The 143291-nt window shown below is 44.4% G+C and overlaps 3 protein-coding genes and 1 long non-coding RNA gene across 8 annotated transcripts; 3 read left to right on the forward strand and 1 right to left on the reverse strand.

Annotated features, from left to right (window-relative positions):
• The first annotated feature begins 9123 nt into the window (after positions 1-9123).
• On the forward strand, positions 9124-12785 carry RPL14 (ribosomal protein L14). Its single transcript, XM_027958036.2, has 6 exons — positions 9124-9149; positions 9683-9784; positions 10346-10440; positions 11974-12073; positions 12178-12231; positions 12440-12785. Exons 1-6 carry the CDS (start codon positions 9147-9149, stop codon positions 12725-12727), a joined length of 642 nt encoding a protein of 213 aa, XP_027813837.1. The 5' UTR covers positions 9124-9146; the 3' UTR covers positions 12728-12785.
• Positions 12786-16051: 3266 nt separating this feature from the next.
• Positions 16052-26483, forward strand: ZNF619 (zinc finger protein 619). Its single transcript, XM_027958037.3, is given in 6 exon segments — positions 16052-16261; positions 16814-16896; positions 19782-19982; positions 20785-20898; positions 25118-26342; positions 26344-26483. Coding segments are annotated over 4 exon segments (1488 nt in total). The 5' UTR covers positions 16052-16261; positions 16814-16896; positions 19782-19948; the 3' UTR covers positions 26459-26483.
• Positions 26484-51810: 25327 nt separating this feature from the next.
• On the reverse strand, positions 51811-80873 carry LOC105603384 (uncharacterized). 3 transcript variants are annotated; one of them, XR_003586043.3, is made up of 4 exons: positions 80667-80873; positions 80469-80580; positions 79875-80007; positions 51811-54451 (listed from the first exon to the last, which is right to left on the reverse strand). It is a non-coding gene; the product is annotated as an uncharacterized LOC105603384 (long non-coding RNA). The 3 variants fall into 3 exon arrangements; XR_001022472.5 differs by lacking the exon at positions 51811-54451 and adding an exon at positions 74209-79000; XR_009597345.1 differs by lacking the exon at positions 51811-54451 and having other exon boundaries at positions 74209-80007.
• Positions 80874-80936: 63 nt separating this feature from the next.
• Positions 80937-97002, forward strand: LOC105603383 (zinc finger protein 621-like). 3 transcript variants are annotated; one of them, XM_042236534.2, is made up of 6 exons: positions 80937-81037; positions 81747-81830; positions 82310-82379; positions 91864-91990; positions 92536-92640; positions 93789-97002. In XM_042236534.2, exons 4-6 carry the CDS (start codon positions 91957-91959, stop codon positions 94838-94840), a joined length of 1191 nt encoding a protein of 396 aa, XP_042092468.1. In that variant the 5' UTR covers positions 80937-81037; positions 81747-81830; positions 82310-82379; positions 91864-91956; the 3' UTR covers positions 94841-97002. The 3 variants fall into 3 exon arrangements, with proteins under 3 accessions (XP_042092468.1, XP_011954803.2, XP_011954802.2); XM_012099413.5 differs by lacking the exon at positions 82310-82379 and having other exon boundaries at positions 80937-81281; XM_012099412.5 differs by lacking the exon at positions 82310-82379.
• The last annotated feature ends 46289 nt before the right edge of the window (positions 97003-143291 follow it).

Raw genomic sequence — 143291 nt, forward strand, 5'->3', positions numbered from 1 at the left:
AAGTGATAGGACCAGATGCCATGATCTTCATTTTTTGAACGTTGAGTTTTAAGCCAGCTTTTTCATTCTCCTCTTTCACTTTTATCAAGAGGCTCTTAAGCTCTTCTTCACTTTATCCCATAAGGGTGGTGTCATCTTCGTATCTGAGGTTATTGATATTTCTCCCGGCAATCTTGATTCCAGCTTGTGCTTCATTCAGCCCAGCATTTTGCATGATGTACTCTGCATATAAGTTAAATAAGCAGGGTAATAAAATATAGCCTGACATACTTCTTTCCCAATTTGTAACCAGTTCATTGTTCCATGTCCAGTTCTAATTGTTGCTTCTTGACCTGCATACAGATTTCTCAGGAGGCAGGTAAGGTGGTCTGGTATTCCCATCTCTTGAAGAATTTTCCAGTCTGTTGTGATCTGCACACTCAAAGGCTTTAGCGTAGTCAATGAAGCAGATGTTTTTCTGAAATTCTCTTGCTTTTTCAATGATCCAGCGGATGTTGGCAATTTGATCTCTGGTTTCTCTGCCTTTTCTAAATCCAGCTTGAACATCTCAAAGTTCTCAGTTTACATGGTATTGAAGCCTTGCTTTGAGAATTTTGAGCATTACTTGCTAGCGTGTGGGATGAGTGCAATTGTGCGGTAGTTTGAACATTCTTTGGCATTGCTTTTCTTTGAATGAAAACTGACCTTTTCCAGTGCTGTGGCCACTGCTGAGCCTTCCAAATTTACTGGCATATTGAGTGCAGCATTTTAACAGCATCATCTTTTAGGATTTAAAATAGCTCAGCTGGTGTTCCATCACCTCTACGAGGTTTGTTGGTAGTGATGCATCCTAAGGCCCATTTGACTTCACATTCTAGGATATCTGGCTCTAGGTTAGTGATCACACCATGTGGTTATCTGGGTCATATTTGTATAGTTCTTCTGTGTATGCTTGTCACCTCTTCTTAGTATCTTCTGCTTCTGTTAGGTCCATACCATTTCTGTCCTTTATTGTGCCCATTTTTGCATGAAATGTTCCCTTGGTATATGTAATTTTCTTGAAGAGATCTCTAGTCTTTCTTATTCTATTGCTTTCCTCTATTTCTTTGCAAATGGGTCTCACTTGGGTGCTTATGGGTAAGCTCCTGCACACTAAGAGAAAAGTTATATAACCTAAAGCTGTCAAACAACTTGTTAAATAACACAGGACACAGGGACGGATCACCACTGTAAAAAACTCAACACTATCCATTGCAGTCCTGCTTCTGGTTTCCATTTGGCCTGCTCTCCTTTTCTGGAAGCATACTTTTGCTTTTTTTAAACTAAAACTCTGGCTGTTTAAAACTGTGCTGTCTGTTGATTGAATCATTTTCTTTGGGAGCACAAGAACAAAAGTATTGCCATTTTGCTGGTAACACTACTTCCTCCGGTACAAGTACAAACTCCATTTGCACTGGAAATTCATTTTAACACAATTTTTTTTCTCCTGGTTGTGCCATGCAGCTTGTGAGATCTTAGATCCCTGACCAGGGATTGAACTCAGCCACAGTAGGGAAAGTGCTGAGTCCTAACCACTAGACCACAGGGAATTTCCTAAAACGATCTTATAAAACAGATAGCAAATCTCAGAAACATGCTCAGCAGACACATTTGCCCTGAGGCAAGTTCCAAGTACCCATGTAGTTCAGCAACTCAGAAAACATTCCAGCCACCGTCAGTGCCCATAAAGCAGAAGTAAATGTTTTTCTGGCACTCTCTTGCTTTTTTGATGTGTGAATCATAACAAACTGTGGAAAATTCTTCAAGAGATGGGAATACCATAGCAGTTTACCTGCCTCCTGAGAAATCTGTATGCAGGTCAAGAAGCAACAATTAGAACTGGACGTGGAACAACAGACTGTTTTTAAATCGGGAAAGGAATACGTCAAGGCTGTATACTGTCACCCTGCTTACTTAACTTATATGTAGAGTACATCATGCAAAATGCTGGGCTGGATGAAACACAAACTGGAATCAACATTGCAGGAGAAATATCAATAACCTCAGACATGCAGATGACACCACCCTTATGGCAGAAAGTGAAGAAGAACTAAAGAGCCTCTTGATGAAAGTGAAAGAGGAGAGTGAAAAAGTTGGCTTAAAATTCAACATTCAGAAAACTAAGATCATGGCATCTGGTCCCATTACTTCATGGCAAATAGATGAGGAAACAGAAGAAACAGACTTTATTTTCTTGGGCTCCAAAATCACTGCAGATGGTGACTGCAGCCATGAAATTAAAAGACACTTGCTCCTCAGAAGAAAAGTTATGACCAACCTAGATAGCATATTAAAAAGCAGAGATATTACTTTGCCAACAAAAATATGTCTAGTCAAAGCTCTGTTTTTTCTAGTAGTCATGTATGGATGTGAGAGTTGGACTAAAAAGAAAGCTGACTGCTGAAGAATTAATGTTTTTGAACTATGGTGTTGGAGAAGACTCTTGAGAGTTCCTTGGACAGTAAGGAGATCCAACCAGTCCATCCTAAAGGAAATCAGTTCTGAATAATCACTGGACGGACTGATACTGAAGCTGAAACTCCAATACTTTGGCCACCTGATTCGAAGAGCTGACTCATTTGAAAAGACCCTGATGCTGGGCAAGATTGAAGTCAGGAGAAGGGGATGACAGAGGATGAGACAGTTGGATGGCATCACCGACTCAACAGACATGAATTTGAGTAAACTCTGGGAGTTGGTGATGGACAGGGAGGCCTGGTGTGCTTCAGTCCATGGAGTCGCAGAGTCGGACGTGACTGAGCAACCGAACTGAACTGGTCAGTGTAAATACAGGTCAAAGTCATTCAAGACCTTATGCATATTAGGTGTCCTGAGGAATACCCGTTAGGGGCAGCCGAAGCTCTTGCTTCCTTCCAGAATGCCTCTGACAGATTCTGATCCTTTCCACCCCCAGGTGGGACATGGACAAGTATAAGAAAAAGTGAAAGTTAGTCGCAAAGTCGTGTCCGACTCTTTGCAGTTCCATGAACTGCAGCCTGTCCTGCTTCTCTGTCCGTGGAATTCTCTAGGCAAGAGTACTGGAGTGGGTTGCCATTTCCTTCTCCAGGGGATCTTCCTGGCCTGGGGATGGAACCCAGATCTCCTGCATTGCAGGCAGATTCTTTACCAGCTGAGCCACTAGGAAAGCCCATAGACAGGTATAGTGGCTAAAATAGTGACCATAATGAAGAAGGTTATTAATGCTGGCATAGGAAACAATGGCAACTAATTCAATCTCAGACCCGTTCCCCCTCTTCCTGAAAATCAAAGGATGGAACTGAAAGTTCCAACCCTCTAATCACAGAGTTGGTTCTCCAGGCAACCGGCCCCCATACTACTTTTAAAAGTCACCTTATTAACATAACAAATACAGCTGAGTTAAATTAAAAAAAAAAAAAGACACCTTTGTCACTCTCAACATTTAGGAAATTCTAAGTTTTAGCCATCTGAATGACCAAATAAATATTTTCCTTATAAATCTCAATGTCCCACTTCTCTTCCTCCTCCCAGTATTCACTCCATTCATTCAAGGATGCCTGCATCAAACCGAGGTGAGATGTGAAGTGCTTTGAGAATGCTTTTAGTGGTACATGACTTAGTGGTACAGTCACCAAATTGGTGACTGACTCTGCTGCACAGGACCAAATAACAGTTGAGTCCAGCTCCTGAAGCTTAGAAGCCAAGAACAAATTCTTCCAGCTGGCCACTCATGACATCACCCTCTGATCATCAAAACCCCACAGTAACTCCTTTGCTAAACCCCAGGCTGCTATTCTCTACAAGAAGCATTAGGTTGGGAGATTCTGTCATGTCAATAACCTCTACAAAGTCAATTAGATATTAACAAAGCTCCACTTACCTTCCTTACTCTGGTGAAAACAGCACACAAAGAGGGGGAGATTTTCTTTGGAAGAGATTCTGATCACACTCAAGAATTCAGCTGCTTTTACCTGCTCCGGGAGCTTGTTCTGGATTTGAAGGCTTATTAGTTTATCGGTTCATTCTGTATTTATTCACTTATTCCCAGAGCACTGTGCAGTACATAGCTAATGTTCTCTTTCAATACTGGGTCTAATCCTGTAATACAATGTGAGAGTGCATATTTAATCGTGATGTTAGTGAGCCTTCTATGCGACAGAATATTCTATCTCCCACAGAAAGTGAGTTCAATGGTCTACTTCAGATCATGACACCTTTTGTCAACAACTTCTAATACTCAGGGGCAACAAAAGCCTCCAGCTTTGCTGTGGCCTTACTATGTTCTGATATGTTTCCCCAAGTATAGATCTGATATGTTTCCCAAGTATTTTTTTTGAAATTTATTTTACTGTAGTTGATTTAGTGTTAATTTCTGCTGCACAGCAAAGCAATTCAGTTACACACGTGTGTGTGTGCATGTGTGTATGTGTAATAATAAGGTCCTACTGTAGAGCACAGGGAACTATATTTAATATCCTATGGCAAACTATAATGAAAAAGAATACATATATTTTTTTCAATATCCTGTGGTAAACTATGACACATATATAAACTATACTAAAATATAGTATAAATAAAAGAATATATATATCATTATAGATTATAGCTTACCACAGGATATTGAACGTAGTTCCCTGTGCTATACAGTAGGTGCTTATTATTTATCCATTCTATGCATAATAGTTTGCAAATGCCAATCCCCTTGATCAATCACCATATTTTCCCAAGTAATTTCTTGACACTGGACCAGTCTGTATTGGCACAGAAACCAATACTACCTCCTTGGTTGTTAAACAGAACAGACAGACCAAAAATACTCCATCCAGACATTTGGAGTATTGGAGGAACTTGTAGTACTAAAATACAAAACGAAACTGGGCATTACATCCCAAGAGTCCTGACCCACTTCAGAGCCTGTTGGCTTCTTTGTGAACAGGAAGTCAGAAGTGAAGAACCACTGGGTAAGTAAGTAAGCTTCATCTGATACTACTTAGGTTCTTGTGATTAATAGGCCAATGTCCTCCTCATGATGGACATTTTATTCATCCATGGATGTGTAATTTCCTGTGGTTTGTGAGTTTACCTCCTGCTTTGCAACAGAAAAGATTTAAAACTTCCCCATGGATGAAACCCTCAGGAAATCTTCCTGTATATCATCAACATTTCTCTTAATTAAAAATTAGCTGTTTCAGAAAGTAAAATCTACATGACTATTCATTGTGCAGGAAAATCAGATACAAGTAAATAGGAAAACAGTACTTCTGCCAATGAATGCCACATCTGTGAAGAGTCATGTTAACTTTCTTCTTTAAGTGACTACTGCTTTCTTACTCATTGAGAAACTTTGTTGTCTAAAATCAAAGCATCTGGAAAATCTTGTGCTTTATATTTTATCAGTACGAATGAAACCATTTCAATTTACTTTCCAGGGATAAAGCTTCAGAAAGGGTGTTTCTGGACAACAGTTTAATAAAAACAGGATCATGAATCTGTTTTGTTGTCTTAGGGCTGATGTTTTCACTTTAGAAAATTCTGCTCTGCTTTGTCAAAGCAATATTTCATTTGTACTTCAACTAAACTTCATGTCCCCACAATCCTATAACCCTACCTCATTCTTTGTTCAGTTATAAGTCCCATAACATCTCTGGTGTGCAGTGTCCTTCACTGTAATTTTATCAAGAGATCTGGCTTTGCTGTACTACAGGTTTATTCCTGGTGGTCTTAGATTGATGGGGCTTGGACCCTGTCTTGTTCAGCTTCCAGGGTTCAAACACGAAAAAATTTTAAACAGTTGTGTGAATGAAAAATGCTGCCATATCAGTAACAAAGGATGTTGCAGCCATCAATTACTGTAACTACCCCAACTATGCACCCAGAGGGGAATCACAACGGAAAAAAGAACAGCATATTGTTTCTAGACAGCCCTAGAAGGACTACAGCTATAATACACTGTAGCTATAATAGCTAAATTACTGCTCAGTCATGTCCAACTCTTTGCGGTCCCATGGACTTGCAGCCCACCAGGTTCCTCTACCCACACAATTTTCCAGGTAAGAATACTAGACAGGGGTGCCATTCCCTTCTCCAGAGGATCTTTCCAACCCAAGGATCGAACCCGGTCTCCCACATTGCAGGCAGATTCTCCATGGTCTGAGACACGATGGGAGCCCATTATCAAAGAGATAATTTCAAAGAGCCCACACTCTTGCATTTTCCCACACATAAAAAAGCACTAAATTCATTAACTTCACAGGTGTTTTTACAAAACTCCTGTGTATCCTGGCTCCTCCCTTACCTCTTCAGTAGTCCCTCAGAGAGATCTGAGAGGCTATCTTCCAATCTTAAGTCCTCAGAAAAGACACCAAATACAACATAATTCTCAACTGTTAGGTGGTATAGTTTTTTCACTTGACTGTAATATGCATTTTTCATCCCTAAATATAATATGCCAGGTAAGCATACTGTCTACCATGCCAGTTTCATTATAATTGGGATGAGTTCATATCCCAGAAAAGGTACAGGAACAAGGTGGTCACGGTACTCGGTGGCTTTCACTTCACTTCTTGGAACAGGCTTAGATTTTCTTTTTCTCTTTTTAGTCCCAAACACTTCCTGTTCTAAACTGATGCTGGTAGACAGCTCTGGCCACGTTGACATTCGCGGGTATTGTGGAAACTGGGGGGGCAGGGGGGGGACACGCTGCTGCCCACCCCCGCAATCCGTGGCCTGGATCCAGGACCAGCGTAACCCTCTGCTCTCAGCCTCAAACTGAAACCCGAAGAAGGGCGCCGCCTCGCCTTTAACATTCACTTCTTGTCACAAATAGGCACTAGGGCGCGCGGCTTAAAAGGAAACAGTTTCCAAGACACTTCACGCTCACTAAACACCTGGCCTCTACCATGCAGTCACCAGGTTTCTCGCTGGCGCCGGCTTTCATTCTCCTTTCCTCTCAGTGATTGGACGAGTAGGAACGGCGTGCGGCAGGGGCGTGGCCCCGCAGGGAGAGGCTGAGAAAACTACCGTATGGGGCCAGGACACCATCTTGGATCCTGGCATCGTCCTCGAGTTGCCCTTCCTCCTGGTGATTGGACGAGCCGGTTAGGTGTCCCGGAAGGGACGTAACCAGCCAACCAGACCTGGGAGCATGCGTTTTCTTTTCCCTTGTTTCAAGGGTGTAACTGTATGAAATGCCCTTGCTCATTCCTGGACGAACCTGATGTCGCGAGACAGAAAAGGCTTGCTTGGAGAGTTATCTTGCATTTTAATGGAGCTTTGAAAAACCTGAAAACTGCCTGGGGCTGCTGGGGAAGGCGTCTTAAAATGCTTCAAGGAAGCGTTGTCATTTTTCAAAGCGAAGGATGGGGAGCACATTCTAGGAAGAGGAGGCTGATTACATGAAAAGTCCCGAAACTTGTACCTATTGCGATATTAGGGATAAAGGAGGCAGAATGCCCAGACAGGAAATAACCTAGAAAGGGGTTGGGATTAGGCTATGGAGGCCTTGAATTGCCAGGGAGTTAGGACCTTATTCTGTAGATTGGGTCAGCGGTCCCCAGTCTTTTTGGCACCAGGGACCAGTTTCGGGGAAGATAACTGCTCCCCTCCTGCTGTGGGTCTTGGTTACAGGGAATTGGAGACCCCAGAATTATGTGGTGAAAAATGGACTTATGGAGTACTTCAAACAAGTGTGACATAATCATTTAGTGAACTCTAGAAAAATAACTGGGGAATCCCAAAGTCTTTCCCAAAGTATTCAGTGAACGATTTGGGGAGCTTGTTTATTAAATGCAAATTTTTGCTCCTCTGCAGATCTGCTGATGAAGATTCTCTGGTTGTGGAGCTAGGAAACGTGTTTGGGGGAAAGAAATGCACAAATAAAGGCAGAGATTTGAATGTTCACAAGCTGAACACACTCGTGTAACCAACACCCAGATGAAGAAACGCACCAGCAGCTCAAAAACTCCGCTTCCCCCTCCAAGCCACTACTTCCTGCACCAGGGGTAAAAGTGACTACTAACGTAGTTTGCCTGATTTGAATTTTCTATAAATGAAATTACAGAGCATATACTTGAGACCTATGAAACAACTGGCCTGTATTTTTAAATGTCAGTAATATGAAGGACAAGGGTAGGTTTATTACAGATTTTAAAAGACCAGACATAACTAAATGCAGGTTGTAACCCTTCACAAGATCATAGGCCCGGAAGGCTTTTTTCATTTGCTGGGAATAACATAAATGGAACAATTGCTAATAGTTAAATAAGGAGTGCAAATTAATAAATTACGTGGGAATTCCCTGGTGATCCAATGGTGAGGATTCTGGGCTTTCACTCTAGGTCAAGAGTCTGGACCCTTGGTCTGAGAACTAGGATCCTGCAAGGCTTGAGGCACAGCCAAAATCATACATATATACATACATGTGTATATATAAGTGTGTGTGTATATACATATGCATACACATGTATATGTGACTATTATACAGATATATGACTATTATTAACTTACTGAATTTGAGTATTGTACTGATTATGTAAAGTCATGCCCTTGTTTCTAGGAAACATCACATTTAAGTGTAAAGGAACATCATGTCTGCAGTTTCCTCGCAAATGGATCAAAAAAATTATTAAGCAATAGGAAAATGTTAACATTTGGGAACTCGAAGTGAAAACGGGAATTACTTATACTTGTTTTGTAACTTTTCTGTAAAGTTTGAATTCTTTTAAGAAGAAAGGTTAATAAAATTAATGGGGTCACTTACGGAGAGAAAAAAATTGTACTAAGACATCAGCAACATTTAGACGAGTAGTGAAGAAAAGATGGAAGAATGTTAAAAGATGAAGTCAAAAGGACTGCAAACAGTCACAAAAGAAAGCACAGTTTCTGTGCCCTTCTGCACCTTGAAGTCTTAAGAGACAGCTGCTCACGCGCGGTGTCGACTAAGCCAAGCCCACGAAACCCAACCGCGAAAGCATAGCAGAGCTCCAGCAGACTCCGCCATGTTTTCCCGGTGAGCATGTGTGCGCATACGTGCGTACGTCCCAACCAATCGGTGCCCACGTCGGCGACCCTTTCACTACCGGGGCGGGGCGGCCTTCTACACAGGCGCAGGGTTGGGCGGGCCTTCTTCCTTCTCGCCGAACGCCGCCAACATGGTGAGTATCGCCGGCGCGGGCTCCATGTCTGACCGCTATGCCGCTCCAGCTTTGCCTGGGCTGGGGGTTGGAGGCGAGCAGCGGCGCTCAGTGGATCTTAGGTATAGTGCAGTGAGGTTCCCCGGGTGGGCAAGACACAGGAGTTGGGAGCTTTCAGGATGCGCGTCCGCGGAGCGCGTGGAGGGCCCGGCAGGCCGGGCGCTCGCTGGGCCACGCGTGCGCGCTCTGGCCGCCTCCGCTGTCTCGTTGCGGCGGCCGGTCGCCTAGCCCGCCCGCCGGGGCCGAAGCAGGACAGGGCATGGTGGTCTGGCCGTGCTGGCTTCTTAGACGGGGAGGCCAGCGGGAGACTGACTTGCTACCGTTTCCTCTGTGGATTTCGTCCATCCTGGTTGTTCCATGGCACTTCGGCGTGTTCTCCTCAACATTCTTTTTTCCTGTTTTTAGCCGCACTATGTTTAAATTGCAAAGACTGGCAAACTGGATCGTATTTTTAATCAGTCTCGCTGTTCTCTCCCCCCGCCTCCCAATTTTAGGTGTTCAGGCGCTTCGTAGAGGTTGGCCGGGTGGCCTACGTCTCCTTTGGGCCTCATGCCGGGAAGCTGGTCGCGATTGTAGATGTTATTGATCAGAACAGGGTAAGTGTAAGGAAAAGTGTCACGGCTTTACGTGGCAGTGTAGACGACAATGGTAATGGTTTCAGCGGCCCTCTTAAGATAGGAGTACTATGGGTGGTAGTTTTACTTAAACAGCCACCGCAAATAGGGGTTACATAGCAGAGGCTTGAATTGACCTGTTACTACTGGGTTTGAGTAATACTTCTAACTAGGCAGTTTTAAACTAAAGGTGGGCTAAAACATGGGCGAGATGTAAATCATTTATTATGTTCAAAGCGAGTTTGGAACAAAGCCATAGAAAGCCTTTTCTTTCACATAGAAAGCCCTTGTTTCCTATTGTCACTATTTGAGCACCACAAACTAAGGGATTGAGCAGATAGTTTTTGGGAAATGGAAGTATTAAAGACAAAACTATGTGTTGGGTTCTATGCTTAACTATCACTGCTAACTCTTTTTAACCTTTAAGAAAGCATTTAAATATAAGAATTTGATGATTCTGAAAAGACTAATATTATGTAGGATATCTGCATTTTGAATGCTGTTACATTTTTATACTGAGATCCTTGATCTTATGTCTTCTAGGCTTTGGTGGATGGACCTTGCACTCAAGTAAGGAGACAAGCTATGCCTTTCAAATGCATGCAGCTCACTGACTTCATCCTCAAGTTCCCACACAGGTCACTATCAAACTATCACCCTTCCCATAGTTTTGTTAATACTAGTAAAAGTTTGCTTAATTTCATTTAAAAATGTTGTTGGTTATTTCGTTTTTCTCTTAAGAATATAGTAAGCAGTGTGAAAGTGAGAGCCATTTAGAAGAGAAAGTTGCATTGTAAAAGTAGACAGACATTTACTTCTAAAATGCCCTGGGATCCGGTGGTTCTCTGGCTTTCCCTTTGTCCAGATTTCCCATTCTTTTTCTCTTGTACCCCTTTCTTTCAGGATTTGCACAACAAAGAACTTTCTGTATGTGTAGTTTCCTGAACATGTGTTAATCAATTTTAGCTTTAGAACAAAAAAAATACTATCATTAGTTGAACTTTTCATATGTGTCAGCTAATATTTAACATAACATCTCTCCTTATGACAGCCACCAGAGAGGTTCTCTTCCTGGCTATTCATGAGCAATTAAGGCAACCATTCTGTGATTCTTGGCATGATGTAGGTTACAGAAGTTAAAAACTGATGTTGCTGTGTGGTGACAATTGTTTGCAATGTAACCTGTGCTATGACTGGTTTACTTTCTAAGCATACTGGATTTTGATGTTTGAAACAAATACCAAAGTGGTTACAATTCCATTTTATGGCATTTGAACGCAAATCTTCAGGCATTACTGTACAGAATGAAACAAGGCACAAGGGACAACTACGTTATGGCTCAGACGGTAAAGCGTCTGTCTACAATGCGGGAGACCTGGGTTTGATCCCTGGGTCAGGAAGATGCCCTGGAGAAGGAAATGGCAACCCACTCCAGTACTATTGCCTGGAAAATCCCATGGACAGAGGAGCCAGTTAGGCTACAGTCCATGAGGTCGCAAAGAGTCGGACACTACTGAGCAACTTCACTTCACTTCATGTTATTCTTTATGAAAACGAAATTGCTTTCTGCTGCTGCTGCTGCTAAGTCGCTTCAGTTGTGTCCAACTCTGTGCGACCCCAGAGATGGATGGCAGCCCACCAGGCTCCTCCGTCCCTGGGATTCTCCAGGCAAGAACACTGGAGTGGGTTGCCATTTCCTTCTCCAGTGAAAGTGAAGTTGTTCAGTCATGTCTGACTCTTCGCAACCCCATGGACTGCAGCCTACCAGGCTTCTCCGCTCATGGGATTTTCCAGGCAAGAGTACTGGAGTGGGTTGCCATTGCCTTCTCCAATTGCTTTCTACTCATCCACTATTTGGGTGATATATGCACATTATTGGAGGTGATTTTTAAGCCCAGAAAGTGGAGTGGTTCACATATTTTTTTTTTTTAATTGTGTTTTGAGGATGTAAGACATCTTGGCTTAGTGGACACTGTTGGAACAAGTAGAACATTGTGCCTCGTGCTGTTTTCTGTGGAGACACTACAACTGGCAGTAGAAAAAACAAGGGTTCTTGTGGCATTTTTCTTGTGCTTTTTTAACTTGTGCTTTTTCAGAGGATGAAAAGCTGTCCTTGAATCTGTGTGACCTCAGAGCTGATTTCTTAAATCCTTGTTCTTGGCTCTTTCCAGTGCCCGCCAGAAGTATGTCCGGAAAGCCTGGGAGAAGGCAGATATCAATGCAAAGTGGGCAGCCACAAGGTGGGCCAAGAAGATTGAAGCCAGAGAAAAGGTAATCATTTGAGTTATTTGAAGTTGGACATGTTCTGATTTTGGGGAATTAGAAGGTGGTTTGACAGAGCTGTTTTTTTTTTTTTTTTTTTTTCAATAACACAGAAAGCCAAGATGACAGATTTTGATCGTTACAAAGTCATGAAGGCAAGGAAAATGGTAAGTTTTTGTGATGGTTGTATTCCAGCCCTGAATTTATTTGTCTGGTAATTATGTTTGCCTAAGTTTCTAGACCACAAAGTTAACATCATAGAAGTCTTAGATGTTATAAGTGTGGTCTCCTGTACCTGTCTACATATCCATACATATAGGATGGGTCAGAGTTTTGTGTGCATATATAATGAACATTTTTATTGAAATTTTTCAGAGGAACAGACTAATCAAGATTGAAGTTAAGAAACTTCAAAAGGCAGCTCTCCTGAAAGCTTCTCCCAAGAAAGCCCTTGCTGCTAAGGGGGCAGCTGCAGTAGCTGCTGCTGCTGCCAAGGTTCCAGCAAAAAAGATGACCACTGAGGGTAAGAAGGCTCCAGCCCAGAAGGTTCCTGCCCAGAAAGCTGGAGGCCAGAAGGCAGCACCTCCTCCTAAAACTCAGAAGGGTCAGAAAGCTCCATCCCAGAAAGCACCTGCTCCAAAGGCATCTGGCAAGAAAGCATGAGTGCATAAGAGGCTATTCGAATCAGAATAAAAGTTCTTTTTGACGTGCTGGCAAATTATTTAATCTGTGGATTAAAGTCTTTTTGTCTGGGCTGGGTTTATGAGGCAGATTGATGGTACGATTGTTACTGTCCTCATTGGAGAAGGAATTCTGAGTCCCACTCTGTCCAGACTCAGATACTATCAAGTCATCACACAAAGTCCTAAGTAATGTTCTTGAGGGAAATCATGATAATTAGACCACTGGGTTAATTTTCTTTCCTTGTACAAATACACATCTCATAAATAACTAAAATCCCAGATGCTTCTGATGCTCAAGAGTAAATTTTCTTACAAAAATACACTGTAGGTAAACAAATACTACATTTTGATAGGTTGGTTACTTAGTTACCAGTTCCCAGTCATTTCTCATTTTTGTTTAGTGGCATTAATAGGCAAGTGATACAGTGTAATAGTTGCTCTGATAGAGGAAATACAGGCAATTTTGGGTTACTTGTCCTAACAAGGACAAGGGGGGTTGTCTAAAGTGGAATCTTCAGCTTCCACCCAGAATATGGTGTGGGGGAAGGGAGGTATGAATCTCAGGCATGTAGAAGACTTGCCAGAGACCACAGGACTGGGAAGCCAGGTGTTGGCTCTGTGGTGGGAGGATAGTGTGTAGAAAGCCATAGAGTGCTTTTTAAATAGAGTGATGTCTAAAATTTACATTGTGTCCTGTTGAACGAACTGAAACATGGGACAGGAAGAGTTGGGAAGGTCAGGTGGTTTCAAGTTTGGCAGTACTCTTTAAAGGTCCAAAGCCCAAAGTAGCACTGGTGAAATTGTATTGAGGTTCATGAGCTGCATCTTCCTAGTATTCCTAGAACTGCATATTCTAGTTAGCATTCATGATGATAAAAATTTCTGAATGCCTTTTTGTCTGAAATCTTCCCTAATAGCTCAGTTGGTAAAGAATCCATCTGCAGTGCAGGAGACTCTAGTTCGATCCTGGGTTGGGAAGATCTGCTGGAGAAGGAATAGGCTACCCACTCCAGTGTTGTGGCCTGGAGAATTCCAAGGGTTGTATGGTCCATGGACATGTATATTTGGGGCTTCCTGGTGTCTCAGTTGGTAAAATGTCTGCCTGCAGTGCAGGAGACCCAGGTTCAATCCTGGCCCGGGAAGATCCCTGGAGAAGGAAATGGCAACCCACTCCAGCATTCTTGCCTGGAAAATCCCATGGTTGGAGGAGCCTGATAGGTTACAGTCCACGGGGTCACAAAGAGTGGGACACAGCTAAGCAACATCACTTTCAGTTTTCACTTTGCTTGTCTTAAAGTAGTTATTTCCCCCTTAAGAATTTTTACTTAGAGCACATCAGATAGAAACTGCCCAGGTGAGCCACAGACCACACAGGTGAACGGGTGTGTGCATCGTCATTCACCTGAGTCATGTCTGACTGTGTGATCCCATGGACTGTAACCTGCCAGGCTTCTCTGTCCATGGGATTCTCCAAGGCACGAATACTGGAGTGGGTTCCCATACCCTCTTTCAGGGGATCCTAACTGACCCAGGGATTGAACCCATGGTGTCTTCTGCCTCTTCTGCATTGCAGTTGGATTCTTTACAGCTGAGCCACGAGGGAAGCCCCAGACGGGTTTGCCTTGACTTCAAATGCCGATTGCAAGGCTCTCAGGCCTCTTGCACTTCTCAGGGTGCAGTTGTGATTGGAGTTCCCATGACTGCCTCCTTTGTTAATAGAACTAAGGCATGTTGCAGGCTTCCCAGGTGGCTCAGTGTTAAAGACTCTGCCTGCCAAGCAGGAGGCTATCCCTGCAGGTTCTATCCTTGGTTCCAGAAGATCTGGAGAAGGAACTCAGGAACATTTGTTATAGGCCTGTCACAAAAGGTAACTCGGAACAGCCAAATGGAAATGCATGAGTTAAGGTATGAGGGAAGGGGCACACAACTTACACACCCTGTCTAGCTTGCTACCCTCCCAGCACCTTTATGTTCATCCTGGGAACTGCCTTCCCTTTCTAGAGTTTTTATGAAATTTCATTAGGTAGGCATGTTTGATTGAATCATTGGCTATTGGTGATTAGTTAGATCCCCAGCTCTTCTGCTCCAGGCAGGTTGGGAGGTGGTGGTGGTGGTGACCAGGTCACCCACGATGGATGACTATGAAGTTGTGGTTCCTCTGCTGAGTAGCACCCCCTCCCTCCCCGCCCCATCCCCATCTTGAAGTTAGGAGACCCTAGCCACCGGTCATCTCAGTCAAAAAGGACAGTCCTACCACCCTGGAGACTCCCCAAGAATTTAGAAGCTTCTTGTGTCAAGAACTGGATGCGAATACCAAATACGTATTTCTTAAGTCATAGTATTACACCCTGTGTATCTGTGATAATTTGCAGTTTATGAATTGAGTCAGTTAATCTGTTGAATTTATGAGTTTGAAACTATTTCCATTCTCAATTGAGAAACTGAGGAAGAGTTTAGTAATTTGCCAAGGCCATACAGTGAAGACAATTCGAACCTAGTCAGATCTCAGATTTCATGATTTTAGGTCACAGTCCAGGCCATCAGCCACTAAACAGGGGAGACAGGCTATACTCATGAGGTTAAGTTGCTGCTAGCAAGTGTGGGGCTTCCCTGGTGGCTCAGACGGTAAGAATCCGCCTGCAGCGTAGAAGATTGTGTGCTCGATCCTTGGATTAGGAAGATCCCCTGGAGGAAGGCGAGGCAACCCACTCCAGTATTCTTGCCTGGAGAATCCGCATGGACAGAGGAGCCTGGCGGGCTACAGGCCGTGGGGTACCAAAGAGTTGGACAAGACTGAGAAGGCGATGGCACCCCACTCCAGTACTCTTGCCTGGAGAGTCCCATGGACGGAGAAGCCTGGTGGGCTGCAGTCCATGGGGTCACGGAGGGTCGGACACGACTGAGCGACTTCCCTTTCACTTTTCACTTTCATGCATTGGAGAGGGAAATGGCAACCCACTCCAGTGTTCTTGCCTGGAGAATCCCAGGGACGGGGGAGCCTGGTGGGCTGCCGTCTCTAGGGTCGCACAGAGTCGGACACGACTGAAGCGACTTAGCAACAGCAGCAGAGCGACTGAGCACACACAGCAAGTGTTAGCGCCATAACTTAAAGCATCACAAGTATAATGTAGAATCTCTGTCCTTGACGAAGTGTCAACTTGGCGTAAGCAGCCACAGATACCAGCTAATGCGCGCCCAGTCATCCGGTATCTGGCTTGCGGGGGAACCATGGAGAAAGGCCAGCCTCCGCGCTTCCTAGAGAGGCACCGAGAGCGCCAGTTGGGAGCGCTTCCGCCTTAGCTACGTTGGGTGCTGGCACTCGCGCTCGCCGAGTTGCCGGGAATTCCGCGATCCTGTTCCCGGGTGGCGCAGTCCTCCTCATCCTGACGCTTGCCGAGCAGAGGCCTCTAAAGCTCCGCGAGCCTGAGCACAGCCCTCTGCTGGAGAGGAGCAATCGATCTTTCTGCCCTGAAGGGCCGGCCCGACCTCCTTCCTCTGACTCGCGGTACTCAGGGTAGGGACCGGTCACGTTTGGAGTCACCTGTTTCCCAGGGTGGAGTGTTCAGATCCGGATGCGGGCTTCGGTTCTCAGCGCCCAACTAGGAAGTTGTTTGTTTTACCCTTTCCTCCCGGGGCCAGAACTCCGCTTGCATTTTGTTCTGCAGCCCTTGCAGAGATCCAGAGGCCTGTATTACCCTACTTTCTCTGCAAAAGCTTGTTTGGGATCTTTGCCAGCCATGGTCAATAGAAGCATTCAGTGCAGACTACGTAGTAATGCATTCAAAGTGGGCCAGGGATTTTCTTAAAAGTCAGATGTTCTGCAGTCCTTGACTCTTGCTTCAGAGATTCTTTCTAGGAATTTCTGTCCTCATCAGGCAAATTTGTAGAGTGTACAAAGGAGCAGTGGCAGCGCGCAGTGCATCGCTGTCGGGGGTGCAATGAGAACATCCAGAGTGTTCTGAGAATATCTTTCCTAGGGTAGTGGTGAGGAGACTGAGGGAGGAAGAGGTGGCAAGTGTGAGAAACAAGATAGGGGTAGTTTCACTGTGGTTCTTCCCCCTTTTAGCTCTCCAGGTTTTTGCTTTTCCAAACAGAAAGGGCAGTGCACGAAGCCAGGAGTCATCAGCCATTCTCCAGACATTGTCCCAGGTGAGCTGAGTTTTTTTTCCAGCTTTCCACATTCAGAACAGATATGAAAGGGCATTACAGGACATGCCTTGGCCAGTCCTGTGCTTAGCTTTGCATCCATCAAAGAGTATGGCAAAGGAGTTTGTTAGGGGAGTTAATGAGGGAGAGTAGAATAAATTTGGAAGGATCAGGTGTGAAAAGAGGGAAGCACCAGCCTAGAAATTCTAGAAAGTGAGAATCTACATCCAGGCAGACCGCGAGGACGGTGCACAGATGAACAGGTTTGGCCTGACCAGGGGGCTCATTAGAAAGGCAGAACCTCATCTACTGAACCAGAGTCTACATTTGTACAGTATCTGGGGAATTAATGGGCAAGTTAAAATTTGGGGAGCACTAGTCTGTGTGGCAATACACAGAGGAAGGCCACCTCCTGAGATTAAACAGGCATGCCCACAGGAGGAGTTTGCTCTGCAGACCACAGAGTCAGGGTGCAATGAAACCCAAATTGGGAGCATTGGAGGGTGTGGATTGATGAGAGAGGTGAATTCTTGGACGAGTGCTGAGTTTGGCACTGAAGCCAGTGCCTCTAAGTCCACTGCAAAAACTGCAGCTTAATCTGTGTTGAAAGGCTGTATTCATTGTTGGCACAAATTCATGCATCATTAAAGGACATTTTCCCTCTCAAGTTTTCTTACTGATGGAGGATGATTTCAGTGAATTTCTCTCCAGAGTCCTAGACCATGCAATGAGAAAGCTGGTGTGTCATGTAATGGATGTATCATAAAATGAGAAAGCTCCATCCCAGAAACTTAAGAGCAGTGTGTATTTGGCTCATTTTTCTGGACCTTGGACCATCCACTTCTGTTTCAGCACTTAAGCCAACATCAGTTCCATGTTAGGAAAAATTTTAACATCTTTGGGGTCAGTCTTTTCTCTCCAGGGGCTTTGCCTAAAGTATGGTAGTCATGGGGGATTATGTTCCACTAAGAAACCCCCCAACTGAGGAATTCCCTGGCAGTCCAGTGGTTAAGACTCTGGGCCTCCACTGCAGTGGGTGTGGGTTTAATCCCTGGTCAGGGAACTAAGATCCTCCATGCTCTGTGGTGGGGCCAAACAAACCCCAAGTGACAGTGGCTTAAACAGGGAAAAAGCCTCTCTCTCACACCAGAGGAGTCTGGGAGAGGCAGTCTAGGGCGAGTGTGATGGCTCCACTACCATCACACATCCAGGTTCTTTCTATCTTTCTGCTCCACCATCCTAGCACTGGCTCTCCTGCCCAAGGTTGCTTCACAGTCTAAGGCGGCTGCTTGATCTCCAGCATTCATCTGCATTCCACCTAGAAGAGGAGATGCTAAAAATGCAAACCTCTCAGCTGTTCTCTTTTAGAAACCTCTTAGAAGTGAGATAGATGGATGGATAGATATATTAATAACTGTCAGTCTTTGCTACAATCTCTTATGAGAAACATTTGCTATTTGGAATCATCTAGGAAGTTCCCCCAATCTCATCTGTTGTTGTAATAAGTGCTGAGATTTATATATTATCATGTGCCAGGTGATGTTTGCTTTACACGTACTAATTCATTCCATCCTTACAAGAGCCTCATCAGCTTGGTATTGCTAGTATCAGAGTTTTTTAGATGAAGAAGTTGAGGCACAAAAACTTAAGTGTCTCATCTAAGTTCGTACAGCTAATGGCTATAGTGGTGGAATTTGAACCTAGGGAGTATGACTGTAGAGCTGGGCTTGTCAACCTTAGCACTGTTGATGTTTCGGGCCAGGTAATCCTTTGTTGTGGGGGACCCTCCTGTGTACTGTAGGCTGTTAAGTAACATGCATCCGTGGCCTCTAACCACTAGGTGCCAGTAGCATCACCACCCCCCGGAGGTTGTGGCAACGAAAACGAAAACAAAAACTGGCTCCAGACATCGCCACATATTCCCTGCTGGGCACAATTGCCCCCCACTGAGAACCACAGCTCTAAAGTCTCTGCTGTTTGCCATGAAATCTGTGCTGCCTCCAAAACCTACTTCCCATGTAGGGGAATCAGCAGCCCCACTGATTCTTTAAAAATGTATCTGTCTTATTTTGGCTTTGCTGGGTCTTCTCTGCTGCACACAGGCTCTCCCTAGTTGCAGGGGCGGGGGCTGCTCTCTGGTGGTGTGGGCTCCTAATTGTCGTGGCTTCTCTTGTTGCAGGCCACTGGCTCTAGAGCGCAGGCTCAGTAGTTGTGGTGTATGGGGTTAGTTCCCCCACGCCATGTGAAATCTTTCTGGACCAGGGCTTGAATCCCAGTCCTCTGCATTAGCAGGCAGAGTCTTAACCACTGGACCATGAGGGAAGTCCCCTGTTAATTTAATAATGGAGAGGGAGGAAGTGTCAGCAAAGGAATGAAGCAGAATGATGAGAGATGGAGCTGGATGTTGAGAATCTGCATATTGAAGAGAACAGAACAAAGGGTACATAAGTAATTAGAGAGGTGTGGAGGGTGGAAGCCCTAATGTGAGGGAAGATGGTCAGGGCTGTGCTCTCAACTGCTGACTCTCGAGGAAGTAGAGGCAGAGTATTAACATTCAGGGTCACAGTGTCTGTTCTCCACTGTTCAGTAAGGGAGCCACTAGCTACAGGTGCCTATTTAGATTAAAATGAATTAAAATTAGAAATCCAGTTCATCAGTCACACTAGTCAACTTTAGATTTCCCGGTCAAGGTGTTATCTGATTTCTTCACTGTATAGTTATTATTTTTCCCTCTGCAACTGATTGGGAATCATTTAAAATCATGCAGATACCCTGCTCATCAACATTTCCTCCTAGATTTTGCACCTAGCAGTGGTTCTTGTCTAAATGGGTCTTTACAGTGATGGCTACAAGTCCTCTGCTTCTTCTTTGGTGGCTCTTTTTTCCAGGACACGCCCTCCCTGAAGTTCAGGCCCCTCCCTTTGCCTCCAGCTAGGGCTTGAGAAGAAGCCTATTGTTTCAGGAGCCAGTGACCTTTGAGGACGTGGCTGTGTCCTTCACCCAGAACCAATGGGCCAGCCTGGTCTCTGCTCAGAGGGCTCTGTACAGGGAGGTGATGCTGGAGAATTACACAAACATAACTTCCTTGGGTGAGTCCTGCTTCCTTCCTAAAACTCAGCTGCTGCCCTTGGGGGCTCCTGGCTTCCTCTATAATGTATCTGGGATCTCTAATACTACCAGAATTGATGCTCCATGAGCTGAGCTCCCCCATCCTCAGTTGCAGGAGTAACTAACTACTGGAGAAAGATCTGGGTTCAGTTCAGTTTTAAACAAGACTTCCCCGAAATTCCGTGGCAGTCCAGTGGTTAGGACTCCACACTGCCAAGGGTGCGGGTTCAATCCTTGATTGGGGAACTTAGATCGCACAGGTTGAGCAGTGTGGCCGAAGTGACAGTGAAGTCGCTCAGTCGTGTCCCACTCTTTGTGACCCCATGGACTGCAGCCTACCATGCTCCTCCGTCCATGGGATTTTCCAGGCACGAGCGCTGGCGTGGGCGCCACTGCCTTCCAGGCTCCCTTCTTTCCCCGGGAATTCTCCTGGGAGGGGCTTTGCCCGGGGGTCAGAGCGCTGAGAAGGCTCCATACTCCTCCCTCCACTCTTTCAGCCCCCTGGTGGGGACTGTGGCCCCGTCTTCTCTGTGCGAGTCTCCCAAGGCCTTCTGTACCCACTTCCAGTGACAACGTGGACTGCCTGTGCTCTCAGAACCGGAGTAAGCTTCCTAGGCAAAACAGTTTGAGCCCTCCTTTCATCCCGCGAGTCTCTCCACACTGGCCTCCCTTCGTCTCCTGGGACGTCACTGCTTTTTCCACCTGGCAAAGCAGAGGGTAGACTGAGAGGGGTCCGAGGAGACTGTCCTCAACTTTCTATTCCTTTTCTGTGTCCTTCAACAGCATTTCCATTCCCCAAATCAGATCTGATCTTCTGGCTGGAGCGAGGGGAAGAACCAGGGCGCCTGGATCCCTGGACACTGGTTGGGAGAGAGCACCCGAGAGGCACCTGCAGAGGTGAGCAGGAGGACCTGCCATTCTCTTCTCCGTAGAGCTTCAGCCCCAAACTGGAAAAGACTAGTCCAGACCTTTCATTTTCTGTCATTCTTCTTTGTAAAGCTAAAGGATTTCAAACCTTTAGTAGTGCAGATAGACTTCTGTTGATTAACTTAAGAATACATACAAAACAGAGAACTTGTTTCTGTAAGGACATTTTGTATGTGTTTGTGTGTGTGTGTGTCAGAGAGAAACTGTCGCAGAAGAATGGACTTTTTATAAATTCCTAAACGCTGAAGTAGGAAATAGCTTTTGAAAGAAACCCTGTTTATTTTGGGGAGTGTTTTTCTACTTTTGTTAAAACAAATGCCGTTGGCATCTTGATAGAGATCGCGTTGACTCTCTAGATGACTTTCGGCAGTATTGACTTTTTTTTTTTTTTAAGATTGATCTATTTATGGCTGTGCAGGGGCTTCCTTGATGTGTTCAGGTTTTCTCTGTTACAATGAGCAGAGGCTACTCCTCCTTGTGGCACAAGGCTTTTCTGTTGCAGTGGCTTCTCTTGTCGCGGAGCACAGGGACTGGAGCACAGGCTTAGTCGTTGTGGCTTACAGGCTTAGTTGCCCCGAGGCATGTGAGCTCTTCCGGGAACAGGGATTGAACCCATGTTCCTGGCATTGGCAGGTGGATTCTTAACCAGTGGACTGCCAGGGAAGTCCAGTGCTGACATTTAAACAGTGTTAGTTCTCCCAGCTCATGAACATGGAATATTTCCCATTTATTTCTGTCTTCTTTGGTCGTTTTCATCCATGTCTTGTAGTTTTCAGAGTAGAGATCTTTCAACCCCTCGGTTAAATTTACTCCTAAGTATTTTAGTGTTTTCAATGCTGTTATAAATGGGATCAATTTCTTTATTTCTCAGAAAACTCATTGTTAGTGTATAGAAAGTATTCAGATTTCTATATGTGAATTGTATATCCTGCAGCTTTACTGAATTCACTGATTAGATTTAACTGTTCTTTTTGTTGAGTCTGAATGATTTTCTATATTTTAAATCTTGTTATCTGCAAATAGAACAAATTGTATTTCTTCCTTCCCAATTCTGGTACCTTTTCTTTCATTCTTTTTTCTTTATTTTTTGTCTGTTTGCTTTATGTAGGATTTTCAGCACTGTGTTACATTGGAGTGGTGAGAGCGGACGCTCTTGTACCTAATCTTAGAGGAAAAACTTTTAACCTTTCACTCTTGAGTATGACGTTAGCTGTGGGCGTTTCATTTATGGCCTTTTTTATGTTGACATATGTTCCTTCCCTGTGGCAGTGGTTTAGTTGCTAAGTCATGTCCAACTCTTGTGAGCCCCTGGACAATAGCCTGCCTGGCTCCTCTGTCCATGAGATTCTCCAGGATTAGAATACTGGAATGGGTTGCCATTTCCTTCTCCAGGGGATCTTCTCAACCTCAGAATCAAACTAGTAACTCCTGCATTGCAGACAGATTTACCAACTGAGCTACAAGGGAAACCCATGTTCCTTCTCTACCTAATTTGTTAAGAGTTTTTATGGTGAATGAATGTTGAATTTTGTGAAATTCTTTTCCTTTACCTATTGAAAGTGAAAGTCACTCAGTTATGTCAACTCTTTGCAACCCCATGGACTATACAGTCCATGAAATTCTCCAGGCCAGAGTACTGGAGTGGGTAGCCTTTCCCTTCTCCAGGGGATCTTCCCAGCCCAGGGATCGAACCCAGGTCTCCTGCATTGCAGGAGGATTCTTTACCAGCTGAGCCACAAGGGAATTCCCGGAGTGGGAAGCCCACAGGGGAAAAATACTGGAGTGGGTAGCCTATCTCTTCTCCAGCGGATCTTCCTGACCCAGGAATCGAACTGGGGTCTCTTGCATTGCAGGCACATTCTTTACCAACTGACCTTTCAGGGTAGCCTTTAACTATTGAGATGGTCATATGATTCTTTTCTTTCATTCTATTCATGTGAAGTTTCATGTCAATTGATTTGTGGAAAGCATGTTTATTTATTGGGAATGAGTGGTTTGCTTTTATGTCTTTTGGCTGAGGGATCTTCATTCCTCAGCCAGGGAATAGAAGAACCCCTGCCCTGCTGCAGTGGAAGCACAGAGTCCTAACCACTGGGCTGTCAGGGAATTGAAGTTAAATGTAAAGAACTATCCACAGATTAGGTGGATAGTCTTTCTCATTCAGTTGCCCCTGTTCTTAAACTCCCTCAATCCCTAATGCTATTCAGAACCTCTGTAAACCAAGTGCCCCTTTCTGACTCACCCCAATTCTGTCTTCATCTAGTGCCTTTAGATTGACTCCAACACTTGAGCCCACCTTGATGTAAAAAGCTTTCCCAGGGGCCCACCTGCAGTTGTCAGTGTCTCGCTTTGCCACAGCTGCACATTGTCCATTTAGCCTGTCAACAGCTTTGGCCAGTAGGACTTTCCTGGAGCGATGGAAATGTTGCGTATCTGCACTGTCCAATATGGGAGCCATTAGCCACATGAGCATTTGAAATGTTGGTGATACAACTGAGGAACTGACTTTTTAACTTTGTTCCATTTTAATTAAATAGCCACATGTGGTTGATGGCCCTAATCAGACAATGCAGCCTATAACAATTTTAAACACAGCCTCCAGCTGCCTTTTAGTTTCTAGATCAGTGGCTGTCAAACCCTAGTGTGCGTCAGAAACACTTGCAGCGCTTGTTAAACACAGACTGCTGGACGCCACCTCCAGAAATTCTAGTTTGGTAAACTGGGGTAGGGCCTGGGAACCTGCATTTCTAACGAGTTCCCAGACCATGATGGTCCTGGGACCACACTTTGAAGACCTCTGTTCTTGAGACTCTTGAACTGTGTTTTTAAAATTCTGGGTTGCAACTCCTTAGTGCGTTGTGCTCATCATTTAAAAATTAGACTAGATTGGGCTAGACTTAAATAAAATAGACCAAACTAGTATAAAATCCGTCATATATTCGTCATTCTTATTAAGGGTCGTGTTCTTCAAAACTCTTGTTTCCATGGGATCTAAACGGTGAGTCAAGGTCAGAAGCACTTAAGAAACACTAAGCTAGCAGTTTCACGTGGCAAATCCTTGGTGCCTGGAAAGGCAAACATGACTTCTCTGTTGTGGCGCCACCAGTAAGAGTGTGGGTCCCCTTTCCCCACCAGTGGCCGCCTGCAGTCTTAGAAGGGTCTGAACCAGCCATGTCTTTTTTCCTTCCACAGTTAAGTCTCTCTCCCACTGGACAGCACACGGGTTTCGCAATTACAGTCCTTTTATGAACCCCTCACAATCTGCAGTGTTACACACCATCCTTTCCCCAGTCAGGCTTGCAATATAAAACATTTCTTTAAACATTACAGGATATTCTAAAGCATTCGAACAGTTTCTTGCCTTGACGGGGGCCTTGAGTTCCACCGTTGCAAACAGCATCTTCCAGCCCTCTGGATGCTGTGTGCTGTGAGAGCTGCTTACCCAGCTCTTTTTGCTCCAGTTTAAAGATCTTCTTCAACCTCAGCTCCATCTGCTTTCTTTTCTTTTGGCCACGCATTGTGATTTGTGGGATCTTAGTTCTTGATCAGGGATTGAACCCAGGGCCACAGAAATGAGAATGCTAAGTCCTCATCACTGGATTGCCAGGTCATTCCCTCCCTCTGCTTTTTTAATTGCTTCCCATTCAGCATTTTCTCCACCCTATTCCTGTTTTTTCTTCTTCCATTTGTCTCCACTAATAGTTTTTGCTGTCTGTACTGATTTTGTTGTCCTAATGGCATTGCTTGCTTTCTCTACCTCCAATATTTTTACTTTTCCTTCAGGGTATCATCAGGAGGCTATGTCTCTCTCCAAAAGTACACATGTCCTGGTCATGGCATTAATAGTTCTGCTTAATCCCTTTCTCCTTTCAGCTTAACTAGGTGACTGTTATGTTTTCTTTTATTTCTTTTTTTGGATACCTTTATCATTATATAATACCCTTTCTTTTGTTACAGTCTTTGTTTTAAACTGTATTGTGTCTGGTATGAGTATTGCTACTCCAGCTTTCTTTTTATTTCCATTCCCATGGAATATCTTTTTCCATCCCTTCACTTTCAGTGTTTGTGTGTCTTTATTACTTATTTAAAATTTTTATTTCATATTAGAATACAGTTGATTAACAGTGTTGTGTTTCAGATGTACAGCAGAGTGATTCAGTGATATCATGTAATGTTTTCATCATGCTAGGTCGTGAAACCAAGACTGAGAATGGAGGGCAGACTGCAGAGCTGAGCATTTCGAAGGGACCAGAGTCTCACAAGTTGATAACGGAGGTGCTGCTGGTGGATGTTCCCAGGCATCCTTTCTTTGAGAACAGCTTAGAGAAGCTGCAGCTGTTTGACCCAGGGAATAAAAAACACTCAAAGAATGGCAATTTCACAGATTTGCCAGTCCAGGATCATCCATCCTCCACTGTTGAAAGAGAAGAGATAGCCAGACAATTGCAAGGAAGCTGTGGTATCTGCATGCATCTCATTACTAAGCAGGGCCTCCCTAGAGAACAGGTATTTTATAATTGTGGTGAGTGTGGCAGATATTTCAACCAACATTCAGACCTTCACCAGCATCAGAGAATTCACATGGACAAGAAGCCCTACAAATGCAAAGAATGTGGCAAAGCCTTCAGGTATAACTCAAAACTGTCACGGCACCAGAAGATCCACACTGGGGAGAAACCGTACCCTTGCCAGGAATGTGGACAAGCCTTCAGTCGAAACTTGCACCTCCTTCAGCATCAGAAACTCCACGGGGGAGAGAAGCCCTACGAATGTAAGGACTGTGGGAAAACCTTCAGCTACAACTCAAAACTTATCCGGCATCAGCGAATCCACACTGGGGAGAAACCCTTTAAGTGTAAGGAATGTGGGAAGGCTTTTGGGTGTAACTATGACCGCGTCATCCATGAGCGAATTCACACTGGGGAGAAGCCATACGAATGTAAGGAGTGTGGGAAAAGCTTCAGTTCAAATTCAGTCCTGATTCAGCATCAGAGGATCCACACCGGGGAGAAACCTTACAAATGTAAGGAGTGCAGCAAGGCTTCCCACCGAAGTTCGCTGTTTCTCCAGCACCAGAGGTTCCACACTGGGGAAAAGCTCTATAAATGTAACGAATGTTGGAAAACTTTCAGTTGTAGCTCACGCTTTATAGTACATCAGAGAATCCACACTGGGGAGAAACCTTATGAATGCCAGGAGTGTGGGAAGGCGTTTAGTCAGAAAATCACCCTGGTTCAGCGCCAGCGAGTTCACACTGGGGAGAAACCTTATGAGTGTAAAGTGTGTGGGAAATCCTTCAGATGGAGCACAAGTTTCATTCACCATCAGAAACTGCACACCAGGAAGAAACCTGACCAAGTTACAAGGCCATCCCCGGTGAAGCCCTGCCGCCCCACTTCAGTCCTATCCCCTGTCTCCCCAACATGCACCACCTGCCCCAGCCACGCCAGGGGCTCCCCTGTCTTGTCCACGGGCACCGCTGCTTCCTCCTTCTGTGCCTCTCTTCCTGTTGCTCTTGTTAACTTGTTAACAAGATGTTACTTAATACTCGTTAACCTTTCTCCTGCTTCATTTTTTTACTCGAAGGCCAAACTTGCCTGCTACTCCATTTATCTCTTGACTTCTGATTTTTGTATTCCAGTCCCCTATGATGAAAAGGATGTCTTTTTTTGGTGTTAGTTCTACAATGTCTTGTAGGTCATAGAACCGTTCAACTTCAGCTTCTTTGGCATTAGTGGTTGGGGCACAGACTTGGATTACTGTGATATTGAATGGTTTGCCTTGGAAACGAACAGAGATCATTCTGTCATTTCTGAGATACATCCAAGTACTGCATTTCTTGTTGACTCTGAGGACTACTCCATTTCTTCTAAGGGATTCTTGCCCATAGTAGTAGATATAATGGTCATCCGAGTTAAATTCACCCATTCCAGTCCATTTTAGTTCACTGATTCCTAAAATGTTGATGTCCATTCTTGCCATCTCCAGTTCGATCACTTCCAGTTTACCTTGATTCATGGTGGCTCTGACAGTAAAGTGTCTGACTGCAATGTGGAAGACCTGGGTTCAATCCCTGGGTCAGGAAGATCCCCTGGAAAAGGAAATGGCCACCCACTCCAGTACTCTTGCCTGGAAAAGTCCATGGATGGAGAAGCCTGGTAGGCTATAGTCCATGAGGTTACAAAGGGGCAGACACGACTGAGTGACTTCACTTTCACTTTTTCTTTCATGGACCTAACATTCCAGGTTCCTGTGCAATATTGTTCTTTACAGCATCAGACTTTACTTCCCTCAGCAGTCACATCCACAACTGGGTGTTGTTTTTGCTTTGGCTCCATCCCTTCATTCTTTCTGGAGTTATTTTCCACTAATCTCCAGTAGTGTACTGGGCACCTACCGACCTGGGGAGTTCATCTTTCAGTGTCCTATCTTTTTGCCTTTTCATACTGTTCATGGGGTTCTCAAGGTAAGAATATGAAGTGGCTTGCCATTCCTTTCTCCAGTGGACCACGTTTTGTCAGACCTCTCCACCATGACGTCTTGGGTGGCGCTATACAGCATGGCTCATAGTTTCACTGAGTTAGACAAGGCTGTGATTCATGTGATCAGTCTGGTTAGTTTTCTGTAATTGTGGTTTCCATTCTGTCTGCCCGCTGATGGAGAAGTGTAAGAGGCTTATGGGAGCTTCCTGATGGGAGAGACTGGCTGTGCCAGAATCTGGGTCTTGTTCTGATGGGCGGGGCCATGCTCAGTAAATCTTTAATCCAATTTTTTGTTGATGGGTGAGGCTATGTTCCCTCCCTGTTGTTTGGCCTGAGGCCAAACTATGGTAGGGGGTAATACAGTAATGGCGACCTCCTTCAAAATGACTTATTCCAGCCCTGATGTATTCAGTGCCTCTGACCCAGCAGTAGGCCACCATCGACCCACGTCTCCACCACAGATTCCTGGACACTCACAGGCAAGTCTGGCTCAGTCTCTAGTGGGGTTGCTGCCCTATCTCCTGGCTCCTGGTGTGCACAAGGTTTTGTTTGTTCCCACCAAGAGTCTGTTTCCCCAGTCCTGTGGAAGTTCTGTAATCAAATCCCACTGGCCTCCAAGGTCAAATTCCCTGGGGGTTCTTAGTCCCTTTGCCGCATCCCCAGGTTAGGGAATCTGTGGTGGGTCCTAGAACTTTGGTAACAATGTGAAAACTTCTTTGGTGTAATTGTTCTGTTCCACAGAGAACATGATTTTCAGAAGATCCATGTAACTGCTTGAGGTGGAAGCATCTACCAGTAAAATTTTCTGGGAGCTAGAAATCCACATCAGTTTCTACAGAGGAAGTCTACCAACAGGCAGGCCACCTCTGCCAATGGTTCACTCCTGTCTTTTAGATTTTGGAAGTCACCTTGGGGACACTAGATGAGTAGAGCATGAATCTAGGAGGGACAGGAGGAGGACTGCAAATAACATGACATCAGGCACTTCAGATGATTGTTGGGGAAATACAGGAGGACTGAGCAGTGCAGCAGAGGCAGTGGGCTGTGGAGCCAGGCAGATTACAAAAGGGAGCTGGGCTGGAGCAATGTGCAGCAGATGCTTAACTGCAAGAGAATCTGAGTATACAGTGTATGAAAGGCCCCCATCATAGGGCTTCCTAGGTGGCAATAGTGGTAAAGAATCTGCCTACCAATTCAGGAGACATAAGAGACATGGGTTTGATCCCTGGGTCGGGAAGATTCTCTGGAGGAGGAAACGGCAGCCCACTCTAGTATTCTTGCCTGGAGAATCCTGTGGACAGAGGAACCTGGCGGGCTACAGTCCAAGGGTCGCAAAGAGTCAGACATGACTGAGCAACTGAGCACAAAAGGTCCCATCATGTGGCATTTGAAACAGCAGAGGAGGAGTCCCTGATACTGCAATACCTGTGGTCACAGAAGAGAAGCCATTCCTGGTTCAGTTTCTATTCAGGGCCTCTGTCATGTAGTTATATTAACTACAAGATGCCTTTTTAATTAAACCTGTCTGGATAGTGATGCTGAATTTCTCCAAGATGGGCCTGGAACACACATACAGTCATATGGTGGGAAAGGGCTCTAAGAATAAATGCTAATCGCTGTTTCCCTAAACTGTGCCACAGGTTGGAGTCCCAGCAGGACTTGTATCTCTAAAAACAACATAGTTACAAAACAGAACAGACTCTCAAGGACTTATTTTGTGCCAGGCACCACTGTAAATACTCTGACAATCTGAATTCATTTAATTATTGTCCTTCATTTATTATTAATAGCCCTTTGTGGGGGGGTACCCCCATATAACAGACAATGAAACAGGCAAAGCAACTTGCTGCTGATCCCCCAGTTATTAAGTGGTACAGCCAGGTTTCTGGAACTAGCTAGTTGATGCTCTCAACCCATACACATTTGGCCACAGAAATGGCGGGCACTGTTCTTCCCATTTCCAATTCTCCCACAGTGGTGTGGACACAGGACCCAGGTCACCTTGGGCACATTTGAAGCAATGTATGTACCTCAGTTACCTTGAATGGCAATCACAATTGGCATAGACCAGGGACCCCAGGGTAGTCCTCAGGACTGAAACCATTCAGCAGTTTGAACCGGATTCCCAGGCAGATCAGTGGTGAAGAATCAGCCTGCAAATGCAGGAGATGCGGGTTTGATCCCTGGGTGTGAAAGATCCCCCTTGAGGAGGAAATGGCTACTCACTTCAGTATTCTTGCCTGGAGAATCCCATGGACAGAGGGGCCTGGTGGACTGGTACACCGTTGTCCAAACAGGAGTGGGTCTAGTTCTATCCTAAAACGTTCCCCACACACCTAGGTCCTAGGAAGGGAGAGGGCTTGAAAAAGGTAGATAGAAACCATGGTTTTCCTAAGGGCTGCCCGGCCTAGGACACAAGCACGATCCCTGGCGTGGGCCTCTGAGAGATGACACAGCAGGAGTCACTCTCCCCAAACTGCGCAGCCCAGACTCCAGATGACCCACGGAGAAAACGAGGCAAACAGCTGATGAAGCTGTCCGTTAACTGCGGCCCCACCTGCGCCCAGAGGCCAAGATCTGAATAGATTAAGGCGTCAACAGTACCGCGACACGCCGCCCCTAGTCGGCTCAGCGGTTGGAGCACAAGGGTGGAGGGACCAGCCCCTAGCCCTGCGTAACGGCGCCCACTAGTGACGTCACGGGCAAGTGCCGGCCAGAAGCCCGCCCCTGTGGGTCACGTGAGGTCGCGCCGCCTGGACCACCGAAATGCGCTGCCAAGAAGTGCGCTGGGCGCCAGTGCTCGTTTCTGTGTGGGCTGTGAGAGTGCTTTTTGGGGTTCGGAGGGGAAGAGGGTAGGTTCTGGCGAGTTTTTCCTGCCAGTCTCGTCCGGCGCCGGCTTCCTCGTTTTCCTTAGCGCCTCGTCAGCACGCTGCCCCTGAACTCCCTTCTCTCTGACCGGATGCCCCGGCGTCTCGGCCTCACAGAAGCCGCAGAGATGGCTGCGGAGCCTCCTAGAGTCCCGGTCCAGACCTTTGCCACCGAGGCGTGATCCTCTTTGTTTAAAAGAAGTTGGCCCAACAGATCCCCGTGGCCGGTACTGAAGTATCTGATGTTTGGGGTCTCCTGCTTGCTTGGGTGGAGAGCCTCTTAGGGTCTCCCGTCCCCTGATAGCTCTTGTGACCCTGAATATTTTACTCAAGCCACCCTTGTTTCCTCTCCGTAGGCACTTTTGGGAGTCAATGACGTGGTCCCCATAAGCACTTTATTAGGTTTCTAAGTTGTTCAGACTCAGCACTGTAGGGGCCTAGTTCCATGTGTGTCTCGGTCCGCTCGGTGTGAATGGTCCCAGGAGCGCTCTTGGGCAGAAGAGACAGGTGGTGGATTGTCCCGAATACCAGCTAGACCAATTCATGAGGAGGTGGGGGCCATCAGACCCTGTACTCCTGCCAATGCTGGAAATGAGATGGAAGACTGTGGGCGGTTGTTGGTGATATAGAAAAGGGACCGTTGCGCTCATGGCTCTTCTTCTCTTAGCTTTTAAGGTTCTTGCTTTTCCAAAGCGGGAGGAGTGCACAGAGCCAGGGGACATCAGCCATGCTCCAAACCACTTGGCCTCAGGTGAGCCTACCTTCATTTCAGTCTTAAAAGTCACATTAGCTATCAGGTCATTAGGAAGGGACCGAAAAGGCCTAACTTGGCGAGGCTTTGGTTTCCCTCTTGAGTCCATCCCCAGGGCTAAGGTTGTAAATACATGGTGGAGGAGGTAAGAGTCTTGTGTGTAGAGTGAAAAGTTTGGATATATAGGTTTTAAGTAGAAAAGGGGGGACCCGTGTCAAGAAATTTCCCCAGAACATGAAAATCGAGATCATTTGAGATATTCTACAAATAAAAGTTGTTTGCATAAATATAGAAAACAGCTTTGCCTAAAGGGAAGCATGTTGGGGGTGGAGGATAAATTAGGAATATGGGATTAGCAAAAAATAAAATTAGGTTGCTAGGTGAGAAACGGCTTGAGAAAAATTCTCAGTTGAAGAGATTGCTCCACAAATAGTAGGTGTATCCCAGAGAGGCCTGCATTGTTCTTTGCATATGTGCTTTCAGACTAGGCACGTAGTGCTGAATAATGCAGACAAGTTCTCCTTTCTCATGGAGGGTACTTTACCAAAAACAAGTAAGTTGATATCATAAGTACCTGTTGCTCAAGTACAGTGCTTCCTAGCAGTGAGGTCCACAGATGGGCAGCATCAGGATCACTTGGGTGCGTATTAAAATTGCAGATTGCTAGGTGCCACCCTAGATCAGTAATCATACTGGGGAGGAGGGTAGGTCGAGTCAGGAATCTTGTAGCAAGTTCTGTGGGTGATTCTTATGCATCCTCTCAAATTTGAGAAGCCTCAAAGAAGCTCCCTTTGAAGCTGGTCGTCAGGGAATGCCTCATGGAGGTGGTCACATGAGCTTGAGACCTCATGAAAGAAGTAAAAATAGGCTGGAGAACTACTGGAGAGAGAGCCAAAGCTGAACTTTCCAGGGAGTATAGCAAATGTGTCAGCCCTGAGGTAGGGGAGAAAGCTGGGTGTATTCTAGACAGAGGTTAGAGGAAGTAGTTCATTGTGAGGTGGGACAATTCGGCACGTGTTTTGGAGGTCACTGTGAAGATTCTGGTTTCACTTCTGAGTTCAGTAGGAAGACCCTAAACGATTTTAAGCAGGGCATGTGAAAGGGATGGATTTACATATCAAAACGATTTTTGGCCCATAGTGGTGAGTTCGATGCAAGAGTGTGAGTCAATTAGGAGGTTGTTGCAGTCCAGGTAAGAGGTTAAGTATTGCCTCCCTGCTCTCTCATCTTTCTTTTTTTTAGTAGACTCTTTTTTTTTCCAGTGAGAAATTTTAGGTTCATTGCATAATTGCACAAAAACACTAGAGTTCCCAAATGCTTTCTGCCCCCATACGTCGATAGCCCATTATCAGAGTGGTACATGAATTCAACTGATGAACCTACACTGACATAGTCACCCAGAGTCCATAGCTTGCACTAGGGTTCATTCTTGGGGTTGTACATTCTGTGGTTACATGTGTATAAATGATGTGTATTTACTATTATCATATCATATAGTGTCTTTTCACAGGCTCTAAAAATCCTGTGTCCTGCCCTCCCTTCCTGGCAACCGTTGATCTTTTTGCTTTTTCCACAATTCTGTGTAGTTGGCATCCTACCTTTTCATGTTGGTTTCACTCACTCAGTAGTATTCATTTCAGGTTCCTGTGTGACTTCATGGCTTGATAGCTTGTTTTCTTTTTAGCGCTCTATAATACTCCATTGATTGTACCACAATTTATTCACCTACTGAAGGACCATTTGTTTGCTTCCAAGTTTTGGCAGTTGTGAATGAAGCTGCTATAAACGTCTTTGTGCTTGTTTTTGTGGGGCCATAAGTTTTTAGCTCATTGGGAAGATACGAAGGAGTATGATTGATGGATCATATGGTTAGAATTTGTTTATTCTAGTTTTGTAAGGAGCTGTTAAACTGTCTTCCAAAGTGTTTGTATTTTCACCAGCAGTGAATGAGAGTTCGTGTTGCTCCACATCCTCACCAGTGTTTAGTGGTGGTAGTGTTTCAGATTTTGGTCATTCTAGTAGGTTTGTTGGGATATCTCATTGTTTTAATTTGCATTTTCCTGAACACATAAGTTGTAGAGTATCTTTTAGTACACTTGTTTGCCATCTGTATAACCTCTTTGGTGACATTTCTGTTCGGGTCTTTTGCGCACTTTTTCATTGGGTTCATTTTCCTGTTGAGTTTTTAGAGTTCTTTGTGTATTTGGGATAATAGTCCTTTATTATGTACGTCTCTTTAAATGTTTTCTCACTATCTGTGACTCGTATTCTCATTTCCTTGAAGTATTGTCCTTTTAAGGTAGTGTTTAATTCCCCCTCATCTTTTCTTTCAAAAATGTATTTCCTTCAAAACCTTCTCAGCTCTATAATGTGTTACTTTTTTTTCAGATGACTTTAAATGAACCTCAACTGCTGCATAAATCTCATTGATTTTTTTTTTTTTTTTGGTGAAGAAGTTGATTTTGTTGGAATTATAGGCAAAATTTGGGATTGACTTCTTTACAAGTTTGATTCTTCCCATTTAGAAACACTGTATATTATAATTTATTCAGTTCCTCTTTTTTTAATAGACGTTTAGTTTTCTTCATCTTGGTTTTTGTTGGGTCTGTTCTTAGCTCTTTTCATATGAATGGCATCTTATTTTCTCCCGTTTTGTTTTTTGACTATTTACGGTGATACAACTAATCATTTTGGTTCGTTTATCCTATATCTAGGTAACTTAATGAATTATTCTGTCAGTTTTAAATGTTTTTCATTGTCTTGGGTCTTGGATATTTTTTAAAAAGATAGCTATTTCATCTGCAAGCAAAGATATTTATGTTGCTTTCCTATATTTATGTGCCTTCTCCAGTCTTTTTAAAAAATTTATTTATTTTTAATTGAAGGATAATTGCTTTACAGTATTGCATTGGTTTCTGCCAAACGTCAACATGAGTCAGCCATAGGTTTACCCATGTTCCCTCCCACTTGACCATCCCTCCCACCTCCCTCCTCATCCCACCCCTCTAGGTTGTTACAGAGCCGCAGTTTGAGTTCTCTGAGTCATACAGCAAATTCCCGTTGGCTATATGTTTTACTTATGGTAGTGTATGTTTCCATATTACTCCCTCCATACCTCCTAATCTCTCCTCCTCTCCTACCCCCAGCCATGTCCATAAGTCTGTTCTCAAAGTCTGTGTCTCCACTGCTTCTCTGCAGATAGTTTCATCAGTACCATCTTTCTAGATTCCATTTTTAAGCATTAGTATATGGTAATTGTTTCTCTCTTTTTGCCTTACTTCACTCTGTATAGTAGGTCTAGGTTTATCCACCTCATTAGGACTGACTCAGATGTGTTCCTATTTATGACTGAGTAATAAACCACTGTATATATGTAGCACAGCTTCTTTATACATTCATCTGTCAGTGGACATCTAGATTACTTCCATGTCCTAGCTATCGTAAATAGAGCTGCAACGAACATTGGGTTACATGTGTCTTTTTCAGTTTTGGTTTCCTCAGGATATATGCTTAGTATTGGTATTGCTGGGTCATATGATAATTTTATTTCTAGTTTTGTGAGGAATCTTCATACTGTTCTCCATAGTGGCTGTATCAATTTGCATTCCCACCAACAGTGCAAGAGGGTTCCCTTTTCTCCACACCCTTTCCAGCATTTATTGTCTGTTGATTTTTTTATGATAACCATTCTGACCGGTGTGAAATGAGATCTTGTAGTTTTGATTTGCATTTCTCTAATGCAGTGAGCAATGTTGAGCACCTTTCATGTGTTTATTAGCCGTCTTTATATCTTCTTTGGAGAAATGTCTGTTTAGGTCTTTTGCTCATGTTTTCACAGAGTTGTTTGTTTTTCTGGTATTGAGTGGTATAAGCTGCTTGTATATTTTGGAAATTAATCCTTTGTCAGTTGTTGCATTTGCTGTTTTTTTCCCCCCCATTTTGAGGGTTGTTTCTTCACCGTGTTTATAGTTTCCTTTGCTGTGCAAAAGCTTTTAATTAGGTCCCACTTGTTTGTTTTTATTTCCATTACTCTAGGAGATGGGTCATAGAGGATTTTGCTGTGGTTTATGTCATAGAGTGTCCTGTCTATGTTTTCCTCCAGGAGTTTTATAGTTTCTAGTCTTACATTTAGGTCTTTAATCCATTTTGAGTTTATCTTTGTGTATGGCGTTAGGAAGTGTTCTAGTTTCATTCTTTTACACATAGCTGTCCAGTTTTCCCAGCAGCACTTATTGAAAAGACTGTCTTTGCCCCATTGTATATTCTTGCTTCCTTTGTCAAAAATAAGGTATCCATAGGTGCATAGGTTTATCTCTGGGATTTCTATCTTGTTCCATTGGTCTATATTTCTGTTTTTTGTGCCAGTACCATACTGTTCTGATGACTATAGCTTTGTAGTATAGTCTGAAGTGAGGAAGGTTGATTCCTCCAGTTCCATTCTTCCTCCAAATTGCTTTGGCTATTCGGAATCATTTGTGTTTCTTTATGAATTGTGAGATATTTTGTTCTAGTGGGGAAAATGCCATTTATAATTTGATAGGGATTGCTTTGCATCTGTGGGTTACATCTGGTAGTATAATCATTTTCACAATATTGATTCTTTCAACCCAGGAGCATGGAATATCTCTCCATCTGTTTATGTCATCTTTGATTTCTTTCCTCAGTGTCTTACAGTTTTCTTTATACAGCTCTTTTGTCTCCTTAGGTAGGTTTGCCCCTATGTATTTATTCTTTTTATTGCAATGGTAAATGGGATTGATTCTTTAATTTCTCTTTCTAATATTTCTTTGTTAGTATGTAGAAATGCAAGTGATTTCTGTGTATTGATTTTATATCCTACCACTTTATTAAGTTCACTGATAGTATCTTTAGGGTTTTCTATGTATAGTATCATGTCATCTGCAAACAGAGTTTTACTTCTTCTTTTCCAATCTGGATTCCTTTTATTTCTTTTTCTTCTCTGATTGCCATAGCTAGCACTTCCAAAACTATGTTGAGTAATAGTGATGAGAGTGGGCACCCTTGTTTTGTTCCTGATCTTAGGGGGCATGCTTTCATTTTTTCACCATTGAGAAGAATGTTTGCTGTGGGTTTATCATACATGGGCTTTATGTTCAGATAGGTTCCTTCTATGCCCATTTTTTGAAGAGTTTTTTTTTTTTTATCATAAATGGGTGTTGAATTTTGTTGAGAGCTTTTTCTGCATCTATTGAGATTATCTTAAGGTTTTTATCTTTCAATTTGTTAATATGGTGTATCACATTGATTGATTTGCATATATTAAAGAACCCTTGTATCCCTGGGATAAACCTGACTTGATCATGGTGTATGATCTTTTTAATGCATTGTTGAATTCTGTTTGCTAGAATTTGCATCTATGTTCATCAGTGATATTGGCCTATAATTTTCCTTTTTGGGGTTTTCTTTGTCTGGTTTTTGGTATCAGGGTGAGGGTGAACTCGTAGAATGAGTTTGGAAGTGTTCCTTCCTCTGCAATTTTTGGAGGAGTTTTAGAAGGTTAGGGATTAGTTCTTCTTTAAATGTTCGATAGAATTCACCTGTGAAGCCATCTGGCCCTGGGCTTTTGTTTTGGGGGAGATTTTTTATTACAGTTTCTATTTTAGTGCTTGTAATTGGCTTATTCATAATTTCTACTTCTTCCTGGTTAAGTCTTCGAGAGTGAACTTTTCTAACCATCTATCCATTTCTTCCAGGTTGTCCATTTTATTGGCATATGCAGTGAAGCTAAGTGAAAGTCTCTCAGTCATGTCGAATCTTTGCGATGTCATGGACTATACAGTCCATGGAACTCTCCAGGCCAGAATATTGGAGTGGGTAGCCTTTCCCTTCTCCAGGCGATCTTCCCAACCCAGGGACTGAACCCAGGTCTCCCACATTGCAGGTGGATTCTTTACCATCTGAGCCACAAGGGAAGCCCTTATTGGCATATAGTTGCTCGTAATAGTCTCTTATGATCCTTTGTGTGTCTGTGTTGTCTGTTGTAACCTCTACTTTTTTCATTTCTAATTTTGTTGATTTGATTCTTCTGCCTTTTATTCTTGATGAGTCTGGCTAATGGTTTGTTAGTTTTGCTTATTTTCTCAAAGAACCAGCTTTTAGTTTGATTAATCTTTACTATTACTTCCTTCATTTCTTTATTTATTTCTGTTCCAATCATAAAGATCATAAAATCATAAAGATTTCTTTCCTTCTCCTAACTTTGGGTTTGTTGTTGTTGTTGTTGTTCTTTTTCCAGTTGTTTTAGGTGTAAAGTTAGGTTGTCCACTCGATGTTTTACTGTTTCTTGAGGTAGGATTGTATTGCTATAAAAGTCCCTCTTAGAACTGCTTTTGCTGTATCCCATAGGTTTTGAGTTGTTGTGTTTTCATTGTCATTTGTTTCTAGGAATTTTTTGATTTCTTCAGTAACCTGTTTGTTATATAGAAGCTTATTGTTTAATCTCCATGTTTGTGTTTTTCTTTACAGGTTTTTTCCCCTGTAATTAATATCTAGTCTCATAGAGTTTGGTCAGAAAAGATGCTTGATATGATTTCAATTTTTCGAATTTACTGAGGTTTGATCTGGAACCCAAGATGTGGTCTCTCTTGGGGAATGTTCCATGTACACTTCAGAAGAAAGTGTATTCTTTGCATTTGGGTGGAAAGTTCTGAAGATATCAATTAGGTTCATTTAGTCTAATATTTCATTTAAGGTTTGTGTTTCCTTATTTTCTGTTTTGATGATCTGTCCATTGGTGTAAGAGGGTGTTAAAGTCCCCTACTATTATTGTGCTGCTATCAATTTCCTTTTTATGTCTGTTAGTATTTGCCTTATGTATTGAGGTGCTCCTGTGTTGGGTTCAGTTCAGTTCAGTTCCTAGTTGTGTCCAGCATTTGCCGCCCCATGGACTGCAGCTCGCCAGGCTTTCTTGTCAATCAAAAACTCCTGGAGCTTACTAGAACTCATGTCTGTTGAGTCAGTGATGCCATCCAACCATCTCATCCTCTCTTGTTCCCTTCTTCTCCTGCCTTCAATCTTTCCCAGCATCAGGATCTTTTCCAGTGAGGCAGTTCTTTGCATCAGGTGGCCAGAGTATTGGAGTTTCAGCTTCAGCATCAGTCCGTCCAATGAATATTCAGGACTGGTCCAACGCTTACCTCCATACATGACAACAGGATACATGACAACTGGAAAAACCATAGCTTTGACTAGATGGACCTTTGTCAGCAAAGTAATGTCTCTGCTTTTTAATATGCTGTTTAGGTTGGTCATAGCTTTTCTTTCAAGGAGCAAGTATCTTCTAATTTCATGGCTGCAGTCATCATCTGCAGTGATTTTGGAGCCTCCCAAAATAAAGTCTGTCACTGTTTTCATTGTTTCCCCATCTATTTGCCATCAAGTGATGGGACTGGATGCCATGATCTTAGTTTTCTGAATGTTGAGTTTTAAGCCAGCTTTTTCACACTGCTCTTTCACTTTCATCAAGAGGTTTCATCTTTAGTTCCTCTTCACTTTCTGCCATAAGGGTGGTGTCATCTTTGTATTTGAGGTTATTGATATTTCTCCCAGCAGTCTTGATTCAACCTTGTGCTTCATCCAGCCCAGCATTTTGCATGATGTACTCTGCATATAGATAAGCAGGGTAACAATATACAGCTTTACATATTCCTTTCCCAATTTGGAACCATCTGATGTTCCATGTTCAGTTCTAACTGTTGCTTCTTGACCTGTACACAGATTTCTCAGGAGGCAGGTAAACTGGTATGGTATTCCCATCTCTTTAAGAATTTTCCAGTTTGTTGTGATCCACACAGTCAAAGGCTTTGACACAGTCAATAAAGCAGAAGTAGATTTTTTCTGGAACTTTCTTGCTTTTTCAAGAGTGAAAAAAAGTGGTTTTCCCTACTTTCTTCAATTTAAGCCTGAATTTTGCAATAAGGAGTTCATGATCTTGGCCACAGTCAGCTCCCGGTCTTGTTTTTGCTGACTGTATACAGTTTCTCCATCTTTGGCTGCAAAGAACATAATCAGTCTGATTTCAGTATTGACCATCTGGTGATGTCCATGTGCAGAGTCTTATCTTGTGTTATTGGAAGAGGGTGTTTTCTATGACCAGTGTGTTCTCTTGGCAAAACTCTGTTGGCCTTTGCCTTGCTTCATTTTCTACCCCAAGGTCAAAGTTGCCTGTTCCTCCTGGTATCTCTTGACTTCCTACATTTGCATTCTAGTCCCCTGTGATGAGGAGAACAACTTTTTTTGGTGTTACCTCTGGAAGGTCTTGTAGGTCTTCACAGAACCATTCAGCTTCTTCGGCATTAGTGGTTGGGGCACAGACTTGGATAACTGTGATATTGAATGGTTTGCCTTGGAAACAAACAGAGATCATTCTGTTGTTCTTGAGACTGCAGCCAAGTACTGTATTTCAGACTCTCTTGTTGACTATGAGGGGTACTCCATTTCTTCTAAGGGATTCTTGCCCACAGTAGTAGTTATAATGGTCATCTGAATTAAGTTCGCCCATTCCAGTCCATTTCAGTTCACTGATTCCTAAAATGTTGATCTTCACTCTTGCCTTCTCCTGTTTGACTACTTCCAGTTTACCTTGATTCATGGACCTAACATTCCAGGTTCCTGTGGAATACTGTTTCTTTCTTTTTTTTTTTTTTTTTTGGAATACTGTTTCTTTACAGCACCAGACTTTACTTCCATCACCAGTTACATCCACAACTGGGTGTTGTTTTTACTTTGATTCTATCTCTTCATTCTTTCTGGAGTTATTTCTCCACTGTTCTCCAGTAGCATATTGGGCACCATATTGGGGAGTTCATCTTTCAGTGTCCTATCTTTTCGCTTTTTCAAATGTTCATGAGGTTCTCAAGGCAAGAATATATGAAGTGGTTTGCCGTTCCCTTCTCCAGTGGACCACGTTTTGTCAGAACTCTCCACCATGACCCATCCGTCTTGGGTAGCCCTACATGTCATGGCTCATAGTTCCATTGAATTAGACAAGGCTGTGATCCATGTGATCAGTTTGATTAGTTTTCTGTGATTGTAGTTTTCATTCTGTCTGCCCTCTGATGTGGCATCCTGTGCCCATCACTTCATGGCAAATAGATGGGGAAACAATGGAAACAGTGAGAGGTTTTATTTTTTTCCGCTCTAGAATCACTGCAGATGGTGACTACAGCCATGCAATGAAAAGATGCTCGCTCCTTGGAAGAAAAGCTGTGACCAATCTAGACAGCATATTAAAAAGCAGAGACATTACGTTGCCAGCAAAGGTCCATCTAGTCAAAGCTATGGTTTTCCTGGTAGTCATGTATGGATGAGAGAGTTGGACCGTGAAGAAAGCTGAGCGCCGAAGAAGTGATGCTTTCAAACAGTGGTGGTGGTGGTGTAGTCGCTAAGTCATGTCCAACTCTTGCTATCCGTGGACTGTAGCCTGCCAGGCTCCGCTGTCCATGGGATTCTCCAGGCAAGAATACTGGAGAAGGTTGCCATTTCCTTCTCCAGGGGATCTTTCAGACCCAGGAACTGTGGTATTGGAGAAGACACTTGAGAGTGTCTTGGACTGCAAGGAGATCAAACCAGCCAATCCTAAAGGAAATCTTTCCTGATTATTCATTGGAAGGACTGATGCTGAAGATGAAGCTCCAATCCTTTAGCCACCTGACGCGAAGAACTGACTCATTGAAGAGACCCTGATGCTGGGAAAGATTGAAGGCAAGAGGAGAAGGGGAAGACAGAGGATGAGAAGATTGGATGGCATCACTGACTTGATGGACATGAGTTTGAGTAAGCTCTGGGAGTTGGTGATGGACAGGGAAGCCTGGCGTGCTGCTGTCCATGGAGTTGCAAAGAGTCAGACAGGACTGAGACTGAACTGAACTGCCCTCTGATGGATAAGTATAAGAGGCTTATGGAAGATTCATGGGAGAAACTGACTGAGTGGGAAACTGGGTCTTGCTCTGATGGGCCGGGCCCTGCCCAGCAAATCTTCAATCCAATTTTATGTTCCTGAGCAGTGCTGTGTTCCCTCCCTGTTGTTTCACCTGAGGCCAAACTATGATGGAAGTAATGAAGATAATGGGGAGCTCCTTCAGAAGGTCTTGTGCAGGCATACTCAGTGCTCCCAGGCATGCAGTGGGCCACCACTGACCCATGCGTCTGCTGGAGACCCCTGTACACGCATGGGCAAGACACTCATGTTGGGTGCATAGATACTTACAATCTTTATGTCTTCTTGGATTGATCCCTTGATCATTATGTAGTGTCCTTCTTTACCTCTTGTAGTATTCTTTATTTTAATGTCTGTTTTGTCTGACATTGAGAATCACTACTCCAGCTTTTTTGATTTCCATTTGTATGGAGTATCTTTTTTCATCGTTTTACTTTCAGTCTATATGTATCTCTAGTCTGAAGTGGGTCTGTTGTAGACAGCATATATATGGATCTTGTTTTTGTTTCCATTCAGCCAGTCTGTATCTTTTGGTTGGAGTGTTTAATCCATTACATTTAAAAGTAATTATTGATGTATATGTTCCTATTGACATTTTTAAAATGTGAATTAAGACATTTAATTGTTTTGGGTTTGTTTTCATAAGTCTTTCCTTTCTCTTGTGTTTATTGCTTATATATGTCCCTTTAATATTTTTTGTAAAGCTGGTTTGGTGAAGCTAAATTCTCTTAACTTTTGCTTGTCTGTAAAGCATTTGATTTCTGCATTGATTTAGAATGAGATCCTTGCTGGGTAGAGCAATTTTGGTTGTAAACATTTTCTTTCAGTACTTCAAATGTATCCTGCCATCCCCTTTGGCCTGCGAGTTTCCGCTGAAAGATCTCTGTTAATTGTATGAGTTTTCCCTTATATGTTACTTATCGCTTTTCCCTTGCTGCTGTTAATATTCTTTCTTTGTGTTTATCTTTGTCAGCTTGATTAGTATGTGTCTCAACGTGTTTCTCCTTTGGTTTATCCTATATGGGCCTCTCTACATTTCTTGGCTTGATTAACTATTTCCTTTCCTATACTGGGGAAGTTTTCAACTATAATGTCTTCAAAATTTTTCTCAGTGTCTTTCTTTTTCTCTTCTTCCTCTGGGACCCCTATAACTTGAATGTTGATGCATTTAATGTTGTCTCAGAGGTCTCAGGCTATCCTCAATTCTTTTCATTCTTTTTCTTTTATTCTGCTTTTCAGCAGTTACTTCCACCATTCTATCTTCCAGCTCACTTATTTGTTCTTCTGCTTCCATTAATCTACTATTGGTTCCTTCTAGAGTATTTTTAAGTTAAGTAATTGTGTTATTCATCTCTGTTTGTTTATTCTTTATTTCTTCTGTGTCCTTTTTACTTGTGTTAATTGTATTGATTGCTTCTTGCATTTTCTTCATTCTGTTTTCTAGGTTTTTGAACATCTTTGTTATCATTCTGAATTCTTTTTCAGGTAGTTTGCCCATTTCCTCTTTGTTTAGTTGGTCTTGTGTGTTTCTAGTTTGTTCCTTCATTTGTGCAGTACTTCTCTGCCTTTTCATTTTTTTTTTTTTTACCTTACTGTGTTTGAGGTCTCCTTTTCTTAGGCTTTGAGGTCAAATTCCTTCTTCCTTTTGGTTTCTGCCCTTGGTGGGCAAGGTTGGTCCAGTGGTTTGTGTACGCTTCTGTTGGGTGTGACTTGTGCTTGTGCTTTGGTGGTAGGAGGTAAGTTTTTTTTTTCCTCTGGTGGGCAGGGCTGTATGAGGTTGTAATCTTGTCTGCTGGTGACTGGGTTTGTGTTTTTGTCTTGTTTGTTTGGGTGAGGCATCCTGCACTGGCTATTGGCAGTTGGGTGATGCTGGGTCTTGTATACAGGTGGAGGCCTTTGTGGGAGTTCTCTAATTAATACTCCTTGGGGTTAGGAGTTTTCTGGCAGTCTAGAGTCTTGTTGTCAGTGCTCCCACTTCAAAGGCTCAGGGCCAGATCTCTGACCTGGGAACTGAAATTCCACAGGTGGTTTGTTTTGGTGTTAAAGGGTATTAAAACAAGTGCACTAAAACAAGAGACAAAGTGCAAACCCCAGACAAATGGCAAATACAAAATCAGGCAAATGATAACCACAGTAATGGAATACATACACACACAGTGGTGGTGGTGGTGTAGTCGCTAAGTTGTGTCCGATTCTTGCGAGCCCATGGACTGTAGCCCACCAGGCTCCTGTCCATGGGGATTCTCCAGGCAAGAATATTGGAGTGGGTTGCCATTTCCTTCACCAACACACACACATATACACCCATAAACAAAACCAAAGCAGTCCAAAAAAAGAGAAAGAAGATATTCATCCATCAAGCAAAGGAGAGCAAAAATGATATCAACCAGTTAAAAACAAAACTAACTAAAGCATAAACTGGAAAGGAAAAACAAAGCAATGTACCAACTGGGGAAAAATGCAACAAAAACAAAACAGACTAATAAACATGGTGAGAAAAAGAGAGAAAAGGAAGAAAAGACTAGAAAAGCAAAGTTAAATAGAGGTAGCTAAAGGAGATTGATATATATTAAAGAATAACAGCAGGAAAGGAGTAAGAAAAGCAGACAAAAATATGTAGAAAATAATAATAAATTAAAAAAAATTTTTTAAGGGGAAAACCCCCTCAAAACTGCAAAAGGGCAACATAAAGTCAGGTGTATTTAAAGGAAATAAATTATCAAAAGCATGAATAAATTTAATAGTACTAATAAAATCAAAAACTGTAGCAACAGAGGAAAAGAAAAAAAAATCCAGAAGCAACTACCATATAAATTAAAATATAAGAATAATAAATTTTTTCTTTGATCTCAACTATCAGTGTCCTTTCCCTTGCTGTGAGTCACAATCCATCTCCTTTCCCTAGTATGCCCGCCAATACTGGGCTGGTCTCTGAATCTGTTGTGGGGGCAGCTCAGACTCTAATCTGGTCCTCCTCCAGCGTGTTCTTGCCTCCAGTGTCCGAAACTGCCAATGCTAGTGTGTTTTCTTTTGCGGGACCTCTCATTGACCTTTTATATAGTCCATAGACACAAAATCTGCCTAGTTGATAATGTGGATTTAATCTGCAGCTTGTACCACTGGTGGGGAGGTTTTGGGTTCTTTTTCTTAGCCACACTGCCCCTGGGTTTCAGTTGTGGTTTTGTCACCACCTCTGCGTGAGTCATCCACAGGGGTTTGCTCCCGAGGCTGCCCTGGAGGAACTGGATCTGCCCCGGGGAGGACTGGGTGTGTAGGTGGTGTAGCTGCTTGGATCACTGGCGCCCTGGCAGTCTCAGGTACTCAGGGGAGCCACTGTCTAGGGCAGCAGGAAGGATGGTGCTCTTAAGGTTTTTCTAGCCTCTGGCTGCTCTGTCCCAGTGGGGTTCGCGTGAGGAGATGGCAAGAGAGCATGCATCACAGGGACCCTGGCAGTCCCGGATACGCAGGGGTGCCGGCGGCAGTTGTCACAGGAGGCATGGTGCTAGTAAGACTTTTTCTAGCTTCTCCAGCTCTACCCCAGTGAGGACTGAGCATGTAGGTGGCACAGCTGCTTGCTTAGATCGTGGGAATTTTGTCAGCGCCGCATATTCAGGGACACCAGCGGCCTCAGACAAAGGAGCTATGGTCCTATTAGAGTCTCCTAGCCTCTGGCAGCTGGTGATCACGGGCCTCTGGCTGGTTCTTCTCTTGCTTGGCCCGTTGAGACACTTACAGGACCTTTGGGTTAGGGTCCTTCTCTGATTCTGGCATGTCAGGCACTCACAGGATCCACCAGTTGGGGTTCATTTTTGTTTCTCAGTGCATCAGGCACTTAAAGGGCCACCCTGGCTGGGGTCCTTCTCTGTTGTTTGGTACATCAGGTACCAAAGGGCCACGCTGGTGGGATTCTTCTCTGTTGCTCAGAGCATCAGGTGCTTAGAGGGCCACCCTTTCTGGGGTCTTTCATCTGTCCAGTGTTGAATGTGTGGGGAGAGAGAGGCTATAGAGACGGCTCCACCCCGTGTGTGACTCAGCAGTATCACCCTGCCTCCATGTTTGCCTGGCTTTCTTTCACATGCGTTTCCCACTATAGTCTCCTCCCTCATGTCCACTCCAGCCATCTCCCTGCAGTCAGTAGTAGACCCTGCCCTGGAATTGCTCTGAAATCACTAAGCTTCAGCTCCCAGCTGCTATGCTTTCTAGGGGAATTCTGTCCCTGTCCAAGGAGAAACTCCAGAAAGAATGAAGAGTCTGAGCCAAAGCGAAAACAACGCCCAGTTGTGGAAGTGACTGGTGGTAGAAGTAAAATCTGAATCTGTAAAGAAACAGTATTCCATAGGAACCTGGAATGTTAGGTCCATGAATCAAGGTAAACTGGAAGTAGTCAGACAGGAGAAGGCAAGAGTGAAGATCAACATTTTAGGAATCAGTGAACTGAAATGGACTGGGCGAACTTAATTCAGATGACCATTATAACTACTACTGTGGGCAAGAATCCCTTAGAAGAAATGGAGTACCCCTCATAGTCAACAAGAGAGTCTGAAATGCAGTACTTGGCTGCAGTCTCAAGAACAACAGAATGATCTCTGTTTGTTTCCAAGGCAAACCATTCAATATCACAGTTATCCAAGTCTGTGCCCCAACCACTAATGCCGAAGAAGCTGAATGGTTCTGTGAAGACCTACAAGACCTTCCAGAAGTAACACCAAAAAAAGTTGTTCTCTTCATCACAGGGGACTAGAATGCAAATGTAGGAAGTCAAGAGATACCAGGAGGAACAGGCAACTTTGACCTTGGGGTAGAAAATGAAGCAAGGCAAAGGCCAACAGAGTTTTGCCAAGAGAACACACTGGTCATAGAAAACACCCTCTTCCAATAACACAAGATAAGACTCTGCACATGGACATCACCAGATGGTCAAAACTGAAATCAGACTGATTATGTTCTTTGCAGCCAAAGATGGAGAAACTGTATACAGTCAGCAAAAACAAGACCGGGAGCTGACTGTGGCCAAGATCATGAGCTCCTTATTGCGTCACTACAAACAAAGCTAGTGGAGGTGATGGAATTCCAGTGGAGCTATTTCAAATCCTAAAAGATGATGCTGTGAAAGTGCTGCACTCAATATGCCAGCATATTTGGAAAACTCAGCAGTGGCCACAGGACTGGAAAAGGTCAGTTTTCATTCCAATCCCAAAGAAAGGCAATGCCAAAGAATGTTCAAACTACCACATAAGTGCACTCATCTCACATGTTAGCAAAGTAATGCTCAAAATTCTCCAAGCTAGGCTTCATCAGTACGTGAACTGTGAATTTCCAGATTTTCAAGCTGGATTTACAAAAGGCAGAGAAACCAGAGATAATTGCCAGCATCCAGTGGATCACTGAAAAAGCAAGAGAGTTCCAGAAAAAATCTACTTCTGCTTTATTGACTGTGTCAAAGCCTTTGACTGTGTGGATCACAACAAACTGGAAAATTCTTAAAGAGATGGGAATACCATACCAGTTTACCTGCCTCCTGAGAAATCTGTGTACAGGTCAAGAAGCAACAGAACTGAACATGGAACATCAGATGGTTCCAAATTGGGAAAGGAATACGTAAAGCTGTATATTGTCACCCTGCTTATTTATATGCAGAGTACATCATGCAAAATGCTGGGCTGGATGAAGCACAAGGTTGAATCAAGATTGCCGGGAGAAATATCAATAACCTCAGATACAAAGATGACACCACCCTTATGGCAGAAAGCGAAGAAGAACTAGAGATGAATCCTCTTAATGAAAGTGAAAGAGCAGTGTGAAAAAGCTGGCTTAAAACTCAACATTCAGAAAAGTAAGACGATGGCATCTGGTCCCGTCAGTTCAGTCACTCAGTCATGTCCGACTCTTTGTGACCCCATGAATCTCAGCACTCCAGGCCTCCCTGTCCGTCACCAACTCCCAGAGTTCACCCAGACTCATGTGCATCGAGTCCGTGATGCCATCAAGCCATCTCATTCTCTGTCATCCCTGTTTCCTCCTGCCCCCAATCCCTCCCAGCATCAGGGTCTTTTCCAGTGAGTCAACTCTTCGCATGAGGTGGCCAAAGTACTGGAGTTTCAGCCTCAGCATCAGTCCTTCCAATGAATACCCAGGACTGGTCTCCTTTAGAGTGGACTGGTTGGATCTCCTTGCAGTCCAAGGGACTCTCAAGAGTCTTCTCCAAAACCACAGTTCAAAGGCATCAATTCTTCGGCGCTCAGCTTCTTTCACAGTCCAACTCTCACAACCATACATGACCACTGGAAAACCATAGCCTTGACTAGACGGACCTTTGTTGCCAAAGTAATATCTCTGCTTTTGAATATGCTATCTAGGTTGGTCATATCTTTTCTTCCAAGTAGTAAGCGTCTTTTAATTTCATGGCTGCAATCACCATCTGCAGTGATTTTGGACCCCTCCGCCCAAAATAAAGTCGGACACTGTTTCCACTGTTTCCCCATCTATTTCCCATGAAGTGATGGCACCGGATGCCATGATCTTCTTTTTCTGAATGTTGAGCTTTAAGCCAACTTTTTCACTCTCCTCTTTCACTTTCATCAAGAGGCTCTTTAGCTCCTCTTCACTTTCTACCATAAGGGTGGTATCATCTGCATAGCTGAGGTTATTGATATTTCTCCTGGCAATCTTGATTCCAGCTTGTGCTTCTTCCAGCCCAGAGTTTCTCATGATGTACTCTGCATATAAGTTAAATAAGCAGGGTGACAATATACAGCCTTAACGTACTCCTTTTCCTGTTTGGAACCAGTCTGTTGTTCCATGTCCAGTTCGAACTGTTGCTTCCTGACCTGCATATAGGTTTCTCAAGAGGCAGGTCAGGTGGTCTGTATTCCCATCTCTTTCAGAATTTTCCACAGTTTATTGTGATCCACACAGTCAAAGGCATTGGCATAGTCAATAAAGCAAAAATGGATGTTTTTCTGGCACTCTCTTCCTTTTTTGATGATCCAGCGGATGTTGGCAATTTGCTCTCTGGTTCCTCTGCCTTTCCTAAAACCAGCTTGAACATCTAGAAGTTCATGGTTCCTGTATTGCTGAAGCCTGGCTTGGAGAATTTTGAGCATTAGTTTACTACGATGTGAGATGAGTGCAATTGTGCGATAGTTTGAGCATTCTTTGTCATTGCCTTTCTTTGGAATTGGAATGAAAACTGACCTTTTCCAGTCCTGTGGCCACTGCTGAGTTTTCCAAATATGCTGGCATATTGAGTGCAGCACTTTCACAGCATCATCTTTTAGGATTTGAAATAGCTCCACTGGAATTCCATCACCTCCACTAGCTTTGTTTGTAGTGATGCTTTCTAAGGCCCACTTGACTTCACATTCCAGGATGTCTGGCTCTAGGTGAGCGATCACACCATCATGATTATCTGGGTCTTGAAGATCTTTTTTGTACAGTTCCCATCACTTCATGGCAAATAGATGGGGAAACAATGGAAACAGTGATAGACTTTATTTTGGGGGGCTCCAAAATCACTGCAGATGATGACTGCTGCCATGAAATTAAAAGACACTTGCTGCTTGAAAGAGAAGCTATGACCAATCTAGACAGCATATTAAAAAGCAGAGACATTACTTTGCTGACAAAGGTCCGTCTAGTCAAAGCTATTTTTCCAGTTGTCGTGTATGGAGGTGAGAGTTGGACCATAAAGAAAGATGAGCGCCAAAGAATTGATGCTTTTGAACTGTGGTGTTGGAGAAGACTCTTGAGCGTCCCTTGGACTTCAAGCAGATCCAACCAGTCCATCCTAAAGGAAATCAGTCCTGAATGTTCATTTGAAGGACTGATGCTCAAGCTGAGGCTGCAATACTTTGGCCACCTGATGGGAAGAACTGACCCATTGGAAAAGACCCTGATGCTGGGAAAGATTGAAGGCAGGAGGAGAAGGGGACAACAGAGAACGAGATGGTTGGATGGCTCACCAACTTGATGGATATGAGTTTGAGTAAGCTCCGGGAGTTGGTGATGGATGGGGAAGCATGGCGTGCTGCAGTCCATGGGGTCGCAAAAATTTGGATTAACTGAGCCACTGAAGTTACACAGCATCCCTGTTCAGGGTACATATGGCTGCAGCAAGGATTGTCCGTGTGATTCGCATTCCATTCAGATAATCACAGATCAGTTGCCTCACTGTCCCATCAGCCTCAAATGTTTCTCCTCTGTCCCAAATGGTTGCCTCAATGTGGGATCTCACCTTTCCTTCAGTTCACCTCCAGGTGCAGTCCTCATCACACTCCTCTTTTTCCCCCTACTTCTTTTGTCCTACAGAGTTTGCATGGTTTTATATATACTTTTCTGGTGATCGGGTACTCCTGCTCGCTCTCAGCTGGTGTTCTGCAAGATCATCTGTGTCTGAAGTTATATTCCTGATGAATCCATGGAGAGAGAAGTACACCTTGTCCATTTATGCCTCCACCATCTTGGATTTCCTGAACGTTGCTATTTTTAGTTTTTTAAGGAACCTCTGTACTTTTCTCCACAAAGTCTGTATCAGTTTACTTTCCCATCAGCAGTATAGGGAGGTTCTCTTTTCACCACACCCTCTCCAGCATTTATTGTTGGTAGATTTTTAGATGATGGCTCCTCGGATCATTGTGATACCTCATTGTAGTTTTGAGTTGCATCTTTTCGTGTGCTTCTTGGCCATGTGTATGTCTTCCTTGGAGATGTCTGTTTAGATCTTCTGCTCATTTGTTTTTTTAATATTGAATACAAGTGCTGTTTGTAAATTTGGGAGATTAATCCCTTATTGGTAATATTACTTGCAGATATTTTCTCCCACTCTGGGTTTTTCTGTGCAAAGGCTTTTGAGTGTAATTAGGCCTCATTTTCTTCTTTCCATTACTCTGGGAGAATTGAAAAAGATATTGCTGCAATTTATTTCAGAGTGTTCTGCCTATATTTTCCTCTAAGAGTTTTATAGTATCTGGTCTTACATTTAATTAATCTATTTTGAGTTTCTTTTTGTAGATGGTGTTAAAGTTCTAATTTCATTGTTTTAAATGTGTAGCTGTAGTGGGACTATTTCAAAGGAGTGGCTTCTCTGCATGTAGTGGAAGCTGGTGGAGAAGGCTAGAGAGAAACTAGGGCGGGGAACATATGTGGTTGTACATGTGTATTTTCGCTGAGCAGAGATGGGGAGAGTAGTTGGTGTACAGAGAATAAGGTGACAGGTTATGGGTACCTCAGACTTCCCTGGTAACTCAGCTGGTAAAGAATCTGCCTGCAATGCAGGAGACCCTGGTTCGATCCTGGGTCAGGAAGATCTGATGGAGAAAGAACAGACTACCCCCTCCAGTATTCTTGGGCTTCCCTGGGGGCTCAGATGGTAAACAATCCACCTCCAGTGCAGGAGACCTGGCCTTGATCTCTGGGTTGGGAAGATCCCCTGGAGAAAGGAATGGCTATGACTCCAGTATTCTGGCTTGGAGAATTCCGTGGACAGAGGAGCCTGGCAGGCTACAGTCCATGGGGTTGCAAAGACACAACTGAGCAGCTTTTACTATGGTGTGTCAGGGTGGCCGATGCTAGAGAGGCAGCTCCGTGGAGACAGGAACCTAAGAGGTTGACACAGTTACAGCCTGGAGAGCCCCTGCTGCCGGGTGGTGAGGTTTGGAGCCACAGAGCTGAGCAGGTAGGACAGCCTTGGTGATCCACGTTTGAAGGTGGAAACCAGTGCTCTTGTCCGTAGAACAGACCTTCCACGGGGCTCAGAGTCACAGACCTTGGCAGGTCCATTTCTTCCCTGAAGCTCACACTGGCCCCCTCCGGCCCTCACTCAGAGCCTGAGCAGGAACCTGTTGTTTCAGGAGCCAGTGACCTTTGAGGACGTGGCCGTGTACTTCACCCAGAACCAATGGGCCAGCCTGGACTCTGCACAGAGGGCCCTGTACAGGGAGGTGATGCTGGAGAATTACGCAAACGTGGCTTCCCTCGGTAAGGTCTCTCAGTGGCCCTCTGATAGCTGATATCTTCCTCAGATGTCTTGGGAGTTCTAGTAGTCCTTAGGGTTCTGTGGAGATGCTGGGTGGGGAAATCCCAGGTTCCCCTTGGCTTTGAAGTTAGACTTTATTCCTTCCCAGGGAAGAGTGTGGTTTTGGACCCTGAGGGAAAGGACTCTTGGGGTGCCCCCAGGTGACCTCAATTCTTCTGTCCTTGCAATGTTGTGGATGTGGGCCCTCTCCTGTGTGCAGGAGCCTCCCAGGATATGGGTACATTCATCCTTCCTGAGGGGATGTCCTTTCTTCTGAGTCAGGGCGAACTTGCACTTTCTCCCTGGGGAGAATCACTGTCTCCCTGATCTTGCCATGGAGTGCAGTTTGGACCCCTTCCTCAGAACCCCTGTGTGGCTCATTGGTCCCCCAGGCAGTCCCCTTTTCCCCCCAGCTCAACTCGCCTGCCTTGGGGTGGGCAGAGGGATCTCAGTAACAGCTCTGGATGTCTCTCCTCAACTTGTCTGTCTCTCTTTCTTGTTGGAGTAGTGTCTCCATTCCCCAGACCTGATCTGATCTCCCAGCTGGAGAGAGGGGAAGCTCCATGGGACCCCGATCCCTGGGAAACAGAGGATTTGAGAGGCATCTGTCCAGGTGAGTAAGGGGACTTAGCACCTTCTGGTTTCGCCTTCCTGGTTTACTGGAAATGTTTCTTCTGCATTTGAGAGCAAAGCTCCCTGTAGCTGACCCTCTGACCTGTATTGAGTTCCTGTCCCAAACCTGTAAGGACAGTTTTCATGGCAGGGTTTCAGCCATACTTTATAAGAAGGTGTGATTCTGTGCATCAAACTGATTGATTTGTACCACAGCTATGATTTTATTTTCCTTTTTAGTGTTTATATCATTTTTAGTATTTTAAAGTTCCTGATGCCATAATGTTGTGGTTTACAAGGAATTTGTTTTAAATGGGGCCATAGAGGAAAGGGCAAGAATACTGCCCCATTTCCACACCGAACACACACACCCACTTACCCTAAAATTTCCTGGAATCTTTGCTGATGAGTTAGTCCTGGGAGGCTGTAATTATTTGGGTTTTCTTTACTCATTCCCAGGTGGCTCAGATGGTAAAGAATCTGCCTGCAATGTGGGAGACCTAGGTTTAATCCCTTGGTTGGGAAGATCCCCTGGAGAAGGAAATGGCAACCCACTCCAGTATTCTTGCCTGAAAAGTCTCATGGATGGAGGAGCCTGGCAGGCTACAGTCCGTGTGGTCGCAGAGTCGGATGTGACTGAGAGAATTCACTTTTCTTTTCTTTAGGAAGAAACTTTCCAGGCCTCACTTCTCACACATATTGTGATACTGTAAAAAGTGGTTTCTTTAGCAGTAAAACCACGGTGGCCTACAGTTCTCCAATCAACTTGTATTCCCACTGACTTTCTGAAATAAATAATCTTTTATCCTAGAATATTATATGAAATATTTAAAAGTAGAATTGTCAGGCTGTTATTTAGAATTCAAAATTGGGGGTGGTTTCCTGGCTTCAGGTGGGGCATTGGGATCCATCGTTTCTCTGTTTGTGTTTCTGGGCTTCTCAGCTGCTCCCCTTCATCTCACCGATGTCTTTTCCCTCCTTGGGGGGGTCTCCCTCTCTTTCTTTTGAAGCCTGTTTGCATTTCGTGCTGGTCCATCTTACCTCACCCATTCTTTTTTTGCTCTTTTTTTCCCCTCTTGCTTCCTTTCCTTCCCACTCTTGAAGCTCTCACTTGCCCACCTCACCTGCCCTGGTTCATTGCCCAGCCCTTCCTTATAAGAGGCACTTCCTGGACTGCAGTGTCATCGCTTGTCCAGTTTATGCTGTTGTTTTTCTTTTTCTCTCTCATCCTCCTTTATGGAAGCTCATAACCATCTCATGGGTGTATTTTAAAAAATCACATCCTACAAGAGAAAACCAGGACTGCTGGATCCTGTTTCCCTTCCAGTTCAGTAACGAGGAAACTTGTGGTTTCTTTGGTCAGGTGGTGAGAGGGGCATCAAGACAGAAGAGCCAGCGGTAGAGCAGCAAGCCTCCGAGGGCACAGAGGCCCACGGCAGGCCCGTGGGAGGGCTTCTCACGAACGGGTCTCAGCACTTGGATTTTGAAAGCAAGGCAGTGTGGCAGACTATCAATCTGAACCCAAATCTGATTCTTCGAGGTGGCATGAAGTTCTACAAATGCAAAGAATGTGGGAAGATCTTCCGATATAACTCACAGCTCCTTCGGCATCAGAGTAGGCACACTGGGGAAAAGCCCTTCAAGTGCAAGGAGTGTGGCAAAGCTTTCAAGTCCAGCCAGAACTGTATCATACATGAGAAAAATCACATTGGCAAAGGACCCTATGAATGTAAGGAGTGTGGCAAAGGTCTGAGTTCCAAAACTGCCTTGACCCAGCATCAGAGGATCCACACTGGGGAGAAGCTCTATAAATGTAAGGAGTGTGGCAAAGGTCTGAGTTCCAACACTGCCTTGACCCAGCACCAGAGGTTACACACTGGGGAGAAGCTCTATAAGTGTAAGGAGTGTGGGAAGGCGTTCACCCAGAAGATCACTTCCATTCAGCATCAGAGAGTTCACACCGGAGAGAAGCCCTATGAGTGTAAGGTGTGTCGAAAAGCCTTCAAGTGGTATCCCAGCTTTCTTCAGCATCAGAAAAGGCACCGTGTGGAGAAGCCCATCAAGGCTTTCGGGCCGCCCCTGCTGCGTCCCCAGGGCCCCTCTGCATCCTTGGCTCCCGGGTGTCTCCCGGGCCCGGGCTCTGGTCCTGCTGTGGCCGTGGCCTTGCCACACGCCGTCCTCATTCCTGCCTCCGGGCCCGTGTTCATGCTGCTGCCCGCCTCCGGGGTTCTTTCTTCCCCTGTCCAAGTAGTTCGTGTCTTCCAGGGTCTTCCTCCTGCTGGGAAGCCGTCCCCAGTTATTCTGACCCCTTCTCCTCACCCCCCGTGACCTCTCTCTTGGCACTTCTCTGGCTGTTACAGCGGATCTAACCTACCTTCAGCTTGATCTGTAGCTTTTACACTGTACCTGTGTTCCAGCTATTTGAGCATAAACCCCATTGTAATCGAGATACACTTAAAGACTGTGTTATATACAATATATTCGCTTCTGGGTAGAAAATGGAAACACTTGACTTTCGTATTGGTCCCTTTCAGACTTGAACAGTAATGACCGTATCTGCATCATGGGGCTGCTTGTGGGTGAAGTGCTGGTAGGACGCTGTGGTGAATTAGGGATGTTTCAGAGAAGATATCCCCATGTCAGGCCCCTGTGATGTGAGAGAAGCTGCCTGGGAGATACGGGAGGCATGTGAGATCTGTCAGAGTTTAGAACTGGCCTGAGTTTCCAACCAGGGCCTTTAGAAATGAATGCAGGTGGTTCAATGGTTGAAGGTTCATGGTTTCTTCATGCAGTTGAAGTTGGGTTGCCTTTGACACAGACCACTGAGGATCTCATACGTCTCTGAAAAAAATCATGTAAAATAACCAGTTAAAAAACATGTATTGGGCCTCATGGGTGGCTCAGGGATAAAGAATTCACCCCCAGTGCAAGAGAAATGGGTTCAGTCCCTGGTCCAGGAGATCCCACATGCTGTGGAGGAAGTGAGCCCCTGTGTCGCAGCTACTGAGCCCACCTGCCTCAGCTACTGAAGCCTGAGAGCCCTGGAGCCTATGCTCTGCGACAAGCCACTGCCGCAAGAAGCCTGTGTACTGCAACTAGAGAGTGGCCCTTAATTGCTGCAGGTGGAGAACAGCCTGTGCAGTAAAGAAGACCCAGCACAGTCAAAAAAAGGAATACGTGTACACAGTGATCGGAATTATTTATCTGATTGATAGCAGTCATGTCTTGAAACATGAAAGGTGTGTGTTCTTTAAATCTTTAGTTTTGCTCTTGATATGCAGTTGTTTCCTTTTAACTTTGGTTTCCTAAGCACACATACAGCAAAGCATTCATCTTTGCTCCACCCATTGTGTACATTTTTCCTGGTGGGCGTTCTCGTTTGCTGTTGGCAAGCGTTGGTTTCTGCATTTCCTTTTCTCCAGATAGCATAAATTATGAGTTTGGCAAATTACTAAAGAAATAGGAGCAGATGATTGGGGGAAATCTGAACATGCCTGTGTAATGTTTTTAAATTTTTATTTATTTATTTTTGTTGGCACTGGGTCTTCATTGCTGCACTGGGCTTTCTCTGCTTGTGGTGTGTGGGCTTCTCATTGCAGTGGCTTCTCTTGTTGTGGAGCACGGGCTCTAAGGTGTGTGAGCTCAGTAGTTGTGGCATGTAGCCGTAGTTGCCCCATATTATGTGAAATCTTCCCAGACCTGGGAGCAAACCTGCAGTCCACCAGGCTCCTCTGTCCTCCACTGTCTTCTGGAGTTAGCTCAAATTCTTATCCATTGATCAGTGAGGCTCTTTAACCATCTAATCCTCCACCTTCTCCTTCTGCCTTCAGTCTTTCCTAGCATCAGGGTGTTTTCCAGTGAGTCAGCTTAGTATCAGGTAGCTGAATTATTGGAGCTTCAGCTTCAGCATCAGTCCCTCCAGTGAGCACTCAGGGTTGAGATCCTTTAGATGGACTGGTCTGATCTCCTTGCAGGTCAAGGGACTCTGAAGAGGTTGTGACAGGTTAGTGAAGGAGAACTTTGGATTGTTCTTGCTTTTGACTTTAGATGAGGTCTTTTATAACTATGCAAAGGACTATGTGAAGTAATTCCTGGGAAAAGAACTGAGTTATGCATTACAGGCATACCTTATTTTATCGCACCTCATTATATCTGTTTTGCATATACTGTGTTTTTTACAAATTGAAGGTTGTGACAACACTGCATTATCGGAAAATGGCTAAGATATTTTAGCAATAAATAATTTTTAATTAATGCTGTTCCTCCTTTTTTTTTTGGACATAATACTATTACACACTTCACAGATTGTAAACAACTTTCATATGCACTGGGAAACCAAAAAATTCACGTGACTTGCTTTCTTGCTGTATTTGCTTTATCATGGTCCTCTGGAACCAAACCCACAATATCTCCAACATGTGCCTTCCTAGCACTGTTGTGCTGTGCTTAGTCACTCAGTCGTGTCCGACTCTTTGCGACCTCATGGAATGTAGCCTGCCAGGCTCCTCTGTCCATGGGGATTCTCCAAGCAAGAACACTGGAATGGGTTGCCATGTGCTCCTCCAGGGGATCTTCCCAACTCAGGGATCAAACCTGAGTCTCCCACATTGCAGGCTGATTCTTTACCATCTGAGCAACCAGGGAGCCCAAGAATACTGGAGTAGGTAGCCTTTCCCTTCTGCAGGGGATCTTCCTGACCCAGGAATTGAACTGGGGTCTCCTGCATTGCAAGCGGATTCTTTCTCAGCTGAGCTACCGTGGAAGCTGGAAAAGTATTAGCACAAATTTAAAGTAAATCCTTAAATGTTTGTGGAAGGGGCCATACGTTTTTTTAAAGTTGTTTTTCTGTCTACATGTTTCTCCATTGCAATTAGTGCTTCTTAAACTTTACCATGTGTCTCAATAACCTGGTATAGAAAGAGTAATTTTCTGGCCTAACTCTCAGAGATTGTGATTTTTAAAACAATGTTTTATGAGAGTATAGTTGATTTACAATGTTGTGTTAGTTTATGCTCTACAACAAAGTGTCTGATTGTGGATATCCATGGTGATGCCCAGACCTTTAGTGTGGACCATGCTTTGAGAAAGCTGCCTTGAGCAGAAGATGTCTGGTGGTGTACATTGATAAAGGGCTTGCCCTGTTAACTCAGTGGTCTTCAGGAAAGAGACCTCTAAAAATAGTTTGGGTGGTGTCACTTTAGAAGGAGAGAGAAAAGCAAGTGGAATTGGTCCATAGGGAAGAAAAGGGAAGGGGAAAGAGATCTGATGTGGCCTGTGGAGAGTCCTTGAGTTCTCAACTGCCAGGAGGTGGACAGTGGCTACTTTTTGCTGTTTTTGTGGCTTATTTGCATGTTGACTGAAAGAGTGAGAAAATATTTTTTCTTATATAAAGTTAATACACTTTAACAACAGCTCTTGGGTTGAAGAGAACACAAAGTGGATGCTGCAGATGAGTGGAACTGAACAACAGAAGGATGCGATGTAGCAAGGTCTGTGGCATGTGACAGAAGGTGGGCTTGGCATAAGGTTTGTAGTCTTGGATGCATTCTTTGTGTGAAAAGTCACTCGGTCGTGTTCTGACTCTGCAGCCCCATGAACTGTAGCCCGCCAGGTTCCTCTGTCCATGGGATTTTCCACCAAGAATACTGGAGTGGGTTGCCATTTCCTTGTCCAGGGGATCTTCCTGACCCAGGGATTGAATCCAGGTCTCCTGCATTGCAGGCAGATTCTTTACCACCGATCCACCTGGGAAATTTGAAAGCTTTCAGTTCAGAGTTGGGGATGGTGGTAGTTGTGGGAACCAAAATAATTACCCCAAAACTAAAATATAGACCTTTTCCCCCAGTAAACTTAGCAGGAATAAGATATAACGGACTTTGTTAAAGATGGCCATTGAATATACCATTCACACCCTCCTGAAACCCCATTGAGAAAGAGATTAAAAATTAAGAGGCATAAACTCAGAAAGACAGTGAAAATAAGCTAATTATAACATTTTGGAAACTCGAAATTAGGTGAAGGAGTTATGACTGAGTACAGCTAAGAAAAGTAAATCCTAAACCATGTTGCGGGAAGCTGGGCAGCGCCTCCATGTGGCAGAAAAGGTTAAGAAAGATTCAGGTAACTTTTGAAAGTGTGCTGGCAATTCAGGAGACCTGGGTTGGATCCCAGGGTGGGGAAGATCCCCTGGAGAAGGGAATGGCTACCGACTCCAGTGTTCTTGCCTGGACATCCTATGGACAGAGGAGCCTGGCAGACTATACAGTTCATGGGGTCACAAAGAATTGGACATGACTTTGCGACTAACATTTTCTCCTTTCTGGAAGTGTAGGTGATGCTGGTGGGGTGAAGAACAGGAAAATCAACTAAAAGTCTTTAAGAAACACTGAGATTCCATGTCACTTCCCCACCCCTCTCTCCTTGGGAGCAGTGTAGCAGGAATTTTTGGTGTCAGGGCACAACAATAAATGTTAAGTCCTTCCCCCTGCAACCAAAACCTGCTCATCTCTTGAGGACGCTGCTTCCCAGCACCATCCCTCACATCACATATTCTGGATCCTCTTTCTCTGTGAAAGTTTCAGGCCATTCTTCACCTCTTGCTTTTCCCCCAAACCCCCACCTTTGATTCCTGTCATCAGGCTGGAACCTCTGGGTCACATGCCCTTTGTTCCTTGAAGATGTTAGCTCATCACCTGCTGTCCCTCTGCTCAACAATGATCTTGTCTTAATTCTTGGTGTTTTCAGTGGATGAGCCTTCAACAGCTCACCTCTCATTTTCTTTCTTACCCTTGCATTTTACCTGAACCACTCCTTTGATCATGTCCTAGACCTCTTCATGATATGAAACTTCACCCCTCTGTAACCTCAGCACTTTAAATATCTTGCTCTGTGACCTGTCTTTCTAATTTCTTCCTTTTAGAATCCTGATGCTAACAGTCCCTCAGCTCCCACTGTTCACCCCTTTCACTGCTCTTCACTTCCTTCGTGCCTGTTCTTTCTTTATCGTGCTTAAAGTCCATGGTCAATTATGAGAACAGTTCCTCTACATTCTCCTTTAATGGCCTTGCCCTTTTCTGGCTTTGGTATATACTCAGTTGGCAGGACCCCATCTCTGACTAAATGCAGTTCTTTGCCTTCTTTGTGCCAGCATCCATGCTACCAAAAGTGGTCAGGGAAAAGCACATTGTCATGTGGAATTATCCTGCCTGAGGTTCATGATAAGTAACTTCAAGTAGGCCCTTAATGCCTCCTGCATCATCCTGTATCTCCAGGGTTCCCTTCATTTTCCTGGACTGCTGCTCAGTACCTCCTCTCACAAACCTCCCAGGACCTCTTGCCCGGTCGTCACCAGCCTCAGCGGATAGATTCTGCTCTCTGCTGGGATAACTGAGCTCCAGAGAGTGGCTGTGCCTTCAGCCCTGGTGCCAGAATGAGGAGACACAGGTGGGGCCCTCCCTCATCTCTTCCCCTTTCCAACTTGCAACACCTGACCTCCTCCCACCCAGTTCTCATCTTGTCCTAAGGCAGCTCTGTCACGTTCAGCAACCCACTTCTACTTCCTAATTCTTGGTCAGTGTGCAGTTGCAGACAACAGAATCTTTTTGGGTTTTTTCTTTTTTTGGCCACACCATGTGGCTTATAGGATCTTAGTTCCCCAGCCAGGAATTGAACCTGGGCCCACAGCAGTGCAAGTGCAAAGTCCTGTCCACTGGACCATCAGCCAATTCCCCAGAATCTATTTTAACATGTTTAAGCAGAAAGGGATTTGCTACAAACCACTAGGTAGCTTACAGAATTCCCAAAAAGGAACCAAGCTGGGCTCTCACATAGGCAGATGCCCAGAAAAGGGACCAAGGACAGCTCCAAGAGGCTCCAGTGGATACCCAGCAGCTACTGGTGCCTGCTGCTAGACTGGCACCCTCACCTCACTGAAGAGAGGGGCTAGACTTCCAGGAGGCTTGCTACATGTTCCGAGAAAAACCAAGTGCATCCACATCCATTTGAGAAGGATCCTGACTATATGGTCTCATGACCTTTATTTCCATCTTCCAAGTTGTACCTGCTCAGTGGGAATTGGCTGTATGTGTACATCTAAGGAGCAAGGGCTTCTGGGAAATAGTTTTTGAATTCTGCCTCAGAAAGTGAGATTTGTAAGGTGGAGCAGTCCTAAAAAAAAGGGAAAGGATTTTCAAAACAGTTTGGGCAGCTTTTATAAAATATCAAGTATTCATTTCAGGCGTAGAAAATGACCAAAATCTCTGAAGAATACACTATATCCATGGGTAGGGAAGGTCAATATCCAGATTTCAATTTTTGCCAAGTGAATTTTTATGTTAAAAGTAATTTGAATCAAATTTACAAGGGAAGTCGTCTGTGTGTGCATGCACATGTGTACGTGTGGAGCCTCACAAATTGATTCTAGAATTTATAGAGCAAAGGACAAGAATAGCTAAGACATTTTTGAAGAAGTTGGCTGATTTTCTGCTACCAGATAATAAATGTATTGATAATGAAAAACAACAAAACAAAAGCAAAACCAAAGCCGACCTAAACTTAACATACACTGTAATATGATTTATGTGAGTTAAAACATCAGTTATCTTCCCTGGTGGCTCAGAGGTTAAAGCGTCTGCAATAGAGTGTTTAGAAATAGACACATTTTATACACAGTTATACAGATTTATGGGGAAGGCAATGGCAACCCACTCCAGTACTCTTGCCTGGAAAATCCCATGGACGAAGGAGCCTGGTAAGAGTCAGGCACGACTAAGCGACTTTACTTTCACTTTTCACTTTAATGCACTGGAGAAGGAATTGGCAACCCACTCCAGTGTTCTTGCTGGAGAATCCCAGGGACGGGGGAGCCTAGTGGGCTGCTGTCTATGGGGTCGCACAGAGTCGGACACGACTAAAGTGACTTAGCAGCAGCAGCATACACGTTTATACAAAGTACAGGATTAAAAAAAAAAAGTACAGGATTATAGAGAAAATATAGAGTGATCAGCATCAGTGGCACAGGCTGAGAAAATATACTTCCTCTCCTCCTCTTCCTCCTCTATTCTCCTCTTCTTTCATTCTGTCCCACATTCCAGGAACCCAGTCTCAAATGCTGCCCCTCAGTGGCCCAACACTCCCCACCTTTGCCCTGTTTGTTTTCTGAAAGCAATAGTAGATATTTTTTTTCTAAAATATCTTGAATTAAAGATTCTCAAAGTGCTTTACAAAATGTGGTCTTTTTACACCTCTATAAGTAGATCAGTACAAAAAGCTTATTTTATGGCTGTCCAGAAAGAAGTTATATCATTTGCTTTAAGGTAAAAATCATATTGTCTTATTAATTTTTTTAAGATTTGTTTATAGCTGTGCTAGTATGGATGTGAGAATTGGACTGTGAAAAGTTGAGCACCGAAGAATTGATGCTTTTGAACTGTGGTGTTGGAGAAGACTCTTGAGAGTCCCTTGGACTGCAAGGAGATCCATCCAGTCCATTCTAAAGGAGATCGGTCCTGGGTGTTCTTTGGAAGGAATGATGCTAAAGCGGAAACTCCAGTACTTTGGCCACCTCATGCGAAGAGTTGACTCATTGGAAAAGACTCTGATGCTGGGAGGGATTGGGGGCAGGAGGAGAAGGGGACGACCGAGGATAAGATGGCTGGATGGCATCACCGACTCGATGGACGTGAGTTTGAATGAACTCTGGGAGTTGGTGATTGACAGGGAGGCCTGGCATGCTGCAATTCATGGGGTCACAAAGAGTCGGACACGACTGAACGACTGAACTGAACTGAGGTCTTCATTGCTGTACTCTGGCTTTTCTCTAGTTGCAGCGAGTGGAGGCTACTCTGTTGTGGCGCACAGGCTTCTCAGTGCAGCGGCCTCACTGGGGTGGAGCAGGGGCTGTAGGCTCTCAGGCTTCAGTAGCTGCAGCTCGCAGGCTCTAGAGCATTGGCTCTGTAACTGTGACGTGGGGGCTTGGTTGCCATGCGGCATCTATGATCTTCCCAGAGCAGGGATCAAATCTGTGTCCTCTTCATTAGTAGGTAGATGCTTAACCATTGCACCACCAGGGAAGGCCCCAAGTCATATTATCTTAAAAGCTACCTAATATATAAAAGAATAACAGTGAACTTCCTGATGTTCAAGCTAGTTTTCGAAAAGGCAGAGGAACCAGAGATCAAATTGCCAACATCCACTGGATCATGGAAAAAGCAAGAGAGCTCCAGAAAAGCATCTATTTCTGCTTTATTGACTATGCCAAAGCCTTTGACTGTGTGGATCACAATAAACTAGAAAATTCTGAAAGAGATGGGAATACAGACCACCTGACCTGCCTCTTGAGAAATCTGTATGCAGGTCAGGAAGCAACAGTTAGAACTGGACATGGAACAACAGACTGGTTCCAAATAGGAAAAGGAGTACGTCAAGGCTGTATATTGTCACCCTGCTTATTTAACTTATATGCAGAGTACATCATGAGAAACGCTGGACTGGAAGAAACACAAGCTGGAATCAAGATTGCCAGGAGAAATATCAATAACCTCAGATATGCAGATGACACCACCGTTATGGCAGAAAGTGAAGAGGAACTAAAAAGCCTCTTGATGAAAGTGAAAGAGGAGAGTGAAAAAGTTGCCTTAAAGCTCAACATTCAGAAAACAAAGATTATGACATCCGGTCCCATCACTCCATGGGAAATAGATGGGGAAACAGTGGAAACAGTGTCCAACTTTATTTTTTTGGGCTCCAAAATCACTGCAGATGGTGATTGCATTCATAAAATTAAAAGATGCTTACTCCTGGGAAGAAAAGTTATGAACAACCTAGATAGCATATTCAAAAGCAGAGACATTACTTTGCCAACAAAGGTCTGTCTAGTCAAGGCTATGGTTTTTCCAGTGGTCGTGTATGGATGTGAGAGTTGGACTGTGAAGAAAGCTGAGCGCCGAAGAATTGATGCTTTTGAACTGTGGTGTTGGAGAAGACTCTTGAGAGTCCCTTGGACTGCAAGGAGATCCATCCAGTCCATTCTGAAGGAGATCAACCCTGGGATTTCTTTGGAAGGAATGATGCTAAAGCTGAAGCTCCAGTACTTTGGCCACCTCATGCGAAGAGTTGACTCATTGGAAAAGACTTTGATGCTGGGAGGGATTGGGGGCAGGAGAAAAAGAGAACAACCGAGGATGAGATGGCTGTATGGCATCACTGACTCGATGAACGCGAGTCTCAGTGAACTCCAGGAGTTGGTGATGAACAGGGAGGCCTGGCGTGCTGTGATTCATGGGGTCGCAGAGAATCGGACACGACTGAGCAACTGAACTAACTGAACTGATCTTGCTTAAAGAAAATATTTTGAAACTTCTATTACACGAAGCCCAGTTGTAGGGCTGGCTCATCTATTTCTCATAAATGAATCAGTAATGATTGTTATTTCTATCAATTGTTCTCATTTACAGTGTGTGTTATTTGCTCAGTCCTGTTGACTGTTTGTGACCCCACAGGGTGTAACCTGCCAGACTCCTCCGTCCTTGAGATTTTCCAGGCAAGAATACTGGAGTGGGTTTCCATTTCCTTCCCCAGGGGATCTTCCTGACCCAGGGATTGAACCCAGGTCTCCTGCTTTGCAGGCAAACTCTTTAGCGTCTGAGCCACCAGGACTGTTACAGGAAATTTCAGTTGGCCACAATTTTCAATTTACCTCATTACCACATTCTTAAGGACACCTTGAATTGTTTTAGTCATGACCTGTGGCTTATGGGATTTAGTTTCCAAACCTGGGATCGAACCCAGGCCCCTAGCAGTGGAAGTGGAGAGTCCTAACCACTGGACCACCAGGGAATTCCCCTTGGATTTTAATAATGATAAAAACATCTACTTTACTGGCGCTGTTTACCATTTAACATTTAAGCACAATGCACTGAAAGTTAGATTTTTCTGTATCAGGTTTGTATTTTTAAAAACTCCAGAAATGGTAAATGACCTTGCTTCAAGACAGTGACTAGAGACAGAACTGAAGTTTATCAATGCCCACTTTCAGCTGTAATCTTTACTTTGTAAGAAAAGCAGTCTCAGGTATAGCTGTTCTCAGTGTATCAAATAAATACATGGGATAGATGAATTTTTTCCTTGCCCTTGTTTTGCCAGCAATCTTAGCAGTTTACTTATAATTTGTTCTTCAGTGACTATTAGCAAATTGGTTATCTAAGGAATGAGTGAAGTTCATTAGATTCTGTCAGTAAAAGTGCAAATAATGAGTCTCAAATGTATAGGCAGCAAAAATGTGAAGCCAAATTGTGTCTGTTTCTAAGAAGGAGGTTTTCTTCATAGCCACTGTTCTGGGAACAGGGCAGTTTTCTTGTACCTTTTCAGCTCTCTCATTTTCCATAAACAAGACGCCTAATTATTTTTTTTTAATGTTTATTTGACTGCATTCTGTCTTAGTTGAGGCATACTACATCAATCTTCATTGCTTCAAGTGGGATCTTTCACTGTCGTGCACAGAATCTCTACTTGCAGCTGGAGAGCTTAGTTACTCTGAGTCATGTGGGATCACAGCTCCCCAACCAGGGACTGAACCTGTGAACCATTGCAAGACAGATTCTTTACCACTGGACCAGCAGGCAAGTCCTGATGCCTAATTATTTTATGAGCAGTTAAGAAGAGGTGCCTACATTATCTCCACTTTTAATGTCTTGACCATATAAAGTGGCTTTTAATTTTTTTTCTTCTAATTAGAAATACATGCTTTGGAGCAAAAATCTTGCCTAGAAAAATACCTAGGCCTGAATTTCACCACTTTTACTGCTTTGGTGAATTACAGACACGCACACAGTGAATGTGCATGCATCCATGAATTACAGGCATGCATACTCTGTCACAGAGCTCTTTTCAGTTAGCAGGAAACAATGTGTGTGTCCTAGAAACAAATGATCTGTAATATCATGTTCAACAGCTGCGTGATACTGCACTGCACGGATTTCTCTTGTTCCTGGTACTAATATCTTACTATTGAATGTTTAGGATATTTCCATTTTGAATCTCTCTAAATACTTAGATGAACACCTAGTACATATGTGATTGACACAGTTATGATTTATTATTTTTTACCTCATTCCATTTAAAAGGAGTGGAATATTTCTGTTAAACTAAAGGCCTCTTTGATACCCAGCCCAAGCTTGTCCTGCTCACTGCACAACAGGCCAGTAAATTAGGAGATGAGTTGTTGGGGCAAGGAATAATGACTTTAACTGGAAAGGCAGCAGGCCAGGAAGATGGTAGACTAGTGTCTCGTTGCAAAGAACCCTCTTCCTTCCGTCAGAATTTGGGCCTCTGTTACACAGGGAAGGGGGAGGGCTCACTGCAATGCCAATGGGCCAGGGGGACCCGGCCCTATTACACCTTTTGTTCTTCTGTTTCACTCTTATTTTCCCAGAGCTACTCTATAAATAATAAATGACATTGCTTTTCACGTTGAAAAAGTCAGCATCAGTGCTGCTGTCCGAGAGACGCTGGAGGCAGTCATGCCGTGTGCAGCCTTGTGCGGGTTCTCTGTTTGTCTCTGTGGGTTATTAGTCTCTCCCCTGTCACTCAGCAACATGTTCCCTCATGACCATTGTGCTTGAGGTATATTACTAGAGGATTCAGGAAAGTAAGGGAGTAAACCAAAAAGAGAAATATTTAGAGCTCAGGAAATGGAGGATCCAGTATTCACAGAGTAGTGAAGGGATGGGAAAAGAGTTGTACACATGTCCTAGGCAACAGCCCATTTGAATTGAGTAGGACGATGAAATACTGTGGGGGTTAGGCCTCCAGGAAAAAAGGACAATAATATACTAATTCCAGGCACATCATTATGCACTGTCAGAACACCAAAGATAAAAGGACCTAAGCGCTTCTGCGGGTGTGTGGGAGTGGGGAACAGGTCACATGCATCAAGGCAGTGGGGTCGGAGTGGCACGAGACGGCTCAGCGGCATCATGGGGTGCTCCCAGAGAGTGGGCGGCACCTGAAAAGTTCTGAAGAAAATTATTTGCAACCTGGAATTCCATCCCTAGCCAAACTGTCCATCAAAAGTAAATTAATGCAAGTAGAATGCTAAGTGCTAACTATAAATGTACTGAGAGTACTGAAACTAAATCACTTTCTGACCATTATAATCAAGGTTGGTTCAGGTAAGAATCAATGGGTGCTCAGTCTAGGGGGAAATTTAATGAGGATCAGAATATTTGTATAGTCTTCAGTGTTTCCCCATGGAAGCTTATTAGTTGCAAGAGAAATCACAAAGTATCTACAAATTGTACAGCACCTTGACTGTATTAACAAAATTAACACCACCAAAGAGGGGCATTTGGAGACTGTGTCCTTCATACGTGATGGCCTGAGAAAAGCACATCGCTTGTGGGTATCCTAGTAAGGGATGATCATCTCGAATCTAATCACGGGGAATCACCAGGCAAGCCCAGTGTGCTGTATTTCTATTCAAAAAGGTGATTCCGTGTTCTTTTAAAAATGTGTCATAAAAGACAAAGGCTGAGAAGGTATTCCAGGTTAAGTGTGACTGTAGAGATATGAAGCTAAATGCAGTACCTGAGTGGATGGTCTATTGAAGGAAAAATAAACTGCTATAAAGGAGATTATTGCAACATTAAAATATAGACAATAGATTAGACACAAATTGGATCAATATTAAATTTACTAAAGGCTAACAGTATTGTTATTATGTAAGAATATTCTAAGGAAATATACACACAAATATTTATGGATAAAGGGCCATGATGTATGAACATTACTTTTTAAAATTATTTAATTGGAGGCTAATTACTTTACAACATTGTAGTGGTTTTTGCCATACACTGACATGAATCAGCCATGGGTGTACATGTGTCCCCCATCCTGAACCCCCTCCCACCTCCCTCCCCATCCCATCCCTTTGGGTTGCCCCAGTGCACTGGCTTTGAGTGCCCAGTTTCATGCATCAAACTTGGACTGGTGATCAATTTCACATGTGGTAATATACATGTCTCAATGTTATTCTCTCAAATCATCCCACCCTTGCCTTCTCCCAGAAGGCAAAAGTTTGTTATTTATATCTGTGTCTCTTTTGCTGTCTCACATATAGGGTCATCGTTACTATCTTTCTAAATTCCATATATATGCATTAATATACTGTATTGGTCTTTTTCCTTCTGAATTACTTCACTCTGTATAACAGGCTCCAGTTTCATCCACCTCATTAGAACTGATTCAAATGTGTTCTTTTTAATAGCTGAGTAATATTCCATTGTGTATATGTACCACAGCTTTCTTATCCATTTGTCTGCCGATGGACATGTAGGTTGCTTCCATGTCCCAGCTATTGTAAACAGTGCTGCGATGAACACTCGGGTACATGTGTCTCTTTCAATTCTGGTTTCCTTGGTGTATATGCGCAGCAGTGGGATTTCTGGGTCATATGGCAGTTCTATTTCCAGTTTTTAAGGAATCTCCACACTGTATGAACATTACTCTTAAATATTTCAGAGAAAATGATCATCTCCCTCCATCCATCCATGAGAGAGAAAGAGGAGACAGAAAAAGAAAAAGCAGATATTCAAGAGTATGGAACAAAATGCTAGTAACAGGTGAATGTGCATGAAAGGTAACACAAGTTTCATGTAACTATTCTTAGAACTATTCTATAAGTTGGAAATATAAAAAAAGTAATATAAACATGTTTTCAGACATCCAAGGACCAAATAGTTTAACTATCATGTTAAAAGATGTGCTTCAGAAAAATAAGGAAGCAATGTAGAAAAAAGCTACAGATGATCTAGGAAATTGGAAATCCAGCACAGGAGAAGGAGAAAAGGAAGCCCCAGGAAGGCAACAGCAATCAGTCCAGATTGGAACAGAAGGATGAAGCATGGCGGGAGAGAGATCTGAAAGAAAAAACAAAAACAAATGGGACTGATAGATTACTTGAGATTACTTGGAAGTGTTTGAGTGTTCAGAAAATTATTGTTTCTCAAATCTGTAGGAAAATTTGGAAAAAAAATAAGGGGCAATACAAAACAAAGCAAATTTCAAAAGAAAAAAAAAAATCCAGGCAACTATGAAGTACAGGAAAAGCCAAAAATTTAAGAAAGAAAGAAAAGGTAATCATAAAACACACCATGACTTACCAGGTATTTAGTCATGATAAGTACACATTGCATTTTTATAATCAAAATTTGTGATATATTGGGAGAGTGATAGAGTATAGTGAGATGTAAAAAATTACATCCTCAATGATCACCATCAGAACTCAACAGATTATAAGACAACCCTGTGAAGAGCAATGTAAACGTACGTGGCAGCTGCTGTTGTTTGCCCACAAAACAGCCAATCCATTTGTTCCTCCTGGATTTTGCTCAGCATTTCCCTCCTTCCACTGGCCACGTGTAGCAGGGGCATCCCCAGAGGGGAAATGCTGCTTGGTCCAAGTTGATCATGCTGGGCCTATACCCCTCTTTTTACCAGCCAGGGCATGGCGGTGTGCTGTAGTTCTAGCTGATGACACACTAGGGAGGGCTTTTCAGGGGTTTCAAGGAGTACATTTTACAATCTTAACGAAAGACACACATAGCAAGTGGCCTTTAGGCACTGTCATTTCTGGATGTGGTGTTCAGAGCTCCTGAGGCATCGTGTGAGCCCCATTCACAGCACCTTCTCTGTGGTGCTCCTCATCAGGAGAAGCTGTGCTGTGGAAGACAGCACAACTGTCTTCCTTCTGGGTTTCCGTCCCAACCAGAAAAGCACAAAGCCTACACTGCATCTTCTCTCCGTCTAGTTAATGCCCTCCTCATTTGACTTTCTACCCACTTTGAAACCCAGGTACGTTATGGAGACATTGACAAACAAGCTGGCAGAGACCTTCAGGGAACACCAGCCGACCCAAATTGAAAAGGCTGTTTTTTAGACTCGATACCATTCAATGCAGGAGGGCCCCCAAGTGGTATATTAATAGCAAATGCCTATTTTAAAAGAATTTTTTTAGCTTCAAAGAGATTTTTATAATGATAAGATAATTATATCACTGCTGTGCTGTGCTGTGTTCAACTCTTTGCAGCCCCAAGGACTGTAGCCCACCAGGCTCCTCTGTCCATGGAATTCTCCAGGCAAGAATACTGGAGTGGGTTGCCATTTCCTCCTCTGGGAGTCTTCCCAATCCAGAGATCTAACCCGAGTCTCTTGAGTCTCCTGTGGTGCAGGTGGGTTCTTTATCACCAAGCCTCCTGGGAAACCCATCTGTATCATTAGTAGTTCCTTTTAATTTCTTGGGCAAAATTTAGTGGGTGAAGAATCAAGATAAACTTATATTTCCCCTTGGAGGTACTTCACATGGGTAAATGAGGCCACATATTTGAAGGTTAAGGCCTGGCTCTCAGCAAAGAGCCCATGGATGGGTCTGTCTAGCAAGGCCATTGCTGGTATACAGACAACTGGAGGTCCATGAAGTGAAGTGAAGAAGTGAAGTAAAGTTGCTCAGTCGTGTCCGACTCTTTGCAACCCCATGGACTGTAGCCTACCATGCTCCTTCGTCTGTGGGATTCTCCAGGCAAGAGTACTGGAGTGGGTTGCCATTTCCTTCTCCAGTGGATCTTCCCAACTCAGGGATCGAACCCGGGTCTCCCGCATTGCAGGCAGATGCTTTACCATCTGAGCCACCAGGGAAGGTCCATAGCTTAGGTTAAATATGCTCATTGGTCCATCTTATTGGGAGAATATCAGTTCAGTTCAGTTGCTCAGTCGTGTCTCTTTGTGACGCCATGGACTGCAGCACACCAGGCCTCCCTGTCCATCACCAACTCCCGGAGTTTACACAAACTAATGTCCATTGAGTTAGTGATGCCATCCAACCATCTCATCCTGTCGTCCCCTTCTCCTCCTGCCTTCAATCTTTCCCAGCATCAGGGTCTTTTCAAATGAGTCAGTTCTTCCCATCAGGTGGTCAAAATATTGCAGTTTCAGCTTCAGCATCAGTCCTCCCGATGAATGTTCAGGACTGATTTCATTTAGGATGGACTGGTTGGATATCCCTGCTGTCCAAGGGACTCTCAAGAATTTGCTCCAACACCACAGTTCAAAAACATCAATTCTTTGGTGCTCAGCTTTCTATATAGTCCAGCTCTCACATCCATACATGACTACTGGAAAAGCCATAGCTTTGACTATATGGACCTTGTCGGCAAAGTGATGTCTCTGCTTTTTAATACACTGTATAGGTTTGTCATAGTTTTTCTTCCAAGGAGCAAGTATCTTTTAATTTCATGGCTGCAGTTACTATCTGCAATGATTCTGGAGCCCAAGAAAATAAAGTCTGTCACTGTTTGCATTTTTTGCCCATTTATTTGCCATGAAGTGATCTGTGGTAGTTAAGTTCCATAAAGTCACTGTGAACACTGAATTAGCAAATATAGAAGAACCCTTTCTCTCAGGGGAAATATAGGAGTAGGTTTCTGTGAGACTCTGGCTATAGTTTCGTCAGCTAATAAAAACATGACCTTATTTTATGTGTGTTTTATTTTAAAGACAAGTTATTTAATATACATCATTGATTCATTAGCACTGAACTCATGGCCAACAGTATCATAACTCATGCCTGAATGAAGTTTATCTAACAGATGTATTTTCTCCATAAGGCGCATCACAGCCTTCTTCCTTTTAAGAACACTGGATTGCATTTCAGGACATAACTCCGGAGCCATCCTAAGTGGTGAAATTACTAACAAAAAGTGGTACAAAAGTGTGAACAGAGTGACATTAAATAGACTACAGAAAGGGCATTTGTGTATAGCCTGAAGGATGAATCAAGAAGGCAGAGTCCCCTTGATCAGCCTCATGTAGGAATATGCAGGGTGGGTGACTCAAGGCTTTTGCCATTCTTCACACGTCTGTGAATGACCACAAAAACACTGAGGGTATTGATTTTGGGGTTACTAGTCAATTTTGTGAGTACAGAGATCCACAAATAGAGAACCTGTGAATATTAAGGATTGGCTGCATGCATCTCTTAAATATAAGAATTATTTTAAAAACATAGCTTCAATTACCATTTTTGCTCCTAGATTCCTTAACATTATGGACTAGCCATCAAAATTCACATTTTCCCAACTGTCTTATTAAAGCATCATTATGAATCTGTGGATTTAATCATAGCTGGCATGTTTGAATTCATTTGCAAAGATTATCATGATTCATTTTATTATTTATCCTCAATATTATTACCCATGCTCAGACTGTCCTGTCTTTGGCCACTGGGAGTTCTGTTTGTCCAGGCAGCACTGGTTCCTTTTCATGAGAAACGGTCTGTAGAGACCCTGCTCCGGGTGCTCACTGCTGTCAGCACTGTCAGTTTCCAGTGGACAGAACTGGGAAACACAGGAAGTACCTGTCTGTCTGTGTATCTCTCTACCTATCTAGCTAGTTGTCTAATCAGTCATGAAATACATCATGATTTGAACCTATGCTTCCTTTTAAGGTTCTGGATTATATGATTTTTACTCAGTTCTTCTAATACTTGTATTTCCTCTTCCCACACCCAGAATCTTTGTTCTCAGAAACATGAATGATAAAATATCATGTAATTTTTCAGTAGTTTTATCTGACATTGCATTACCCATATGACAGGTCTAAAATAGCAGAACCAGAGTAATATCATTACTGAAATCAGTTACTCTGTTGCTGTTTTTTAAAATTGGAGGATAACTGCTTTACAATATTGTGTTGGTCTCTGCCGTACATGAACATGAATCAGCCACAGGTGTACACATGTCCCCTCTTTCTTGAACCTTCCTCCCACCTCCCACTCCATCCCATCCTTCTAGGTTGTCACAGAGCGCCTGATGTGAGCTCCCTGCATCGTACCCCAAATTCCCACGGGCTCCGTTTTACATATGGTCATGTATATGTTTCCATGCTGCTCTCTCAACTCGTCCCTCTCCTTCCCGCACCATGTCCACATTCTGTTCTCTGTCTGTGTCTCCACTGCTGGCCTGCAAATAGGCTCATCAGTACCATCTACAGTCCTTTCCCACTGGGGGAGTGCATCCCACTGGGGGAGCACAAATTCTTATAGCTTCTCTTTGTGTAGTTTTGCTACCAAAATGGATACACAGTTAGGTTCATTTATTTATTTTTTTATATTTTGGGATTAATATTTTAAAATTTAATGTTGTCTTAATAGATGTAAAAGAATTTTATCCTATAGAGAATCCTTAAAACCTATTTGTGGTTTATTTGTCCACGAAAAAAATAGAATTATATCTGTATATCTTTATATCCTTTATTCTAGAAATAGTAGTATACACATTTTTCTGCACTTAAGAAAAACCACTTTAACAATGTATCTTGGAAATTACTCCATAGTAGATGGAGATACTCATAATTACAATATAGTTATATACTACTCTGTCATAAGGATATGCATAATTTATTCAACCAGTCCCAGATTGTGGCATTTTAGTTGTTTTCTCTCTTAGCTATTATAGAGTGTCCTTATACACCTCTCTCTTTTTAAAGAAAGATTTATCTATTTATGACTGCAATGTGATTTTTAAAGATTCATTTATTTACGGCTGTGCTGGGTCTTTGTTGCTGCGCGTGGGCTTTCTCTAGTTGCAGTGAGCAGAGGCTACTCTTTAGTTATGGTGTCCAGACTTCTCATTGCAGTGGTTTCTCCTGTTGCAGAGCATGGGCTCTAGGGACCGTGGGCTTCAGTAATTGCAGCTCACGGCTCTAGAGCACTGGTTCAGTAGCTGTGATACACAGGCTTAGATGTCCCTTGGCATGTGGGATCCTCCTGGACTAGGGATCAAACCCATGTCACCTGCATTGGTAGGCAGATGCTTTACCTCTGAGCCACCAGGGAAGCTCCATATATCTCTTTTATATTTGCCAGTATATATTTGAAATAGATTACAAGAAGTATGATTACTGAATCAAAGGGTAAAAGAATATATAATTTTGCTAAATATCTTCAGGAGAAGGCAATGGCACCCCACTCCAGTACTCTTTGCCTGGAAAATCCCATGGATGGAGAAGCCTGGTAGGCTACAGTCCATGGGGTCGCTGAGGGTCAGACACGACTGAGCGACTTCACTGACTTTTCACTTTCGTGCATTGGAGAAGGAAATGGCAACCCATTCCAGTGTTCTTGCCTGGAGAATCCCAGGGACTGGGGAGCCTGGTGGGCTGCCATCTATGGGGTCGCACAGAGTCGGACACGACTGAAGTGACTTAGCAACTTAGCAAATATCTTCAAATTCTCTTCCGTACAGGTTATTCTATTTGCATTCCTTCTGTGTGCAGCCTGTGTGTTCAGTCACTTTGTCTCCGACTCTTTGCCACCCTAGGGACCGTAGTCCACCAGGTTGAGTCTCTGGGATTCTCCAGGCAAAAACACTGGCATGGGCTGCCATGCCCTCCTCCAGGGGATCTTCCTGACCCAGGAATCAAACTGGTGTCTCCTGCATTGCAGGCAGATTCCTTACCCACTGAATCACCTGGGAAACCCCTGTATTCCTTCTAGCAATATGTAAGGTACTGGTTCTTCCAAAGCCTCATCAACAGAGTGTACTGTTGAACTTTTTGAGTTTTGCTCATCTTTTGGAGAAGTGAGAAACTGTATCTCAGTATAATTTGCATTTCTGTTATTATTCCCCAACTTTTTGGAGGAAAATACAATGTATTGGTAACATATAAAATAATATATTTCATAGAAACCCTAATCTCCTTCTTTCTTAAAAAGTTAATGTAGCTGCACCAAATCAACATTTCCAGCTGGGGTGACTGGTGGGGACTGAGTCCAGCTGTCCACGTTAGATGGGCGTGTGGTTCCTGGTTTAATACAAACTCCACTCTGCCCTCACTGGATTATAGAACCTACCTTTCCCTGTCAGTGTTCGATCTGCAGCCCATCCCTTGACTTGAAAAGTAGGTCTAACAGCTATCTGTTGCCAGAAAATGCAGCACCACGAGCATCACAGTCACAGAACCGCGGTGGCCTCTATCACACTGAGCGTTTGTTGCCCTGCCTCTGGGGTGGCTGTGCTGACGGTAGCTGGGCTCACTCACATGTCTGAGGCTTTGGTTAGTTGTCAGCTGATGTAGATGAGCTTTGACTGGTTATAGAGCCACACACAGAGTGTGATCCCGTACATGTGAAGCGTAGCGTGTACTGGGTGGTGCGCTCTTTGTCCAGATGCCACTCATGCAGGAGCCCTCACTGCTAGGTTTATGGGGGGCTGCGTCCCCCTTAGAGCCACGTGCCTCGTCCCCTGACGACCCACCCCCAGCGCTCTAGCCTCAGACGTCTGCTCGCGGTCAGTAAGGACTTTTGCTTCTACCAGGTCCTTTGGCTCTGTCAGAGACGGGAACGTGTTCTCGTCCGCTGAACCATGTGGTAGGGCAGAGGGATGGCAGTAGCAATGCTGAGCTGACGAGAAGGCTGAGCTCCTGGGGAGAGGGATTCCTGTCAGCTGACCGCGTCTGGACTCAGACTGCAGCTCTTCCCTGGGTCTCCAGCCTGCGGGCCCGCCCTGCAGATTCTGGACTTTCCAAGCCTCCACAATTGCACGAACCAATTTCTTTCTTTTTTATTATTGGAATGTAATTGCTTTACAATGTTAATGTTGTGTTAGTTCCTGCTGAACAATGACGTGAATCAGCCATATGTATACATACATCCCTCCCCACCACCCACATCCCACCCCTTTAGGGCATCACAGAGCACTGAGCTGAGCTTCCTGTGCTTTATATTAATAGCAAGCTCCCACTAGCTATTTATTTTACACATGGTAGTGTATATATATGTCAATCCTAATCTCTCAATTCATCTCAGCCACCCGCGCCCCGTGTCCAAGTGTCTGTTCTCTACGTCTGCATCTCTATTCCTGCCTTGAAAATAAGGTAATCTGTACCATGTTTTTAGATTCCACATAAAAGCAATAATATGCAATATTTGTTTTTCTCTTTCTGACTTACTTCACTCTGTATGACTGACCCTAGGTTCATCCACACATCTACAAATGACCTTATTTCATTCCTTTCAGTGGCTGTGTAATATTCCATTGGCTTCCCTGGTAGCTCAGCTGGTAAAGAATCTGCCTGCAGTGTGGGACATCTGGGTTCAATCCCTGGGTTGGGAAGACCCCTGGAGAAGGGAACAGCTACCCACTCCAGTATTCTGGCCTGGAGAATTCCACAGACTGTACAGTCCATGGGGCTGCAAAGAATCACACATGACTGAGCAACTTTCACACACACACACGCATGAGTTTCTTTAAAACTTTTTCAAGGTGTAGTTTTATTTACTCTTGGCTGCACTGCCCTCTGTTGCTAGCTGTGGCTAACAGGGGCTACTATTTGTTGCGGTGAGGGGGCTCTCACTGCTGTGGCTTCTCTTGTGGAGCACGGGCTCCAGGTGTGAGGACGGACTTCTGAAACGGTGGTGCACAGGCTTAGTTGCTCTGCAGCATGCAAAATGTTCCCAGACCAGGGACTGAACCTGTGTCCCCTGGATTGGCAGGCACATTGTTATACACTGGGCCACTGGGGAAGTCCCTGCATGAGCTAATTTCTTAGTCTCTCTGTACACACACACCCTGATGGTTCTGTTTCTCTAATACAGAATGTTAGTGAAGGAAGGGCTTCAGCCTGCATTGTTGCTTGTTTCCTTCTAAGGCCGTTTAAGAACAAATATGCTTCACCATGGTGAGAATTCATTTCCTTCAGTTTTACACAAACAGATGACTATTCCTCACATAAACAAAATGCTGCCTTCATTTCTTGTCTATTGTAACTCTATTCTTAGGATTCCATCCCTTCTCATTCCGTGTTGCACTCTGGAGATTTCTGGAATTAACTGACAATGTGTGGTCTCAGCGCCAGATAAGTGTTCTGTAATCCCTAGGTTTTTCTCCTGGTGGGTTGAATGGGGTGGTGAGAGAGTAGGATTGATGTAAAAGAGGTCTTTTCACCCTGCCACAAACCTTTAGAGGCTCTTTGTAGTTATACCCCTCAAAGATTTAGACCTTCCCTAAGCTCTGTTTATTTTCAGAAACTGTCCTGGGTTCCAAGGCAGGTTCCATTCAGGCCAAACCCAATACAAAGGATGGTGCAGTCATAAGACTACATTGAACCATTTTGTCTCATTGAACTTACTAGAATTTGGTTACTTATTTTTGGCTGTGTGGCATGTAGGATCTTAGTTCCCTTTCAAGGATTGAACCCACCCCCTGTGCATTGGAAACCCAGAGTTTTAACCACTGGACCACCAGGGAAATCCCATTGAACCTAGGAGGATTTATACTCAAGTCTCTGAGTCTTAAAATTGGGAGGCTCTGGGTGTCTTGGATATTCCGAGTTTTGTACAAATGGCACCACTGACACACGGGCCTCCAGGATCCCTGAGCACACACGAGAAAGATCTCAGTAGCCAGACTCGGAAAAGGAGAGGACGAGAGGGCACAGCAGGCAAGCTAGACTCTGCGTTCAGCGGCACAGGCTGGGCTGCTCCTCCTCCTATCGCATTATTCTGCAGATATTCCACAGAATGTTTGTTCTAAACGTCCTCTGATTTGGTAGAGGCATCTTGGCATCACGGGGAACTGGCATCTGGGAAGTACTGAAGGTGCTTTGCAGTGGGGGCTGATTTCTTAAATGCTCATAAATTCTGCATGCTGTGCATACAACCAAACACATCACAAGCACACGCTCTGAAAACCCTCTTATGAATTCTTTTCAATCTGTGCCTGTGCAGAGAACACAGGCGTCATCTGAAAAATAATCACATGGCCTCCCAAACCCACAGTGGGATGAACGAGGGACTGAATGGGCTTGACTCCTCATATCTGGAACCTCAATCCCCAGGTTCCAACATTAAAACTCACTAGTGGCGGTGGAACCCACTCCAGTGTTCTTGCCTGGAGAATCCCAGGGATGGCGGAGCCTGGTGGGCAGCCGGCTCTGAGGTTGCACAGAGTCGGACACAACTGAAGTGACTTAGCAGCAGCAGCAGCAGTGGGGGTGGAGGGATGAAGGGAAGAAGGGGAAAGACTGATGTGAAGAAGGTGAGGAAATATATCTACCACAGCATAGAGGTTTTTGAGTCAAATATATCTGGGTTCAAATCCAATTCCTACTGCTTACCAGCTGCATGACCAGAGGCAAGTCACCCAAAGCCCTGAGCCTTAGCTCCCTTACGTGTACAAAGAGGGTAAGAGCTAACTACCTTGGAGAGTTGCTGGCAGGCTAAGATCATGATTGTGAAGAACACGGCACACAGTGGGTCTTCAGGAATGCTAGCTTCCTGACAGCTTTTCTTAGATGAGCGCTCGGAGAAGTCAGTGCCAGACTCAGGCCTGACTTGGCTTCCCCTTTGACAAGCAGTTATGGCAGGTGTGGATGTGTGTCCACCCAGGTGGGGTGTGTTTGAGGAAACGTGGTTTGAGGTGAGATGAGATTATCCCAGCAGAAAATACCTTTGTCTACAGAGAGGACATAATTTTCAGAAGATCCATTTAATTGCATGAAGTGGAAGCACCTGTAAGTACAATTTTCTGGGGGCTATAAAACCACATCAGTTTCTAAAGACAAAGTCTACCTACAGGTAGGTCTCCTGTGCAAATTATTCACACTTGTCTTTGGGGGCCGTGTGCCAGGAGCCAGAGTGAGGAACTCTGCCCATGGCAAAGGTCATGAGGAAGGAGGCTTGGCATACGCAAAGGCGTGATCAAGCCTCAGGAAACCCCGTTCCCGAGCATCTAACCCCAAAACCAGAGTCTGTTTTATGCTCTCACCTACACCTCTGACTTTACGGGGGCTCTCCCCCATAACCGTTTCTCTCGGAGAAGGAGTAAACGCGCAGCTCCAAGGCAATAAAAATTCCTGGGCGTGACAAGAGTGTTTCAGCTTACGGACTCCTCTGAAGGTTATCTAGCCCGCCTGTATAGGTCGTCCGGCCACATGTGATTGTTTACAGCCTCCCAATCTGAGAGGCACGAGATGTTTTAGACTTACTAAAGGCAAATTCTTTTGGGGAGTTAGAAATTATTAGTATAATGGGTTGGTTAGGAATTATATTGGTGAAGGGTTTTTCATTTGTTGTGTCAATAATTGCTGCTAATTCCCTGCTCTGGGTGGACAAGGATGTCTCAGGTCAAACCTCTCTGCTGACAGACTAGCTTGTGTGACAGGATTATCCATATTCCTGCCACTATGCACATGATTGTTTACTACCTCTTAACCATAAACAACACAGAGAGTTTTGGAGTATTTTGAGAGTCTTAATTAGCATAGGGCTTTTTCTTCTTATTGAGTCAATGATTGCCATCAGGCCTCCATATCCTTAGGCACCTGGGAATATATTAATCAATGTATTTGGAATATAGCAAAGGAAATATAGTAGTTTGATGTTAGCAATACTAGACTTTTTGAGTTAATGAATTTTCTCTTTTGTAATAGACCACTGTACTTTGTTATAAATCACTGTGTCCTTGCTATGTAAAAATGTAACTTTATCATATCTTAAGACTAAATAGATCTTAAGGGGAGCATTGGTGAAAGGATTTTCATTTGTTGGGCTGATGTTTACTGCTAAATCTCCATGTTCCCTACCCTTATAATGAATATGACTAGCATATAGGAAGAATTAAGTATTAACCTTTAAGCATATAGGAGAAATAAGTATTAACCTTTAAGATGAATCATGTTAACCTTGGGTTAAATAAATTCCTTTCTTGATTGTAACTCACTACACCCTCACCCTATAGGAATGTAACTTTATTTGGAGGGTGGTGCCTGGTTTAAGAAAAAACACCCTTGGAAAAAATAAGTTTTTTGGTTATCAGAAAGAAAGGATCATAAAATGTCAGCAGGTCTCACTCATGGCCACAAGATGATGTACCTTTTTTATACATTTATGTGAAGCACCTGATTTTGATAAAGGTCAGGACTGCTGACTCCCGTGTGACTCTGTATTCATCCCTATGTGTAACAAAAGGTATATAAAAGCAAACCCAAGCATAAAGACATCGGATCAGTTTCCGGAAAGACTGATTCCCCCATGTCGCTTCTTTCTTGCTCCCGTTTTTCTGGCTGAATTCCCATCTGGAGCATGGATGCTATTCCACGTAATCCAAGTTATTCAGCCTCTTTTTCTCCACTGATCTTCCTACTACACTATCCATTTCTAATCTCTCTATATCTGTGATTAAATATGCATTTTTCCAAAGACGCCGACCCCGTCCCCACCTTTGAATCACCCTGGATCCACCAGGTCTGGACCCCGGCAGCTGTGGAATTTAGAAGATCTTGGAAGACGCTGTTGGGATAGTAGATGAGTAGAGCATGAATCCAGGCGGGACAGGAGGAGGACTGCAAATACCATGATATTAGGCAGTTCAGACAATTGCTGGGGAAACACAGGAGGACTGAGGAGTGCAGTAGAGGCAGTGGGCTGTGGAGGCAGGGAATTCTCTGTAATGTTTCCATGGTATTTAAAATGCTTTTCAGCTCCCAGGAGAAACTGTACAGATGTTGGTTAATAAGCTTTTCTAGCTCCGTGGGCTCTTATTACATCTAAACTTCTTTAGGTTCAGTATTCTCACTTGTAAAATGGGGAATGTAACTACCTACGTAAAAAATGAAGATGAAAAGCAATGATGCTTATAAAGCCTTAGCACACCTTCTAGCACATATTAAGGTCTCATAAATCTTAGTTAGGATACAAAGACCTTTTAAAGTGACTAGTGTAACATAACAATGAATATGAATTGACTGCAACAAATTTATACATTTTAAAAGATATTAGTTTTTCCTTTTGGATTGCTGTTGCTATCTAGCTGTTTCTGTTTGGTTTCAGTATTTATTTATATGTGTAATTACAAAAGGGAGCTGGGCTGGAGCAATGTGAAGCAGATGCTTAACTGCAGGAGAATTTGAGTATACAGTGTGTGAAAGGCCCCCCTCATAGGGCTTCCTAGGTGGCAGTAGTGGTAAAGAATCTGCCTGCCAGTGCAGGAGACATAAGAGACATGGGTTTGATCCCTGCGTTGGGAAGATTCCCTGGAGGAGGAAATGGCAACCCACTCCAGTACTCTTGCCTGGAAAATCCCATGGACAGAGGAGACTGGCCGGCTACAGTCCATGGGGTCGCAAAGAGTCAGACATGACTGAGTAACTGACCACTAAAGGTTCCATCATAGGGCATTTGAAACAGCAAAGGAAAAGTCCCTGGATAGCACAGTACCTGCGGCCACAGGAGAGAAGCCATTCCTGGTTCAGTTACTATCCTGGACCCCTGTCATATAGTCGCACGAAGTGAAGATGCCTTTGTAATGAAAACCTTTCTGGATAGAGGTGCTGAATTTCTCAAGTTGGGCCTGGAACACACATACAGGTATACGGTGGGAAAGGGCTCTAAGAATAAATGCTAATAGCTGTTTTCCTAAACTGTCACAGGTTGGAGCCCCAGCAGGGCTTGTATCTCTAAAAACAACAGTTACAAAACAGAACAGACTCACAAGCACTTATTTCGTGCCAGACACCACCATAAACACTGTGCCAATCTGTGAATTCATTTAATTATTAAACTTCAACAGCCCTTTGTTGTGGTTACCACCATCATACCCATATAACAGACAATGAAACAGGCAAAGCAACTTGCTGCTGATCCCCAGTTAATGAGTGGTTCAGCCAGGTTTCTGGAACGAGCTAGTTGACGCTCTCAACCCGTACACATTTGGCCACTGAAATGGTGGGCACTACTCTTCCCATTTCCAGTTCTCCCACAGCGGTGTAGACACAGGGCCCAGGCCGCGTGGGCACATCTGGAGCAATGTACCTGTTATCTGGAATGGCAACCATAAGTAGTGTACACCTCCTGGGAAATCCTCAGGACTGGAACCATTCAGCTGCTTGCACCGGATTCCCAGGTGGACCAGTGGTGAGTTATTCTGCAAATGCAGGAGACACGGGTTCGATCCCTGGGTCTGGATGATCCCCCGGAGGAGGAAATGGCTACTCACTCCAGTATTCTTACCTGGAAAATTCCATGGACAGAGGAGCCATGGGGTCGCAGAGCCGGACACTACTGAAGCGACTTAGCACACAGCACATACCTGGGCCCAGAGGCCGAGATCTGAGTAGATTAAGGGGTGCCACGACATCCAACCTCTAGTCAGCTCAGCGGCTGGAACACAAGCGCGGAGGGACCAGCCCCTAGTACTGTGTTACCGCGCCCACCAATGACGTCACGGGCAAGCGCCTGTCCGAAGCCCAACCCCTTCGGGTTACGTGAGGTCGCGCCGCCGGAACCACCGAGATGGGCGGCCTAGAGGGATTGTGAACACCTGCGCTCGGTTCTGCATGATCTTTGAGAGAACCGCTTCTAGGGGTTATGAGGGAAAGAGGGTAAATTCTGGCTAGCTCTTCTTGCCAGTCCCGTTACGCGCCGGCTCCCTCGTTTTCCTTAGCGCCTCGTCAGCACTCTGCCCCTGAACTCGCCTCCCTCTGACCGGATGCCTCGGCGTCTCGGCCTCACAGAAGCCGCCGAGGTGGCTGCGGCGCCTCTAGAGTCCTGGTCTAGTCCCTTGCCCACCGAGGCGTGATCCTTTTTTTGTCTAAAAGAAGTTGGCCCAACAGCCCCCTGTGGCCGGTACTGAAGTTTCTGATGTTTGGGGTCTCCTGCTTGCTTGGGTGGAGAGCCTCTTGGGGTCTCCCGTCACCTGATGGCTAATGTGACCATGAATATTTCACTCAGTCCAAATCCAGCCACCTTTGTCTCCTCTCCGTAGGCACTTTTGGGAGTCAATGACGTGGTCCCCATAAGCACTTTTTTAGGTTTCTAAGTTTGCTCAGACCCAGCACTGTAGGCCGAATTCGTCATGTGTGTATCGGTCCGCTGGGTGTGAATGGTCCCAGGAGGGCTCTAGGGCAGAGGAGGCAGGTGGTGGATTGTCCCGAATACCAGCTACACCAATTCATGAGGAGGTGGGGGCCATCAGCCAGTGGAGGGATGATAGAGACTCCTGCCAATGCTGGAAATGAGATGGAAGACTGGGTGGTTGTGGGTGATGGTACAGAAAAGGGACCGTTGCGCTCATGGCTCTTCTTCTCTTAGCTTTTAAGGTTCTTGCTTTTCCAAAGCGGGAGGAGTGCACAGAGCCAGGGGACATCAGCCATGCTCCAAACCACTTGGCCTCAGGTGAGCCTACCTTCATTTCAGTCTTAAAAGTCACATTAGCTATCAGGTCATTAGGAAGGGACCGAAAAGGCCTAACTTGGCGAGGCTTTGGTTTCCCTCTTGAGTCCATCCCCAGGGCTAAGGTTGTAAATACGTGGTGGGGGAGGTAAGAGTCTTGTGTGTAGAGTGAAGAGTTTGGATATATAGGGTTAAGTAGAAAAGAGGGGACCCACGTCAAGAAATTCCCTCAGAATGTGAAAATCCAGACCATGTTGTACAAATAAAAATTGTTTGCTCAGATATAGAAAACAACCTTATCTAGAGGGAAACATGTTGGGGGTGGGGGATAAATTAGAAATACGGGATTAGCAACAACAACAAAAAATAAGGTTGCTAGGTGAGAAACCGCTTGAGAAAAATTCTTAATTGAAGAGATTGCTCCTCAAATAGTAGGTGTATCCCAGAGAGGCCTGCATTGTTCTTTGCATATGTGCTTTCAGACTAGGCACGTAGTGCTGAATAATACAGACAAGTTCTCCTTTCTCATGGAGGGTACTTTACCAAAAACAAGTAAGTTGATATCATAAGTACCTGTTGCTCAAGTACAGTGCTTCCTAGCAGTGAGGTCCACAGATGGGCAGCATCAGGATCACTTGGGTGCTTATTAAAATTGCAGATTGCTAGGTGCCACCCTAGATCAGTAATCATACTGGGGAGGAGGGTAGGTCGGGTCAGGAATCTTGTAGCAAGTTCTGTGGGCGATTCTTATGCATCCTCTCAAATTTGAGAAGCCTCAAAGAAGCTCCCTTTGAAGCTGGTCGTCAGGGAATCCCTCATGGAGGTGGTCACATGAGCTTGAGACCTCAAGGATGAGGAAGAAATAGGCTGGAGAACTACTGGAGAGAGAGCCAAAGCCGAGCTTTCCAGAGAGTATAGCAAATGTGTCAGCCCTGAGGTAGGGGAGAAAGCTGGGTGTATTCTAGAGACAAGTAAAGGGTAGAGGAACTAGTTTATTGTGAAGTGGGACAACTCGGCCCAACTAGTGTCTCAGAGGCCACTGTGAAGCCTCTGGTTTCACTTCTGAGTTCAGTAGGAAGATGCTGAAGGATTTTAAGCAGAGCATGTGAAAGGAATGAATTTATATATTAAAAAGATTTTTGGCCCATAGTGGTGAGTTAGTTGCAAAAGAATGTGAGTCATTTTGGAGGATATTACAGTCCAGGTAAGAGATTAAGTATTGCTCTCTCAGCTCCCTCCCTTTCTTTTCTTAGTTCAGTTCAGTTCAGTCGCTCAGTCATGTCCGACTCTTTGCGACCCCATGAATCGCAGCACGCCAGGCCTCCTTGTCCATCACCATCTCCCGGAGTTCACTCAGACTCACGTCCATCGAGTCAGTGATGCCATCCAGCCATCTCATCCTTGGTTGTCCCCTTCTCCTCCTGCCCCCAATCCCTCCCAGCATCAGAGTCTTTTCCAATGAGTCAGCATTTCACATGAGGTGGCCAAAATACTGGAGCTTCAGCTTTAGCATCATTCCTTCCAAAGAAATCCCAGGGTTGATCTCCTTCAGAATGGACTGGTTGGATCTCCTTGCAGTCCAAGGGACTCTCAAGAGTCTTCTCCAACACCACAGTTCAAAAGCATCAATTCTTCGGCGCTCAGCTTTCTTCACAGTCCAACTCACATCTATACATGACCACAGGAAAAACCATAACCTTGACTAGACAGACCTTAGTCGGCAAAGTAATGTCTCTGCTTTTGAATATGCTATCTAGGTTGGTCACAACTTTTCTTCCAAGTAGTAAGCGTCTTTTAATTTCATGGCTGCAGTCACCATCTGCAGTGATTTTGGAGCCCCCCAAAATAAAGTCTGACACTGTTTCCACTGTTTCCCCATCTATTTCCCATTAAGTGATGGTACCAGATGCCATGATCTTCATTTTCTGAATGTTGAGCTTTAAGCCAACTTTTTCACTCTCTTCTTTCACTTTCATCAAGAGGCTTTTTAGTTCCTCTTCACTTTCTGCCATAAGGGTGGTGTCATCTGCATATCTGAGGTTATTGATATTTCTCCCAGCAATCTTGATTCCAGCTTGTGTTTCTTCCAGTCCAGCGTTTCTCATGATGTACTCTGCATATAAGTTAAATAAGCAGGGTGACAATATACAGCCTTGCCATACTCCTTTTCCTATTTGGAACCAGTCTGTTGTTCCATGTCCAGTTCTAACTGCTGCTTCCTGACCTGCATACACAGATTTCTCAAAAGGCAGGTTAGGTGGTCTGGTATTCCCATCTCTTTCAGAATTTTCCACAGTTTATTGTGATCCACACAGTCAAAGGCGTTGGCATAGTCAATAAAGCAGAAATAGATGCTTTTCTGGAGCTCTCTTGCTTTTTCCATGATCCAGCGATGTTGGCAGTTTGATCTCTGGTTCCTCTGCCTTTTCTAAAACCAGCTTGAACATCAGGGAGTTCACGGTTCACGTATTGATGAAGCCTGGCTTGGAGAATTGTGAGCATGACTTTACTAGCATGTGAGATGAGTGCAATTGTGCGGTAGTTTGAGCATTCTTTGGCATTGCCTTTCTTTGGGATTAGAATGAAAACTGACCCTTTCCAGCCCTGTGGCCACTGCTGAGTTTTCCAAATCTGCTGGCATATTGAGTGCGCACTTTCACAGCATCATCTTTCAGGATTTGAAACAGCTCAACTGGAATTCCATCACCTCCACTAGCTTTGTTCGTAGTGATGCTTTCTAAGGCCCACTTGACTTCACATTCCAAGATGTCTGGCTCTAGATTAATGATCACATCATCATGATTATCTGGGTTGTGAAGATTTTTTTTGTACAGTTCTTCCATGTATTCTTGCCACCTCTTCTTAATATCTTCTGCTTCTGTTAGGTCCATACCATTTCTGTCCTTTATCAAGCCCATTTTGCATGAAATGTTCCCTTGGTATCTCTAATTTTCTTAAAGAGATCTCTACTCTTTCCCATTCTGTTGTTTTCCTCTATTTCTTTGCATTGATCGCTGAAGAAGGTTTTCTTATCTCTTCTTGCTATTCTTTGGAACTCTGCATTCAGATGCTTATTTCTTTCCTCTTCTCCTTTGCTTTTTGCGTCTCTTCTTTTCACAGCTATTTGTAAGGCCTCCCCAGAGCGCCATTTTGCTTTTTTGCATTTCTTTTCCATGGGGATGGTCTTGATCCCTGTCTCTTGTACAATGTCATGAACCTCATTCCATAGTTCATCAGGCACTCTATCAGATCTAGTTCCTTAAATCTATTTCTCACTTCCACTGTATAATCATAGGGGATTTGATTTAGGTCATACATGAATGGTCTAGCGGTTTTCCCTATTTTCTTCAATTTGAGTCTGAATCTGGTAATAAGGAGTTCATGATCTGAGCCACAGTCAGCTCCTGGTCTCGTTTTTGTTGACTGTATAGAGAGCTTCTCCATCTCTGGCTGCAAAGAATATAATCAATCTGACTTCGGTGTTGACCATCTGGTGATGTCCATGTGTAGAGTCTTCTCTTGTGTTGTTGGAAGAGGGTGTTTGCTATGACCAGTGCATTTTCTTGGCAAAACTCTATTAGTCTTTGCCCTGCTTCATTCAGCATTCCAAGGCCAAATTTGCCTGTTACTCCAGGTGTTTCTTGACTTCCTCCTTTTGCATTCCAGTTTCCTATAATGAAAAGGACATCTTTTTTGGGTGTTGGTTCTAAAAGGTCTTGTAGGTCTTCATAAAACGGTTCAACTTCAGTTTCTTCAGCATTACTGGTTGGGGCATAGACTTGGATAACTAGGTTCATAGCATAATTAAACAGATAGCACAGAGTCCCTGTATGCTTTCTGGCCCCATACATGCAGAGCCCATTATCAGAGTGATACATTTTTTCAATTGATGAACCTACATTGGCACATCATAGTAACCCAGAGTAAATAGCTTGCACTAGGGTTCACTCTCAGTGTTGTACATTCTGTGGGTTACACATGTATAATGACACATATTTACTATTATCATATCATACAGCGTCCTGCCCTCTTTTCCTGGCAACTGTCGATCTTTTTGCTTTTTCCACAATTCTGTGTAGTTGGTATCCTCCCTTTTCATGCTGGTTTCATTCGCTTAGTAGTATTCATTTCAGGTTCCTGTGTGACTTTTCATGGCTTGATAGCTTTTTAAAGTGCTGTATAATATTCCATTGATTGTACCACAGTTTATTCACCTACTGAAGGACCATTTGGTTGCTTCCAAGGTAATTATGAATAAAACTACTGTGAGCATCCTTGGGCTTGTTTCTGTGTGAACATAAGTTTGTAGCTCATTGGGAAGATACCAAGGAGTATGATTGCTGGATCATATGGTTGGAATGTGTTTATTGTAGTTTTGTAAGGAGCTGTTAAACTGTCTTCCAAAGTGACTGCACCAGTTTGTGTTTTCACCAGCTGTGAATGAGAGTTCGTGTTGCTCCACATCCTCACTCGTGTTTGGTGGTGACAGTGTTTCGAATTTTGGTCATTCTACTAGGTGTGTTGTGGAATCTCATTGTGTTCACTTGCATTTCCCTGAACATATATGCTGTAGAGTATCTTTTTGTGTACCTGTTTGCTGTCTGTACAGCTTCTTTGGTGACATTTCTGTTCGGGTCTTTTGCCCATTTTTAATCAGGTTCTTCGTTTTTCTGTTGAGTTTTTAGAGTTCTTTGTGTACTTTGGATAATAGTCCTTTATTATGTATTTCTTTTTATATTTTTTCTCACTATCTCTGGCTTATATTCTCATTTCCTCAAAGTATTGTTCTTTTCAGGTAGAGTTCAGTTCCCTCCCATCTTTTCTTTCAAAAATGTATTTCCTTCAAAACCTTCTCAGGTAGTCTCTCACACTTACTTTTCTCAGATGACTTTAAATGAGCCCCAGCATCTGCATTCATCCCATTGATTTTTTTTTGGTGGAGAAGTTGATTTTATTGGAATCATAGGCAAAACTGGGGATAAGTGCTTCTTTACAAGTTTGATTCTTCCCGTTTAGAAGCACTGTATATTCTAATTTATTCAGTTCTGTTTTATTTATTTTAATAGTCATTTCGTTTTCTTCATCTTGGTTTTGCAGGGTTTTTTGGGTCTCCTCTTAGCTATTTTCATATGAATGGCATCTTATTTTCTCCCATTTTGTCTTTTAATCGTTCATAGTAATATTTAGTAAAGCTAATCATTTTGGTTCATGTATCCTATATCTAGCTAACTGAATGAATTATCTTGTCAGTTTTAAATGTTCTTCATTTCTTTTCTTGGATCTTGGATATTTTTTAGGCAGCTAGCCATTTCATCTGCAAGCAAAGATATTTATGTTACTTCATTAGCTATATTTATGCTGCTTTTCCAGTCTTTTACCGAAAGTAGAACCTCAGTGCATGGTAAATTATCAACCATCAGCTTTAATGGATGTGCCCTGGCATTTCACTGTGAAAGTGGTATTTACTGTTCTTTTCTGACCTTCTTCATAAGTGTAAAAATTCTATTTGTGATTGAACATTTTTGAAATTAATTCTTCCCCCAAATTCATATTAATCACCTTGGATCTGCCAGACATTAGGAAAAGCTACTACTAGCTTTTACCTATTGCCAGCCACTAGGGAAAGCTACTAGGAAAACCTACTATGCACCAGGAAAGCAATAATGAAGAAAGCAGAATCCTTGCCTCGTGGTTTACAGTCTGGTGAGAGGGAGATACATGATAAAAGTGTAATTTGTCAGATGATGAAAAATACGGTGGAGGAAAATACGGTGGAGGAACACAGGGAGCATCCACAGGAGGAAGAAAATTATATCAACAGCCTAACTATCTTAAAATAGTGAGTTCCCCTTTATTTAAAAAAACATGTTTTACTTAGTTTTGGTCACACTGGGTCTTTGTTGTCACCGTGCTTTCTAGTTGTGAGCGGGACCACTCTCTCATTGCAGTTTGAGGGCTTCTATGTTGCAGTGGCCTCTCTTTTCGTGGAGCACGGTCTCTAGGCACGCAGGCTGCAGTAGCTGCGGCACATGGGCTTAGGCACTCCACGGCATGTGGAATCTTCCCAGACCAGGGATCGAACCAGTGTCCCCTGTATTGCAAGGCAGATTCTTAAAAACTACACCACCAGGGAAGCCCAAGTTCCCCTTTATAATGGGCATTTTTTTGGACTCGTGATACCTGGGAATATTTGAAAGCAGGTGGGAAGAACAGCGTGTCAAGGAAGATGGTACTGGGTGGGGAAGACTGTGCGAGCAGCTCTGGGGATGTGAGGGAGTGAGACTTGACTTGAGGGAAGCACAGTGAACTTCGGTTTTCCTACCAGGCTATGGCCGCTGTCCTCAGAATCCCTTAATGCCTTGTTGCTGAATCGGTGATTACTCACAGGACATCATGGTTCTATTTGATGTTTGGATTTGGGGCTCAAGTATTCCAGGGGCCCTGTGGACTTTGTCAGTGCCCAGTTTAAGGGTCAGCTCTCCTTTGAGAAGTTTCTAAATTTGTTCTTTTATGTTCTTTTTCTTTCACTCTCTCCTTTTGAATTCCCTAGTTCTGGTTTGGAAAGGACCCCCTCGTAAGGGCCCGAGTGTAAAGTGAGGAGAGTAGCTAGGAGCAGTTACCAGCATTTGTCCTGGCGATGTGTTTCTTCCCCGCTTCCTCCAGCAGCCATCGTGAGAGTGTTCCCTTCTCCCTGTCCCCGGTGCCATCTCCAGTGCACAGGCTGCTCTGGGGGCTGCTGGGAGAGATTGGGACACTCAGAGAATTAGGGGCTTAGCTGAGCCCCAGTGGGTAGGTGTTTTCATTTTCATTGGCTGAAAAGAACACTGATTGCATAGGGTAGTGAGACTCCCAGGAAGCGGAATCATCTGTGGGGTCATCAAGGTGAGAAAGTGCAGAAATCAGGAAACCCCTTCCAGGTTGGGATCCCAGGCTGCATGTGGTGCCTGCATCGTGTGGTCTGTCCATAGAAGCAAAGACGGTAGCCAGTGGATGCCGTTAGAGACTGTTCTTGTGTCTCAGAAGATGCAGAGGCTCTGGCTTCTAGGAGGATGTGCTGTTCTGAAATAGCTGACCCCTCAGTCCAGATTGGGGGAGGGGCCCGGTATGGCCTGGAGGTAGCCTGATAAAGATGGATTGACTGTTGATTTTGGAAGTTGTGGTGTGAAAAGATCTTCTCCAGACAGGGGCGACTCCAGGAGGTTCAGGGGTTGGCTGTGTGTGTGGAGAAGTTCATGAGCTCTGTGTCGGAGGCAGCTCACTGTGTGGGAGGAGCCCAGGTTTGCTGTTTAACAAGTTTGGGTTGAAGTCCCAGCTCTGTCACTTCCTGGCTGTGTGATTTTGGACAAAGTAGTGAATTTTTCTGAAGTTTAGTTTCATTCTTTGAAAAATGGGGGTAAATAACTCTGACTTCACATTGTGTTGTAAAGAGTAAATGACAGACAAGATTTAGCAGTACCACCTAAGAGCCTGGTGCCTAGGGTCTAGTCTATGAATATGAGTTTACATCACTCGTGGGATGATGGAGGTGGCCCGGGGAGACAGAGAGGGTGAACTTTCGCAAGTGGGATGAAGCTCACGATGCAGGGCAGGGGATGTGCCCATGCCTGGGCACAGCACACAGCCAGCCTTCTTTGAAGATGTGTGGTTCAGAGAAGAGGCCAGAATAGGCAGGCTGCAGGTTTCCTTCAGGAGAGCTGGCTTTCTAATATGGTAAGAAGGAATGAAAAGAAATTTGTGAAATATTGGGAGTGTTTTTAAAAAAATTCTTATTTCATATTGTAGTATAGTTGATTAACAATGTGTTAGTTTCCAGTATACAGCACAGCAATTCAGTTACACATATTCAAGCATCTATTCTTTTTCAAATTCTTTTCCTGTCTAGGTTGTTGCAGAATATACTGCAGAGTTCCCTGTGCCGTGTGGTGGGCCTTTGTCAGTGGTCTCTTTTAAACATAGTAGTGTACACATGTCAGTCCCAAACTCCCAGTCTCTCCCTCCCCACTGACCTTCCCCTCTGGTAACCATGAATTCATTCTCCAAGTCTGTGAGTCTGTTTCTGTTTAGTTCTTTTGTATCTTTTTTTTTTTTTTTTAAGATTCCATATACAAGCTACATCGTATGATTGTCTCTCTCTCCATCTGACTTACTTAACTCAATATGACTATCTCTAGGTCCATCCATGTTACTGCAGATGGCAGAATCTTATTCTCTTTTTATGGCCAAGTATATTCCATTGTGGGCTTCCCAGGTGGCTCAGTGCAGGAGACGCAGGAGAACCCCCTGGAGGAGAAAATAGCAACCACTCCAGTACTCTTGCCTGGTAAATCCCAGGGACAGAGGAGCCTGGTGGGCTACAGCCCTTGAGGTCACAAGAGAGTCAGACACGACTGAATTGCTAAGCATCAGCAACAATATTCCATTGTATATGTGGACCACATCTTCCTTATCCACTCCTCCATCGACGGACATTCTAGGCTGCTTCCATGTCCTGGCTATTGTAAACAGCGCTGCACCACAGTGAGCGTTGGGGTACATGTGTCTGAATTATGGTTTTCTCTGGATATATGCCCAGCGGTGGGATTGCTAAATCATTTGGTAGCTCTGTTTTTAGCTTTTTAAGGAATCTCTGTACTCTTCTCCTGGAGAAGGCAATGGCACCCCACTCCAGTACTCTTGCCTGGAAAATCCCATGGATGGAGGAGCCTGGTGGGCTGCAGTCCATGGGGTCGCTGAGAGTTGGACACGACTCACTCAGTGACTTCACTTTCACTTTTCACTTTCATGCATTGGAGAAGGAAGTGGCAACCCACTCCAGTGTTCTTGCCTGGAGAATCCCAGGGACTGGGGAGCCTGGTGGGCTGCCGTCTGTGGGGTCGCACAGAGTCGGACATGACTGAAGCGACTTAGCAGCAGCAGTACTCTTCTCCACAGAGGCTGTGCCAGTGGACATTCCCATCAACAGTGTAGGGAGGCTCACTTTTCTCCACACCCTCTCCAGCACTTATTGTTTGTAGATTTTTAGGTGATGGCTGTTCTGAACAGTGTGATACCTCATTGGAGTTTTGACTTGCATTTCTCTAATAGTCTCTCTAAAGATGCTGAGCATCTTTTCACATGCCTCTTGGCCATATGTATGTCTTTTTTGGAGAAATGTCTGTTTGGATCTTCTGTCCATTTTTGATTGGATTTTTTTTTAAAATATTGACTGCATAAGCTATTTGTAAATTTGAAAGATTAATCCTTTGTCAGTCGTATTGTTTACAGATATTTTCTCTTACTTTGGGTTGTTGCTCTGCAAAGGCTTTTGAGTGTAATTAGGTTCCATTTGTTTATTTTTGTTTTTCTTTTCATTACTCTGGGAGACGAACTGAAAAAGATATTCCTGTGATTTATGTCAAAAAGTGTTCTGGCTGTGTGTTCCTCTAAGAGTTTTATAGTATCCTGTCTTACATTTAGATCTTTAATCTATTTTGATTTTGTTGTTATATATCATGTTAAAGAATTTTCTGATTTCTTTTTTTTTTTAACATGTAGCTGTACTGGGGCTATTTCTAAGGAGTGGCCTCTCTGTGTAGTGGAAGCTGGTGGGGAAGGCCAAGGAGAAACTGGAGCAGGGAATAGTGCGGCGGTGTACATGTACTTTGGCTGAGAGGAGACGGGGAGAGTAGTTGGTGTACAGAGATAAGGTGACAGGTTGTGGGTACCTCAGGTCTGTGGGTCCTAGAGAGGCAGCTCCATGGAGACAGGAACATAAGAGGTTAACACAGTTACAGCCTGGAGGGCCCCAGACGCCAGGCGGTGAGGGTGGGATGACAGTTTGGAGCCGCAGAGCTGAGCAAGTGGGATAGCCTTGGTGTTCCACATTTGAAGGTGGGAGCCCTGGCAGAGGGCTGGGATACTGAGTGCTCTTGTCCGTAGAACAGACCTTCCACGGGGCTCAGAGTCACAGACCTTGGCAGGTCCATTTCTTCCCTGAAGCTCACACTGGCCCCCTCCGGCCCTCACTCAGAGCCTGAGCAGGAACCTGTTGTTTCAGGAGCCAGTGACCTTTGAGGACGTGGCCGTGTACTTCACCCAGAACCAATGGGCCAGCCTGGACTCTGCACAGAGGGCCCTGTACAGGGAGGTGATGCTGGAGAATTACGCAAACGTGGCTTCCCTCGGTAAGGTCTCTCAGTGGCCCTCTGATAGCTGATGTCTTCCTCAGATGTCTTGGGAGTTCTAGTAGTCCTTAGGGTTCTGTGGAGATGCTGGGTGGGGAAATCCCAGGTTCCCCTTGGCTTTGAAGTTAGACTTTATTCCTTCCCAGGGAAGAGTGTGGTTTTGGACCCTGAGGGAAAGGACTCTTGGGGTGCCCCCAGGTGACCTCAATTCTTCTGTCCTTGCAATGTTGTGGATGTGGGCCCTCTCCTGTGTGCAGGAGCCTCCCAGGATATCGGTACATTCATCCTTCCTGAGGGGATGTCCTTTCTTCTGAGTCAGGGCGAACTTGCACTTTCTCCCTGGGGAGAATCACTGTCTCCCTGATCTTGCCATGGAGTGCAGTTTGGACCCCTTCCTCAGAACCCCTGTGTGGCTCATTGGTCCCCCAGGCAGTCCCCTTCTCCCCCCAGCTCAACTCGCCTGCCTTGGGGTGGGCAGAGGGATCTCAGTAACAGCTCTGGATGTCTCTCCTCAACTTGTCTGTCTCTCTTTCTTGTTGGAGTAGTGTCTCCATTCCCCAGACCTGATCTGATCTCCCAGCTGGAGAGAGGGGAAGCTCCATGGGACCCCGATCCCTGGGAAACAGAGGATTTGAGAGGCATCTGTCCAGGTGAGTAAGGGGACTTAGCACCTTCTGGTTTTGCGTTCCTGGTTTACTGGAAATATTTCTTCTGCAGTGGAGAGCAAAGCTCCCTGTAGCTGACTCGGTACACTCGCTGACCTGTACTGAGTTCCTATCCCGAACCTATAAGGACAGTTTTCATGGCAGGGTGGTAGGGTTTCAGCCATACTTTAAGGAAAGTGTGATTCTGTGCATCAGACTGATTGATTTGTACCATATCTATGATTTTATTTGCCTTTTTAATATTTATATAATTTTTAGTATTTTAAAGTTTCATAATGTTGTGGTTTACAAGGAATTTGTTTTAAATGGGGCCATAGAGGAAAGGGCAAGAATATTCCTCCAATACCACACTCTCAAGATACCCACCCATCCTAAAATTTCCAGTCTGCTTACCAGTCAGTCCTGGAAGGTTTTAATTACTTGGGTTTTCTTTACTTTAGGAAGGAACTTTTCAGGGCTCACTTCTCATACATACTGTAATGTTGTAAAAAGTGATTCCTTTAGTGGTAACAGCACAGTGGCTTACAGTTCTCCGGTCACCTTATGCTCCCTCTGACTTCCTAAAAGAAAGAGTCTTTTATCCCAGAATATTATGTGAAATATTTAAAGTAGAATTATCTGGTTGTTATGTAGAATTCAGAGTTGGGGGTGGTTTCCTGGCTTCAGGTGGGGCATTGGGGTCCATCGTTTCACTGTGTATTTCCGGGCTGCTAGCTGCTCCCCTTCATCTCACCGATGTCTTTTCCCTCCTTGGGGGGTCTCCCTCTCTCTCTTTTGAAGCCTGTTTGCATTTTGTGCTGGTCCATCTTACCTCACCCATCCTTTTTTTGCTCTTTTTTCTCCTCTTGCTTCCTTTCCTTCCCACTCTTGAAGCTCTCACTTGCCCACCCCACCTGCCCTGGTTCATTGCCCAGCCCTTCCTTATAAGAGGCACTTCCTGGACTGCAGTGTCATCACTTGTCCAGTTTATGCTGTTGTTTTTCTTTTTCTCTCTCATCCTCCTTTATGGAAGCTCATAACCATCTCATGGGTGTATTTTTAAAAAATCACATCCTACAAGAGAAAACCAGGACTGCTGGATCCTGTTTCCCTTCCAGTTCAGTAACGAGGAAACTTGTGGTTTCTTTGGTCAGGTGGTGAGAGGGGCATCAAGACAGAAGAGCCAGCGGTAGAGCAGCAAGCCTCCGAGGGCACAGAGGCCCACGGCAGGCCCGTGGGAGGGCTTCTCACGAACGGGTCTCAGCACTTGGATTTTGAAAGCAAGGCAGTGTGGCAGACTATCAATCTGAACCCAAATCTGATACTTCGAGGTGGCATGAAGTTCTACAAATGCAAAGAATGTGGGAAGATCTTCCGATATAACTCAAAGCTCCTTCGGCATCAGAGGAGCCACACTGGGGAAAAGCCCTTCAAGTGCAAGGAGTGTGGCAAAGCTTTCAAGTCCAGCTACGACTGTATCGTACACGAGAAAAATCACATTGGTCAAGGACCCTATGAATGTAAGGAGTGTGGCAAAGGTCTGAGTTCCAACACTGCCTTGACCCAGCATCAGAGGATCCACACGGGGGAGAAGCCATACGCATGTAAGGAGTGTGGCAAGGCTTTCCGCCGGAGCGCCGCCTACCTGCAGCACCAGAGGCTGCACACTGGGGAGAAGCTCTATAAATGTAAGGAGTGTTGGAAAGGTTTTGGGTGTAGGTCACTTTTTATTGTCCACCAGCGCATCCACACTGGGGAGAAACCCTACCAGTGTAAGGAGTGTGGGAAGGCATTCAGCCAGAAGATTGCCTCCATTCAGCATCAGAGAGTTCACACCGGAGAGAAGCCCTATGAGTGTAAGGTGTGTGGGAAAGCCTTCAAGTGGTACAGCAGCTTTGTTCAGCATCAGAAAGTGCACCCCGTGGAGAAGAAGCTCAGCAAGGCTTTCGGGCCGCCCCTGCTGCGTCCCCAGGGCCCCTCTGCATCCTTGGCTCCCGGGTATCTCCCGGGCCCGGGCTCTGGTCCTGCTGTGGCCATGGCCTTGCCACATGCCATCCTCATTCCTGCCTCTGGGCCCGTGTTCATGCTGCTGCCCGCCTCCGGGGTTCTTTCTTCCCCTGTCCAAGTAGTTCGTGTCTTCCAGGGTCTTCCTCCTGCTGGGAAGCCGTCCCCAGTTATTCTGACCCCTTCTCCTCACCCCCCGTGACCTCTCTCTTGGCACTTCTCTGGCTGTTACAGCGGATCTAACCTACCTTCAGCTTGATCTGTAGCTTTTACACTGTACCTGTGTTCCAGCTATTTGAGCATAAACCCCATTGTAATTCAGATATATTTAAAGATATATTTACCTGTGCTTATATAATATATTCTGTTTTCTTTTGGGTAGATAATGGAAACACTTCTGTATTGGTTCCTTTCAGACTTGAACAGTAACGACTGTATCTGCATCATGGGGCTGCTGGTTTGGGAAGTGCTGGTAGGACGCGGTGGAGAATTAGGCACCTTTGAGATAGGACATCCGCATATAAGGCCCCTGTGATGTAACAGAAGCTGCCTGGGAGAAACAGGCATGTAAGAGCTGTCAAAGTTTAGAAGTGGCATACAGGACAGAAGCTTACAACCAGGGCCTTTAAAAATAAATGCAGGTGGTTCAGTGGCTGAAGGTGTGTGTTCATGCAGGTGAAGTTGGGTTGTCCTTGACATGGATCATTGAGGATCTTGTACATCTCTGCTAAAAATCATGTGAAATAGCCAGGTAGAAAACATACGTGTGGCTTCCCTGGTGGCTCAGTGGTAAGGAATCCCCCTGCCAATGCAGGAGACATGGGTTTGATCCCTGCTCTGGGAAGATCCCATATGCCGTGGGACAACTAAGCCCATGTGTGACAACTGCTGAGCCTGCGCTCTAGAGCCTGGGAGCCGCAACTGCTGAAGCCTGCAAGCCCTAGAGCCTGTGCTCTGCAGCAGGAGAAGCCCACTTCTCACTGCAGGGAGAAGCCCATGTCCTGCGGCCAGAGAGGAGCCCCCACTTGCTGCAGCTAGAGAAGAGCCCGTGCAGCAGTGAAGACCCAGCACAGTAAAAAATAAGTAAATAATAACTAAAAAAGTGTTAAAATAATTTAAAAAATGATAGCAATCATTTATATGATTGAGAGCAATCAGGTCTTGAAACATGAGATTGTTTATCTTTAGTTTTGCTCTTGAGACCTGGCTGTTTATTTCTTTCTTTTTTTTTCTTTTAAGCAAATGAACTTTTAAAAAATTTATTTGGCTGTTCCAGGTCTTAGTTGCCCCATGGTATGTGGGATCTTAGTTCCATGACCAGAGATCGAACCCAGGCTCCCTTACATTGGGAGCTCGGAGTCTCAGCCACTGGATCACTTTGGAAAGTCCCTGGTTGTTTCTTTTTAACTTTGGTTTCTTTAGTACGTGTGCACCAAGACATTCATCTTTGCTCCATCCGTTTATAAATTTTTCTTAGTGGGCATTTTGGCTTCCTATTTGCAAGTGGCATTGGTTTCTGCACTTTTCTCCAGATAGCATAAATTATAAATATGAGTTTGGCAAATTACTAAAGAAATAGGAGCAGGTGATCTGGGGGAAATCTGAATATGCCTATAGAATTTTTAAAAAAATAATTTTTATATATTTATTTTGGTTTGCATTGGGTCTTTGTTGCTACACATGGGCTTTCTCTAGTTGTGTGTGGGCTCTTCACTGCAGTGGTTTTTCTTGTTGCAGAACATGGGCTCTAGGGTGCCTTGACTCAGCATTTGTGGCACATGGCCTTAGTTGCCCCATGGTATGTAGAATCCTCCCAGGCCAGGCATCAAACCTGTAACCCACCAGGCTCCTCTATCCCCCACTGTTTCAATACATACTAGCTCAATACATGTCCATTGATCAGTGATACTATCTAAACATTTCATTGTCTGCTGTCCCCTTTTCATTTTGCCTTCAGTCTTTCCCAGCGTCAAGGTCTTTGCCAGTGAGTCAGCTATTCGCATCAGGTGGCCAAAGTATTGGAGTTTCAGCTTCAACATTAGTCCTTCCAATTAATATTCAGGGCTGATTTGATCACATTGCAGTCCAAGGGACTCTCAAGAGGTTGTGACAGGTTAGTGAAGTACAATTTTGGATTGGTCTTGCTTTTGACCCATGAGGTCTTTTATAACTATGCAAAGGACTATGTGAAGTAATTTCTGGGAAAAGAACTTGAGTTATGCATTATAGACACAGCTTATTTTATTGTGCTTCATTGTATCTGTTTTGCAGATACTGTATTTTTTACAAATTGAAAGTTTGTGGCAGCACTGCATTATTATATTATGGCTAAGATATTTTAGCAATAAAGTATTTTTTAATTAAGGTTTTTCCTTTTTTTTCCCCTGACATGATACTGTTAGACGCTTCATACACTTTAGTGTAAACAACCTTTATATGCACTGGGAAATAAGAAAATTCATGTGACTTGCTTTCTTGCTGTATATGCTTTATCATGGTGGTCTGGAACCCAACCCACAGTATCACCAAGGTTTGCCTTTATTAATACAAATTTAAAGTAAATCCTTATTGCCAAATTCAGACTTAAATGGAAGAAAGTAGGGAAAACCACTAGACCATTCAGGTATGACCTAAATCAAATTCCTTATGATTGTACAGTGGAAGTGAGAAATAGAGTTAAGGGACTAGATCTGATAGAGTGCCTGATGAACTATGGACGGAGGTTCATGACATTGTACAAGAGACAGGAATCAAGACCATCCCCATGGAAAAAAAATGCAAAAAAGCAAAATGGCGGTCTGGGGAGGCCTTACAAATAGCTGTGAAAAGAAGAGACGTGAAAAGCAAAGGAGAAGAGGAAAGAAAGAAGCATCTGAATGCAGAGTTCCAAAGAATAGCAAGAAGAGATAAGAAAGCCTTCCTCAGTGATCAATGCAAAGAAATAGAGGAAAACAACAGAATGGGAAAGACTAGAGATCTCTTCAAGAAAATTAGAGATACCAAGGAAACATTTCATGCAAAGATGGGCTTGATAAAGGACAGAAATGGTATGGACCTAACAGAAGCAGAAGATATCAAGAAGAGGTGGCAAGAATACACAGAAGAACTGTACAAAAAAGATCTTAACGGCCCAGATAATCATGATGGTGTGATCTAGAGCCAGACATCCTGGAATGTGAAGTCAAGTAGGCCTTAGAAAGCATCACTACGAACAAAGCTAGTGGAGGTGATAGAATTCCAGTTGAGCTGTTTCAAATCCTGAAAGGTGATGCTGTGAAAGTGCTGCACTCAATATGCTAGCAAATTTGGAAAACTCAGCAGTAGCCACGGAGCTGGAAAAGGTCAGTTTTCATTCCAATTCCAAAGAAAGGCAATGCGAAAGAATGCTCAAACTACTGCACGATTGCACTCATCTCACACACTAGTAAAGTAATGCTCAAAATTCTCCAAGCCAGACTTCAGCAATACGTGAACCGTGAACTTCCAGATGTTCAACCTAGTTTTAGAAAAGGCAGAGGAACCAGAGATCAAATTGCCAACATCCGCTGGATCATGGAAAAAACAAGAGAGTTCCAGAAAAACGTCTATTTCTGGTTTATTGACTATGCCAAAGCCTTTGACTGTGTGGATAACAATAAACAATAAATTCTGAAAGAGATGGAAATACCAGACCACCTGACCTACCTCTTGAGAAATTTGTATGCAGATCAGGAAGCAAAGTTCGAACTGGACATGGAACAACAGACTGTTTCCAAATAGGAAAAGGAGTACGTCAAGGCTGTATATTGTCACCCTGCTTATTTAACTTATATGCAGAGTACATCCTGAGAAATGCTGGGCTGGATGAAGCACAAGCTGGAATCAAGATAGCTGGGAGAAATATGAATAACTTCAGATATGCAGATGACACCACCCTTATGGCAGAAAGTGAAGACGAACTAAAAAGCCTCTTGATGAAAGTAAAAGAGGAGAGTGAAAAAGTTGGCTTAAAGCTCAACATTCAGAAAACGAAGATCATGGCATCCGGTTCCATCACTTCATGGGAAATAGATGGGGAAACAGTGGAAACAGTGTCAGACTATTTTTTTGGGCTCCAAAATCACTGCAGATGGTGAATGCAGCCATGAAATTAAAAGGCGCTTACTCCTTGGAAAGAAAGTTATGACCAACCTAGATAGCATATTCAAAAGCAGAGACATTACTTTGCCAACAAAGGTCCGGCTCGTCAAGGTTATCGTTTTTCCAGTGGTCACTTATGGATGTGAGAGTTGGACTGTGAAGAAGGCTGAGCACCGAAGAATTGATGCTTTTGAACTGTGGTGTTGGAGAAGACTCTTGAGAGTCCCTTGGACTGCAAGGAGATCCAACCAGTCCATTCTAAAGGAGATGGGTCCTGGGTGTTCTTTGGAAGGAATGATTCTAAAGCTGAAACTCCAGTACTTTGGCCACCTCATGTGAAATGTTGACTCATTGGAAAAGACTCTGATGCTGTGAGGGATTGGGGTCAGGAGGAGAAGGGGACAGCCAAGGATGAGATGGCTGGATGGCATCACCAGACTCGATGGACATGAGTTTGAGTGAACTCTGGGAGTTGCTGATGGACAGGGAGGCCTGGCGTGCTGCGATTCATGGGGTCGCAAAGAATCGGACATGACTGAGCGACTGAAGTGAACTGAACTGAAAGTAAATCCTTAAATGTTCATGGATGGGGCCATACAGTTTTTAAAAGTTGCTTTTTTCTGTCTGCATGCTTCTACCTTGCAATTAGTGCTTCTTAAGTTTTGCCATGTGTCTGAAGAACCTGGTGTAAAATCAGTAATTTTTTGGCCTAACTCTCAGAGATTGATTTAAAAAAAAGTTTTTATTGGAATATAATTGATTTACAATGTTGTGTTAGTTTATGCTCTACAGGAAAGTCTGATTGTGGATGTCCATGGTGATGCCCAGACCTTTAGTATGGACCACTCTTTGAGAGAGCTGCCTTGAGGAGATATCTGGGGGCATACGTTGATAAAAGGCTTGCCCTATTTCTCAGTGGTCTTCAGGAAAGAGACCTCTACAAGTAGTTTGAGTGGTGTCAGTTTAGCAGGAGAGAAAAAAGCAAGTGGAATTGGTCCAAAGGGAAGAAAAGGGAAGGGGAAAGAGATCTGATGTGGCCTGTGGAGTCCTTGAGTTCTCCACCACCAGGAAGTTCCTGAGATGGACAGTGGCTGTTTTTTGCTGTTTTTGTTGTTTACTTGCATGTTGGCTGAAAGTGAGAACATTTTTTTCTTACATAAATTAATACACTTTAAAATAGCTCCTAGGTTAAAGAGAGCACGAAGTGCTGCAGATTGTTTAGAAATGAACAAGAGAAGTCAGGAGACATAGCAGGGTCTATGCAATGTGGCAGAAGGTGGAACAAAGAGCAAGGTTTACAGTCTTGGATGCATTCTTTAGAAATCTAGTTTGAAGGCTTGCAGTTCAGAAAATTTGGGCTGGTGGTAGTGGTGGGAGCCAAAAAAATTAACCAGGAACTAAAACCAAACAAATAGACCCCTCCTCCTCCAGTAAACTTGGTGGAAATAAGATGCACAATGTAGTTTTGTAAAGATGGTGGTTGAACATGTTGACATCCACACCCTCCTGAAACCTAAATGAAACCCTCCTGAAAAATAAATGAAAAATTAAAAGACATAAACTCAGGATACTGAAAATAAGCTGATGATAACACTTTGGAAGCTTGAAATTAGATGAAAGAGTTGTGACTTGGAGCAGAGCTGAGGCAAGTAAATCCTAAACCACATTGCAGGGAGCTGAGCAGCGCCCTCATGTGGCAGAAAAGCTAGGAAAGATTCAGGTAACTTCTGAAAGTGTATGGGGATGCTAATGGGGCAAAGAACAGGAAAATTGGCTTTAAGTCTTTAAGAAAGACTTAGATGCTGGGTCACTTCCCCACCTTTCTCTCCTCGCTAGCAGTGTAGCAGGAATTTTGGGTGTCAGGGAACCACACTGAATGTTAAGTCCTTCCTGCTCTGATCAAAACCTGCTCATCTCTTGAGGATGCTGCTTCCCCAGCACCATCCCTCACATCACATATTCTGGGTCCTCTTTCTCTATGCCAGTTTCAGGCCATTCTTTAGCTCTCAGTTAGCCCCCAAACCACCTCCACCTTTGAGTCCTGTCATCAGGCTGGAACCTCTGGGTCACATGCCCTTTGTTCCTTGAAGATGTTAGCTCATCACCTGCTGTCCCTCTGCTCAACATTGATCTTGTCCTAATTCTTGGTGTTTTCAGTGGATGAGCCTTCCAACAGCTCACCTCATTTTCTTTCTTACCCTTGCATTTTACCTGAACCATTCCTTGATCATATCCTAGACCTTGCCATTTTAAAACTTCACCCCTCTGTAACCTCAGCACTTTAAATATCTTGCTCTGTGACCTGTCTTTCCAATTTCTTCCTTTTAGAATCCTGATGCTAACAGTCCCTCAGCTCCCACTGTTCACCCCTTTCACTGCTCTTCACTTCCTTCGTGCCTGTTCTTTCTTTATCATGCTTAAAGTCCATGGTCAATTATGAGAACAGTTCCTCTACATTCTCCTTTAATGGCCTTGCCCTTTTCTGGCTTTGGTATATACTCAGTTGGCAGGACCCCATCTCTGACTAAATGCAGTTCTTTGCCTTCTTTGTGCCAGCATCCATGCTACCAAAAGTGGTCAGGGAAAAGCACATTGTCATGTGGAATTATCCTGCCTGAGGTTCATGATAAGTAACTTCAAGTAGGCCCTTAATGCCTCCTGCATCATCCTGTATCTCCAGGGTTCCCTTCATTTTCCTGGACTGCTGCTCGGTACCTCCTCTCACAAACCTCCCAGGACCTCTTGCCTGGTCGTCACCAGCCTCAGCGGATAGATTCTGCTCTCTGCTGGGATAACTGAGCTCCAGGGAGTGGCTGTGCCTTCAGCCCTGGTGCCAGAATGAGGAGACACAGGTGGGGCCCTCCCTCATCTCTTCCCCTTTCCAACTTGCAACATCTGACCTCCTCCCACCCAGTTCTCATCTTGTCCTAAGGCAGCTCTGTCACGTTCAGCAACCCACTTCTACTTCCTAATTCTTGGTCAGTGTGCAGTTGCAGACAACAGAATCTTTTTGGGGCTTTTTTTTGGCCACACCATGTGGCTTATAGGATCTTAGTTCCCCAGCCAGGAATTGAACCTGGGCCCGCAGCAGTGCAAGTGCAAAGTCCTGTCCACTGGACCATCAGCCAATTCCCCAGAATCTATTTTAACATGTTTAAGCAGAAAGGGATTTACTACAAACCACTAGGTAGCTTACAGAATTCCCAAAAAGGAACCAAGCTGGGCTCTCACATAGGCAGATGCCCAGAAAAGGGACCAAGGACAGCTCCAAGAGGCTCCAGTGGATACCCAGCAGCTGCTGGTGCCTGCTGCTAGACTGGCACCCTCACTGCGAGGGGCTAGACCTCCAGGAGGCTTGCTACATGTTCCGAGAAAAACCAAGTGCATCCACATCCATTTGAGAAGGATCCTGACTATATGGTCTCATGACCTTTATTTCCATCTTCCAAGAAGTTGTAGCCGCTCAGTGGGAATTGGCTGTATGTGTACATCTAAGGAGCAAGGACTCCAGGGAAATAATTTTTGGATTCATTCTCAGAAAGTGAGATTTATAATGTGGAGGAGTCCTGAAAAGGAGCAAGGATTTTCAAAATATTTTGGGCAGCTATAAAATATCAAATACTCTTTACCGGCATAGAAAATGACCGAAATCTCTGATGAATGCACTATATTCATGGGTAGGGAAGGTAAATATCCAGATTTTAATTTTTACCAAATGAATTTCTATGTTAAAAGCAATTTCAATCAAAATTACTAGAGGAGGGGGTTGTTTGTGTGTGTGCATGTGCACACATCTGCAGCCTTACAGATTATTCTAGAATTCATACAGAAGAGCAAAGGACAAAGAATAACCAAGCCATTTTTGAAGAAGATGGGAGATTTTGTGCTACAAGATAGATATTAAATATATTGATAATCAAAAGCAAAAACAAAACCGCACGCCACAACCTAAGATACACTGTAATATGGTTTATATGAGTTAAAACAACAATAGAGTGCTTAGAAATAGATACATTTTATACAAGTAGTGAAAGTCACTCAGTTGTGTCTGACTCTTCGTGACTCCATGGACTCTACGGTCCATGGAATTCTCCAGGCCAGAATACTGGAGTGGGTAGCCTTTCCCTTCTCCAGCGGATCTTCCTGACCAAGAAATCGAACCGGGATCTCCTGCACTGCAGGTGGATTCTGTACCAACTGAGCTATGAGGGAAGCCCTAGTTATACACATTTATACAAAGTGCAGAATTATAGAGAAATTACTTTTAGAGCAATCCGCATCAGTGGTGCAACCTGAGAAAATATACTGTTCCTCTCTCCTTCCTCTATGCTCCTCTTACTAATACTACTTCTCTCATTCTGTCCCATATTCCAGGAACCCAGTCCCAAATGTTGACCCTTCATGGTCCAGCACTCCAAGCTTCTGCTCTACTTGTTTTCTGAAAACAATAGTGGACTTTGATTTCAAAAATATCTTGAATTAATGATTCTCAAAGTACTTTATGAAATGTGGTCTTTTAAAACCCCTGGCTGTCCAGAAAGAAGTCATGATTTGCTTTAACCTAAGAATCATATTGTTTTAAGATTTACTTTCTTGTTCTTAGCTGTGCTGGGTCTTTGTTGCTGTGTTCAGACTTTTGTCTGGTTACAGCAAGCCGGGGTTACTCTTTGTTGCAGTGCGTGGGTTCATTGCATTGCGGCAACCTCATTGGGGTGGAGCAGGGACTATAGGCTCTCCAACTTCAGTAGCTGCAGCTCGCAGGCTCTAGAGCGCTGGCTCTGTAACTGTGACGTGGGGGCTTGGTTGCCATGCGACATGTGGGATCTTCCCAGGGCAGGGATCAAACCTGTGTCCTCTTCATTAGCAGGTGGATTTTTAACCACTGCGCCACCAGGGAAGCCCCCAAATCATATTGTGTTAAAAGCTAAATAATATATTTTAAAAATGTATTGCTTAAAGAAAACATTTTGATACTTTTATTACATGAAGCCCAATTATAAAACAGGCTCTTGTAGTTCTCATAAATGATTCAGTAATGATTGTTATTTCTACCAGTCTCCTCACTAGTTACAATAGATTTGTGCTGTTAAAGGAAATTTCAGTTGGTCACAATTTTCATCTTACACCTTTGCCACCTTCTTAGTTCAGTTCAGTCACTCAGTCATATCCAACTCTTTGCGACCCCATGGACTGCAGCACGCCAGGCTTCCCTGTCCATCACCAACTCCCGGAGATTGCTCAAATTCATGTCTGTCGAGTTGGTGATGCCATCCAGCCATCTCATCTTCTGTTGTCACCTTCTCCTCCTGCCTTCAATCTTTCCCAGCATCAGGGTCTTTTCCAGTGAGTCAGCTCTTCGCATGAGGTGGCCAAAGTATTGGAGTTTCAGCTTCAGCATTGGTCTTTCCAATGAATATTCAGGACTAATGTCCTTTAGGATTGACTGGTTTGATCTCCTTGCAGTCCAGGGGACTCTCAAGAGTCTTCTCCAACATCACAGTTCAAAAGCATCAATTCTCTGATGCTCAACTTTCTTTATAGTCCAACTCTCACATCCATACATGACTACTGGAAAAATCATAGCTCTGACTAGATGGACCTTTGATGGCAAAATAATGTCACTAGTTTTTAATGTGCTGTCTAGGTTGGTCATAGCTTTTCTTCCAAGAAGCAAGTGTCTTTTGATTTCATGGCTGCAGTCACCTGCAGTGATTTTGGAGCCCACAAAAATAAAGTCTGTCACTGTTTCCATTGTTTGCCCATCTATTTGCCATGAAGTGATGGGACCAGATGCCGTGATCTTAGTTTTTTGAATGTTGAGTTTTAAGTCAGCTTTTTCACTCTCCTCTTTCACTTTCATCAAGAGGCTCTTCAGTTCTTAGCTTTCTGCCATAAGGGTAGTGTCATCTGCATATCTGAGGCTACTGATATTTCTCCTGGCAATCTTGATACCTTTCCCAGTTTTGAATCAGTCCGTTGTTCCATGTCTGGTTCTAACTGTTACTTCTTGACCTGCATACAGATTTCTCATGAGGCAGGTCAGATGGTCTGGTATTCCCATCTCTATAAAAATTATCCAAAGTTTGTTGTGATCCACACAGTCAAAGGCTTTGGCATAGTCAATAAACCAGAAATAGACGTTTTTCTGGAACTCTCGTGCTTTTTCTGTCATCCATTGGATGTTGCCAATTTGATCTTTGGTTCCTCTGCTTTTTCTAAGTCCAGCTTGAACATCTGGAAGTTCTTGGTTCACGTGCAGCTGAAGCCTGGCTTGGAGAATTTCGAGCATTACTTCGCCAGCGTGTGAGATGAGTGCAGTTGTGTGGTAGTTTGCACATTCTTTGTATTGCCTTTCTTTGGGTTTGGAATGAAAACTGACCTTTTCCAGTCCTGAGGCCACTGCTGAGTTTTCCAAATCTGCTGGCATATTGAGTGCAGCACTTTAACAGCATCATCTTTTAGGATTTGAAATAGCTCAGCTGGAATTCCATCACCTCCACTAGTTTTGTTCGTGGTGATGCTTCCTAAGGCCCGCTTGACTTCACATTCCACGAGGTCTGGCTCTAGGTGAATAATCACACCATTGTGGTTATTTAGGTCGTGAAGATCTTTTTTGTACAGTTCTTCTGTGTATCTTGCCACCTCTTCTTAATATCTTCTGCTTCTGTTAGGACCATTTCTGTCCTTTATTGTGCTCATCTTTGCATGAAATGTTCCTTTGGTATCTCTGCTTTTCTTGAAGAGATCTCTAGTCTTTCCCATTCTATTGTTTTCCTCTATTTCTTTGCATTGATCACTCAGGAAGGCTTTCTTATCTCTCCTGCTATTTTTTGGAACTCTGCATTCAGATGGATATATCTTTCCTTTTCTCCTTTGCCTTTAGCTTCTGTTCCTTTCTTAGCTATTTGTAAGGCCTCCTCAGACAACCATTTTGCCTTTTTGCATTTCTTTTTCTTGGGGATGGTCTTGATCACTGCCTCCTATACGGTGTCACGGACCTCCTTCCATAGTTCTTCAGGCACTCTGTCTATCAGATCTAGTCCCTTAAATCTATTTCTCACTTCCACTGTATAATCATAAGGGATTTAATTTAGGTCATACCTGAATGGTTTAGTGGTTTTCCCTACTTTCTTCAAGAACACCTTTAAGTTTTCCTTTTCTACTGCAGGGGGCCCAGGTGTTTTGTTTTTGTTTTTGTTTTTTTTTTGAAAAAAAACAAAAACAAAAAACCTCAAGAGCACCTTTAATTTTTTTTGGCTGTAACACTTGGCTTGTGGGATCTTAGTTCTCCAACCAGGGCTTGGTCCTGGGCCCCTTGCAGTGGGAGTTGGGATTCCTAACCTCTGGACCATCAGGGGATTCCCCTTGAATTTTAATAATGATAAACATATCTACTTTCCTGGTGCTATTTACCATGTAATATTTAAGCACAATGCACTGAAAGCTAGATTTCTCTATCTCAGGTTTGTATAAAAAGAAACTCCAGAGATGGTAAGTAACCTTGCTTAAGGACACAGTGACAAGAGACAGAACTGAAGTATTTTTTTTTAGATTTGAGTTCTTTATTGTTTCTAATTAACTTATTTACGTTGGAGGATAATTACTTTACAGTACTGTGGTGGTGTTTGCCATACATTGACATGAGTCAGCCACGGGTGCACACGTGTGCCCCCATCGTGGACCCCTCTCCCACCTTCCTCCTCACCCCATCCCCCAGGGCTATCCCAGAGCACTGGCTTTGAGTGTCCTGCTTCATGCATCAAACTTGCACTGGTCATCTATTTTACATATGGTAATATACATGTTTCAATGCTATTCTCTCAAGTCATCCCACCCCTGCCTTCTCCCACAGAGTCTGTTCTTTACATCTGTGTCTCTTTTGCTCTCTTGCATATAGGGTCATCATTACCATCTTTCTAAATTCCATGTATATGCATTAATATACTATATTGGTGTTTCTCTTTCTGACATACTTCATTCTGTATAATAGGCTCCAGTTTCATCCACCTCATTAGAACTGACTCAAATGCATTCCTTATTATAGCTGAGTAATATTCCATTGTCTATATGTACCACAGCTTCCTTATGCATTCATCTGATGATGGACAGCTAGGTTGCTTCCATGTCCTAGTTGCTGTAAACACTGCTGTAAAAACATATTGGGGTATATGTGTCTCTTTCAGTTCTGGTTTCCTTGGTAGAACTGAAGTATTTCAATGCCCACTTTCAGCTCTAATTTTTACTTTCTAAGAAAACAGTCTCCATTATAGCAGGCATTTTCAGTGTATCAAATAATTACTTATATGGGATAGGTGAATTTTTTTCTTGCCCTTGTTTTGCATGCAGTCTTAACAGCTTAGTTGTTAAGTGACTACTAGCAAATTGGTTAACTATGGAAGGAATGACGTTCATTCAGTTCAGTTAAGTTCAGTCACTCAGTCGTGGCCGACTCTTTGTGACCGCATGAATCGCAGCACACCAGGTCTCCCTGTCCATCCCCAACTCCCACAGTTCACTCAGACTCAGTCCATCGAGTCAGTGATGCCATCCAGCCATCTCATCCTCTGTCGTCCCCTTCTCCTCCTGCCCCCAATCCCTCCCAGCATCAGAGTCTTTTCCAATGAGTCAACTCTTTGCATGAGGTGGCCAAAGTACTGGAGTTTCAGCTTTAGCATCATTCCTTCCAAAGAAATCCCAGGGCTGATCTCCTTCAGAATGGACTGGTTGGGTCTCCTTGCAGTCCAAGGGACTCTCAAGAGTCTTCTCCAACACCACAGTTCAAAAGCATCAATTCTTCGGTGCTCAGCCTTCTTCACAGTCCAACTCTCACATCCATACATGACCACAGGAAAAACCATAGCCTTGACTAGACGGACCTTAGTCGGCAAAGTAATGTCTCTGCTTTTGAATATACTATCTAGGTTGGTCATAACTTTTCTTCCAAGGAGTAAGCGTCTTTTAATTTCATGGCTGCAGTCACCATCTGCAGTGATTTTGGAGCCCCCCAAAATAAAGTCTGACACTGTTTCCACTGTTTCCCATCTATTTCCCATGAAGTGATGGGACTGGATGCTATGATCTTCGTTTTCTGAATATTGAGCTTTAAGCCAACTTTTTCACTCTCCTCTTTCACTTTCATCAAGAGGCTTTTAGTTCATCTTCACTTTCTGCCATAAGGGTGGTGTCATCTGCATATCTGAGGTTATTGATATTTCTCCCGGCAACCTTGATTCCAGCTTGTGTTTCTTCCAGTCCAGCGTTTCTCATGATGTACTCTGCATATAAGTTAAATAAGCAGGGTGACAATATACAGCCTTGACGTACTCCTTTTCCGATTTGGAACCAGTCTGTTGTTCCATGTCCAGTTCTAACTGCTGCTTCCTGACCTGCATACAGATTTTTCAAGAGGCAGGTTAGGTGGTCTGGTATTCCCATGTCTTTCAGAATTTTCCACAGTTTATTGTGATCTACACAGTCAAAGGCTTTGGCATAGTCAATAGATTGTATCAATAAAAGTGCAAAGTAAGAGTCTCAAATGTATAGGCAACAAAAATGTCTAGCCAAATTGTATCTATTCCTGAGAAGGAGGGTCTTTTTATAGCACTGTTGTGCTGGGATCAGGGCAATTTTCTTGTACTTTCTCAGCACTCTCATTTCTATAAACAAGATGCCTAATTATTGTATAAGTAATTAAGAAGAGGTATCTATATTATTTCCACTTTCAGTCTCTTGACCATATAGTGGCTTTTAAACTTCTCAAGTTTCTTTTTTTCTAATTAGAAATACATGCTTTGGAGCAAAAATCTTACCTGGAAGTACCTAGGCCTGAATTTCACCACTTTTAACACTTTGGTGGCACACCAACACACAAAGTGAGTGTGCAGCATCCATGAATTATGGTTGCATGCACTCTGTCATAAACGTTGTCTAGTGAGCAGAACACCGTGTGCCTGTCCTAGTCGGCAAACCATCCGTAATATCATGTTTAGTAGCTACATAAAGTTGCACTGCATGGATTTCTCTTCTTCCTGGAACCAATCTCTTATTATTGAACATTTAGGATATTTCCATTTTGAACCTCCTTAAATACTTTGATGAATATCTAGTACATACATGATTGACACAGTTATGTTTTTTTTTTTTTAGTTCATTTCTACAGTTTTCTTTAAATAAAAGAAATGGAATATTTCTGTTAAACTCAGGGCCCCTTTGATACCCAGCTCAAGCTTATCCTGCTCCCTGCAGGACAGGCCAATAAATTGAAAGATGAGTTGTTGGGGCAAGGAATAATGACTTTAACTGGAAAGGCAGCAGGCCAGGAAGATGGTAGACTAGTGTCTCGTTGCAAAGAACCCTCTTCCTTCCGTCAGAATTTGGGCTTCTGTTACACAGGGAAGGGGGAGGGCTCACTGCAATGCCAATGGGCCAGGGGGACCCAGCCCTATTACACCTTTTGTTCTTCTGTTTCACTCTTGTTTTCCCAGAGCTACTCTATAAATAATAAATGACACTGCTTTTCACATTGAAAAAGCCAGCATCGGTGCTGCTGTCCGAGGGACGCTGGAGGCAGTCATGCCGTGTGCAGCCTTGTGCGGGTTCTCTGTTTGTCTCTGTGGGTTATTAGTCTCTCCCCTGTCACTCAGCAACATGTTCCCTCATGACCATTGTGCTTGAGGTATATTACTAGAGGATTCAGGAAAGTAAGGGAGTAAACCAAAAAGAGAAATATTCAGAGCTCAGGAAATGGAGGATCCAGTATTCACAGAGTAGTGAAGGGATGGGAAGAGAGTTGTACACCTGTCCTAGGCAATAGCCCATTTGAATTGAGTAGGGCGATGAAATACTGTGGGGGTTAGGCCTCCAGGAAAAAAGGACAATGTTCTAATTCTAGGCACATCATTATGCACTGTCAGAACACCAAGGATAAAAGGACCTAAGCGCTTCTGCAGGTGTGTGGGAGTGGGGAACAGGTCACATGCATCAAGGAAGTGGGGTTGGAGTGGCACAAGACGGCTCAGCGGCATCATGGGGTGCTCCCAGAGAGTGGGCGGCGCCTGAAAAGTTCCGAAGAAAATTATTTGCAAACTTGAATTTAATTCCTAGGCAAAGTGTTAGTCACTCAGTAGTGTCTGACACTTTGCGACCCCATGGACTGTAGCTCACCAGGCTCCTCTGTCCATGGGATTTTCCAGGCAAGAATACTGGAGTGGGTTGCCATGCTCTCCTCTAGGGAATTTTCCCAACCCAGGGATCGAGCTCAGGTCTCCTGCATTTTAGGCGGATTCTTTACTATCTGAGTAGCCAAACTATCCACCAAGTAGAATTAATGCAAGTTGATTCTACATTATTGCAAGTAGAATGCCAAGTGCTAACTATCAATGTACTGAGAGTGCTGGAACTAGAAAAATCATCACTTTGTGACCATTATAATAAAGATTGGTTCAGATAAGAGTTATCAGTGGATGCTCAGTATAGGGAGAAATTTAATGAGAATTAGAATGTTTGTATAACCTTCAGTGTCTACCTGTGGAAAGCTTATTAGTAGCAAGAATAATCACAAACTCTTCAAATTGTACAGCATCTTGACTGAGTTATCAAACTTAACACCAGCAAAGAGGGACATTTGGAGACTGTGTCCTTCATACGTGATGGCTTGAGAAAAGCACATCACTTGTGGGTATCCTAATAAGGGATGATCATCCCGAATCTAATCACGGGGAATCACCAGGCAAGCCCAGTGTGCTGTATTTCTATTCAAAAAGGTGATTCCGTGTTCTTTTAAAAATGTGTCATAAAAGACAAAGGCTGAGAAGGTATTCCAGGTTAAGTGTGACTGTAGAGATAGGATGCTAAGTGCAGTGCCTGAGTGGATGGTTGAAGGAAAAATAAACTGCTATAAAGGACATTTGGGCTGACATTCAACATTAAAATATAGACAATAAATTAGGTAAAAATTGGATAAAAATTAGTTTTAAATTGGTATTAAATTTACTAAAGATAATAGTATTATCATTACATAAGAGAACATTCTAAGGAAATATACACATTGAAGTTTTTATGGATAAAGGACCATGATGTATGCAAATTACTCTTGAACATTTCAGAAAAAAATGATCATCGGTCTCCTTCCATCTATCCCTCCATCCATCCATGAGAGAATAAGAGAAGGAGAGAAAGAAAAAGGAAATACTAAAGAAAATGGAGCAAAGTGTTAGTAATAGGAGAATGTGGGTAAGAGATAACATGACCTTCATGGAATTAGTCTTAGTCTTAGAACTATTCTACAGGTTTGAAATTTTAAAGTAGTATAAAATGTATTTTCAGACATCTAAGGACTAAGTAATTTAATCACTGTGTTACAAGAATATGTGTGCTTCAGAAAAAGGAGGATGTTACTTAGAAAAAAATACAGATGATCTGGGAAATTGGAAGTCCAGCACAGGAGAAGAAGAAAGGAAGCTTCAAGATGGCAACAGTAACCAGTCCAGATTGAAGTAGAAGGATAGAGATCTGAAAAAACAAAAACGAAACTGATAGATTACCTGAACTGTGACTGTTCAGAAAAAAATATTGTTTCACAGATCTGGGGCAGAATTTGGAAACGATATGAAGGGGCAGTACAAAACAAAGCAAATTACAAAAGAAAAATCTAGGCAACTCTGAGGTACAGGAAAATAAAAAAGGTGAATAAGAAACATGTAATCATAAAACATACCTTGGCTTATCAAGTAACTATTTACAACCATGATAAGCAAGCACTACATATTTTACAACCAACATTTGTGATATATTGGGAGAATGATGGAGTATGCTGTTGCTGCTGCTAAGTCACTTCAGTTGTGTCCGACGCTGTGACTCCATAGACAGCAGCCCACCAGGCTCCTCTGTCCCTGGGATTCTCCCGGCAAGAACACTGGAGTTGAGATGTAAAAAATTACATCCTTAATGATCACAACCCGAAAATAGATTCTATCTAAAATTAATAACTCTGTGAAGAGCAATATAAACATGTGGCAGCTACTATCGACTGCCTACAGAACAGCCAGTCTTTTTCTTCCTTCTACCCAGTTTTCAGCATTCCCTCCTTCCACTGTCCATGTGTAGCAGGGGCACCTCCAAGGGGTAAACCCTGCTTGGTCCAAGTTGATCATGCTGGGCCTATACCCCTCTTTTTTCCAGCCAGGGCATGGCGGTGTGCTGTAGTTCTAGCTGATGACACACTAGGGTGACCTTCTCAGGGGTTTCAAGGAGTACATTTTTTCACTCTTAACAAAAGACACATAGCAAATGAATCTTTCATCCATATGTTACTGTGAATGGAGTTTATGTTATTTTGGCCTTCTTGCATATGTTTATGAATGTGTATGATTTTTAAATGTATGTACGTGTGTGTGTGTGTACATGTATTCATACACAATTTTTTAAACCCCCAATGGGATCCTTCAAGAGACTAGTCCTCAAGCTTGAACATGCTTAAGAATGATCCAGAGAACTCCATAAACACAGAGTACCTGATGCCCTCCACAGAAATTGCCACACTTCAGGGCCTACAGCTCAGTCCTTCCAGGAACCAGTGGACAAACTCACTTGCAGTCCTGCCACCTCAGACCCTCTGAATACCCCCGATTCACATCTGCATCCCTCCCATTTCTCTGTCCAATTCTAAAAGCACAACTGTCTTCCTTCTAGGTTCCCCTCCCAACCAGAAAAACACAAAGCCTGCATTGCATCTTCTTCCCAGTCTAGTTAATGTCCTTAAGAAATTTGTTTCTAATAGCAAATGCCTGGTTTTATTTTTAAAATTTTTTGGCTTCAAAGAGATCTTTATAATGATAATTATATCCTGTGCTCTGCTGTGCTCAGTCGTGTCTGACTCTTTGCAACCCCATGGACTGTGGCCCACCAGGCTCTTCTGGCCATGGGATTCCCCAGGCAAGAATACTGAAGTGGGTTGCCATTTCCTCCTCCAGGGGATCTTCCTGATCCTGGAGTCTCCTGAGTGTCCTGCCTTGCAGGTGGATTCTTTACCACTGAGCCACCTGGGAAGCCCAGTTATATCGCTAGTAATCTCTTAATTTCTTGAGAGTTAAGCCCTGACTCTCAGCAAGATCCCATGGATGGATCTGACTGGCAAGGCCATTGCTGGGAAATAGACAACTGGAGGTCCATAGCTTGGTATTAAACATGCTCGTTGGTGCATCTTCATTATGAGAATGTAGCAAACGCCTATTTTTAGATATTGTTTTCATGCTAGACTCTGGTTTACAGTTCCTTTTTTGTTTGTTTTTTTTTTTTTTTAAAAAAAAACACAAACCCTTATTAACTGCCCCCATCAGTTCAGTTCAGTCGCTCAGTCGTGGCCGACTCTTTGCGACCCCATGAATCGCATCACGCCAGGCCTCCCTATCCATCACCAACTCCTGGAGTTCACTCAGACTCAGTCCATTGAGTCAGTGATGCCATCCAGCCATCTCATCCTCTGTCGTCCCCTTCTCCTCCTGCCCCCAATCTCTCCCAGCATCAGAGTCTTTTCCAATGAGTCACCTCTTTGCATGAGGTGGCCAAAATACTGGAGCTTCAGCTTTAGCATCATTCCTTCCAAAGAAATCCCAGGGCTGATCTCCTTCAGAATGGACTGGTTGGATCTCCTTGCAGTCCAAGGGACTCTCAAGAGTCTTCTCCACCACCACAGTTCAAAAGCATCAATTCTTTGGCGCTCAGCTTTCTTCACAGTCCAACTCTCACATCCATACATAACCACAGGAAAAACCATAGCCTTGACTAGACAGACCTTAGTTGGCAAAGTAATGTCTCTGCTTTTGAATATGCTATCTAGGTTGGTCATAACTTTTCTTCCAAGGAGTAAGTGTCTTTTAATTTCATGGCTCCAGTCACCATCTGCAGTGATTTTGGAGCCCCCCAAAATAAAGTCTGACACTGTTTCCACTGTTTCCCCATCTATTTCCCATGAAGTGATGGGACCGGATGCCATGATCTTCGTTTTCTGAATGCTGAGCTTTAAGCCAACGTTTTCATTCTCCTCTTTCACTTTCATTTTTTTTAGTTCCTCTTCGCTTTCTGCCATAAGGGTGGTGTCATCTGCATATCTGAGGTTATTGATATTTCTCCCAGCAGTCTTGATTCCAGCTTGTGCTTCTTCCAGCCCAGCATTTCTCATGATGTACTCTGCATAGAAGTTAAATAAGCAGGGTGACAATATACAGCCTTGACGTACTCCTTTTCCTATTTGGAACCAGTCTGTTGTTCCATGTCCAGTTCTAACTGCTGCTTCCTGACCTGCATACAGAGAGAAATCCAGATTTTACTTTCTGAAATATCTGGCTACTCTCCTGGGAGAGGAAAAGAATTGTCATCACTCTTTGATGATTGACATTAGTAGAATCAAAAAACAAAACAAAAATCCAAATCACAAGCCACTTTGTTAGTCACACAGCCACATCCCCCATATGATAGGTGCTGCAATAAACTCTGGTAAGTCATCAGATGAACCTTTGTGGAATGTCTTCTGCCTTGTCCTTGACTGATTTACCATGTTCTTTACAACAAATATTCTACCTTAAAAATTGCATGCTCATTCTGTTTGACTCTGTACCTACCCCCAAACCCAGGTCTGTTACAGAGACGTTGAGAAACAAGCTGGCAGAGATCTCCAGGGAACACCAGCAAACCCGAATTGAATATGATTGTTTCAATTGATGTTTCATATGATGTCTCTGCTTTTTCTGAGACAAACCTCAATACCTTTCGATGCAGGGGGAGCCCCCAGGGGTTCTGGCCTCCTTTCTGCTCCTGCAGCTGGGCTGGGGAACAGGAGAGGACCAGTGTCTGCTTTAAGCATGTCCCTGGAGGTTTCCTCTCCTCCTTATGAGGTCACAAGTAAGAGTGCTGTAGGAGTGCTGATCCTGTGGGGCTGCAGGTGGCCCTGCTCCAAGTGTCTCCAGCACCCTCTTCTTCCTGCCAGGATTCCTGTCACTGGTCCCGGAGTCTAATGTGAGCTTTATCTCCTGGGCCGTCAAAGGCCCTATTTGTGGAAATGAGCCTCTGGCGGGATGGCCAGAAGATGCCGCCAGCCAGGATCTAGTGTCCTAACGTTCACAGAGGCCCTTCTTGGACTCACACCTTGCTCCATTTCCCTCATCTCAAAGGACAAGCCCCTCCAGCATCCTCCGACCCTCTGCCTCCCTAGGAGTTTGGTCAGGAAGTTTGTTCTGTGTGGGGCTAGGGCCATGTCTTAATTTATTCGGGACTCTGGGGCTGATGAGTTGGTTTGTTTTGTGCTAATAAAAGGGTAGTTAATTAAAAAAATGTTTTCTTGTAAAATGTCCCCCAGTCTTGATATGTATGGTTACTTCCTCTGGGTAGTGACTTGTTCTTCTCTTCTCTGTATCCTTAAAGTTTGTCAAGAGACTTGATTAGGTTCTGACAAAACCATGTGATGGTGGTGCAGTATCTCTCAGGAGGCTTCAATGCTGAGATAGCTTCCTATCAGGGCTTCCCCAGTGGCCCCGTGGCAAAGAATCTGCCTGCGGTGCAGAAGATGTGGGTTCAGTTTCTGGGTGGGGAAGATTCCCTGGAGGAGGGCATGGCAACCCACTCCAGTAGTCTTGCTTGAAGAATTCCATGGGCAGAGGAGCCTGGTGGACTACACTCCATATGGTCACAAAGAGTTAGACATGACTGAAGTGACTTAGCATGCACATATGCACCTTCCTATTAACAATGCTAAGTTTGATCACTTGGTTAAAGTGGTGATCGCTAGATCTTTCCATTGTAAAGGTACCTTTTTGAAATCACTATGTAATTTAATGTCATGATACTTGAACATCATGCTAATTTTTTATTCCCAAACAACCTTTTGTCTAATTGTTTTAGAATCCACTAATGACTTTTTTCCCTAATAGTTCATTGGAGATTGCAGGAGGGTATTTTTCCAGTTCTGTTATTTCTTCTACATAGTTTAGCCAGTGTAAAGACGATCTTTTTAGGGAATTCTCCGGTGATCCAGTGGTTAGGACATTGTGCTTTCACAGCCATGGCCTGGGTTCAATCCCTGTTAGAGAACTAAGATCCTGCAAGTGTGTAGCACAGCCAAAAAATAATAACAATGATAATCTTTTTATCCCTTTTTACTCTAAATATTGCTGTGGACTCATGCTTTTCTATAATTATATTTCTTCCTCTTATTATTCTTAAATTATCTCCGATTAGTCCTTGATCATTTTTGTATTTTCTGGCTGATAATTCCCATCCCCAGCCCTGAAATAAACCATTTCTCCAAGGAGCCCTGGTTTGGGGAATAGTTTTTAGAAACTGCGAGCTGGGAGCTGGGTGTCTCAAGTTAGCTTAAGCATGAATTGTCCAAGGCTGAGGTTGATACATTTAGTCTAGTTCATGGCTGTGGGGCTGTTGGACCTTTTTCTGGCTTTCCAACTCTCTCTTCATGCAGAAACCCAACCTGAATGATAAGGTAGATTTCTGTAATCTCGGTGCTGAAAGATGGTGATCAACAGTCATCAGCTGTTGGTTCTCATTTGAACTTGTAGCCATTGTGGTGGTTTTTTGGTTTGTTTGTTTGTTTTTTAGTATAAGAAAAGAGTAAATAATCTACGGTTGACTGACATGTCTAATGCATACAGCTCTCCCGTTTCAAATAACTGACAGAGTGCCTGACACATTGAAGGCTTATGCTTTTTGAAGAAATAAATTACAAAAGCATCTTTGTGTAAGTAGTTATTGCCTTTATCATAATTCATGCTCTAACTTAATGTCACCAGAAGACTAAGCATTAAATATATAGGGATTCATGAACTATAAATTGTAAAACAGCCCTCACTACATACTAAAATACGGACAATATCTATGGATCCTAGTTTGTTTATAAATTGAACAGGCTGCTCCCACAATGGTAGGATTACTTTAAGGACAGGCAGAAAAGATGTTCTTAAAACATTGACCAAATGTACATTTGTAGATGGGCCTTCCTGGTGGCTCAGATGGCAAAGAATCTGCCTGCAGTGCAGAAGACCCGGGTTCCGTCCTGGGCTGGGAAGATCCCCTGGAGGAGGGAATGGCAGCCCACTCCAGCATTCTTACCTGTAATGCCAGGAACAGAGGGGCCTGGCAGGCCACAGTCCGTGGGGTCTCAAAGAGTTGGATCTGACTGAGCAACTCACACTTTCACTTTCACATAGATAAGTGCTTGTTATTAGCAAAAGGCAAATGAACAGCATCAGGAGTGGCCTGATTAGTCTTTCCTTATTGATGAGGAAGCGGCAAAATTAGGACTGTTTACAGCTTTATCTTATTTGTGCCTAGATTTTAAGCAAGTGATATTTCTATGAAAAACTGGTGATATTTCTAAGAAAATGTGGTGTGAGAAAGCACAATGTTAGTCATGGAAATAAAGGGAATAAAATGAAATCCTGAGTCATTTTCGGTCCTCTAGCTGGGTGTACATAGACCCAAAAACCAGTTCAATCTGGTTATATTGGGATCAACTGAGACTTCTAACTTTTCTGGTACGAGAATGATCCAGAGAAGGGATGAGCCTGGTTCAGATCTCCACCCTCATTTTTCTCCCATTTGAAAAAAGATTTATCAGCTATGTGTTAACAGTTTGCATATTTTGTTTATCATCCTCTCTCTCTCCATATGTACCCTATGCACACACATACATAAATGTATATACATGTGTATGTATGTGTGTGTGTGTATATATATATAAATACATATATATTTTTTTTCTGAATCATTTGAGAGTAGTTGCATGCCTCATGTCCCTTCACTCTTAAACACTTTCATGGATATATCCAAGAGCAAATATATTTTCTTCTGTAATGTCAACACAGTTGTCAGATTCAGGAAATTTAACATTGATCCAATACTATTTTCTAATTTATAGTCTGCATCCCAATATTGCCAGGTATCCCATTAATGTTGTTCATAGCTATTTTTATTCTAAGCCAGGATGACACATTGTGTTTAGTTTTCATGTCTCTCTGTGGTCCTGTAATTTGGAACAGTTCCTCAGCCTTTTTTTTTTTTTTCTCTTTTGTGACTTTACCTTATGTAAATTTGGTTTCTATAATGTTTCCTCGTTATTAGATTCAGATTATACGTTTTGGCCAAGAATATCCTAGAAGTGATATTACGTCCTTCTCAGTGTAATTGTGGGTTGACTTCACTGTGCATGCTGTGGACGTTGATCATTTGGTGAAGGTGGTGTCCATCAGCTTTTTCCACCATTAAATTCCTGTTTTTCCTTTTGTAGTTTAGTAAGTACTTTTGCAGATGTTCAGGGTTTATGTAAATACCCTTTTCCTTTTTTGTTTGTATCATCTCCCTGATTTTTAATCTCTCTATGTGAATGATCTGTGGAACAAAAGACAGAACATGAATCAAGTTTTATAATTCTATTGAATTCTCCTTGGCAGGTGAAATGGCTGCAGAATGCCAGCAGACTTCAGACTATTAATTCAGTAGACTGACAAAAATGCCGGTCAGGTGAAAGCCGTCAAGTATTTTCAAACAGAGCTATAAACAACCCCAGGGGAAGAAAGAATAAGTTCAGGTTGAGACTAGAGCTCCTAAGTCTTCAGGTCACAATTGTCCTGCTACTCAGAGCCAGGCAAACTTCAGCCAAGATGACCCTCTAGGTGATCCCACAGTATTCGTAGGACTGGGAAGACCCTCCGTCTCTCTGCTGAGTTGCTATTTATTTTCAAAATGTACTTAGCTTCCAAGGCTCAAGTTCTTTCCTGAGGAGAAGCTTCACCTCTTCATGAAGACCCTTTAGACCTGTGAGGGGTGTGTGCAGGTCACCTCTACCCTGACACCCTCCAATACTTGGCTTGAAGGGCAGAGAGGTACCCTGCCTTCACTGGACTTCCGGGTTTGGGCTTTTCTGGCTTCACCATATTCACTTCATTGATATGGTGCCTTTTGGCCTCTCCAATGAGAACTTTTATTTTATATTCATTGGTCATGGATCCTTGACATACCTCCTAAGAAAAAAAATGATAATTCAGAATGAAGATCCCTAGTTGGGTGATTTGTTAGTGATAAACTGATGCTGGATTTTCCTAAGTATCCATGACCCCAGGATGGAATTATTCTCATGGCTACATAACAGTACAGTTATTTTCATTCACTTCTTCACTGGCAAGGAAAACTAATGCCTTATGGGCTTATATGGAGATTCATATACAAAGAGAATATTCATAGCATTAGTCATGAAGAAAACCGATAGCCAGAGTTCTTTAAGCTAAAAAACAACTGTTATGATGGCGAGAGACTGAAACCTACTTTTATTGGAATATAACTAGTATACCCTAAAATGTGCTTATCTGGGGCATTTGATGAGTTTTGGCAATTATGTGAATACACCTGTGTATCCTCAGCAAGACAAGATGTAGAACATCTCAGTCATCTCCGAACGTTGCCTCCTGCCCCCTTCCAGTCAACACCTACCACCCAGAAGTGGGTATATTCTAATTTCCATCACATCTCTCCTGGCAAGGCATTCTAACCACTATTTTAACTAGCTTCTCAAATGGTTGGTTTTGCCTGTCTTTAATCTTCATGTAAAGAGAACCATACTGTTTGGGGATTTTCTTTTTTTTGGCCGTACCACAAGGCGTGTGGGATATTAGTTCACCAACCAGGGACTGAACCCCAATCCTCTGCAGTGGAAGTGCAGAGTCCTCACCACTGGGCCACCAGGAAAGTACCCTGTATGTACTCTTTTGGGGTCTAGTTTCTTAACATTGTCTGTGAGACTCATCCATTTGTTTGTTTGTTTTTAAAAATTGCTGTGTAATATTCTCCAACATTATGTTAAAGCAAATTCCAAATACATCATTCCATTCATAAATACCTCGGTAGGTAACTTTAAATGATAGGTAGTTTTACAAACCCTAAATTATCACATCTAGAAGAAGTCAGCACAGATGCTCTGACATACTTCTGAACCTCTGTCTGAGGCGGTGGGGAATGTTGAGGACTGTGATTCAGGCTGGATCGGGAACACAGGGAGTTGGGGGGTGGGCCTTGCTCAGGGCAGAGGGGTGTGGAGTGGAAGGAAAGCATTCATGAGCCTTTAGTGAGGTCTGGGGAAGAAAAAGGCACAAGGAATGAGGGGGTGATGTCATCCCATGGTCCAGTTTGGGTCACGAACACTGCAGGCTCTGGGCTTGCTAAATGTACATGGAATCAATGAGTGACAACGTCAGTGACCTGGGATGGCCAAATATCCTGTTTTCTGCTCATTCTGCCTTTTAGTCTTGGGTTCTTTGCCTCTACACCATATACCTTAAGAAACATTTATTCTCCTTATGTGTGTTTATTATGCTTAAAGATTCAACGAGCCTGCCTTCAGACACACAGCATCTCTCAACCCCAAATACCTTTTCTTCTCTTTGTTTAGAATGGGTCTTTATTCATATACCCACCCCCTCTTCTTGCAGGGATTTGATTTTGGCCAGAAGAGGTTGGTCCCGTTCCCGGGTTATTGTGAATCTGCCTGCATACTCTCTTTTCATTAAAAACCATGCTCTCCCATTTTAATTTTCTATTCCAAAAATGGTGTGCATTGGTCCAATCCAACATGCAAATCAGTGACAGCACATTTCATGTTTTTGGTCTATTTCCCTGCGCCTAGCTCTCTCTCTGCAGCCCTCCTGCTGTTTTCCTGCCTGTGTGTTCTTTTATCCTGTTGATAGCTTTCATTTTGGTCTTCCCTTCGCATCTGGCCCTTCCAGCTGGGCTGCGGTTCTGCAGTTCTGCACTGTGGTTGGACCGTTCAGCGATGGGACTCTTTCCAGTCCCCGCCAAATGCCGTCTCTTTCTGTAGCAGGAAGATGAGCTTAGGATGTCTTTCTTATGGTACCCTGGATGATGTATTTTGCTCTGGGTGCAAAAGCCCATACCAACTTAAAATGGCTTGATTTTCTGTTGTTGTTATTTGAGATATACAGTTGAAAAGACAGGATTCCTGTCTTTAGGAAATATAATATCATGAAAATATCAACATATAATTATATGTAAAATATATAATGGAGAATAGAGGGCATGAATGTGGTATATGTAGAAAAACGAGTAATTCAGCCTACCTACTCCTTGCGGGGTGAGGTAACATGCATCACTATGCTCTCAGCTAGGTATTTTTAAATTTCTTCTAAAGGAAGAAATGTACACCTTTAAAGGACTCCTTTAAAGGTGTACATTCATGGAGCTCCTTTAGAGATCGAGTGCAGGTTCTATCCCTGGCTTGGGAAGATACCCTGGAGGAGGAAATGGCAACCCACTCCAGTATTCTTGCCTGGGAAATCCCATGGACAGAGGAGCCTGGCGGGCTACAGTCCCTGGGGTCGCAAAGAGTCGGACAGGACTTAGTGAGTCAACAACAACAGGCTGTTCTGCAGGAACAAGCAGCCCACCCTCTTTCAGTGGCTTAAGACAGTAAAGGTTAATTTTTTTTGCTCATATTCAAGTCCATGGTGGGTTGCTCTGAGACTGTTCTGCATCACTGTTTCCATGACAGTACTCTGGTGACAGAGTATTCGCCACCTGGCACGTTGCTGATCACTCTATCAGAAGGAAAAAAGAGCACAGTAAAACTTGCACAAGCTCTTGAAGCTTTACTTACATGCAAATGGACTTACTTCTGCTCTTTTTATTGGCCCACAGGGCAAGAATATATGATCTTATAATCCAGCAGTTAATTTATCCAGGACAGAATCTGGACTTACACCAGATCTTATGGTTCTAATGCTTTATCTCTTATAACATAGCTGTCCCAAATGATACTTAACATAGCATTGTTTCATTGACTTACTCTTTCCATAGTTTTTGGTTTTGAGGCTGGAATATTCCCTTATTTGTATTTCATCAGTGTGGGCCAGATACCTCACATACAAAGAATTTATTTAGGGACTTCCGTGGTGGTCCAGTGATAAAGAATCCACCTTCCAATGCAGGGGATGCAGGTTTCAAGCCCTGATTGGGGAACAAGTATCTCACATGCTGTGGGGCAGCTAAACCTAGGCACCGCAACTACTGAGCCAACACAGCCATAAATAAATAAATAAACAAACCTTAAAGCAATACGATTCCAACTTTAAAAAGGAATTTATCTCTTTAGCATACCTGTTTATTTATATACAGATATATATATTAAATTTCTCCCTTTCCAATTTAAAAGCTCTGTTGGAAATGAATTTTCATTAAAGTGATACAAAATCAGAAAATAAAATATGCTTCAACACATTTTCCAAAATAATCAACACAAACCCAATGTGAGAATCAAACAATTAATACCTTTAGAATTAGCCCCAGATTATTAAAATGCAATTATACTTGGAAAAGTAACCCAGCAGGGGGGCCACATTTATTTATTTTTTCTCATTTTCACAGTAAATTTTCTCAGTGTGCAGGGATGCTGCCTCCACACTCTCCTCCTGATAGCTGAACAATACCCAGGATTCAAGGATAAGATGATTTACAACTTCCTATATTGATTTCAAAGAAACCAATCAGATACCAATCAAATACAGTCAAATACAGCTTGCAGGGGTGTTTTATGTGGCTCACAGGGTTTACAATTAAACATAGTTAGCTGCCAATACTTAAAAGTCTGACATACAGGTTTGAATTTGCAGCCTTTTTTGGAAAACTGGAAGAGCTGGTGACTCTGGTGCTATTCCCCTGTGGCAGCACTTGGCGGAGCAGCGGCTGCCCCTTAAGGAAAGCCACGTGCCCTATCATTGGACATGTCCCTTCCGCAGCATGCAATCCCCCACCCGCCCCTGCCCAGAGCCTCGTCACTCCTTTGAGATTCCCAAGTGAAGACAAAGAGGAACTGAGGCCTTTCTCAACATCCTTCGCGCCCCGATTCTCTGCAGCCCTCCCAGCCCCAGCTGTCAGAACTCTCTTGATGCACTGAGCTACCCTGTAGGCGGTGGTGGTTGTTCAGGCACTCAGTCGTATCTGACTCTTTGTGATCCCATGGACTGCAGCATTCCAGGCCTCCCTGTCATTCGCTGTCTCTCAGAGTTTGCTCAAACTCGTGTCCATTGAGTCGTAGGGGAGTCATTGCTCGGTAGGGGAGCCTCCCTAAGAGCTGCCTGCAGGGCTGAGAGCCAGATGCCAGAGCAGCAGGCACCCGTGGACTCAGCCCTGGGCAGTGTGCGCACATTCCCTTGGCTCCTGTCACGGACCTCGGGCGATGCCTGGTTCCTCCGGTCTTGGGGCCCTGGCTTGCCTTTCTGCTTCTGCTCTTGATGAGGGACAATCCACCCCTCGTTTGGCTCCACAAGCTGCGCGGGCTCTTAGAGATGGCTGCAACCTTCCCTCAGCTCATAGCCTGGCCACTTCCTCTGGCTCCGTCCACCCCTTGGGCTCCCAAGTGGGCTTGGCACTGCTGAAAACATTCATTGGCCTAAACTTTGTTATCTGTTTGCATTGAAAATGTCTGAAATGGTATCTTAGCTTCAGGAAGCTGAATGAATAACTGACCAATGGGACAGAATAGAGTCTGACCCACTCATAGTCCCCTGATTTATGACAAAGGTGACCCTGCGATACAGTGGGAACAAAATGGCCTATTTTTTTTTGTTTTTATTTATTTATTTGACTGCACCGGGTCTTAGTTGCAGCATATGGGATATAGTTCCCTGACCAGGGATCGAACCCCAGGCCCCCTGCATTGGGAGCGTGGAGTCTTAGCCACTGGACCACCAGGGAAGTCCCCCAAAATGGTCTTTTTAATAAAAGTCTTGGGTCAACTGCATAGCTACTTGGGGAGAGAGTCTAGCTTTACCCCTGCCTCATATATACACAAAATGCAGGTGGATTTCAGATCCAGAATAGAAAGGCTTCTGGAAGATTGCAGAGAACATCCTCACGACCCATTTGTTTATTCCGTTCCGTTTTTTCAGCCATTCAACACAAAGAGGGATTGAGAACTTACTGTACTCTGGACTCTGTGCTGAGCAGCAGGGACACAGAATAAAGACGAGTCCCCTCTCTGAAAGTGCACACAGTTTCGTCGCATGAAAAGAAACGGAGGATGCCAACGAAGCCCGACAGGAGCCGGAACAGCGTGCTGTGTGAGCCAGAGATGGAGTACCTAGTCCAGCCCAGGGGAGTGAGGAGGAGGGCCTTCCTGGAGGGGGTGGTGGGTGTATGAGGGAGGGCTTAGCCAGGAGGAATGAGGCAAAGAGATGCCAGGCTGGGAACCCAGCATATACAAAGGCAAGGAAAAACGGGGCATAAGGATTGCCACCTGTTTCTTCAAAACATGTAGAAATTTGCTTGGCTTGTTTGTTGGATTCTTGCAGAGAAACATCACGTTTATCTGAGCAGCACATTCACCATGACAGACGTGATGCGTTGTTGAGGCTGGGTCTCATCCTGGTTACACAGGGGGGCAGGCGGATTTGGAGAACGTGGGTGACTTACCGAGTCCACCTAGGTGGAGACGGTGAAATTAGAATTCAGGTATTTGGATGCTTACTTTTATACTCTCTGCCACACCAGGTGACTGCCGGTTCAGCTCCAGCCAAGCCTTCAGGAAGCCAGAGTTCCGTGGGCTTTATGAGCAAGAGGAAAGATGCTCTGGGCAGTCTTGGGCTGGGTTTAGAATTAGGCAGTTAGTGCCTTCAGGCTTCCCAGCATGGTTAAAGCTGAGGAATTGTCACAGGGCAGGATATATGAACAGGTTCACAGAGGACCAGGGCCACAGGCGTCCTGAGTCCGAAGTGTCCATTTCCCACGTGATGGCTCAGGGTAGGCAGGCAGCCCTGGAAGAAAATGCACACTCGGCGCCATCCCCAAACCTGCCACTAGGTGGCGCCCAGCTGCAGGCACAAACGGGCAACTAGCCGGTGGCTACACCGGCACAGAGGGCACACGAATGTAGTGGGATCTCTGACCGAAACGTGAAAGTGTGAAGCGGAAGGGGAGAACTGGACACGTGAAAGATGATGACATCTATGTGCGGTCCTTCCAGGATCTGCTATTCGGCCTCATGAGATCTGAATGCCCTGAGACTAACAAGGAAACCCTGCCCTGCCTGCATTTACCTGAGGGAGGGGGCACACAGCTGGGTTTGGACTCTGGAGAGCTCGTGGCAACCCCCCCCGCCACACACACACACAAGTGTAAAGACAGCCCTGTGCCTGCAAGACCTCAAATGAGCATGGTGCGATCACCAAGGAGTGTCTCTAGGTTTCCTGATGGTGAAATGGATGGCCTCATCAGACCTCCTCTCCTTTTCTGATGTTCCTGGCTTGCCAAGCATCGGGCAATCCATGTGGATGACAAGCAAGGCTCTTGGCACTTTGAAACCTGTTTTCTCCTCTGTGATGTGGGCATGATTACAGCTTGAGCCTCCTGGAGCATCACGTGAAATAATAGAACCAAGGGCACTTTGGCCGTAAGTGCTTACTGCGGCTCTACCTATGGTCCCAAGTCTCCTGTTTCGCCCATTCACTCCTCTTCCTCCTCTCGGATAACATCAGTCATGTGCCGGACACAATGCTGAATGTTTCATCATTCGGAAACCTCCACACAGTACTTCTAGACTCCCAGCCGGCTAGTTAGTAGCAGAAGGAGGCTTCGATCCCAGGCTGTGGCTTCAAGACTTAGCACTCCCCAATATCTGAGATGGCGTCTTCCAATCAAAGAGATATTGCTTCAGTGGGAGACAATGTGTCTTATTGTCCACATTTTCATTTATCAGCAGATGGAGGTGGCAAAGTCCTTTCCCTTCTGTGTCTATACAGCTGCAGCCTCAAGGCTCCTCCTTGGGCTCAGTGGTACTTCAGTCACATCTGCTTCTCTCCTGGGGTGGAGTGGAAGAGAGGAGGGTGGCGGGAGGTCTGGAAAGGCAGGATGGAGAGCCCTGCTCTGGCTATGTCCTGCTGCAGGGAGAGTGGATGAGGGGAGGGGTCTCCCCACCCCAGGTACCACTTGGCTTCCTTAGGGACAATGACATTTCCAGGTATGTTCTCAGTGACCTGTTTAGATCCTGTTGACTGGAGGCATGCTGAGAACAGAGAATTTGAAGATACAGGACATTCTTCCTGAGGCTGACGGCCTCCTCACCACCTCGGAGTTGTTACCTCCTGCTTTGGTGCTTTGGTGTCTGGGAGCCTCCCAGGTCCCAGGGCTTCATCTAGGAGATGAGAGAGTGTTTGCACCAGCTGAGTATTGGACCAGGTACCTTTTCAGCTGTTTCGTAATTTCATGGAGGGATGCCTGTGTTAATAAAGTACCTGGTCAGCATCTGAATTTTAAATTCATTAAGAAAGAGTGAGGGGTGTGAGGGGTATTAGTCGCTCAGTCATGTCTGACTCTTTGCAACTCCATGGACTGTAGCCTGCCAGGCCCCTCTGTCTATGGGATTTCCCAGGCAAGAATACTGGGGTGGGTTCCCATTCCCTTCTCCAGGGCATCTTTCCAACTCAGGGATCAAACCGGGGATCAATCTGCATTGCAGGCAGATTTCTTTACAGTCTGAGCTACCAGGGAAGCCCAAGGAGGGGGAGGGGATGTGTTTTGTAAGCGTCTCAAGTTATGGCAGCAGAGTTGAAGGATGGACGGTAGGCAACAGGACTGAAAGGGTGCTGGGATTCAATGACCCAATCACATTCATTTGTTTTCATTAAGGTGTAAATGACTGATATGTTATACAACAATCCTTAGATTTTACCCAGGGACTATGAACAAGGCCTCTCTCAGCCACGTTCTCCAGACGGCACTTCCAGAAGTTAACACAAGGAGCTGCACCGCTGTGGGAGATTTCTAGCCCAGCTCCCTGCCGTGTACTCTAGTAACCCAGCCTCCTTCTGGGAGGAGGTGGCTTGAGAGGGTCAGCCAGGCCCAGGGTGGGCCTGGAACCCTGGCTCAGGGACCCCTCCCTCGAGTGGCTGTTCCCCCTGGGGCCCCACGGGCACCTCTGGCCAAGTGGTACCGAAAAGTTGGCTCCTCTCCCTGTCACCCGGGAAACCTGGCAAGGGAGTGGACCGGGAAGAAAACCTCCTACCAGGCCAACTCCAAAGGCCAATATTTAGTCCGTGGTCAGGTCCCAAGTCCCAGTTTCCAATTCAGCAAGTCGGCCCCTGAGCATAAGGGCAGTGACATCCAGGTGCCAAGAGGTAGGGAATCAACCAAATATTTTCTAAGGGCTTTCCAGATGGACTCTAGGCAGGAAGATGAGCCAGTGGTCAGGTGACTGCATGGTGATGTTGCTGGCAGAGGGAGGCAAGGGTGGGCAGTGCGGTGGAACTCAGAGCAGCGGGCACCCCGCCTGAGCAGTTGGGGGAGGAGACATGGAAGAACTATCTTGAGAAGGTTGATGCTTGGTGACGAGTTCAAGTTAGGCAGGTGATGAAGGCTAGAAGGGGTTCCAGACAGAGGAGCTGCTTATGCAAACCCAGGGGAGCCCTGGGCTCAGCAAACAGCCCTGCCTTTGAGAGAAGCAGCCCCGTGGTGAGGTGGAGCCTGAGAGGTGAGTGAGCCACTTTAGGGACATTCAGGAAAGGAAGGAAAGCCCACACAGCATCTGAAGTCAGCAGCACCAGGGACTTGCCTGGTGCCCCGGTGGTTACGACTCCGTGCTTCCAATGCAGGCGGCACAGGCTCAATCCCTGATTCGGAAACGAGGACCCCACATGCCTCGAGGTGTGGTTCCTCCCACCCCAGACCGAGTCAACAGCACAGACAGAAAACCAAACGCTGTCCAGAGCATCTTGTCCAGTCCCTGTGACCTGGGGGAGCAGGCAGGCCGGAGGGCATGGGGCGCAGCTAGGCTGCCTGGGGCGGCGGGGCAGAGGTCCTTTCACGCTCCACTAAACATGAATCACTCGTGGGGTCCTTGCCACGCCTGGCTCCTTCTAAAGGTCACTGATCCGGAGTGTCCGGCACTGTGATCTGTAGCCGCAGCCAAGTGGGATGTCTCTGGTCAGGGGTCATCTTGGTGTGATGTTTACAGAGTCGGTTCCTCTGTATGTGTGTGTGTGTGTGTGTGTGTGTGTGTGTGTGAGGTCACAGCTCCTCTGTGTGTGTGTGTGTGTGTGTGTGTGTGTGTGTGAGGAGGTCACAGCTCCTCTGTGTGTGTGTGTGTGTGTGTGTGTGTGTGTGTGAGGAGGTCACAGCCCAAGACAGCCATGGCAGGAGGAGAAAGGCAGGACTGTCAGAAGATTCCAGGGTGGCCAGGATGCTCCGTGCTCTCCCAAGCCCCCCAGAGCCCCGGCAGTGGGGGGAGGGGATTAAGGATACCTCCCCTCCACCACCAGCCTTACAGCAGAAATAGCCTCCCTGAGTCCCGGCCACTCCCAGCCTGGCTCCATGGGCCTCATGGGCAGGGCTTCCTCCTTGCTGGTCTGGTCTGGTGTGGATAACGCAGGTCCGGTTACATCATTCCATCTTTCCCGAGAAGGGGCATTCCGGCAGTGACGGGCACAGCATACAGGTCAGGGAAGGGGCAGCGCTGTCAAATGCTGATACTGAACAAGCCAGTTGCATCCACTGGGCAAATCACTCAACTTCTTGGAATCTGTACTTTATAGGGGCAACATCTCCACCTTGCAGGGTTAGGGATTGAATGAGACGATGTGTATAATGCTCAGGCGCAGGCCCAGTGGAGTCCTTCCAGGCACGATCTGGCACCTCACAGAGGACCATTCTCCAGCCATCTTGGGCCAGGTGGTCAGAAAGTCTCCAGTGGCTGGCAGAAGGCTGCCTCTACCTTAGGGTCCCCAGGCTTGGCCGGCTTCCCGGGTGCCCTGCTGCTCATGGCCTGCAGGGGGCAGCAACAGGACGCGCAGCCGAGTTCAGGCCTCTTCCCCACCAGGCAGTGTTTTCCTTGCTGTCTGGAATAGAAAGTTCTCCAATTGCATCAGTGAATGCAGCTTGGGTCGATTTGTTTTTAAATGGGTGACGTTTGAGATTCCTTTGTGAAAGCCGTTCACATCTGGCATCCAAAGAAAATCATCAGTCTAGACTCTCAGGCTGATAGCAGCTTGTATGACATTTGGGCCTGTTTTCCAGTAAAAGTGCCGGCCTGCTCCCAACCCCAGCCCCTGCCCACGCTCCTGCCTTCTCTTCTTGTGACCTTTTATCTCAGCGGGAGCCCTGACTAGAAAGAGGGTTCTGGAAATGTGGTGTGTTTCTCATTAAGTTTCTGCGTCCAAAAAAAAAAAAAATTTCACGTGATGCAAAGCTCTTTTCCCCCTCATTCTCTCTTTACCCCTATGTATCTCCAATAACTCCTGCTGCTTAGGTTTTATTTACTTTTAGATGGCTGAAGATGGAAATTTTGTTGATACCAAGAGTTAAAAAAAAATCTGTCTCTCAGATATTGGTGATATGCTTGGGTCCCTTTTCCTCGCTCAGCCTGGAGGTGGTCACAGAATTCCAAACAGAATTAATCCTCTCGAGGGCCTGACAATCTCCATGGCCTTTTTTCCAAACCTGAACATTTCTTTCTTGAAAACCTGAGACTTTAACCTGGGAGACTGTATGGGATGAGCAGGCCCAGGGTTCTGAGGGGCCCTTAAGGAACCTCTGGTGGCTCAGATGGTAAAGAATCCACCTACAGTGTGGGAGACCTGTGTTCGGTCCCTGGGTTGGAAAGATACCCTGGAGGAGGGCATGGCAACCCACTCTAGTATTCTTGCCTGGAGAATCCCCGTGGACAGAGGAGCCTGGCGGGCTACAGTCCAAGGAGTCGCAAAGAGTCAGGCATGACCAAGAGACGAAGCACAGCACAGGGCACAAGGAGCCTCTGGGGCTGGAGGGAGTCTCCCTCCTCTCAGAAGGTCACTGCGGTGAGCCAGGCCCCCCCTTCCCTGCATATGTTGAGAGGCCTCCATCTGAGCCCAGCAGTCTGTGGCAGCAGAATTGAGACAGAGGGGAACAGACAGAGAGGGGAGGCCACAGGTCCTGATGATTCCAGGTCCCCTATATCTTCTCCAGGGACCAGTGGGCCTACATTTTCCCTGGAGGCAGCCTCTGTGAAAGCTGAAGCCAAGGTCAGATTGTGTAAACTGGCGTGTCTCAGAAATAGGCTCACAGTGTGGGACTCGCCTGGCGGCCCAGTGGTTAGGACTTCATGTTTCCACTGCCAGGGGCCAGGGTTTGAGCCCTCATCAGGGAACTAAAATCCCACAAGCCTAGAGGGGAGGACAAAAAAAAAAAAAAAAAAAAGGCTCAAAAATAAGCTTCGTTCCTAAAGCAGAGGCCTGTGAGAGCAGGGATTGGGTCACCCCTGTGCAGGTAAGCAGTCCAGACGTGAAGGTGCGAACCCGGGGTCTCTCCTCAGCTGGTCTCTGCACTCTGAGCCACTGGGATGCCTCCTCCCTCGGCCCCTCACCTTGACCTCGGCGGTGGGAGGGACTGGCCTTCCATCTTCCCTCGAAGAGCAACAGGGGCCCGGAACTCATGAGTCAGCATCATCCTCTGCCTTAGGGTTGCCCCTTCACTGTGCTCCCTCGGAGGCAGACCCCAGAGGGGCAGGCTGACGGTCGTCTCCATGCCTGGCTCTCGGCTGACTTCTCCGCTTTCCTTCTCCTCCTGGGGCAGCCTGGCACCCTCTGTTGTCAGCAGTCGGAGAAGCCTTCAGCATCCAGCTCTACCTGTATGAGATTTGCCTCTGAACCGCTGGGCAGAAACAAGAAGTGGTAGTCTGACTGCCACTAGCTCCCCAGGGGACCTCAGGCAAGTCCCTTCCATCCTCTAGCTGGTCCTTGTCCTTGCCATCTGGGGCTGGATCTGATGTTTGCTAAGCTCCCAGTTCCTAGAGCCGTGGAGGGGTCAGTGCACGACTGCCCACAGTGGCCTGTTTTTCTCAGGAAAGCTCAATGGGCCCACAGCCAAGCCCATCACTTCCATACCGTCTGGGGCTACTTTTGCAAGCCAACAACAGAACTGAGTCGTTGTGACAGAGGCCGCATGGCCCTCTAAGCCTAAGATATTTACTATCTGGCTCTTTACAGAAAGAATTCGCCAGCTTCTGGTCTATGGCTTCAATTTTATCTTATTTTCCCTAGGGTGAGGCAGAGTTGTTCCCAAAGGCATAGTCCTTTTGTTTTGTGGTGATGGGTCATTTGAATGAGGCAGAAGAAGCTCTTCCGGGATCCTGGCCAGAGAGCAGGTGAAGGAATCAGTATTAGGCCAGGCTGCTGTAACAGATACGCACAGGCTAGGCGGCTTTGACAACAGATATTTATCTTTTCACAGTTCTGGAGGCTGGAAGGCCAAGGTCAAGATGCTCACAAATTCAGTTTCTGAGGCCTATCCTGTTGGCTTGGAGGCTACTGTCTCGCTATGTCCTCCTCACATGGCCCTTCCTTGGAGCGTGGGCACAGAGGGTAGAGGAGGGGGTCTGGTGTCTCTTATAAGTTCACTAATCCTCTTGGATCAAGGCTGTAGTCTTATGACCTCCTTTAACCTTAATTACCTGTATATAGGCCGCATCTCCAAACCACAATCACACTGGGGTTGGGACTTGGACATATGAATTCTAGGGAGACACAGTTCAGTCTATAACAATTCTAACCCTTTGCTCAGGAGACTTTCTAATTATGCCTCCCTGCCAGATGGGGAGCCCACAGCTGTGGAGGGTCAGATGCTGGCTCTGGGTCTTCAGTTGGATTTTCTAGAAGCAGACCTTGAGATGAAGACTTAGGTGCTGGTGATGCGCTGAAGACGGGCTCGCTGGCGTCAAGTCAGGGAGTCTGAAGGGGCAGGGCGAGAGTTCAGGCGTAGGCCCACAGCAGGTGGCTTCATCCTGCAGGGAGCGGTGCTGTGGGTTCCCTCCTGGAGTCTGGAACACTGGCACCCAGCAGTCATTGGCTCAAGGCTGCCTTGGGGGATGTCACCTCCCAGGCATTTCCAGTCTCTACAGGTGCGGGCAAAGCAGCTCTAGTCGCCTGAAGGCGGTCCTTGATGGGAGGTGCAGGCATCAGAAGTAGGGGGTTGTGCAGCAGCTGCAAAAGGGACTGGAGGGGGTCTGGGCAGAGTATTGCCTGTGCGGTTACACCCTACAAGGAGAAGTCTGAGACAACAACAAAATATTTATCCAAGAGTGCAAGGCTCAGTCTGGGAGGAAGGATCTATGCCTTTGGATTCTCACATTCCCAGCCCTGGCACACAGTAGGTGTTCAGTTAGGCCTCAGGGCTGCCTGCAGAAGAGTTGGAGTGATGGGTGATGGGCTGGGTCAGGCGTGGAGGGTCACGGCTCTCCTCACCGCTAGGGCCCCTGCCCTGAGCCTGACAGTCCAGAAAAGCTTAGGGATTGACCGGTCACCAAAACAAAGGGCTTTGGTGAACATGGGCCTCAAAGACTTCCTTCACAACACAGGGTAGGGACTTCCCTCGGGGCCTAGTGGTTAAGGTGTCCGGCTTCCACTGCAGAGGTTCAATTCCTAGTCAGGGAACTAAGATCTTGCATGCTGCGTGATGTAGCTAAAACACATGCATGCGTACACACACACATGCACACACACACGCGCACGCACACACACACGCACACTCACACACACACACACACACACACACACACACAGCACAAGGGAGTAGTCCTTTCCCAGGGGTGGTGTGAGGGGAGGGCCATGGAAGCGTTGGGCAGGGTGGGTGGGAACATGCTAATCACAGGTAACCTGAGTAGGATTTTGTTTCTAACTTTTTTTTTTTCAATCCACTTCAGAACAAATAGAATGGTGGCTGATTTCACATGTTTTTTGGTTAGTTTTATCACATAGCCTTAATTTTTTTTCCTTGGGGAGTATTGAACTGAAAAACTATTAGAAATAATGAGAGTTCAGTAAGGCAGCCAGTCACAATATAAATGTGCAAAAATCAATAGCTTTCCTATTTCCCACAGTAACCGCTTAGAAAAAAAATAATGGAAAAGAAAGATCTCGCTCACAATAGAAACAAAAAATATTCATCACCTCGAAGCAAACTTGTAGGAGAAGACACACATCCTGAGCCTTCGTCTCTCTGCCCCAGCCACCCCACCGTGGTGGGAGAGACAATCGTTATATAACTATGAGCTCAGTTTCCTGGCCCTTACCCCTCAGAGCATAGCGGGTCAGCGTTTCCTTGGCTGTCTTGGTGGGAGGTTTTTGTCTCTTTGGAGGCATTTTGAAGATATAAGCTCATGACAGCTTCTCTGGGCAGCTGCCCAAGGGCGGCTGGGCCTGCTGGTTGGCTGTTGTGGTCACCGTGTGTGGTCACCCGAGCCCAGGGCCTGGCCTGGACCAGGGACCCATTGGAGGGATGCTGTCTCCTGGAGAGCCGGTTGACTTAGGAACAGGGCTGACCACTACTCCCACTCGGGGAGGTCTCAGTGATCAAGCTGGCTGCGCCACCAGAGGTGCGGGGCACAAAAGTGATCATTGGAAGGAGTCCTTCCTGTAACCAGACTGGTGTCTTGTCTGGGATGGAGCGAGGTCAAGGAAGAAACCCCAGGAACATTCTAAGCCAATTTCTGACTTGGGTGGAAGTGTTACATACACTGTTGTTGTTGCTTATTCGGTAAGTTGGGTCCGACTCTTTGCTACCCCATGGACTTTAGCCCGCCAGGCTCCTCCGTCCATGGGATTTTCCAGGCAAGAATACTGGAATGTGTTGTCAATTTCTGCCTCCAGGGGATCCTCCCAACCTAGGGATCGAACCCTTGTCTCTTGCATTGGCAGGCAGATTCTTTACCACTGAGCCACCAGGGAAGCCAGTTACATACATCAGTCAGACTGATTTTCCCTTGTAACGGGTAGAAAGCCTAGCTTAACCTGCTCTTTCCTCACCATGTGCCAAAAGGATATGAATCAAAGCAAGAGGATTCTGCCCAGACCCCCCCTGGTACAGGGTAGACATCTTGACTGCCCACTACAAGCCCTTACGGCTGCCCAAGGAGCCTGCTTTGCCCATTCTTATGGTGGGTCAGCAGTGAAGGGTACCAAGCCCCTCCAAGGAGCAGCCTGACACAGCAGCAGAAAGAGAGGTGGGACAGCACCTCAGCTGTCTTGCCCCTTGGGCAGGATGGCCCTGAAGTGTGTATCCCACAGAGCCGCCCACAGTGCCTGAATGGGACTGAGCTCAAGTTGGCCTTTAGCAGTTACCTGCTCAGTTATGTATATTCTTTTCCTGTCTTACTTCCCCAGTCTCCTAGTGATATGTTCTGGGATGACTGTGAAATAAACTCTTTGCATATGCATCCTTTTAGAAGGTGCCTCAACTAAAACAGAGAGAGAGAGATTGATTTAGCCTCGTATAACTGGAGCCCAGGCATAGATTTGGCTTCAGGTAGGGTAGGATCCAGAGGCTCAGTTAGAACTTGCTCTCTCTCCTCCCATTACTTGGTTCTGCTTGCTTTCCAGGCAGAATTTCTCAACATGCCGGTTCCCAGAAGGCTTATATTCTCCCAACTAAACCACTCTAGCAAAAAGAAGAAACTCCAAGCAAATCTTATTTTTCTTTACTTATTTATTTAATTTGGCTGAGCTGGGTCTTAGATAGCAGGTGGGATCTTTGATCTTCACTGTGACATGTGGGCTCTTTAGTTGGGGCATGTGAGATCTAGTTCCCCAAACAGGGATGGAACCCAGGCTCCCTGCGTTCCGAGTGGGGACCGCCAGGCAAGTCCCCCAAGCAAATCTCAGAACTAAGACCCACTGGTCTGGCTTGCAGTCTCTGAGCCAGCACTGAGGCCAGGCAGATGGAATGGCCTGATTGCCCAGTCCCGAGTCAGCTGCCTGTGGCTATCCACTCCCCTTCTTCTCCCAACCACAGCACCTCATACACTGGAGCGATCAGAAGCAGGGACCAGGGACTTGTGTTTTGGAAGTAAACGAGGGCAGACACTTACCTGTGTCAACCTGCCGATGTCTGTTTGTAGGAGGGAGAAGCCTTGAATGTACCTGTCCCTCTATAGGAGACTTGCTAATTACCATCAGACAGTACCGGTGACCCGTTTTCAGAGAATCTGTGGTAAGCCAGGCCACCATTTTCCTCAAAGTTATGAGAGAGAAAGAAAAGAACATCACATCCGAAATACTGCATCTGCTTTTCATACTCATGATTCCTGTGGACGAAACCAGTCTTTGATGGGAAAATAGAAGGTGAGAAGAGGGCTCATATCTGGAGATTAGCTACCGTGTGCTAGGCAATATCTTAGCCCTGTGTGGTTGGGATTCATTTAACATGAACCCCATCTGCTCCTCTTACTGACGGACAGACACAGAAATGAGGAGATGTTAAGTCAGGTGCCAAGAAATCAAGATAGAAATTCTGAGCCTGGACTGTTTTCACCCCTCGGTCCTGGTATTGTCACTATTTTAGATACTTTCTCTCAGAGAATGGGCTTCCCAGGTGGTGCTAGTGGTAAAGAACCTGCCTGCCAATGCAGGAGACCTGGGTTCGATCCCTGGGTTGGGAAGATCCCCTGGAGGAGGGCACAGCAAGCCACTCCAGTGTTCTTGCCTGGAGAATCCCGTTGACAGAGGAGCATGGTAGACGACAGTCCATGCATGGGGTTGCAAAGAGTCAGACTGAACTGAAGTAGCGTAGCATGCTTGCACCCTTGGAGAATGGTGTCAGGAGAGGGGTGTGTGCTCTTCTGGTTCTGTGGTTAAGATAACCCATCTTCCCGTGCGTCCAAGTACCTTGATATTGGAAAGGAGATACTTTAGGCGAGTCGGGCACAGTTATATACACATAGTGTAAGAATCACAAGCAAACCATCAGTGCCCATGAAATGACAGGGAGCTTAATGGCAAAGAACTCGTCGTGCGTTCAGACCAGGCTGGAGAAGCTGATCTCTGTAGTTCACAGTGCAGGCAGGAAGAACCAGACAGCTGGTCTCCCAAGAGCAAGGACTCTGCCTGCCTGTATTATGACTTTGGGCCCAGCACCCAGCCTGCCACACAGTAGGTGCTCAGCACTCACCTGGTGGATGAATGAACAAATGGGTGCATGTTGGTGGCTTAAAAAAAAAATGTTACTTTCCAAATGTCTTTCCATGCCGACAAAGAAATCATTTCTACTGGCTGCGTAATAGTTCCTAACAGGTCCATTTAACACTTGATTGAACTGACTGTTCAAAAGTGTTTGATATATTTAACCATTGAATTCCCTGTTTTTGAACAGTTGGATAGTTTATATCTTTGTTTTTGTTTATTTGTTCAGTTGTGTCCATCATTGTTGTGACCCCCAGGGAGCCCGCCAGGCTCCCCTGTCCATGAGATCTTCCCAGGCAAGAATACTGGAGTGGGTTGCCATTTCCTTCTCCAGGGTATCTTCCTAGCCCAGGGATTGATCACATGTCCCCCTTGTTAGCAGGCTGATTCTTTACCACTGAGTCACCAGGGAAGCCCAGTTAGTATCTTGGGAGGATATTAAACAATACTATGAGTGAACATCCTTGCACTTAAATTTTTGCAATTTTTCAAATAATTTTCCTAAGATACATGCAGAAAAGAATTACTTGGCTAAATAGCATGCATGTTTAAAGGATTCTCCATCCCCCCTTTATTTTTGGATACACATAGCCAAATAGATATCCATATATAACAAGAAAAATGTAATTTACTTTAAAAACAAAACAGATTTGTCCTTGACGCAGTCTTGGTCTAGACATAGCACACATTAGCACTCTGAAGCTAATTAGTTCATTTTTATGGATTCTTGTTTAAGAGAAGTGAGGCCCTGGATGAGGCTGGAAAATCCTCTGCTTGCTGTTTATTCCTGCCATCCAGTCCTGTGAATCTCTGTTGACTCTCTGGAGGGGATGAGTGCCTTGTCTTTGGGCTGTGACGCCGTGTCTTATGGAGCTCACATCTTCCTTTGCTTCCTCTCCACCCCATCACCTCATTAGTGCCTCGCACAGGATCCAGATTCCAAAAATACTTGTGGAATTAAGCGTTGGCAAGAGGGTGGGAAATCCAGACTTGCACACACTGTTGGTGGGAGTATTAACTGGTACAGCCACTTTGGAGGCAGTTTGGCAGCATCTGTTAACACGTAAAATGTGCATACCCTGTGATTCAGCAATTACAGTTCTCCACATCTTCTCAAGAGAAACAGTTGCACGTGTGCAGATGTTCACTGCAGCACTGATCCTGAGTGCAAAACCAAAAGCAACTCAAATGTCCATCAATAGGGGAATGCGATTTAAAACATTTCTGTCCTGTGCAGTAGTTCAAGAGAGTGAAACAGATCAGCACCTGAAAAGTGGATCCTGTGAGCCAAATCCAGGCCAGCAGACACATTCTATTCACGTTGCACAATATTTTTGCTCCATACAATCTGCAACTGTTTTAGTAGAGTCTATTCTTGTTATCTGTGGTAGTTAGGTTCCATAAAGTCACTGTGAACACTGAATGAGGGAATATAGAACAGTTACTCTCAGGGAAAATGCAGGAGTAGGTTTCAGTTTTGTCCACCAGCAAATTCATAGCTTTGTTTTGTGTGTGCTTTGTTTAGAGATACAATATTTAATATGCATTATTGACTCATTAATACTGAACTCACAGCCAACGGTATCATAACTCACGCCTGAACAAAGTTTATCTAACAGATGTATTTTCTCCATAAGGTGCATCACAGCCTTCTTGTTCTTAGGAACACTAGATTGCACTTCAGGACATAATTCCAGAGCCATCCTAATCAGTGAAATTACCAACAAAACGTGGCACAAAGTGTGAACAGAGTGACATTAAATAGATCACAGAAACGGCATTTGTGTATAGTCTGGAGAATGAATCAAGAAGGCAGAGTCCACTTGATCAGCCTCATGTAGGAATATGCAGGGTGGGTGACTCAAGGCTTTTGCCATTCTTCACATATCTGTGAATGACCACAAAAACACTGAGGGTATTGATTTTGGGGTTACTAGTAAATTTTAGTGAGTACAGAGATCCACAAATAGAGAACCTGTGAATATTAAGGATTGGCTGTATGCATCTCTAAAATATAAGACCTCTTTTAAAAACATAACCTCAATTACCATCTTTCTCTTAGATTCCTTAACATTATGGACTAGCCATCAAAATTCACATTTTCCCAATTGTCTTATTAAAGCATCATTATGAATCCGTGGATTTAATCATAGCTGACATATTTGAATTCATTTGCAAATATTATTATGGTTCATTTTATTATTTATCTTTAATATTATTATTACCCATGCTCAGATTGTCCCATCTTTGGCCAGTGGGACTTTTTTCAAGCTGGCATAACCTAGGCTTTGATAATTTTCTTTCTGATATAATTTGGTATTTAGGATCCTCTTACTTATTTCCTGTTCCAGATCCACCATTAGCTATTTCTCCATGCAGCACTGGTTCCTTTCGTGAGCAATGGTCCATGGAGACCCTGATATGCGTGCTATGGGTGCTCACTGCTATCAGCACTGTCAGTTTCAACTGGGAAACACAGGAAGTACCTGTCTGTCTGTGTATCTGTCCACCTATCTCATCAATCATGAAATACATGATGAATTTGAACCTATGCTTCCTTTCAGTTTCTGGATTATATGGCTTTTACTCAGTTCTTCTAATAGTTGTATTTCCTTCTTCCCACACCCAGAATCTGTGTTCTCAAAAACAACATGAATGAGAAAATATCATATGATTATTCAATAGTTTTATCTGACTTTGCATTACCCATATGACAGGTCTAAAATAGCAGAACCAGAGTAATATCATTACTGAAATCAGTTACTCTGTTGCTGTTTTTTAAAATTTATGTTTCATTGGTGGAAAATTGCTTTACAATATTGTGTTGGTCTCTGCCGTACATGAACATGAATCAGCCACAGGTGTACATATGTCCCCTCTCTCTTGAAGCTTCCTCCCACCTCCCACCTCCCACCTCCCACCTCCCACCTCCCACTCCATCCCATCCTTCTAGGTTGTCACAGAGCGCCTGATGTGAGCTCCCTGCATCGTACCCCAAATTCCCACGGGCTCCGTTTTACATATGGTCATGTATATGTTTCCATGCTGCTCTCTCAACTCGTCCCTCTCCTTCCCCCACTGTGTCCACAATTCTGTTCTCCGTCTGTGTCTCCACTGCTGGCCTGCAAATAGGCTCATCAGTACCATCTACAGTCCTTTCTGTACTTAGGATGCATCCCACTGGGAGTGTGCAGTCAAGTGCTCATAGCTTATCTCTGTGTAGTTTTGCTACCAAAATGGATACACCGTTAGGTTCAATTATTTCATTTTTTATATTTTGGGATTCACATTTTAAAATTTAATGTTGTCTTAATAGATGTAAAAGAATTACACAGCATCAAAGACATATCTAAAAAGCAAAATATGTGTAAGTAAATCTAGCTTCCATCTATCCCTGTCTCATTTACTCTATACCTTTCTTTATCCTAGAGAGAACCCTAAAACCCTTTTTTGTGGTTTATTTGTCCATGGAAAAATAGAATTAAATCAGAATATATTTATATCTGTATATTTCTTCCTTTATTATTTATATCTATATATCTCTTCCTTTATTATAGAAATAGTAGAATATGGCATTTTTCTGCACTTAAAAATCACTTTAACAACGTATCTTGGAAATTACTCCATAGTAGGAGATATAGACGTTCCTCATTATTACAATATAGTTATATATTACTCTATTACTCTATCATAAGGATGTATATAATGTATTCAACCAGTTCCAGACTGTGGCATTTTAGTTGTTTTCCGTCTCAGCTATTATAATTTGTGTCCTTGGACATCTCTCTCTCTCTTTTTAATATTTATTTACAACTGCACTGGGATTTTTTTTAAGATTTATGTATTTGGGCTTCACTGCTTCCTTGTTGCTGCACAGGGGCTTTCTCTAGCTGCGGTGAGCAGGGGCTGCTCTCTAGTTCCGGCATGCAGACGCCTCGTTGCCGTGGTTTCCCTTGCTGCAGAGCACGTGCTCTAGGGTGCACGGGCTTCGGTGGTTGCGGCTCCCAGCTCTAGAACGCTGGCTCAGTAGCTGTGGCACATAAGCTTAGCTGTCCTGCGGCATGTGCGATCCTCCCAGACCAGGGATTGAACCTGCGTCCCCAGTGTTGGTAGGTGGATTCTTTACCACCGAGCCACCAGGGAAGCCCCACGTGTCATTTTTTTATAGTTTTGCCAGTATATATTTGAAATAGATTCCAAGAATTATGACTATTAGATCAAAGAGTAAATGAATATGTAATCTCGCTAAATATCTTCAAATTTTCTTCCGTAGGGGTCCTTCCATTTACATTCCTTCCAGCGATATGTAAAGGTGCTGGTTCTTCCAAAGCCTCATCAACAGAGTGTACTGTTGAACTTTTAGAGTTTTGCTCATCTTTTGGAGAGGTGAGAAACTGTGTCTCAGCATAATTTGCATTTCTGTTATTATTGCCCAACTTTTTGGAGGAAAATACAATGTATTGGTATCATATAAAATAATACATTTCATAGAAACCTGAATCTCTTTTAAAAAGTTAATGTAGCTACACCAATCAACATTTCCAGCTGGGGTGACTGGCGGGGACTGAGTCCAGCTGTCCACGTTAGATGGGCGTGTGGTTCCTGGTTTAATACAAACTCCACTCTGCCCTCACTGGATTATAGAACCTGCCTATCCCTGTCAGTGTTCGATCTGCAGCCCATCCCTTGACTTGAAAAGTAGGTCTAACAGCTATCTGTTGCCAGAAATGCGGCATCACGAGCATCATAGTCACAACAGCGGTGGCCTCTATCACACTGAGCGTTTGTTGCCCTGCCTCTGGGGTGGCTGGCTGGGTGGCTGTGCTGATGTTAGCTGGGCTCACTCACATGTCTGAGGGTTTGGTTAGCTGTCAGCTGATGTAGATGAGCTTTGACTGGTTATAGAGCCACACACAGAGTGTGATCCCGTACATGTGAAGCATAGCTGTGTACTGGGTGGTGCGCTCTTTGTCCAGATGCCACTCATGCAGGAGCCCTCACTGCTAGGTTTATGGGGGGCTGCGTCCCCCTTAGAGCCACGTGCCTCGTCCCCTGACGACCACCCCCAGTGCTCTAGCCTCAGACGTCTGCTCGCGGTCAGTAAGGACTTTTGCTTCTACCAGGTCCTTTGGCTCTGTCAGAGACGGGAACGTGGTCTCGTCCGCTGAACCATGTGGTAGGGCAGAAGGACGGCAGTAGCAATGCTGAGCTGACGAGAAGGCTGAGCTCCCGGGGAGAGGGATTCCTGTCAGCTGACCGCGTCTGGACTCAGACTGCAGCTCTTCCCTGGGTCTCCAGCCTGCGGGCCTGCCCTGCAGATTCTGGACTTTCCAAGCCTCCACAATTGCACGAACCAATTTCTTTCTTTTTTTATTATGGGAATATAATTGCTTTACAACGTCGTGTTAGTTTCTGCTGTACAATGACATGAATCAGCCGTCAGTTCAGTTCAGTCGCTCAGTCGTCTTCGACTCTTTGTGACCCCATGAATCGCAGCACGCCAGGCCTCCCTGTCCATCACCATCTCCCAGAGTTCACTCAGACTCACGTCCATTGAGTCAGTGATGCCATCCAGCCATCTCATCCTCTGTTGTCCCCTTCTCCTCCTGCCCCCAATCCCTCCCAGCATCAGAGTCTTTTCCAATGAGTCAACTCTTCGCATGAGGTGGCCAAAGTACTGGAGCTTCAGCTTTAGCATCATTCCTTCCAAAGAAATCCCAGGGCTGATCTCCTTCAGAATGGACTGGTTGGATCTCCTTGCAGTCCAAGGGACTCTCAAGAGTCTTCTCCACCACCACAGTTCAAAAGCATCAATTCTTCGGCGCTCAGCCTTCTTCACAGTCCAACTCTCACATCCATACATGACCACAGGAAAAACCATAGCCTTGACTAGACGGATCTTAGTCGGCAAAGTAATGTCTCTGCTTTTGAATATACTATCTAGGTTGGTCATAACTGTTCTTCCCAGGAGTAAGCGTCTTTTAATTTCATGGCTGCAGTCACCATCTGCAGTGATTTTGGAGCCCCCAAAAATAAAGTCTGACACTGTTTCCACTGTTTCCCCATCTATTTCCCATGAAGTGATGGGACCAGATGCCATGATCTTCGTTTTCTGAATGTTGAGGTTTAAGCCAACTTCTTCACTCTCCTCTTTCACTTTCATCAAGAGGCTTTTTAGCTGCATGTATACATATTTCCCTTCCCTCTTGGACTCCCCTCCCAACCCCTCTCCCAACCCTCATCCCATCCCTCTGGTCACAGAGCACCAAGCAGAGCGCCCCGTGCTTTATAGCAGGTTCCCACTAGCTGTTCATTTCACATGTGTCAACCCTAATTCCGCAATTCGTCTCGCTCTCCCCTTCCCCATCTGTGCCCACCTGTCTGTTCTCTATGTCTGCATCTCTATTCTTGCCTTAGAAGTGGGTTCAGCTGTACCATTTTTCTCAGTTCCATATATATGCATTAATATGTGATGTTTGTTTTTCTCTTTCTGACTTACTTCATTCTGTGTGACAGACTCTAGGTCCATCCATGTGTCTACAAATGACCCTATTTCATTCCTTTTAGTGGCTGAGTAATATTCCACTGTACATATTAATATATGCATGATCTCATTTCTTAAGTCTGTCTCTCTACACACACACACACACACACACACACACACACACCCTGCTGCTTCTGTTTCTCTGACTAATGCAGAATGTTAGCAGCGGAAGGGCTTCAGCCTGGGTTGTTGCTTGTTTCCTTTTAAGGCAGCTTAAGAACAAATAAAGTTCCCCACAGTGAGACTTCATTTCCTTCAGTTTTATATGAACAGATGACTATTCCTCACATAAACAAAACGCTGCCTTCATTTCTTGTCTATTATAATTCTATTCTTAGGATTCCATCCCTTCTTGTTCCGTGTTGCACTCTGGAGATTTTTGGAATTAACTGACAATGTGGGGTCTCAGCACAGTGTTCTTCAACTCCCAGGTTTTTCTCCTGGTGGGTTGAATGGGGTAGTGAGAGAGTAGGACAGAGGTAAAATAAGTCTTTTCACCCTGCCACAAACCTTTAGAGGCTCTTTGTAGTTATACCCCTCAAAGATTTAGACCTTCCCTAAGCTCTGTTTATTTTCAGAAACTGTCCTGGGTTCCAAGGCAGGTTCCATTCAGGCCAAACCCAATAAAAGGGATGGTGCAGTCATAAGAATACATTGAGCCATTTTGTCTCATTGAACTTACTAGAATTTAGCTATTTATTTTTGGCTGTGCAGCATGTTCCCTTTCAGGGATTGAACCCACCCCCCTTGAGCATTGGAAGCCCGGAGTCTTAACCACTGGACCACCAAGGAAATTGCCACGAACTTACCAGAATTTATACTCAAGTCTCTGAGTCTCAAAATTGGGAGGCTCTGTGTGTCTTGGATATTCTGAATTTTGTACCAATGGCACCACTGACACATGGGCCTGACTCATCCTCCAGGATCCCTGAGCGCACACGAGAAAGATCTCAGTAGCTAGACTCGGAAAAGGAGAGGACGAGAGGGCCCAGCAGGCAAGCTAGACT

The sequence above is a fragment of the Ovis aries genome, chromosome 19, assembly GCF_016772045.2.
Source record: "Ovis aries strain OAR_USU_Benz2616 breed Rambouillet chromosome 19, ARS-UI_Ramb_v3.0, whole genome shotgun sequence".
Taxonomy (NCBI): Eukaryota; Metazoa; Chordata; class Mammalia; order Artiodactyla; family Bovidae; genus Ovis; species Ovis aries.

Coding starts and splice junctions, on each gene's coding strand:
- RPL14 (XM_027958036.2), top strand. Junction 10,441..11,973: donor ATCCTCAAGTTCCCACACAG/GTCACTATCAAA, acceptor GGCTCTTTCCAG/TGCCCGCCAGAAGTATGTCC. Junction 12,232..12,439: donor TCATGAAGGCAAGGAAAATG/GTAAGTTTTTGT, acceptor GAAATTTTTCAG/AGGAACAGACTAATCAAGAT.
- LOC105603383 (XM_012099412.5), top strand. CDS start 80,993: ATGATCTTTGAGAGAACCGCTTCTAGGGGTTATGAGGGAAAGAGG. Junction 81,831..91,863: donor TCCAAACCACTTGGCCTCAG/GTGAGCCTACCT, acceptor CTGTTGTTTCAG/GAGCCAGTGACCTTTGAGGA. Junction 91,991..92,535: donor CGCAAACGTGGCTTCCCTCG/GTAAGGTCTCTC, acceptor TTGTTGGAGTAG/TGTCTCCATTCCCCAGACCT.